The 144,179-nt window shown below is 39.6% G+C and overlaps 3 protein-coding genes across 6 annotated transcripts; 2 read left to right on the top strand and 1 right to left on the bottom strand.

Annotated features, from left to right (window-relative positions):
* Nucleotides 1-891: 891 nt before the first annotated feature.
* On the top strand, nt 892-41,710 carry LOC147221758 (dual specificity testis-specific protein kinase 1). 2 transcript variants are annotated; one of them, XM_086169461.1, is made up of 10 exons: nt 894-1,034; nt 3,120-3,189; nt 22,776-22,969; nt 23,428-23,549; nt 27,304-27,352; nt 28,112-28,261; nt 37,243-37,416; nt 38,001-38,084; nt 38,455-38,541; nt 40,413-41,710. In XM_086169461.1, the coding sequence occupies exons 2-10, from the start codon at nt 3,147-3,149 to the stop codon at nt 40,515-40,517; spliced, it is 1,008 nt and encodes a 335-aa protein (XP_086025587.1). In that variant the 5' UTR covers nt 894-1,034; nt 3,120-3,146; the 3' UTR covers nt 40,518-41,710. The 2 variants fall into 2 exon arrangements, with proteins under 2 accessions (XP_086025588.1, XP_086025587.1); XM_086169462.1 differs by lacking the exon at nt 3,120-3,189 and having other exon boundaries at nt 892-1,034.
* A 2,813-nt stretch (nt 41,711-44,523) lies between these two features.
* LOC147221757 (insulin-like) lies at nt 44,524-45,483 on the top strand. The gene is made up of 2 exons (XM_086169675.1): nt 44,524-44,701; nt 45,341-45,483. Exons 1-2 carry the CDS (start codon nt 44,524-44,526, stop codon nt 45,481-45,483), a joined length of 321 nt encoding a protein of 106 aa, XP_086025801.1.
* Nucleotides 45,484-77,358: 31,875 nt separating this feature from the next.
* Nucleotides 77,359-126,405, bottom strand: nsmfb (NMDA receptor synaptonuclear signaling and neuronal migration factor b). 3 transcript variants are annotated; one of them, XM_086169828.1, is made up of 15 exons: nt 126,194-126,405; nt 114,372-114,433; nt 111,679-112,440; nt 111,301-111,373; nt 105,926-105,994; nt 99,984-100,036; nt 98,999-99,088; nt 98,242-98,369; nt 98,034-98,117; nt 97,355-97,388; nt 96,971-97,041; nt 95,691-95,770; nt 94,710-94,812; nt 86,053-86,128; nt 77,359-80,884 (listed from the first exon to the last, which is right to left on the bottom strand). In XM_086169828.1, the coding sequence occupies exons 1-15, from the start codon at nt 126,355-126,357 to the stop codon at nt 80,787-80,789; spliced, it is 1,947 nt and encodes a 648-aa protein (XP_086025954.1). In that variant the 5' UTR covers nt 126,358-126,405; the 3' UTR covers nt 77,359-80,786. The 3 variants fall into 3 exon arrangements, 2 of the variants coding, with proteins under 2 accessions (XP_086025954.1, XP_086025953.1); XR_015107876.1 differs by lacking the exon at nt 105,926-105,994 and adding an exon at nt 82,514-82,615 and having other exon boundaries at nt 80,761-80,884; XM_086169827.1 differs by lacking the exon at nt 105,926-105,994.
* Nucleotides 126,406-144,179: the final 17,774 nt, after the last annotated feature.

Genomic DNA, 144,179 nt, shown 5'->3' with positions numbered 1-144,179 from the left:
TCTAATTGTGTTTTCAGGTGTGCCGGAGCATGCAGTCGTATGTTGTAAAAATCAGCGCTGGGATGTGAACCTGTAGGAAACCCATGCAGACTGATCGTGTTAAATTACGTAATCATGAATACAACTGATAAGAGTGTGTATGAGACAGCTTGCAGTGCAGGCAAAACCCATTTCCACAAAACACCACCCACAACTCTGTGTTGAGTAGCAACTTGAGGCACGAAGCATTGTGAGATACACACAGAGTGGACCATCCAACCATTATGTCAGGCTTGATTAGGACTGTACCATAGTTATTATCTTTGAGTCATGATTTTCTTTTCATTTTTAATCCCAACAATATAAGCCTAATATTAACATTAATAGAAAACTGCCACACATCAGATAAGAGATGAGATGACCCGGTGGTCCTCCTTTACATTTCATCATGTAAAGCTCTCCTTCTTTCCCCACTGATTCTATTTGTCTGTCATTTGTGAGCCTTGTGTTCCAGTCTATTCATTTCCCACACTGGTTGAGTGGGAGTTGATGCTTTGGACCAGAGCTCTTCATTGTTCCCTAACACTCCCACCTCTGTGCGGCTCTGTCCAGATACTTCTGATCAACACAGCTTTTATGTAAGAGCACTATTGATGTCCTGCGGTCGTTACGGAGGTGGCTCTTATTAGGACTCAGCTGGAACTGAGTGGCTCGAAAATAGTGGAAGGAACAAATAAACTACCAACAACAACAGCATCCCCACGTGAACCCTCCCGACCCCCCACCATCTCCCACCCCGTGGGTGGAGTCACATGAACCGACGCGCTGCTTGGTGGAACTTGTTCCTAAGACAACCCACAAAAAATGCACTCGGATTACCGAGGCTGTTTCAGGCTGCTAGTCAAGTCCGTCGCGGGAGAAGGAGTTCTCCCGCATGAATCCCGCACCGTACACCCCAAGGACCGGGACTCCCTGCACGGACCACCTAACCACCGGAGCGGTTAAGATGCAGAACACTTTCACTCTGTAAACTTCACCCCCGGAAGTTAATTTATGTGAGTAAAGTGTTTTGCTGGTGGTTGCTGCTTTTATATAGTGTTCTCTGTGAAATCCGAGTAAAATCTATAATATTAAAATGTAAGTTAGAATCCGCTGTGCAAATGTATGGGGAGGAAAAAAAACCCCAACATTTTCGTGCAAGTTCTCGAGCAAAGACCTCTTTGTAGTCACGCACTCGCTTTGTATTGCATGAATAGGTTTGCACGGTTCCCAACCTGTCGATACCGGACCCAAAATTGTGTGTGGACGTGAAAAACAATGCAGAAAGGATGACAACAACACATAGAAGTGACAGTTTGGTTTGTTGTTATTAGTGCTGGAATGCTTATTTGATAAATAAGTTGTCAACCCATGGATTCATCGCCAGAAATGTCAATCAGCGAATGATCTAAGTAAGGAACACAACTATACAGTTATACTTACTTCTAGCTAAATTGTAGTAATGTCTTTACTTTTTCAAATGTAGGTTGTACACATTTCAGGAGAACAGTTTTAACTCCCTGTAGTTCAATCATACGATTTTTGTGTGCCTTTATCTGAATGTCAAACATTCAGATAATACATCGATAAAAAGAAAGTAATTCACTTGCTCAATTCACATTAGCATACATCCTGGAGAGCTTTTAGAATTTCAGGATCTTGAATTAAAAATGGCAAAACCATTTCAACTTATTAACTTAGTAGCTATTTTTGATAAGTTGATTTTAATAAATGCTTAATAACAGTTAATCAATACTCAGTACAATGAATTTCCCAATGTAAAGTCACCAAAAGAAGAAAAAAAAACTGTTGTCCATACCTCATTTTGCTGGAAGGAGTTATTGCTGAGGGAAATCCTGGAATTGTCAGTGTTGCCTCTCTTCATACTTTTAACAAGACTTAATACCACCTGTAAAATGGAAAAATACATCTGGCAATGAAATACCCTCTATGAAGACAAAATGTATAAAAAATGTAGTGTCAAACCATTAAAATTGTCAATGAAATACCATAATACTCCCATAATGAAATTTTCGGAACAGTTTTCACAGGTAAATAATGTCGAAAAAACACCGGCTTCAAAATATGCCAGAATATCCAGACTCTCTAAGCAGTTACTTTTTATGAATTTAATTCTTCATTCAGATATATTTTGCCAAGGTAGCAATAAATAAATATCTTAAATAAATAAACAAATATCTTAAAATATCACAAAACATGGCTTTTGGAAGGAAGGAAGGAAGGCTCATGACAAGCAATGTTATGTTATTGCTCTGAAGGGATTTATTGATTAGTTTTAATCATATCATCGGTAATCAACTGAACTGCGTTTATTTAAAGAAAGAAATTACATTTGTAAGTTCTGGAGCAATTTTCTTGTGATTCTTTGAGCAACCAAATTAAAACATCATTTAATTATAACTGGCAGTTTTGATATAAATATTAAGTGAGTTATAAGTTGTTCAGTTTTTAATCTTTGTTAGTGTGAATTGGTCTATGTGTTGTTGAAAGTGTTAAATAGAAATTTGCCATCATTTTAAACTTGCTAAATCAATTTGATTATTTTTTTGTCTTCAACAAGATAGAATAATGCTATTGTCCATGCCTTCAAAGTAATATTGTATGGGACAAAAAAATGGTATTTACACCCCTTTTCATGCGGGTAAGGGGACCCTTTTTATTGCAGTCTTTATATTTCACACTGTTTAAATATATTTTATGACTTCTTCATATATCTGTCAGTGCAAAAAGTCTGGGATCCAGTGTTGTAGAGTGCTGAAAATCTATTTAAATATAGTACAGCACTTGTTACCTATTTATAGTTTTAAACAAGAAAGATGATTTCAAATGATCTGGATATCAATGTAATTTGATTACAGGGACATTTGGGAGATGGGTCATTACTTTGTTATGATTAAAAAATAATCAGTGACATATTTGAAATGCGTTGTCTGTTTGCACTGTTAGTGTCTCCGTGTCTGGCAGTCAGTCTTCATACCAATTTCTAGTGTTGCTTGCTTGACAGCGCATGTGTTGTTGTGAAAAGTCCTGCGTCTGTTCTGTCGCTCATTTGCTGTTGCATGTATGTGGTTTCTCCTCAGTTTCCGCTCAGCCGTCTGGTTTGTTCCATGGCCCACAAGATGCATATGAATAGCTTATTAAGTCAATGGAGTAAGTATTAAGCCAATTAAGGCGAGTTCTTTGTTATTCTTACTGTTATTAAAATCATTTTATAATTCCTGACAGTGCACAGATGACTTTTATGAATGGTTAGTGCAAAGATGGAGTGGTGCTCAGGGACAGCCATGAATTTATAATGTGTTACACCCCTAATTAAGTAGCTAGCAAAGTAATCAGACACGCAGGTGAGAAACCACTACTTTTCCACTTGTCTGGACCTGAGCTATGTGTGTGTGTGGGCATAACTGTCACTGTCTTCAAGCAGTTCTTTGTTAAGCAGATGTGTGTGTTTTAAGTAAATGAATCTGCTGAAGAGTAGCTGTGTTCGGCTCTTCATTGTCCAGAAACAGGAGGCTGTCACTCATCGCTGGCATCCTTTTGTCTAAGTTGCTATGTCAGTCAGAGTCCTCTTACCATCAATAATAAAGTGGCTATAGAGTTCTTGTTGATTTCTTTGGGATACATCTTTTTCAGAGAATGCATTAAATCATGGTGGTTAAGTAAAATAATAAAAAAACTTTAGGTAGGTTAAGCAGGCAGGTTTAAATCTCCCTTGTCTTAAATGAGAATAATTCATACTTGTTATTCTTGACAACTGAAAAAACCTGTATTCAGTTGGATATCAAATGATCTTAATATAACTGTGGAGTCTTGTGCAGGAGTGAATTAAAGGCTAACCTCACATAGGATGGGTATGACTGCTTCTTGATTTGTTGTGAATGGGTGGGATTAAGCAACTCATTTACTTCCCAGCTTTCCAAATTATAATGAAAAGGAAATTAGGTCTGGAACCCAAACACTTATATTTCCAGAAATGAAAACATAAAATGGAACTGTGATTTTATTTTACATTTTAAGTGACTGCCCGAGAAAAGGCAAAAACTAATTCACATCATAAAGTTTTAAAATGTAACACTATTAATGATAAGAATGACTTTATCCAAACAACAGCAAACTCTTGATAGGTTCTTTGAAAATGGAGGTAACATTGCTATGGTCTTAATAACTTGATGCACATGCAAATGAATAACATTGATTATACAGTGGGGCTTTTTTAGTGTAAAGAAATCCAGTATTAGTATTATCTTCCTAATAGCAGGTTATTTCAACTATACAGTGGGGAAAAAAAAGTATTTAGTCAGCCACCAATTGTGTAAGTTCTCCCACCTAAAAATATGATAAAGGTCTGTAATTTTCATTATAGGTACACTTCAACAATGAGACGGAACGAGGAAAAAAAATCCAGAAAATCACATTGTCTGATTTTTAAAGAATTTATTTGCAAATGATGGTGGAAAATAAGTATTTGGTCACCTACAAATATGCAAGATTTCTGTCTCTCAAAGACCTGTAACCTCTTCTTTAAGAGGCCCCTCTGTCCTCAACACGTTACCTGTATTGATGGCACCTGTTTGAACTGGTGCCATTCAGAACAGTCACTCTCCAAACTCCACTATGTGTGGCCAAGACCAAAGAGCTGTTAAAGGAAACTAGAAACAAAATTGTTGACCTGCACCAGGCTGGGAAGACTGAATCTGCAATTGGTAAGCAACTTGGTGTGAAGAAATCAACTGTGGGAGCATTTAGTAGACAACAACGGAAGACATACAAGACCACTGATAATCTCCCTTGATCTGGGGCTCCACACAAGATCTCACCCCGTGGGGTGAAAATGGTCTCAAGAACAGTGAGAAAAATCCCAGAACCATACTGGGGGACCTAGAGAATGACCTGCAGACAGCTGGGGCCAAAGTTACCAAGGCTACCGTCAGTGACACACTACGCGGCCAAGGATTCAAACCCTACAGTGCCAGACATGTCCCCCTGCTGAAGCCAGTACATATCCAGGCCTGTCTAAAGTGTGCTAGAGAGTATTTGGCCGATCCAGAAGAGGATTGGGAGAATGTCCTACGGTCAGATGAAAACAAAATAGAACCTTTTGGTAAAAACTCAACTTTCGTTTTTGGAGGAGAAGGAATGCTGAGTTGCATCCAAATAACACCATACCTACTGTGAAGCACGGCGGTGGAAACACCATGTTTTGGGGCTGTTTTTCTGCTAAGGGACCAGGTTGACTGATCCACGGAAAGGAAAAAATGAGTGGGGCAATGTATCGTGAGATAAGGAGTAAAAATCTCCTTCCATCAGCAAAGGCATCAAAGATGAATCATGGCTGGGTCTTTCAGCACGACAACGATCCCAAACACACTGTCATGGGCAACGAAGGAGTGGCTTCGTAAGAAGCATTTCAAGGTCCTGGTGTGGCCTAGCCAGTCTCCAGATCTCAATCCCATAGACAGTCTTTGGAAGGAGTTGAAAGTCCATGTTGCCCAGCGACAGCCCCAAAACATCACTGCTCTAGAGGAGATCTGCATGGAGGAATGGGCCAAAATACCAGCAACAGTGTGTGAAAACCTTGTGAAGACTTACAGAAAACATTTGGCCTCTGTCTGCCAACAAAGAGTAAATAACAAAATATTATGATGAACTTTTGTTATTGACCAAATACTTATTTTCCACCGGAATTTGCAAATAAATTCTTTGAAAATCAGACAATGTGATTTTCTGGATTTTTTTTCTCATTCTGTCTCATAGTTGAAGTGTATCGATGATGAAAATCACACGCCTCTCATCTTTGTAAGTGGGAGAGCTTGCACAATTGGTGGCTGACTAAATGCCCCACTGTAGTCAAGAGCATAAAACCTGAAATCCAACATTTTAAGAAGTGCAACCAGAAACATTACACTTGTTAGTCTCATTTGGTTGTGCACAAATAATTCCCGTGCCTGGTTACGTACCTCAAACATTTATGCACAAATGCTCCCCATACTGGGTCCCTTCCAGAACACAGAGGATGGCATATCTGTAAACGCCCTTCTATTTTGATCTGCATAGTCTATGAAATATATTTGTGAAGACTCATTCATATAGCATTGCAGGGGTTCAGTCTCTGACCAATGACTAATTTCTGCCATCAGTCATGTATTGTTATGTCAATTTTAAAGTTTTAAAGTTTTATTATTGGAGTGTTGGAGGGCTTTGTGCTTTTGGAGTTTGGAGACTTTTGGAAAATGAATAAATGACTGAAAAAAAATTAGATTTCACAAAATGTTACATTGTTGTCCTAAAACCTCCAAGATACCTATTGTTCTTAGAATCCTTACGTCTATCAATCTCCTCTAAACAGACGCAGGCTTAAATATAGAATATGTTGGTAATTTCCCTAAAAAAACAGAAACACTTCAGAATCTGTTCCAGAAAAGGAAGCAACATGACATGATTAATTTTCTAGTGCCTTCTGAAGTCTCAGGCGAAAGATGTGATATTGATTCCCCAACTTCCTCAACCACTGCATGTTTTATTGACAGGAACAAACATTTGGTTGGTTGAAGCCCATACTTTTGTGTCCAGGTTCCAGAACTTTTATTGTTGTTTTTATTGTTCCTACTACTTAACTTAATGATTTGGACATTTCACTTGTCTAAAACTGTTGTTACTGCATTGTTACATGAACATAGGGACACGCATAATGGATTCTTCATTATAAATTAAAATAAAAATCAAGAATATTAGTTGTAGTCAGGGGCAACATAACCTACAGGTTTTTATGACAAGTTGATCTATCCTCCTGATTGGTAATTACATTTCTGCAATAAAAGTAAACGAGGAACATAAATTGAGAACTTACCTTATTAGATACACAGATGTTGACAAATATTTAATTTTTGGAAGTGCTTTGCTCCCGAGAAATGTAATACATCTCAATACATGGTAATAGTCTTCAGGGGCTTGAATGTCATAATAGTGGTGCATTATCAGGCTTTTGCAGACTCTGTACTCTTAACATCTAACCATCCATTTTCACATTTTTCAAGGTATAATTAGAAATAACATGGTGATGCCATTGTATAGCAACATACTTTTGTCAATATCATCATCAGATAATGTCAAAAAAATCTTCCACTGTCTGTGTTCAAGAATTTTTCAAGCTCAAAGTCAGCATTATTGTCAATTTCTCCATGTGTTGTGGAAATGCAGAGGAACCGAGAAGACGTTTCTCAAAATCCCACAGTGTCATGAAATTAACAATATGATAGTAGTATTCAAGTGCAAATTAGCAGTAAAGGACACTGTTGTACTTAACAGCAAACATAATACTATGAGGTATGAAGTATAATGTGCATGCAGATACAGACTGATATTTAACACCATGAAAGATTAGCAGCAGAGGTTTTTTTTGTACAGTTTAGCGCAAAGGTCTGTAGGTAGTACCATAATGGTAGATGGACAATAGCAGCATGATGGTTTTTCTCAGTGCAAAGTAGCAGTAGTACAAAAAAGAAAAAAAAGTGTCAATGTTTCGATATGTTATCACCGTCCAATACAGAGTGGGGGGAAAGATCGGCATCCACAACGTTGGGGCGCAGTTTGGGGGAGGGGATGAAGAGAGCGAGTTCAGCATCTTGGGGGGGAGTAGGATCGTGGGAAGAGAGTTCAGCATGCTTACAGCCAGGTGTGTGAAGCTGTTGGTGAGTGAGGGAGGGGAGTGAGGAACCAACAATGCTTTCAGCTGTGTTCACAATGTGCTGCAGAGCTTTTCTGTTGCGGTGCGTGCAGCTTCCGCCCCACACAGTGATACAGCTGGTCAGGATGCTCTCAACGGTGCATCCGGTAGAAGGTGTGCATGATGGGTGTGGGGTCTTTTGCTTGCTTGAGTTTGCAAAGGAAGTGGAGGCGCCGCTCTGCCTTTGTTGCCTGCAATGTGGTGTTGGCGGTCCACGAGAGGTCCTCACTGATGTGCATGCCCAGGAATTTGGTGCTGCTCACTCTCTCCACTGCTGCGCCATTGATGGTCAGCGGTGTGTGCTTGGCGTGGTCTCTCTGGAAGTTGACAACAATCTTCTTGGTCTTGCTGATGCTCAGCCGGCGGTTGTTTTCTCTGCACCATTTGGTGAGAAGGTGGGTCTCCTTCCTGCAGTGGGTCTTGTCGTCCTTGGTGATGAGAACCACCAGAGTTCTATCATCCATGTATGCTTCTTTATGGATGGTATACTGTAGACCAAGTCCAAGATGTTGTCTCCTCTTGTTGGGAAATCAGCATGCTTGTGAAGTTTTAGGAGGAAAGCCCTCAGGTTAACGTATTAAAATCTCTTGCAAGGATGAGGAATCTACCTGGATGTGCTGTCTGTTGCCCACTGGTGGCCTGGTACAGTTCACTAAGTACTTCATTCTTGTCACTGCTGTTGGAGGTGGGAGGGAGGTGAACAGCAACTAGCAGAATTGCTGTGAGTTCCCTTGGCAGGTAGAAAGGATAGCACTTAATGATCATAAACTCTACCAGTGGTGAATAGTGCTTGCATATTACCACAGCATCTCGGCACTGCGCATCACGGATGTGAATGCAGCTACCACAGGTCTTTCCAGTGTTTACAAATGTGCTGTCCTCTCGTTAGCATGTTAGCTGCTCCGGATGTACAACAGTCATTTAGCCACGTTTCAGTGAAGACAAGCACACAACAGTTATTTACATTTTAATTTGCTGACCTCAGAAGCCTTTTGTGATCCATTTTATTGTCCAAAGATCATACGTTTGCCATAAAGATGGATGGTATGGCTGGCCATGTAGGTTTAGCTGCTAGCCTAGTGCGGATACCTCCGCACTTCTCCCTCTTCTGCTTCCTCTCACACTGCTTGCGGCGCCTCCTTTCCGAGCAAGAGGATGCGGTCAAGTCTGAAGTGGCTGCAAGTCGGTGGAGTCGTCTGAGCTCTTTGATTGTCTCGGTTTGTAAGGAAACCATGGTGTCGTGAGGCTGGCTTCTGTAGATGTCTAGCAAATCTTGTTGACAGTACTTGTAATCCAGTGCAAAAGACAAATGGGCCGAACACGAAAAGCACACAGTAAGCAAAGAAATACGATAAATCACCTTATGTGTGGGAGAGCAAGGGGGCCACTGTGCCACCACACACCGTCATCTTGAACCTCCAAGTATCCTTGACTCGTGCAAGCTTTGGGTCAAGGCTGTAATGTTACATTTATATTATATCACAGTCATTCGGCAGACGCTTTTATCCAAAGCGACTTACAATGTTCCAACTGTGGTATTTACCTCAACGATGAATTTATGGTCCAGCTACATGCCTTGGTAGCTTGGTTACTCGGTCGCAGGATTCTCTGTCTGCACTAGCTGTGTAGATTGAACCGCTCCCTTGAACACATTTCTCAGTGAACCATTTGTGTCATATATCATCCTTTAGTGAAGCAGGGCTACTGGGTCTGTGCACAGACTTGTGGGAGTCTGTGTGGTAGATGGAGTGATGAACAAAGAGGGAAACCTAATGAATATTCTACATATTTCTGCTTATGCTTGAATTTGACATAGATTCCCCTCAATGATGGATCACGCTGATCCCTCACAGTGTCAAGCCCTTGAAGTCCTTTGCTCTCACCCTGCTGATGGCAAATGTTGAGAATAATCTCAAGATGACTCACAGCGATCCTGTGAATCTTTAATATTAGTGTGTGTCTGTGTGTGTGTTTGTGTGTGTGTGTGTGTGTGTGTGTGTGTGTGTGTGTGTGTGTGTGTGTGTGTGTGTGTGTGTGTGTTTTAAGATTTCTCACTCTGTGGTATCTGTGCAATTTTTCCCATGAAGGGTTTGGGTGTAACCCACCACAGACAGTGAGCTGACATGGCGGTTCCTTCCTATTTACAAACCACACTCGTTCATCAAAGGGAATGAGTGCTTCTAAGCAGTTGCCCCCAGTTTTGGGATGTAGCCATATTTTCTCTTCAAGAGCATGGCCATGCATGTTATCTTACAGGATAATCTTTTAGATATTCTTAGTCCCCCTTCCATCTTGCTTGAATATCGTTGAAATCTTCTCAGGACAAGAATTATGATAATGTCTAAGTTTAACAAGGATTATATTTTCACATTCATTGTTTCAGATACTTTTCTGTAAGGAGGGTAAAAGAAATTCACTGCTCATAGTCCTGTAAAAGAATCTATTCCCCAGATGTTGTTATCCATGCTATCAATTGTGGATTCTATTTGACTTTATGACTGTGCAAATGTATGGATATGGCTTTTTTCCCCCAAAATTGTTTTCTTATTTCTTGCTCTCATTTTAACATTCCTTAAGAAAAAAGGAAAAAGAGGACACCAATAAGCTATTTAAGCATGACCTTTGCATACTGAAAACAAAACAAAGGGCGATAATTTGATTGTTATTAAGGGAGCATACTCAGGAAACCATATGTGTGAGAGAGGAGGATACAGAGAATACGGTTAGATGGAGAAGGTTGACTCGCTGTGGCGACCCCTGAAGGGAAAAGCCGAAAGCAGAAAAAGAAGAACATCAGCAAAATTCGACCACTGCATTTAACCCATGATCGATGAACTGTGATGAGCATTTGGCAGCCGCTTAGCAGCACCAGAGGAACATTAAGGGATTTAGTGTCATGCTGAACAACACTTCGAAAGGCTAGAAGGAGCATGGGAGTGGAACCACGAATGTTTGGTTCAAAGACGGACGCTTTAGCCCCCAGAGCCACACCAGCCCTTATTAATAATTATTCATAGTGAGGCTGATTATCAATGTCATCTATTTTGTTAATTTCACACACACACATACACACACACACACACACACACACACACACACACACACACACACACACACACACACACACACACACACACAATTTGGGGCAGAGTATGAGGAACAGTTTGGAGATATGTTTTCTTGGTTTGATCATAGTATCATACCCATAAAGGTTTGTAATATACAATACTTCAAATTATTCTACTCCTCTATTACAGCCACAAATTTTGTGCATGCCAGAAGTTGTTGATCTGCTATCAAATGCAGCCGTCTAGACTGCTGGGTAACTTGTCAGCACACAGATAGTGAACTTGACAAACGCTGCAAGTCGTCTCCAATGGCGATTGAGTTGTGTCTTGCAGTGATGGAAGGCTGCAGAGATAACAGAGATACAGTGTGTAGTTTACACACTGTGTGACCTAAACAGTTTCCTATCCACATTTGTTTTCAAATGCCAAATCCTTTTCAAACCTGATTTTCTCTTCCGATAATAAGACAAGGTAAGGGCTCACTCGCCACTATTTTGTTTATCATATTTTGAAATACATAAAAGCTCACATATGCATGCTTTACAAAATATGAAATAATATAAAAAAGGAAGACCAAAATGAGTGAAATCTCCTTAATGATAAATGCCCTCCTCATTCAGCCATTTCCACAGTTATGTAGACCTTCAGTCTACAGTTATGTAGGAACACAATGTTTTTTGGGAAGTAAATAAAAAAAAAAACAACACATATATATTTCTTTTACTTCCTATCTTGATATATATTCTCATCTCATTCAAAACTGTTAAATTAAGAGCAGCAGAAAAAATCCCTATTTGATGGGTTCCAAAACAGTTTTTATTTGTATCTATTTTATTTTGTATTTTTTCTGTGATGGTTTTAGCACTGTTCGGTTTGCACATGCCTGAAATAAATATTTTTTCTGTGGGTGTTAGGCTGGAAAATGTGCAAAAACCGCGGTCTAAACACATAAACTCCAAAAGATCCTCTTAAGTCCCCTGTGACGTCTTCCTCCCTGGAGCTCAGTTACAATAATCACCACCACTTCACCACTGTATTAGGTGCTCTGTAGTCAAACAAAGACAGCCAAAACAGTTTTTCTGTTTCATCGAAACATTTCCATCTTCATGATGGCTGTAATTCAGGCATTGAGCAATTCTTTTGGAAAGTGTCTTTCACTATATATGATTGCTTTATCATAGTGTTTTTTTAATTCTTGCTGGGACTGTGAGCAGAGACTGTTTCAAATTAGGAAATCACACCCATGTAAGCTGATCTTATAGAGGACAGTGAAGACAGTGAGCTCCTGATGCAGTATGACCTCACCCTGTAAGTAAACCCAACTTCTTGAAGATCTTACCAATACCACTTTAATAACTAGAATTCCACTGTAGGAAGTACGGGCTGTCCGTCAGCAGGCCTTTTAGTCAGATGCTGTTTTGCAAGAAAAACCATCAAGTTAATATATTTTCCAAAATACAAGCATCAGACACCATGGCTGCGCACTCACCAGAAAAGAATCAGACTTACTGACTGAAAAGTGAATCAAGCTCTGACACAGGCTATATAGGGATGGAGGTCTCGTACCCCATACTCTCAGTGCATTACTATAGGACTCATTGAGGGACACATTGCCACAATGTCTTACCCAAGATCACAAAGTACATGTAGACCTAGGGTAAACTCCCATGTCTGCCCAAGGACCTTGCTGAGGCTGTAGAGCCTTGCCATGCTCAACCATGATGAAATCCATACCGTTAATCCTATATCCGTGCAAATAACTAACATGAAAAGAAGAGTTTATTGATATTGGAGACAATGGAAAAAAAGGGATTCAATTTTAAAAATAGATTTTGAAGGATCTTATTTAAGCTTTGGTATAGCCTGCTCAACATGTTGACATCATCCTGCCATGTCTATATCAGAGTTAATCAAACTTTACATGCCATTGTTCCACACCTATGTACTCTATAATGACCAAGATACACTCACATGTTTGTGTATACACACACAAAAACACAAATGGTCTGTTGTGTTTGTATTAAAGTAACACCTACACCTCCACTTTGCGGAGAAACGCAAAAGCATTAGTAAAAATAAAATTGTTTTTAAAACTCAGTAAACCTTAATCCTAACTAATTGGTCAAATTTATGTTTGTGTTAGCTCCTTTTTGATGGATCCAGTATACTAGCTGTAATGTCTATACTCAGAGGAAACAGAGCTTTGCCAATCATACAAATAACAATCCTTCACCTTGGGGCGGCGTGCCGTAGGAGGTAGAGGAATCGTCTCTGGAACCGAACATTCCTGGTTGGATTCCCAGCTCCTCCTAGTGCGTCCAAGAGTTTAGCAACACACTGAAGCCCTAACTGCTCTCCTGGCAGTCTACTGCTCATGGTTCATCCATGATGGCTTCATCGCAGAGAACCAATTTCCCCATGGAGGTGGATAAATTATTATAAATATTTAGGAACAAGTCTTTGCTGTCTTTCTATGACAAATCCTTCCATTGATCAATCATCTTTGCTTTACTTAAAATACAACAACTGAGATGAATATATCCTCCAGATTGCCTTGAACATGGTCACACTACCTTCTCTCCCACACTACCTTAATTATTTATTTTGACCAGCTGGTTATTATAATTAGATCTTACAGTATCTGAAATGTTTTAGTATTTTTCAGGACATTATATTCAACCTTCACTTGCCTCGCTCGCAAGTTGCTCATGCAAAGATATGAACTGACTTCCTAAGTAATGTTATTAAATTGATAGGGTTTTATAAGCCAACATTCTTGAAGTACTTTGTATTTAACATTTACTTTTGAATGGTGGGTGTAGAGGTCAGAGTATGGCTCCTTGTGCTCTCTCTCCAAAAGAACTGGGATTCATTAGGAATACTTCTGGTACAAATTAAAAGTGGAAAAAAAATCACACTGCTTGCTCTGGTGAGCAGTGGCTCGATGAGCACTCCTCGGCATCTTCTTTCTTGACTCACAAAAAAAGTTTTAAGGATGGACAGAAGTGAAATTGAGATCTCCTGCAGACAAGACTAGAGCACCCTCAGCCTTTGGTGTAGTGTTTACGTGACCAGGTCAACATTACATTAGTTAGGAATTGATTTAAAGTCATTAATCTACAGTAGCAGTCCCAGTGAGGAATTAGTCTGATCGCTTTTTTAGAAACTGACATTACCATGTAATTTATGAAAAATTGTCAATGGCATTACGGTCTAGTATCAAAAGAATTGACAAGCCTACATATACATGCCTCTATTTAATATATGATACCTAAACACTGCTTATGAGTCAAACAAACAAACAAAAACACACATTTTTTTTCATCTGCTTATGCCATATCAACCATCCATGTTTTTTTGCAATGTTTTGTTAGATATACCATATAGATGGTATATCACCATCAACACGATTCTCTCGTGTTGTGACAGACATTGTCTGCTATAAATAAATAGCTACTGATAAAGAGTTCTGTACTTCCCTCTCTCACAGGTCCTTTTGTCTACACACTGCATATTATACTGCCATCCACATTTATATCAGATCAAAATCATAAAGGCAGCACAGAATGAATTGTTTGGATTTTTTTACCCATAAAAAAAAAATAGACAAAAAGGGGTATCAGATATATTTGGCAAAGAAGTATAAATTCATAGATTAAGCTGAGTGTGTCCACCAACAAATGAACTCTCCGCGTAAGTCATAATACTGATGTAAATCTCTTTCAGCTTCAAGTAGCAAGAGAGTAAAAAAGACAAAGCGTGCAAAGTGGGTTTTTGCATAAATCAAACAAGCTTCTCAAGAAACGACTGAGAATCCTCAATTTCTGTCTTTTTTTCTCAAATATTCTTCAGATACCTTGATTAGTAAGTTTAATTCCATTAAAATTTTTCACAAGCTGGAGTGCTTCAATTAGAAATGTATTATCTAAATGTTTCACTTTCTGTAGCAGTCTTTAGTTTAGAAGTATGTATAAACCTCTACATATGATTTATCTCAAATGCTATGAAAAAATTGCGCACTATATAATTTTGTTCTCTCCCTGGAAAGCTGGAAAGGGTTGAGGAATAGAGAGTCAGGACATGGCTCAATCACTATACATCTGGATTTGAAGATCTCAAATTCCATAATTTTTCCAGTTAGTTGTCTTTGGCTTCCTAATGGCACTCCATTACAATCTTTTGTATGGATGAAGTGTCTTCATCCGTAAAACCAAGACAATATCAGGTCCAAAGTTTATATGTCTTTAAATGCTCTTTTTTTTAATACGTGAGGTTTTTTCAAGCTATTTGAATAGGCACGCTTTTGGAATTTATCTACTTCTTACATTTAAAATCAGATCATAAGGCAATTATTTCAGCCCCTTGCAATTTTTTTCAGTCTGCTCTTGTTAATGGTCTGCATTCCTTGCCAAATTCTACAACCCTGCTTTGTCTACCACCATGTATTGACTCAAGCATGGGAGCCACAGTCATGTGTGAGCCAACCTCAGCCCTCCTTTATTGATCTAAAGTCCATCCATCGGACACACAACAGATCCCAGTTTAGTGTACTGCCTTTAAAACCTGCAAAGCAGAGCTGTGGGGCTGCAAGGGCTCTGAGGTGCACAACACGGCACTTTGGAAAATCCATGGTGCAATTAGTAGCTCCTGTGGCTTGGCTCGGGATTTTGGAGTGCCTGGCTGAAGGCTGCGAGAAAAAAAAAAGTCACAAATTGAAGATTGTTGGATGCAGATTAACACAGTGCTGTGGTGCAACCATCTACTTTGTCAACATACTTTACACCTGATGTCACTGAGGATGGTTTTCACTAAACTTCGGACCATGATACTAGATCTCTAAGCATCATGTAGTACTGGTCCTTTTATTCCCTCCCTCTCTTGCCCTCTCTTTTCTCCTATGTACACATTTTAAAAGGTCTCCAGCAGTGTTTGTTCTCCATGAAAGTAGCTCATTAACACCCCAGATTGGTTGTTTGACTTGTGTCATTTCCAGTTTTAAATGTGAAATGTGGAGTGAGTCACTGTCTTGACGTCACCCAGTGACGTGCTTTCAAGGTGACAAGGCGCCTGCTGGCTGGCTAGAAGTCTGTGCATGTGAACACACATATACGCTACCTGTGTCAGGATCTCATGCCTCACTGTTGTTTCAGATGTTTCGAAGAAGGAGGGTTTGTCTTTAACAAAAAAAAAAAAAACTTCTCACTTTGATGCATGCTGCCTTCTACTGTGAGCTACATTCCTTATCAACTTGTAAACCTCACATTTTTGCTTATTGGTCGCAGCAGGTCAAAGTCTCAACAGGTTGTGATAACCAATAGATGCAGTGAGAGGCAGTACATTTCCTACCGTGCAAAAATTTGGCCCCCCAACTCATGAATTAAAAATTAGCAGATGACTCAGATGCAGGATTCAACCACTGGCAGATGAGTTTTGAAGTTAAGATAAGATAAGATAAGATAAGATAAGATAAGATAAGATATGCTTTGATGATCCCCATAGGGGAAATTCTTTCGTCACAGCAACACAACTATGACAATATCAATAACAATAAATATGAATATAAATATAGGGGACAATTAAACAATAGCAAAAGACATCCACAAAGATAGACAGCAAAATGAACTAACAACGATAAAAATAGACAACAGAATAAAAAAAAAAAAACAGCAAGGGTGGGAATAGATAACCAAAACAACAACAACAAGGATAAGAACAGAAACAGACAATAACTGACAAAAAATAAACAATGACATCAACAAAAAATTGCCAAATAGACACTAAATAAAAGTTGCTTGTACATCCGGTGTTAAGTCCTCCTTGTGACCATATAATTAGTTTGTTTTCCTGAATGCGGCCCAAGACAAGTGGTAAAAAAAGTAAACTCAAACTGCAGTCCCATAAATGTTCTGAAACTTGCATATTATGTCACAGATATGTTTTTGACAACGCATTACCACTTTGAGTATCTTGTACTGGTTTGGATGGAGCCAACAGTGGTTAGTGGCCAGTGGTCAGTCTTCAAATGGAAAATATATAGTTTTCAAGCTGATGACACATTTGTTTGCAGCAGTGGTAGTTAGAATGATTTCACTTCCAGTTTTGTATGTACTCTATGTTTAAAAGAATATTCAAAGTAAATAGTTGTTTAAGGATATGACCACTGACATATTATCACCCTTCTATAGTACACTTGTTTAAGTATTTAAGTATGTTTGCTGTTATTCCAATATTTTTGTATACAAAAAACTACATTTTTAAAATATTGTCCATCCATCTTCTGCTGCTTATCCTGGACACAGGGACACGGGGGATGCTGGAGCCTATCCTAGCAGTCATCAGGCGAGAGGCGGGGTACACCCTGTACTGGTCGCCAGTCAATCGCAGTGCCACATATATAGACAAACAAGCATTTACTCACTCATTTATTCAGGGCAGTTTTATGCAATTAACCTGCATGTTTTTGGACTGTAGGAGGAAATTCCACCCAGAAAGGTCCATCATGGGAATCGAACCAGAGTCCTTCGTGCTTTGAGGCCACTCTGCCACTGTGCCGCCCCTTACTAACGCAATTAAAGCAAAATTTTCTTTGGGATTTTCCAACTTAATACATTTCGTCCCATTTGTCTTGAATCCACCCCTGATAAAGCTCTTCATATGAGACTTTTTAAAGGAGAAATTAAAAAAGATCTGAGAAATAATCATTGATAGATAAATAGACAGATAGATAGAAGAGTGCAATATTTGACACTTGAGATGGAGTCTTCAAACATGCTATTTTGTATTTTAACACAACACTGAATAAATAAATGCATACATTAATTAAAAAAACAAATGAAAACTAAATTTACTCTTCAAATCTCTTTACCTATTGAATCTAAAGTACCTGACAAATTTTGACATATAATACTCAGTTTCCTCATCTAAGGACACTGCATTTCCACCCAGCCATTACATGAACTGCAGCTTCCTCCCAGCGCCTATCTGGCTTTAGATGTGGCTCAGACAGGCGTTTAGCAAATTCCTCCCCGGCAAAAACGCAGTGTAAATCCTGCCATAAAAAATAGCATCACGCTAGGATTTGTAGCTCAGCCCCATCTAGTGATGTTCATGATGTTGTCACCATAGCGTACCTGGAGAATTCAATAGGTGCCCCAAAGAGACCCTGATGCAATGTCATTGTTGACGCTCACTCTCTACCACCACTGTGTCAGTGCAACTTGTGGTTGATACTTGTTCTGCTGTGTCATTACTGCCACGCCACATCCAAATGAAATTCTTCCGAGACGATGCACTGTCGACAGCCTGTACCAGCCTGGTTAGTTACACAAGAAACAACATTGGTTGCCATATAGGAAGACTGCAGCTCAGTACCATCTCTTGACTTCTCTGTTAGCATTCTGAAAGCAAATTCAGCATCTGTAGTACTCTTTCGAGACATGAAGCCATACTGCTATTCACAAATGCTGACTTCTTCTCTCAGTCTAGTTTCCACTACTCTTTCTCATAACTTCATGGGTCATCAACTTTATCCCTCTGTAGTTTCCGCAATTCTGCACATCCTCCTTATTCTTAAAAATGAGCACCATCACACCTCTCAATTTCTCAGGCATCTTTTTGCTCTCTAAGATCATATTGAATTATCTAGCCAGAAAGTCTACCGCTGCCTCTCCTAGACACTTACATACCTCCACAGGTTTATCATCAGGACCAACTGCCTTTCCCCTCTTTGTCCTCCTCAATGCTTTCCTCACTTCACTTTTACTAATGTCTGCTACTTTGTGGTCTGCAATAGTCCCCTCTTCTACCCTTGCTTCTCTTTCATTCTCCTCATTCATAAGCTCTTCAAAGTACTCTTTCCATCTTCCCATTACTCTTCTAGCATCAGTCAATGGGGTTTCCCTCTCTTTCCTGAATCGCCCGGGCATCGTTTTGCATAATCGTTGTGCATAATCGTTGTGCATAATCGTTGTACATCCTTTCCATCTTTATTTCTCGGTTTTGCTAACCTCTATAAATCATTCTCTTCTTCCTTACCGTCCAACTAATCATACAAGTCATCGTACGCCCTTTTTTTGCCTTTGCTACCTCTATATTTACCTTGTTTTATCTCCCCTGTCTGTTCTCTTCAGTCCCCACAGTGTCCCACTTCTACTTTGCTAACCGCTTTCTCTGTATATACTCCTACACTTCCTCATTCCACGACCAAGTCTCTTTATCTACTTTCCTTCCAGATAACACACCCAAGTATTCTCCTACCTAGCTCCCTGATCACATTTGCTGTAGTTGTCCAATCATCTGGAAACTGTCCCTGACCGCCCAGAGCGTTTCTCAACTCCTCCCTGAATATCATACAACACTCCTCCCTTTTCAGCTTCCACTACTTTGTCCTCTGCTCTGGCGTTTTCCTCTTGATTCTCCTTTCACCATCCTATGCTGTCTGGCTACACTCTCGCCTACCACTAATTTGCAGTCACTGATCTCTTTTGGGTTACCTCATATATACAAGATGTAGTCTACCTGCATGCTCCTACCTCCACTCTTATAAGTTACCCTATGTTCCTGTCTTTTCTGGAAAAAAGTGTTAACTACAGCCATTTCCATCCTTTTTGCAAAGTCTCCCACCATCTGTCCCTCTGCATTCCTATTCTGGAGACCAAACCTGTCCATCACTTCTTCATCACCTCTATTGCCTGCACCAACATTTCATTTAACAACATTTAAGTCTGAACCAATGACAGCTCTATCATCTGTGGGGATATTCTGCATCACTTCATCTAACTCATTCCAGAACTACTTCCTCTCCTCTAACTCACATCCCACCGGTGTGGCATAGCCACTAACAACATAGAGCATCACGCCTTCAGTTTCCAGTTACAGACTCATAAGTCTATCTGACATTCCTTTCACCTCCAGAACATTGCTAACAAACTCCTCTTTCAAGATAACTCCTACTACATATTTCTTCTTGTCAGTACCATGATAGTACAACTTACATCCTGCTCCTAAGCCTCTAGCCTTACTACCTTTCCACCTGGTCTTCTTGACACACAGTATATCCACCTTCCTTCTCTGCATCAACTCTCATCCTTTTTCTGTCATCTACCATCCGGGATGCTGGAGCTTATCCCAGCTGTCATCAGGCGAGAGGCGGGGTTCACTCTGGACTAGTCGCCGGTAGTCAATCGCAGGGCCACATACACAGACGGACGACTATTCACTCACTCATTTGGGGCAATTTTCCCATTTTTTCCAATTAACCTGCTGCATGTTTTTGGTCAGTGGGAGGAAACCAGAGAATCCAGAGGAAACCCATGCAGATCCGCGGAGAACATGCAAACTCCACAGAGTTTGTCGAAATCGAACCAGGGTTCTTCGTGCATGAAAATGTTCTGTGATAATCTATTGTTTACAGTAATTTTGAATGCAACTAGACCGGTATGTAACTCTTATGGAATCAGATAATTGAAGATATTGCCCTCTTCTGATCATCATTGGGGGGGGTTATTGGTTTTTGACCTGCCGCATGATAGAAAGCCATAGTGATAACTGTCAAAATTCTTGCTGATTGAGCTTTAAAAATGTTCATGGTTATGTTCATGTTTCCCTTAAACATTTGTACAATTCAGTAAGAAAGTGAGATAAATGTTACTTTGATGGAGCTCTGCTCATGATAAATAATTAGCCATCCATAGTATGTCATTTTCTAATGTCTCTCTTTAAATATCAACCTGTTTCCCTGAGAAAGCAGTAGGAAGGAGCTGTAAGACAGAGACAGTAAGATGATTGGGCAACACTGTAAGCTTTTCACTGAGTGCCTCATGATTGTTTGGTCCAGTGCCGAATGAACAAAAGGAGCATGAATAGACGGGGTTGATTCCTCCACAGCTTGATTGACAAAACCCTGCCAATTGTGTTAGCGTGTCAGTGTGTGCTTTTCACTGGCGTCACTGCACAGGCCACAGAAGCTGGTGTAGTCGGAAAAACAAACTCAGATCGTCAGTTCTGTGACACCAGTCTACTGTGCCTTGAATTAGGTCAGGACTACCCTTGCTCTGAGGACCTTAGGGCAATCAGCAGGTCTGTGTTTGGGACGTTCTACTCTTTAAACTCAGCTGTCAAGGCAGCACCAGGAACGCTACTTAATTTTGTTCAGAGAAAGTGCAGTTTCCTTCAGTGCAGTTTCCTTCTCAGCTTGATCCAAGCAGCCAAAATATCTTATTCAGTGTTGTATTTGATCACATATCTCACATCTTGATTTGTCAACACAAGTGCTTGTTTGAGTTGAGGTCGGGTCAGATTTCAGTTTCCTTTAATCATCATGGCTGTACAGTTTGTCAGGGTCAAGAAACAGGGAGCTGCTTTTTGTGCCTCTTTAATTTTTGAAGCACATATCAAGTACATTTTGAGCCTTGTCTTAAAAATACTGATTTGGTAAATGCTTTGATTCTGGGATTATAGTTCTGCAAGTTATTGTTACAGAAGGAATAAGAAACACTAAACATTAAACAACCTCTCAGTTTTCTTTGTATGGAATATAAAATATCATTTTGTAAATAGGAAGTCATGAGTCTGTGACGTTGCAACAGCTCACTGCGGCAAAGTGTTGTCTATTTTAAGAATCACATTGTTTAGCATCTTTGTATCAAGCTGTAAATGCAAAGCACTTCCGTTCATCCATAGACCTAATGAGATGAGCCCTTTGATGAGCCAGTCTTTCATCACTCTCATACATTCTGCATGAACTGCCCTTTGTCAGGGTCTTCAAACTGTGGTGTGTGTGTGGTCAGTACTCCACTCTGTGACTGTATACCTGTGTATCAGTCGATACTGTAAGTTTATATCTTCATACGCTTATTATCTGATTGTCACTGTACTTTTACCAAAGTGTTAATACTCTGCAAATCCTTTTCCATAGGATAATGATGCACATGAGCTTAAACTCCGAAAGTTAATTGCTTCAGTACATAATATTTTCCCCCAGTTAGGCCTTCATTACATTAAATTTGGAACATTTTTCACTCCTCTCATTGTCCTTCTAATGCTAAGGGTTGGTTCATTAAATTACCCATTGTGGCAACCTGTCGTTACTCTGTTTACCAGCAGTGCCCTCCTTTTCAAATTGACTTGAGTAAAGTCTAAGCAAGAGTTTCATTTCAGGTTATATCTGATAAAGTTTGAAATGACCTGGAACTATACTGCTGAAGATGGAGGGTTGCAGAGAAAACCCTCATATGTTTATATAAAATTGCATTAGTTACTTTAAAACAATATGGTAAATTGGTGTTTTGTCGATTTTGTTGTTTAATTATAACAGTGCTTAAATGCATACAGAAGTTTATGCAAAAATGCACATTTCCTGCATAATAATTGAGAAAAGTTAGTTTCAAAATTCATTCTAAGGTAAATACATGGAAGAGGTTTTTTTTTTTTTTTTTCACTTCTAACAATCTAAGAAATGATTCATAGTCCAAATCTATTTCTTATCCACAGCTGCTTGAAACAGACAAACTATCAATAGTACTTGAATAATACAATTTAGCCAAACTCCTTGGAGCACATGCACATTCTCTCACATTTTTGATATCCTTAATTAAGAATGAAAATAGCAAATAAAGACAACCTGAGATAACAACAGCAGATAGTGACAAATGTCATTTTTTACAACATAAACAGTAGATTGAAGAACAAATAACCACTGCAAGTCCAATTTTAGTGCTGCTGTCATTTCATAAATGTATTTCTATTAATGTTCTATATTGCAGAGAGAGAGAGAGAGAGACAGAGAGAGAGATGGTCTCCAGCATTAAACCAAAACAAAACAAACCAAACCAAACCAAACCCAAACTAAACAAAAAATAAAATAAAATGAAAAACATTAGTGCATGATAATCACTGTGCAACACATTCATTGTAACACATCCTAACATGTCTGATCAATCCTCCAGCGGACATCTCCAGGATGTGTGACGTGGATGTATCCTCGGAGCCCACCAGTCCCACCCTGTACGGGGAGTCCTCAGACAAGTATTACCATGTTGATCGCTGGCAGAAACTACGTACGGCTGTCCGCAAACTTGAATTCTGGGAAAACTTCAGCGCTGACCTAATTGGGAGTGGCTTCTTCTCCAAAGTCTACAAGGTAGTCTCTCTAGCCTCTGCCACACACACTTTTGTTGCATGCCTGCGTGAGCTGCTGTCAAAGCTTGCTTTGTTGCACTAATTTGGACATTCCTGTCATTCTGTGATTGGCCCACCAGCTCGGACACCACAGAAGCACAACCTCAGTTGAGACTTTATGTAACATGAAGCTGCAGCTTCCACACATTTTGCATTACATCTGAGGAGGCCACCTAGTTGATGAGTCATTTAGTCTTGAATGAATTTAAAATTGTCATGTTTGGGCTTGGGAGGATATTCAGCACACAATCAAATGTCAATCGAAGGGATAAAAGACAAAGCACAATGTTTACATAACTAATTTCAGACATTATGTCTGCTGTTTTTTTTGGAAAGATTAGCCTACTTGATTTAACTCACTTTATTCATCAGCTACTTTCTGGTTTTCAAGATTTATTGATTTCTGCCACCATCCTGCAGGTGATACACAGCACCAGCCGGAAAGTGATGGTAGTGAAGATTTACAAAAATGATGTGGACCAAGACAGTATTGTTCGGGAGATCAGCCTCCTCCAGAAACTCTCTCACCCCAACATTGTCAGGTACCAGTCCACTCTGACCCATAATACGCATTGAGACTGAAAGAGATCTTGAGTTCTGTAGACCTGGGAAACCATAACCTGTGTAAGACATTTCTTAGGAATTTGACCACCTGTCGCTGTCACTCTTCTCCCCAATTCCCAGTTTCACATTCATCAATATTACTGCTGTACTTAGCTGTACATCACTGCAAAATTTCAAACTACCCGGTACCACTATTATAAACTTCATCTTGCTATCCCTTTGTCTACCTTAAAAGCTCCTGTTTGTCTTTACAAAGCTGAAAAATATATGTACTTATTTTGAATCTTCATCTGCTCTTTGAGTTAAGGAAGCCAACTGTTTCAGGAAGACTTGAACATATTTATGTCAGGCTGTGTGATTAACTAAATGCATTTTGGTGTCTACTAGTAAATCTAACCCTCATATTATGTTAAGGGTCAATTTGACCCATTGGGTCAATGGGTGAAATGGGTCAAATTGACCCTTAACATAATATGAGGGTTAAATTTGACAATGTTCACTATGACAGACTGATTAGCTCAGCGACATTTAAAGAGCCTGCCTATTCGAACTGTAGACAGATACAAACGCTCGCCTAATAGGGTATGGCAGGTAGCTATTTGTTTTGCAGGGTCTGTTTTTCACCCTTTATAGGAAATACATACATTTATACATCAGAGTAGAACAAACATGATTTGTAAGATAACAGCTAAAAATTGCAAGAACACACGTTTTATCACAGTTATGTGAGATCATGAATAGAAGATTTATGGACGTAGTGAGAGAGGATATGAAGGTTGTTGGTGTGAGAGAGGAGGATACAAAGAATATAGTTAGATGGGGAAGGTGGACTAGGTGAACTACAGACTATGAATATTTGTGACCTCATTGATAGCTCATAGATAGGGAAATACCTAATTTACTCTACTTGTGAAGGCCAAACTATGGCTGACAGTAACTGCTTGAGCTCCATCATTTGACAGTAAAATTAGTTCTTGGTGCTATTTTATGCTGGCATCTGTAACAGTTCCATGAGGTGTGGAAAAAGGCAAACAACATGTTTGCCTTGGCAGGCTCATTTTAACCATTTAGCTAGGTCAATGCAGTCAGGTTATCAGCTGAGAGCTTATCTGCTGAGGTCATTGCCTCCAAAACATCAGGCTGTGACAAAGACATTAGATTCATTAACTCTAGTTACCTGGGAACCGTGCACAGCGTCACACAAACAGAAGTGGTTTGTTGATTATGTTTGCAGAGCCCATTGTTCCCAGGAATCAGCACGGTAGTGTTACATAAATGAAGTGAAAGTAAGAATACATATGATGAAGTGCAGTTTAATCTACTGGAGCTGAGGTGAAACATATTCAATATTTGTGACTATTCATCCTGAAAGAGCATCCAGAGCTACAACTGTGATTAGATTCATCCAAAAGAAAAAAATATCACATATTTGTCAATGTTCTCCATAGATGTTTGAAGACCTTGGTGATAATGCCTGTGGAATAGTGTGTTGTTTCCAGATCTTAATATGTGAATAGATGTCTTTTCCCAGTTCAGTACAAATGCTTACTTGGGCTAGAGTAAATGACCGGTGTTTACAGTCAGAGTGCTGAGTTAATGGTGACCTCATGATTTGTTTTACATTGGGATTTTTTTGACATCGTGAAAACAATGTCTCACCACCAGCTCAAGGAAATTCCTTCAATATTGTGAAAAAAAAATAACATTGATTCATTTGAAAACTAGGCAGGCATAATTTATTGTCTACATTTGACAAACTTTAACATAGAAAAAAAAAAAAAAAAGAATCAAATGAATTTTTGAATGCAATTCGGAGGCATAGAAACATAAAAATGAAATGAGGACTGATTCAGAAATGCATTGGGGAAATTCCCCCAGATATGGTAAACATGTTCAACACAAATGTTGAGAATTAGCTATTTGATTGTAACATTGTCGGGACAGGAAAATGCAGGGGACTTAGACGCACGTAATGACATGATGTGCAGTTATTTTCAGAAGTTGTCCATCCGTATAGCAACTTACCTAGAGTGACACCTGTAGCTTCGATTTTGAAGTGCGAGTGGCCATTTTATCATTTTGTATTGGTTTCTCCTGCTAGTTTATGTGTGAGTTTCTGACCTCCAATAGCCATTAGAGATAATAATATTACATCCTGCTTTCATTAATCTTGTCTGGATGTATCCGGTCACTGCCATGGACAGAGTAGCTGACAACTAAGGAAAATGTTCCGATGATAGTAAGGAGAGATATCAAATTATCTATGGGAAATGAATCAAGCATATTCTCACAAGCAAAGTACCAAATAGATTCCGCCTTGTCAAGAAAACAGGAGAAGACACCAGTAGTGAACTACCCTGGAGTAAAGCAAGGCCAGAGTAAGAAGATCTGTGCAGCTATGAGCTGAATCCTGGTATGCATGAAGGTTAGGGGAGAGGAAGGCAAAAGGCTATGTGCAACATTATCTTTGACACAGCAGGAAAACAGAGCGGGGCAGTAGTATCACTTCACTGGAGTGAAGGGGGAGGGTGAGGTGTCTGCTATTGCATGCGTGTGTGAGTGTGTGGTGCTCATCAAGGCTTTAAAGGAGATGCCAAAGTTCGTTTTATTTAGAATCTCAATTTATGACATCATGGCAGGATAACTACGGTCCGTCGAGCAGAGGTACTAGGAAGCTCCTCAAAGATCTTGAAAACCAAACCTCTTAATAAGTATCCCACATAAAATGCAAAAAACAGATAATTCCATTAAGATGCACAACTTTTTATGCTGTATATCAAAAATTACATCTTCAGTGTTCTACTTGTTGTTGATTACTTTTCTCAAACTGAATTCATGGGGAGGATTGATGGAAATTTTTGGTGGGACAAATTTGGAAACGCCGCAGACACACACTACCTCAAGAAATTAGCTGTTTTAAAACCATGAACAAGGTTAAGTGTCAAACCACATGCAAAATGTTTAAATTTCTCAATTCAGGTTACATATTGTCAACACTTCATAAGTGTTGACAAGTTGCAAGATTGAATTAAAAAAATCTAAATACAAACAACAGCCAAATATATTTTTCTTCTAGTCATTCTAAAAATGTAGGACAAACTGAATGCTCAAATTACATATCAAACCATATTAAACCCATGGACGAGTTTCAAATTAAAATTTGGGAAAGTTTGTAATGGATCATATCTTGGGGGGTGGCATTAGATTATGCATTTCCCACACAAACTAACCAACTGTCAGGAAAAAATTACAAATATATCTTAAAATGCCTCTGAAAAAAGAGTCTATTCTTTCAGTTTGAGCGCTTCAATTAAAGCCATTTAAACTGTCTAGCTTTAACATTGCTAGAAATGTATTAAGTAAAGAAGGCAGCTCATTTATTATAGTTAAATAGTTTTCAGTGAGATTGAGGATATGAAGGTAGTTGGTGTGAGAGAGGAGGAAACAGAGAATAGGGTGGGATGGAGAAGGTTGATTTGCTGTGGCAACCCCTGAAGGAAAAGCCCAAAGGAGAAGAATAATTTTTCAGTTAGAGCACAATTTATTTATTTTTCTTTATATGAGTGACTTAAATTTTACAGTCATCAAGTGTCATTTGTTGTTTTTCTTTTGTTTCTTCATAGAATGGGGTATGGTGTTCTAAATGACGCTTCTGATTATGAAGGAGAGTTATTAATGAAAAAGTTACCTTTTGCATACATGTAGTAACAAGCATGTTTCTTCTTATTCTAGATATCTTGGAATATGTGTCAAAGAGGACAAACTCTACCCGATTTTAGAGGTAGGTTGTAGTCTCATCTTTGTCGTTTATGGGCCAAAGTTTGTATCTATGTTCACGATCTAACTTTGTGGATAGCACAATAAAGTAAGTATTTAATGGTCATCATGAAATGCTCAAATATGGTCATTTTCTTGAGGTACTCATCTTATCAGACCTTATAATATAGGTGTGGTGGGGCATTTCTGCTGAGGCAATGCGTACTTATATATATCTCCTGAATTACTTTAATAAGCCTAAACTAGTAGAACATTACTGGTTGATTTTTGCTTTGGGCACTTTTTACCCACTGTGGCTTATTTGATGTTCCATGTCAAAAATGGGAAAATATATTAAATAATGCATTTGTTTACCACGAGTAAGGTTTTTAAAAAGGATTTTTTTTCCTTCCTAACCTAGCAATTGACTCTTTTTTTTCATGAATATGACTTCTAACTGAGCCTCACATTTGCCCAGGACCCAGCTCATGTTCTTCTTGTTTGCTTCAATTTTTGTTGTTAGTGTAGGAGAGGACGTTTTAAATTTCTAATTGGATTATATTCAGTTACTGTTCCTGACCAAGGCAAAGGTGACAGTCTGTAATTCAGTCAAAAAATTATCATGAAAAATTAAATTAAATCATATTAAATACTTATAGATGTTTAGGGTCATAGAATGAATTTGGATGCTATTAAGATTTTCATATGTGGTCAACCATTTTCATATGTACTTTGACTATTATTTAGATGAAGCATATGACATGGTGTGCTTCATCTGTCGCAGTATGTAAATGGTGGTTGTCTGGAGGAACTACTGGCCAGGAAAGATGTTCCTCTGTGCTGGAGAGAGAAGGTGGACCTGGCCTGTGATATAAGCCGAGGGATGATCTACCTGCATTATAAGAACATTTACCACAGAGACCTGAATTCTAAGGTGAGATATTTCCTTATTTTCATCTACAACTTCCCCATAAGGGAAATTTGTTTGTCACAGCAACAATGACAATTAATACGAATATAAATATACATAGAAGAGACAATTAAAAGGACGATAACAACAACGAGGATAAAAATAGATAGCATAATGACAACAAGAGGGATAAAAATAGATAAACAGAGGGTGGTCCTTGTATGCTGCAAATTACTATCATAATAAAAAAGACTTGTTTGCTTTAGTAAGAATAATATCCACTGGAGGATGGTTAAAGTGCTAATGCTACTGACCTGCTACTGGGGTAATAACACCTCCTATATTAACTGTGTAGATTTCACAACAAATTCTTCAGTTAAAATTGAGAAACAGAAACGGAAAAAGTCAATTAACTATTCCAATACAATTTAACCAGCTTTATTTCAATAAAATCCAACTCAGGGCTAATGCTCGGAATGACAATCCCAATCCTGCTTCATATGCAGCATGATTAGTTGATAAACCATAAATCTGACCATTTGGGCCAAATGGTAAGAACAATACCCTTGATTTTTTTTTTTGTATTTACGCTTTCTTTTTTTCCTCACAAAACAATAATGCATTTCTTGATACCACTTATTTTACTCTTTATTTTCCTTCTAATAGAAGTTCTTCTGGTTATTTGTTTAATTCTGTTGCACTTTCTGTCCATCTTTACCCCAAGTGAAACTTTGTGTGTTTTTGTCTGTGTGTGGCCGTTAGGAGGGTTTCTGTAGGTTGCCAGGCTTCCCTGGAGAACTTGTCAGCAATGCAAAGGGTGCCAACATGGCAGCTACTGTATTGTCATGCTTATAGACTGTTGCCAACTGGGCACGGTTGCCATACACATAACATGTCACAGAGGAATTGTAAGAGAGGCGCTTAGTCCTCTGCATCTCTCACACTGACATCATCCTCAGGCCACAGTTCGCCTCTCATTTCACCGGGGTAACGTGGAAGTAGTCGACTTACATCACTGTCACGCACCATGAAAGGAATGAATTTGTGCATAATGAGAATCCATTTGGACAGATTAATTTTAATTCAGTGTACAAACTACCATTTTTCAATTTGTCATGGTCACATACAGCATTTATAAACTACTTTCATGTACTAATTATACTATGCAAGAGGAAAAGAAAAAAGATGGGTCATTCCAGAATGATTTCAGCAACTGTTTATTTATTTTACTTTTTTGAATATATTGGTGTAAGGATGTTGAAGTTGGTTGGAACTATCAGGCTTAGAGGAAGACCAAAGAGAAGATTTATGGATATAGTGATTAAGGACATTAAGTTAGTTGGTGGAGCAGAAGAGAGAAGAAGATACACAGAATAGGATTTGATGTAGCTGGCTGATTCTCTGTTGTGACCTCTGAAGGGAGTAGCCAAAAGGACAAGAAAAAGTATTTTCGTTTTTACTTTTTCTGAGTCACGGTTTTAATATTTTGACAAAAGGTATCAGTGGTGATGGCCATCACTGGCATCCATATAAGACAAGATAAACTTTATTGATACCCACAGGGGGAATTCCTTTGTCACAGTGCCGTAACAGTTATGTCAAAAAAAAAGAAAAATAAATATGAATATAGATAGAAAGGCAGAAGACAGCAAGACATCCACGAATAAACAGACAGCAGATGAATAGACAGCAGACAACAGCAACAACATCAGGGATATCAATGGGAAGCATCAACAGTGAGTGAGAGAATACACTGCAAGAATGAAGTATTATAAATTGTCACAAAAATTAAACTGCAATGAATAAAATAAATAAACAAAAATAGGCAGGATGTGTGCGGGCAGGGACAAACAAGGATAAGAGAGACAGCAGAGTTAGGATATGACGTGAATGGGTGAGGTCGTGAATGGGGTAGGGTAGTCAGTTTTCAGTGTTACATATTTGTTCGCGATTTAAAGCACATAAGCAACATAACAGTACATTACAAATGAGACATTGCAACAGTACTCAAGTCTTGCCCGTGTGGGAGGGGGGAAGGGTAGGAATGGCCAGGTGTTGCAGCACTGACACCGGAGGCCATACATGCTGCCCAACAGAGGTGCTAGCACTGGTCTCTGTATGCTGCTCTGTAATGAGGGGAAGGAGAGGAGATGGGAGCCAAGAAGGTGTTGAGATGAGGGGTTGGTGTGTTATAGGTCTTCGTGTGTGTATGTGTAAGCTCTCAGACTTGATTCTCTATTCAGTTCCAGCCAATTGTATCTGATGACAAAGACACGGCCATTGCCATGGAGACGACTTTTGAGAGTTCTGATAGAGACAAAGTTCGCAGGTGGAGGGGGGGGCACCTTATCTGCATAACATCCAGTAGAGTGGAGGGACAACCAGCCTTCCAAGGCCAGCGTCCGGGGGCCAATGAAGATAATTGTTTTGGGTTTAGGACGACACTGTAATTTTCCATCTGCCTTAAGTCTTTCCGGTTGTCCCGGTGGTATTGATCCAATCATCCGAATTAGGTGCCGAGTTGGCATCCATGCTCGAAAAACGTCCATTCTGTCTACGACGCTGCTCTCCTATCATTTAAGTCTCAGTGTTGACAGACTCGCATATTCCATCAACACTTTGTGATAAATCAGGAAGCTATTAGCTCCAGACAGCAATATATGTTATAATTCCAGTTATGTAGGATGTCCTACACAGGCATACGATCCTCCTCTTCTCCAGGAGTCTATTATGTATCCGGCTATAAAAGTTTTGTTAGGGCAATAGAGATCACCTTTACACTGCCTTCTTGTTGAGAAAATATGGTCAATCCCGATGAGAGACCAGTTGATCAATTCAATTTTGGAAAAATTGTGAAGAGAGGCTCCAATAGCTCTGACAGAGTAGATGAGAGAGAGGGGTCCACCTTCATTAAGACCCAGATGAAAAAGATGTCTATTTCTTGGCTTGATAACAATGAAAAGAGTGAAATCCTAAATATACAGAATTTATTACAATAACCCTTTATAAATATCACCCTATTAATGGAGTTTACATCATGTTTGAAGCCATCAACACCTTGCCATACTGAGGTTGCATTTATGTATTATGTTTATTGTGTGCGCAAACACGTGTGTTCCCCCTTTTGAAGATTAGTGGTAGTCCCCCCCGACCCTGAATTAATGTTTAAACCTACTTGGTTTGATCGTAATATCTAGTAAATGGTTTCGAGTTTTAATTACTGGTTCACATGAAGATTTCTGGTTTATTAATTTTTTTTTTAAAAGTCAGACTTGTGACAAATCATGAGCCCAGAGGCAGAATATTGCCCAATTACTTGATTAATAGGTGGTTTGTATGGATTTTTCACAAAACCATGTATGCATATGAGTAATGGCACAGGCAATGTGTCATGTTTGAGGAAGGTGTGCCAGCCTAAATGCAAGGACACTCAGGAGGTAGGGAGTCTTAAGGGGTTTATTGACAAAGGTGAATAGAGCTTTGAAGGGTTGTCTCCTGGGGAATATCCAGGAGCTGGCGAGGGGACACAGGAACCAGGGGCTGTAAGAAAGTACAAGACAAAGAATGCGGGGGGTAATGAACTAGCGAGGAACAACTAACAATCTGGCACCGAAGGGGTGGCAGCTGCCCTTGTAAAGATTTTTTGGGGGGAATGCCATGGAGGCGAAAAAACTTGTTTGATTAGCAGTTGAGCTGTCTGAAGGAACAAGGAGAACCATCCCACGATTGTGGTTATCCCCTCAGAGGATGGGGTGGAAGGCCGATATTTCAATATTTGACCAGGGTCTTTTTGAAATGGTCCAAGGTTTAAGGAGTCGTGCAGGTGGTCAGACTTGTTGCATGTGCAGACCGGACATGCCAGAACGTAGTCAGACGTCCTTTTAGATACACGTCCACCAGAAACAGAGGTTTATTAGGGCAATGGTTCAGCTGATATCTGGATGGCAAGAAAACTTGGAAGAGTGGGCCGAGGTGGGATGCATTTCTTGCTGGGTGGACCAGTGTCAAGTTGACAGTAAATGGCCCAAGAGAAAACCAGCAGTGCTGTTGGGTGGCAGGATGGAAGCTGGGGTCTTGTCGGGAAAGAGATGGAGGTTGAACCGGGAAAAAGAGACCAGCGAGACTGACGAGCGTTAAGGCGCTTGGCTGACTGGACTACTAAAAAGCAAGTTTACAGATTAGCATCGGACACTCCGCACCCTCGAAAGCAAGCTTGATGGCAACAAGTTTTCATTTCCCCCACATCATAGTTAGCAGCGAGTGATTTCGTGGAGCTACCGCCCCAGGGCTTCCCTTTCCTGAGGCGAAATAGAGCCGACTGGAAGGGCACGGTGCCCGCGGGAGAAGATTTCATAGGGGTGGTGAGAAGGGAGAGTCTGATCTTTGACTTCTCTGAAGATCACGAGTACAGCCAAGTCCTTAGCAACTGGCTCAGCTTAGTGGGAGGCAGACTTGGGGGGATGGCACTCTGCGGGATAGGCATTTGGATGACCATAATTTGACTGCGCTCAGACCAGTTAAGGATCAGGTTGTGGTGCTGGAACCAGTTGAAGCCAAGGACAATGGATGAGACATGGGGAAGTCTTAGGAGATTTGTTCAGTGGTTTCTAGAAATAACTAAGGGGTTGGTTTTGTAGGTGATCCGAGGTAAGGCTCTGCCACTTAGGGCAGAAAACTGTCAATGGTGTTGACAGCGGTATGTTTCAATGTTGGACTGCTGTAACAGAGAATAATCAGATTCTGCTCTCAACCAGAATGAGAGTGCAGTGAGGACAAGAATGTTGCCCTTAAAAAACAAGAGTAGCAGGAAGCACGAGTCAAAGAGAGGTATCTTTTCTGAGATGGGCTACCAGCATCTTCTGGCAAACCCTCTCCTTGGCAGAGCCGGAGACTACAAAATTAGCTGAGGATCCGCAATGGAGGCCCTGGTTGGATAGTATCCGCCGAGACAGGCAGGTCCGACAGACCTGCATTGGTTTTAGACTTGGAGTGGTTGACTTGTGTCTTCGAAGGGGGAGTTGGAAGAGGAATGGTTAGTCCCATGCCAACCTGTTGTTGGCCTCTCTCCTTCAGGCAATTATCAAGTCAGATGCCAAAGATATCAGCTCCTCAGCTCACTTGGATGAGCCAGACACCCCAGATGGACTAATTTATCCTTCAAGGAGTAATTGAGAGCATGAAAAAGGTGCTCTTCAGCACGGGAGAGTTCCACCCAGACGCAGCAGCAAATGCCCTTAACTCAACAGAAGTCAGAAACAGTTCGCTGACATTGTGTGAGCATCCAAAGATTCCAGGAACAGGCGGTTTAGTTGGGATCCTGGCTGAAGGTCAGCTTCAACACCTAGAGAAAAAAAAAAAAAAATCCTTGAAGGTGCAGCTGACGTATGATGGGTCCTGGAACCGGGACAAGGAAAGCTTGGCATTGTCATGGGGGAAGCAACACGGGGAACAATTAAGGCCAGGGTGCAATGTAGAAGAAAGCCCCACAACATCCTACCTCAAGAATTTCTCTGGCACAGGTGAGCTAACATCTCAGGAGGTAGCAAGGACCTGGGAGACTGGCAGGACAGTGGGGGCCTTTGCAGGAGGAAATGGAGATGGACTAGGCTGAAGGCTCAAGAGTAGCTGGGTCAGTTGATCCAAGCACTTGTCAGTGTTCACTTGTTGTGGGCTGAGGGACCTAAGACTAGGAGAGCGTTTAGAGCGTGGACAAGAGAACTCTGTTTAGCAGTGGCATTCCAGAGAGCATCCACTGGGTCAGAAGAGCCAGATGGTTCTGTCATGTTTAAGGAAGGTGTACCTGACCCAAATGCAAGGCCACTCGGGAAGTGGGGCATCTTAAGGGGTTTATTGATAAAGAAGGTCGCTAAACCCTACAAGGAACAACACCAATCTGGTATCAACGGGCTGTTGGCGGGCTCCTCTTATCCTCCACTTGAGGAGGCTTGATTAGCTAGAGGTATGTCGGCATCCCTAGCTGGAATCATTCAGCTGCTCAATAGGGCTCATTGGTGACGGGGGCTGCCCTCACCCCGGATCCCAACAAAATGATGCAATCATGAAACTGATCCAAAAGAATCGTAGTCGAATAGTAATAGTTGAGCATAGGCAAGTGTTGATGAAGTATAGGTTGTTGTATAAAATAAGCAATTATTCCTAGGGTTTTTATGGATAGTTTCATTTAGGAAACAAGTGTACAAAGATAAAGAGAAATAGTGGTTGTTAAAAGTTAGCAATGTTCATTTAGTTTATTTATTAGTTATTTATTTTTACTATTGATTTTTCTTTTGTTTTTTTGTTTTCCTTCTTTTTTGTGTGAAAGTCTCAGACTATTACTCTGCCATTGCACTCTAGATCTGAATGATCTTCTAATGTGTTGCCCATACCAAAATTATTTTTATCCCTCTTTAAATTTACTTTTAGAAATGAAGAATCTGCCACTGTTAATGTTATGTTTTTACATTTTTTATGTGTTTTTACAAGTTTGACCAATTTTTTCTTGCTCTTTTTATGGTGCATATTTACATCTGAAAAATGTAAATGATGACTTTTTTTTACTCAAGTCTTTTAATCATCTTGAGTGAGGGGTTCCCAATTTTTGTTCACACATTACTGTGTACTTTTAACAAGATTAACGTTTTTGCATCCTTAAAACAGTAGGCTCCATAGCTTGTGACTACATTAGTAACTTTGTTCTTACAGAACTTGTAAAACCAAATATAGTGGTTTCTGTCGTTTAAACGTTCTTGAAATGTTTCACTTTTGCATGGCGTTGAAGGTATAGCCTGACCTGAAAATGTGCTGCTCTTAGGTTGGTGCAAAAAGTTCAGGTGAAATAAAGTCATCCTCTACAAATCCAGTTAAGCGGCTGACCATGAAGAGGTTTTACAAATAACATTTCAAAGTCTCCTGCAGCAATGCAGCCTGTGTGCCTCAGTAACTCTGCAAGTGGACTTGAGCTCCTGGAGAAGCCGAGGCCCCTTTTAATTAGTGCTTCCAAAACGCTTTTTCCCCTCCTCGCAATCCCTGCTGTAACCATCGCTCTCCACACTGCTGCTTTTCTTGGCCAAGAGGTTAGGGGCCGAGGCTAAATGTAGGAGCAGTCTGGTACTGAAAATTTTCCCAAGAGACGCTTGTAATGACAGGCCACCGGACTGAAAATGCTTGTGGTGCAATGGAAGCCAGATGCTAACATCCATACACAGTTATTCCTAGGATTATGCAAGCAGGCGCAAACTGTATTGTATCAGACAGTTTGCAGCATCAGCACAATACAACCTATACATTGCTTATACACAATTGCATATCTCCACACTGTATGCCAAAGCATGGCTTGTGGGTTTGTGATTTTTTGACTTTTCTGATGTCCAGAAATTTTTCATAAACCTGGAGAGCAGTTGACTAACTTTGAAAGCTGCAGTTAAAATTTGCAGTTTGGAAATAAACTGAAAATAAGAGGAAAAACAGTTAAATGCCCCAGAAAAAGCAAACAAGTTCTTCTGGTAAATCCAATTTTCTTGTCAGATTCCCCGACACCAGAGAAATGTAACATACTACTACTACTACTACTGCTAATAATAATAATAATAACAACCATAATAATTATGATAATAATAATAATAATAATGATTATCAACAGCAGCACATAAATGTATGGCAAACTACTGAGTAAGATCTCAAGTTCAGTTCTGGATTGAAAGAAATATCTAAATTACTTGATTTGAACCAAGCCATGAATATTATTCAAATGCTACTTGAACATTGAAAAATGCCGTAAAACTATTCAAGGCTTTCCTGATATTGAGCATAAAATAGAATAAATCATTACCCAAGAAAATATTATGAACATTAGCTTATAGTAGAAAGAAATTACAAGGTTAGTTGTACATGCCATGAAAATGACAGGAGAAAAATATCTACTAATTAGCAGAAAGTAGGTAGGTACATGTAAAAGAACAACAAAAAATGCCATCTGAGAAGTCCTAGATCTCAATACTAAAATGAAATCTGGAGAGAGTGGGATATCACAGAAACACATCTACTATCTTTTGATGCACTTTGAATTCAGCTTGTTTTATAATTACTCATATACTTGTCGAAGCAACTCATTCATTTAATGGAGTGCACAGGTGTGATTATAGTCAAATCTACTGAAAGATGCAATGCTGCAGATGAGTCTTTGATCAGTCAGTTCTGCTCAGAAGTCTGTTAATTCACACTGCAGTTTATTGTGTTATTTTTTCATCAAGGCATCGATTTTATGTGTGCATGTGTTACGCATTTCTGTTATTAGGATGAATAAAAGGAAAACCAAACAAAGAAAAAAAAAAGGCTCAACATTTCCTTTAATTGTAGAATATAAGCAACATGTTGGAGATAGAAAATAAAAGAATGTCAAGATTATACACTTTAATTTAGAAGTTAATCGTTGTATTATATTTTTCAATGACCTGCTTACTACATTGAATCATTTAGTAGTCGCTTTAGCTAATGGTACAAGCATTTTATGTTTATCTGTAGATGCAATAGATTGCAGTTCCCCCTGTGTTTTGAGTATTAACTCAGCACATCTCACAATCTCAGAGCTAGTCTAATCTACTTTGAGAGGCAGCGTAGATTTGAAAACACAACTTTTATCTAACCAACCAATATCAGCTGGTCGATTTTGTTTATGGCCTGCGACATAATGGAGACTTCTCCACTGGACAGGTTGTCTCTGCTGTGTATTGACCCTCTTAGCATGTGTTCCAGGTGAATTATTCAGTGCTAAAAGGTGCTGACAGCAGCCTATCGAGCTTATTGATAAATGAGAGACTCTTTACGTCTAGACGCGGAATATTCATCAAGCTCCTGGACGACATCATTACTCAGTGAAAGTGCATCTGAAGATCCAGAGTTCTAAAAATAAAAATAAAGGAGCTGATAAGTCTCATCTGACTAGCCTTACACTGCCCTCTCCTGGTAGAACATGACACAAGCGTATCATCTGCTGCATATCCCTGCAGAATTGCTTGATCCGGTTGACGTCTCGAGGTAGAGAGGCCCTGGTGACGGATTTCGGCCTGGCGAGGGAGGTGGTGGAGCTGCCGGTGAAAGACCCTGGCAGGAAGCTATCATTGGTGGGCTCTGCCTTCTGGATGGCCCCCGAAATGCTGCGAGGAGAGCCGTATGACCGCAAGGTGGCAAAACAAACACAAAAAAGCTTCCTGATACTGATTCTTTTCATTCATTTCTGTCTTAATTTGTTCCACACCCTCACTGTGTTAATGCTATGGGCAAATGTATTTAATTACCAGTCCTAATGCCTGATCCAAACACACACACACTCACGCGCACACACACACACACACACATACACACACACACACACACATACACACACACACATTTTGGTTTGGTGTTTAAATCAGTTTTGAGATCTTTTTTCAGACAAAAACTCATTATTTATTTTCTAAAATTAAAACTGTCTTCTCCTATCGGCTTTTCCCTTCAGGGGTCGCCACAGCAAATCCAACTTCTCCATCTAACCCTATTCACTGTATACTCATCTCTCACATTTACTTGACATTGTCCAAGAAATAATTTAATTTGACTATTTCAACAGATATAATACAATATATGTCTAGTGTGCTTTATTAATGTACTCATTTTGAATGCTTTTCTACCTGCGGAGTTCTCCATACCATTGCTTGGCTCAATTCAAGCCCCAGAAAAATTTGTTTATGACTAGGTTCTATTATATTGCTTTATTTTTTTCTTTCAGGTTGATGTTTTCTCCTTTGGTATTGTGCTGTGTGAAATCCTGGCCAGGATCCCAGCCGACCCAGAGATTCTTCCTAGAACACAGGTAGAGCTCACAGATTTAGAGGTTCCTCTGAAATCCATATAGTCCCATGGACACACTCTGGCATAATGTCATTCTTGCCAATCTTTATTTTTCATTTTCATTCAATTCAACCATGAATTCAACAAAAACCTTATAATGTCATCTTAAATTTTCTTGTAACATTAAAATGATCAAGTCTAATTCTCATTGTAAATTTTATAAAACACAAAATTCCAGTTTGACCTTTGGGAGCTCAAATCAAAACAAAGGAACAGGTTACTCCAAAGAAAGACAGAGATGTAATAATTAACTTGTCTTCAGAGAAATGTGTTTTGTATTTTTTTCGTAAGCACAAAAAAACATTATCACCGAGTCCGTTTTTGTATTTCAGGACTACGGTCTGGACGTTAAGGCGTTCAGGGACCTGATGACAGACTGTCCTCAGCGCCTCCTGGAGCTAGCAGCAAGCTGCTGCATGGTGGGTACATTCCTAGTTTGTGCAAATAAAGAACCAAAAATACATAAGCATATTTTATGGTGGCCAGAAATCAGTTATCACCTCTATTAAACCTCATTTGATGGCCAACCGCTGCTTCACCAAACCACAATCTGTAGCCAGATTTTCTCCAAAGACTCCAGATTCTTCAAGTCGCAATGTTCTGTATCACGTATGTAAAAACACCTCATGAACTGATTTCTGTTTATAGGTTTACCTAAGTACTATTGACATGAGTGATCCATGTTCTAGATCAGTGATTCCCAACCTTTTTTTAACCACAGCACATATTTTACATTCGGAAAATCACAAGCCACGCCACCAAATATAAACACATTAATTCACTACCTGTTGCCATCTCATGCAAGAGCATTTAATTGTTCTACCTTTCAATGCATGCTGCCCACATAGATAGACCTATGAGGACTCATTATTTGCATTGAATAAATAATTGTTGGGCCTATCAGGTGAAAGCGGGCATTTTTCCAAGGCATACCAGGTGATCTGTCACAGTAGCTAATGTGCAGCGGCACAGTGGTTGGGAAATACTAGATGATTCCAAATCAAGATATTCTTGGTCCCTTTTATAGTGTTAGATGTACTTATACAGTAATTCAAACATTTGAGCCCTTGGAACACATATGTCAAAGTCAAGGCCCGAATTATCTCTGGCCCGTGAGATGAAATTGATTTTTATTAGAGACGGCCTGCAGGCTGCAGCCGCCTGCTGGTGTTTTAAAGCACCAATACTACATTCCCCACAATGCAATGGTAGCCTGCAAACTCACTGCAGCTCAGCCAGCGGGCTTTGGCTTCATTCTTCATCAGCAGTCAGAACCGATGTCAAATTTCAGCCACCTTCTCCCCAAAAATGGGTAAACGAAAGTTGAACGCTGAGAACAGGGGGTTTCAAGCCAGGTCGGAGGCAGATTACATGTTCACGGAGGTAGAACGCAAACCTGTGAGTCTTTTATGTGGAGAAAGGTTAGCTACAGATGCAGGTAGAAAACTTGAGACACTTTCCCAGCTGCCAGACCATGAAAGAGAAGCTTTCTATTGTTGTGTTCCAAAGTGCACAGTTTGCCGATAAAGTCAACATACTTGCCGCCGACTTCCAATGTCGATTTGCTGACTTTTAAGCCCAGAGAAGCAGGTTTGCACTGCTCAGCAATCCTTTTGCAGTTGACATGGAAAGCGCACCATCAAACCTACACATTGAGTTCATTGATCTCCAGTGCAATGACTCACTGAAAGAAAAATATGAGAGTAGGTGCTGCTGAGTTTGCACGTTTCATCACCGACACAATGCCCCAGCTGCGGTTTGAAGCTGCACAGACGCTCTATGTTTGACAGCACATACCTGTGTGAACAACTGTTCTCTTTTATGAAGCTAAACAAAACATCACACAGGAGCCGTCATAGTGATAAGTACCTTCACTCAATCCTGAGGATTTCCTCATCTCAGAGTCTGACCCCGAACATTGATGAACTTGTACAAAAGATGAGACACCACCAAGTATCAGGCTCAGCCTCAGACAAGTGAGCATCACAGAGCATGAACGTATTTTTAGTTTTTAATTCAGTTGAATTTTTACATTTGTTTTGACAGACATGTGACATGTTTCTTTGAAGAAAGTATTGTTTTGTCTGTGTGACCAAAGATTTTTGTATTTTATTTTTGCATTGTATTTTATTTATTTATATTTATTTTTCAGTTAATGGACTCGGGGGAAATTGCAGACTCGACTCCGGATAAGCGGGGGCAGATTTATGGATGGATTGATGGAAATATGAACTGTGCTCAATCATGGTCGGCTTCAAAATATTGATTCCCTCCCTCCCTTCTTTCTCAGCTGGAGTCCTTCAGACGGCCTGCATTTACGGAGCTACTGGATGAGTTAGGGGAGGTTGCCGAGAGTCTGGAGCCACCGCCAAAATCTGATCTCACCGCCAGTTGAGTCCCTGGCTCTTCATCACTGGAGTTTCATCACTGGCTGGATGGTGACACAGGACATTGAGGAAATTCTTCACCCTTATGTGGCATTGCACTCCACGACACAACCATCATGAATCTGTCTCAATGGATGTACCTAAGGGTAGTGATCCATCTAATTCCTTGGAGACCTTTTTGTTCATACAGTATATATAATGGTTTGACTCATGGGAGTGAATATAAGCATGTTATGGTTTTGTCTTACTTTGACCAAAAAGTCTTATTCTCTTTCTCATGTTCTTTGTAAGTAGCTTGTTTTGTAACCAACAAAACAGATGGTTCAGTCTGTGGCTGTTTTGCCTGAATCTTCATTAGTATGCCCATCATTTGGATTTTACTGAAGCAAATACCTCATCTGCTTTCTACCTAGAATCACACAAGGAGACATCTCTAAAACCTGCTTCAGAGAGTTGTTGGACTCATGGTGCTCATGCTTGAGATGAAAGCATCAAACATCCGTAATCAACTCTTAGTTCCAGTTCACAGCTAATATTTACATTCATATTTAATGTTGACAATATATTTATTTCCAGACAACTATATTTTCTTGACTTTAGAAGTTTTTCAGGAATAGAAGAATCCAAGCATTAGATGTCTAGTTGTTATTAAGTGTTATAACTTTTTAAATTTGTTATCAGTTAAGTTTTATTTGTTACTTAGAACTGAACAATGTGTGTAAATATGAAACCCTTTGTTTTTTTGTCTTTCTTTTTATCTGACACTTATTTAACATTCAAGGTGTCATTTTTTAGTTCAGGATTTACTGCACCCTGCTTTATGCATTGTCTCTTTTTCAGGCAGCTATATAACACGATGAACATTTCACTATCACTTAGTTTTGCACTCCAGAGATTTAGTTTTGTTGTACATGATTGATAAGACTGTGATTCATGGTGAATGGAATACACATTAAATTAAATCAGAACTAGACAACAAGAAGGAAAAAGAAATCTGAAAAAGCAGCAAACAATAGAACCTGCAAATAAACTCTAACTAATGCAAGTGTCTTGGTCTGAGGAAGGGCAATTACTAAAGGTATATTAACTGCGTTCATTTTTCTTTTCTTCTTTTCTTCTTTTCTTTACTTGGAACCATCATCATTGATATCATTGCGTTCCACTTTCTATAATCTACTTCAATAAAAAAATGAAAAAAGCAGGTGTAATTTATTCTCATTTGTTTATGTTTCTTCTGGTAACTGTGATACTCCTTTATAAATGACAATTACACTCTTATTGTAAGAATTAGTCCACCAAGATGACAGGTGCATACAAACACAAAAAGAAAAGCATATTGAAAATACACTATGTTCATGTGTTTTAAAATGCAGCCTCTGGGGAAGCAGAAGCCAATGTCCATATGAGCTGGTCCCAAGCCTGAATAAATGCAGAGGGTTGTGTCAGGAAGAGCATCCAGAAACCAATTACGCAAATCGAACCTACAGATCTCATATCAGATTGGTCAAGGGCTGGGTTAACAAGGACTGCCATTGGTGCCAGTAATCTAGGTGAAGGAGTCATTGTCTATGTGAGAGCCACAGGTTGCCTGAGAGGCAAGCATACTCCAGTCTGTGTCTTCAAATCTGTCCGACAGAATCTACCCCCGCTGGCCATACCTTAATGATATTCACAGTTGGTTTCCCACAGTTGATAAGGGGTGAGATACAAAGAGAGGTGATCAGACTGATCCAGGTGGGAGCGGAATGTCGCCTTGTAGGCTACAGGGATGTTGGTCTAGACATGGTCAAGGGTTTTGTCCCCTCTGGTGTGACAGGTGACATACTGGTGGAATTTAGGAAGTACTGTCCTCAGGTTGGAATGGTTGAAGTCGCCCACTACGATAAATTCAGCCTCTGGTTGTGCGGTGTGTTGTTTGCCGATGGCTGTGTGAACTTCGGCCATGGCAAGCTTGCCGTCGGCATCCAGTGGTATAGAAGCAGTTGTTATTAATGTGGAAGTAAACTCCCTCAGCAGATAAAATGGTCTACATTTAACGATGAGAAACTCTCGGTTAACTGAGCGACGTCTACCAACAGGGACAGTTTGTGCACAAAGCCTTGTTGACATAAATCCACAAACCTCCACCCCTTGTCTTACCAGAGTTGTCTGCTGTTCTATCCACTTGGAGTGTGTGGTGCCTGACTAGCTCAATTGCAGTGTCGGGTATTCTGTCATTTAGCTATGTTTCAGTGACTACTGTGACGTCATAGTTCATTATTCTTTTACGGTTGGTAATCCAAAGTTGTAACTCATCCATTTCGTTGGCCTCTGTTTACAGTCTCTGCGCCGCCAGCAAGTGCTTCCGCTCAGCTTGGTAGCATTTGCAGCATCGCAAGATCTCAGGGAACTCCGGGATGAGACGAAGGTTGCCGATAAAACTGTCAGGTGTTTGTAGTCAGATGTCCAAAAGCTCTTGTTGGGTGTAGGATGTGAGATAGAAGCTGTTTTGAACGAACAGACCCTAATAGACTAGAAATAACACTGCTATTTTGCAAAGTCTGAAGAGAAGCTGAGCCTCACGTCGTGCACACGCCAGTATCTGTCAAGATAGACAAGACAGTCTCCATCTGGCTGACAGATGATGTGACCTCACACAGCTTCAGAGGCCACATCACCCTTGGGTACAGGGTGAAGCGATGAACACCACACGTTGTACTTTCCAGGCAACTGACTTGCCTCGATCTTGGACAGGCCCTCTGATAACTGCCGAAGGATCCCCCATCCCCATATCCTTGTCTTGAACTACATCCTGGCCCAGGTACTCAATTCATCAAGTCTCTTAGGAACTGGTCCATGCAGATCCAGGCTGCTTAAACAGGCAGGTCGTGTTTGATCCATATAGCTCGTCAGGGGTGGGAACCTCTGGACGGCACCTAATGTCTGCCTTTTGATTACCTCAAAAGATGCCAAAAAGAGGATGGGAGTTGAATGGAGCATCACGTTGCAACCTCCACCTGTAGTTGTTGCCAGCCAGTGGTGACCTTCAGTGCAAAGCACATGTGCATTTCCTGGAAGTAGTTCATGATCATGATGGCCCTGTAGAAGAATTTCAAGGTATGAGCTGATATGGTACTGACCCATAGGCACTGGCGAGGTCTCGCCATAAGACGTGCGATTTTTATTTTTGTCCCTCATAGTGGTCTAGATCTGTTCCCAAATCATGGAAGCATGCACTACATTCACAGCTGAGGAACTAGTTAGCAGTTAGTATTGCTGTAGTTGATATTTCAAGCCCTCCTTCGGGGGGAGTAGTTCTATTCTTGAGATAATCTACAGCAATGAGATTTTTTGTTACAAATAAACGGATTTGAATAATTGTTTATTTGAAATAATGGATGATCCCTCAACAGAGGACCAGATGGCTGATAGCTGATCAATATTTGTCCGAACAGGTAATCATGTTGCCTCATTAGCTGTGTTTGTTTTACTAAGTGATCGAATAAGTCACAGTCAGCAAAAGTCAAGGGATGTGGGTCACAACACACCTACGCATGCAAGTTTGCATCCGAAGACTGTCCACAGATTTTATGGTCTCATTTGAGACTCAAATGTAAATGTTCAACATTAGCAGGTATGCGCCTCCATCCAATTTCTTGGTGACAGGATTGCAATTAAGGAAAGTGTGGGTTGGAGACACAGTGACCTGAAGAAGACTCGAACATACACAGAGCAGTGGGCGTGTCAAAGGCAGGTCACGGCCTTTAAATACACACAACTTCTGATCTTCCCAAAGCTTCAGACTCACACTGCTTGCAAACTACTCTTCTTCAACTAGCCAGGTGAGCAACTCTGCCTTCCTCTTCTTGTGCATCTTGCTCAGACTCACAAGGTGCTGGACGGAATTACTGTAGACCATTAGGACACAGAATTATAACCGTATATACATGTATATATTCATTTAAGCCCTATTGAGACTATCTGTCCCCCCAAATGTCACAAATATGGAATTACATTTTTTTTTTCTCCTCCAGTATGTCGGCTCCATGGCTGCAGTCAATCCTGCTACTGCTGCTTCTGGTGTCCTGGCCAGGATCCCGGGCTGTCACCCCCCAGCATCTATGTGGCTCCCACCTTGTGGACGCCCTCTACCTTGTCTGTGGAGAACAAGGCTTCTTCTACAACCCGAAGAGAGATTCCAACCCCTTGCACGGTGGGAACTGACCTTAAATATACTGCTCAAAAAAATAAAGGGAACACTTGAACAACACAATGTAACTCCAAGTCAATCACACTTCTGTGAAATCATAGTGTCCACTCAGGAAGCAACACAGATTCATTTTGACTTGTTTTAAGGACATGACATCAAAGCTGGATCAGCCTGGAGTTTGTTTTTACACTTTAATTTTGAGTGTGATTCCTAATCCAGACCTCCATGGGTTGATACAATTGATTTCCATTGATCATTTTTTGTGTGATTTTGTTGTCAGCACTTTCAACTGTGTAAAGAGCAAAGTATTTCATAAGAATATTTCATTCATTTAGATCTAGGATGTGTTTTTTAAGTGTTCCCTTTATTTTTTTTGAGCAGTGTATATCAAGCCTGAAGACAGCATCTTTGTTTCATTTTAAGAGCTTTTAATTTAAAATCAGGAAAAATTCCAATAGATTAATTGACTTTGAGTTTCTAACCATTACTTCAACATAACGAGTAGCAACAAATATCTCAAATGAAACCACACTGTTTACCTTACCCAATTTTGAGAAAAATGACTTGGATGTGAATAAAAGACACCTTTTCAAAATAAAAGGTCGTCACCTAACCGTGTTACACCCTCAAAACCACCAACAGGTTTTCTTCCCTCCGCTGGCGCGAATGAGGTGGCAGAACTTGCATTCACCGACCAGATGGAGATGATAGCAAAACGAGGCATCGTGGAACAGTGCTGCCACAAACCCTGCAACATCTTTGACCTGCAGAACTACTGCAACTGAACAGTCGCTGAACTCAAGCTCAAACATCTGGAGCCTTAGAGAAGGGAGTGTTTTTCCAACCAAATAAAGTTTAGTTAAGACAAACAGATGTGTGTTTCTGTTACCCTACTGGTTCTTGAGATGCTCACAATAAACACACACGCACACCTCTGATTGCAGGGATTTCTCTGACAATCAAACGAACATTATCCCAATATTATACATCACAAGTCTACAAGTTTCAACTTGAAGGTTTTATTCTTGGTGCTGTCTATGACACAATGACATCTTTCATAGATAGTTTTTTTCAGGAAACAAACAAAACAAATTAAAACAAACAAAAAGTGACTTTTCCCCCTTTGGATTCAGGCTGCAATACTTAAAATGAAATGAGGGATCTGCGACGGAGCAGATGGGGGACGCACTGTGGTCCGTTCTGCAATCTAGGACACCTATTTTGTGTTCGCAGCCGAAACCATGCAGGACGTGCAGCTGATATCACAATACCTGCTGGGAAGGTGAGCGCCCCTGTTGCTTCCACACAGTTTTTTGGTTGTTTTATGGGATGTGATGAGATGAGATGAGAACAACTTTATTTATCCCGAAGGAAATTGTTGTGCCAGAGTTTCAAGCAAAAACATAACAATAATAGATAATTGTAGGAAGGAGGGAGAATAAGAAATACAATTAAATATAAATTTTCAAGGTTAAGGCTATCAAGTGTTTTAAGGTCTTAAGTACAGAGATTTGAAGATTCTCTGCGGCTGAAGGAAGAGGAATTAAAAAGTCTGATAGCCTCAGGTAGGAAAGACCTCCTGTGGCGTTCAGAGGAGCTCCTTGGTGGTATCAATCTATGTTTATCAATCTATCAATCGGTTTATCAATCTATGTCATGTTTTATCTTTAAACCCTTTGCAGATTATGAATCTGGAGTTCTGTCCTCTTTAACAGTTTATCAGACTTTTATTGATAAATTATTGACAGAACAAATGTTTTACTATTAGTGCATTAGGTATATTTATTTTTCAGGTTTTTTTTACTGTTTTGTAACTTTTCGCAAACAAACAAAAAAAAAATCAGAAATACAAGAGAAAATTAACTTGAGTCTGTTCATGTGACTTTTTAAAAATGTAATCAGAAAAATATTCACTTTTTCTTACCTGGCATATATTTTTATGAGTATTTAAAAGTCGATTTATAAAAGAAAAGTACAATGTCCATGCTTTATCCTGTAAAATGACCTCTTCAAGGTATACAAGCCTGTATACATGCTGATTAAATCTTGGTTTTCTATTTCCTCTGTTGAAGTATCTGCTGTAGTTGGTGTAAACTAGATTTAAAGGCCACTAAGGTCTCAACTTCTAGGTCTATTTCTAGTTGTAGTTCTAAGTGTTGAACTGGGAGCCACCATTCATCACAGGTTACTGACTACCAACTCATGAAATGTCAGTTGTAGACTGTTGACTGTGTAACACTGTTGGGGGTTGGGGCAGAAATACCAGACAAGCTCACATAAACTTTGGCAAAGGCCAAAAATAATGTAGACAAGCAAAGACGATATTTTTCATAGCCATTCAATGGACACAATATTTTTTCTCTGCTTGTTTTTTGTACTGTAGGTGTAACCCAGATGAAGATAGCCATACGTTTCTAAATACTTGAATAAAAAAGAATAACTATTGAGTAGAATTTCATCATTTTTGTTAAAAAAGTGATAATGGGGATGTAAAAATGTCTTAATTAGATAAATAGGATTAAATATATGATTTCATATTGTTGGTGAATGATTTTGACATTTAATTTAATCGTACTGTTGCTTTGGGAAGTGGTAGATCTATCAGCCGATCAGAATGCTTCGTTCCAGAAGTTACAAGAAACGGAAAAACAAAACCAAACAAAACAAACAAACAAAAACATGATATAGAAAGTCATTACCCTACCAATCGACAGCCTTACTGAGGAGTTCATGGTCACCAGGGCAAGGGAGGTTCTCCAGTACAGGGAATCGAAGGACCAAAAGGTTGCTCAAGCCAGTATCGTGGTGAGGACAGGCAGAAGGTGGAAGGTGCAAGAGGCGGTTGACCAGGCAGAAGCCCGGTTGTTCCACAAGGAGCTTGTGATGTCCGTGGCAACCGGTCGGGCAGGCCTGGGAACTATTCCGACAACACACCTAAGTAAGCTCAAGGGCAAGGAAAGGCGGGACCAGGTCCAACTGGAGGTGCGGGTGTCGAAGACCAGCGTGCGAGCCAGTGGGTTGGGCTAAGGTAGCAAGGTGCATGGACTAGATGGGAGGAAGCCATGGACAGGAAGATCTTGTGGACGGAGTTGTGGAAGGCTGAACCACTCCGCATAAAATTCCTCATCCAGTCGGTCTATAATGTCTTGCCCAGCCCGTCAAACCTCTTTCTTTGGGGCAAGAGTGAAACCCCACCATGCACATTGTGCCAGGGAAGGGGAACTCTGGAGCACATCCTTAGCAGCTGTCTGAAAGCACTTGGAGAAGGTCGCTATCGTCGGCGCCATGACCAGGTGCTTAAGGCGATTGCTGAGTCCATCCACTCTGCCATTGACCACAGCAGGCGCTTCCAGCCACAGAGGCATGGCGTGACATTCATCAGAGCCGGGGAACAACCTTCTCCACAACCAAAGACCCAAAAAGGACTTCTGGGAACTGCGAAGTTTCTGGCAGCTAAGGGTGGACCTCTGCAAACAGCTGAGGTTCCCTGAGAACATCATAGAAACACGCCTAAGACCAGACATCGTCCTACGCTCAGAGTCCTCCAAGCAGGCCATCATGAGCCTGCTTAGAGCTGACTGTGCCCTGGGAAGAGAGAATGGAGGAAGCCAGCAGAAGAAAGACGGAGAAGTATGCTGAGCTGGTGGAAGACTGCCGCAACAGGGGGTGGCATGCATAATGCTTGCCCATTGAGGTCGGGGGAAGGGGCTTTGCAGGGAGGTCTCTCTGCAGGGCCTACAGTCTCCTGGGCATCACAGGGGCACGCAAAAGGAGAGCCATCTGTTCAGCGCTTCTTGGACACAGGTCGGGAACTGATCACTCCCGGCCGGGTCGCCTGGGTGAGGGGGTCTGAAGTTGAAAGACCCGAAAACCCCCGTGACCCCAGGTACTATCACTGATGATGCGTCCAGATGCGTCACATCTGACGCATCTGGTACAGATGTGCTGACAAGGATTACTTAACTTGGTATAAGGTTACAATTAAATAGTAAGAGTAAAATAAAAACAAAATAGAGCAGGAAATGACTTACAGGGGAAATCTAAACACAATTAGGGCAAATAACGAAACCAGTATATATATCTGAAAATTGCAGCTCTAAATGTCCACAATCATCTCATTCTTATATATAGCTAAATGTTCTAAATGGAGCAGTGATAACCAAGCAAAATGAACCGTTTAATTTCTTCTCACTGACCACCAAACATTCGACTGCCTTTAACTAACTGTTTACTGTGAAATATATAAATTGTCACTCAACTCTTCAGCCTCATTCAAAATATCATCTGTAGATTCCAGTTTGTCTTAATACGGATCTGATTGCCGTTATTTTCCTTGTGTTACCATTTGCAAGTAAAAAAGAAGAATGGGAAGTAGGGAACGCGAAATGTAATTTCCACATATTGAGACCTTGAAAGGTGAGAGAGCGGCTATGGGGAAACTGTGATGTTGGAATTGAAAAAAAAATAATTCCACCCATAAAGTGATGCCCTTTGAAATGTACAAGAGTCAAAGAAACAGCAGAGAGTCGTCCCAAATCTTAAGGTGAATGCTAGGTCTATTTCATCCTGAGTGTGTAAGGGAATTATAATGAAATATATATGGTTATGGGCTTGACCTCATATATTCAGAAATAATCTCCTAGGACCAGATATTGGCAGTTATTCTCATCCAAATGTGTGTCACATCCTTGCAGGACATTTTCCATCAGGTCATTGGATACAGCTGTTCTGTGACTGTCCACAGGGAGGCAGTGAGTGAGCCTGCTTGAGTGAGGCTGCCACTAAAGGTCACTATGAGTGCATGCTGCTGGTACTCATATAAGGAATGATACTAAAGACTGGTGAACTGCTTTAGCATTGTAACATAAATACCTTTATAGAACTCCTTTGTGTTTGATATTTAAAATGTATAGAATTTAAAAATGTAATATGATTTATTATCTGCACATGCTGCTGTGACTGGGCAACATGCAAATAGGTGTATTTCCAGGTAGTGTCAATCTCATTCTCCAAGGAACATGGCATGAGGGAGAGAGAGAATAATAGAAATGAATGAAAAAATAAGATAAAAACATATTCAGGGCAAACTCTGGGATCATGGGATCATTTACTGGTGTTGCCATTTGAACTGGTAAAATACTGTCATCAATTTTTATTTTCATTATTATCTATTCCTCCTTTATTTAACCAGGGAAAGTCCCATTGAGATTAAAAACCTCTTTTTCAAGGGAGTCCTGGCCAAGAGGCAGCAAAAGAATACAATTACATTTAAAATGAAATTAAAATGCCATACAAATCATATAAAACAGTTACAAGTCTGTGAAGTCGTCTCAAGTGCTCTCAATCTGGATTTAAAGCCGCTCAATCAAACAAGTTCTGTGATATTATAGCGTTTTAGTCAGGGAAACATCCAGGTGATGGTAAATACTGCCTGCCTTGGTGTTACACAGTATCTCCGCTCTGCTTTGCTCAGGGCTTTGCTGTAGTAGGCCACTACCCTGTCTCCCCCAGGCCACACTTAAGATAGGACAGCCCCTTTCCCTTCCCCAATCACATCCGTGTCCAGGACAAAGAGTAAGTCGGGGTCACGGGGTGCAAGGACTGGTGTGCTTGTCAGGGCCTGCTGCAGAGTTCGAAAAGCTCTGTCACAGTCATTTGATCGGAGGAAAGACTGGTCTTTCTGCAGAAGCCTGTACAGGGGCGCAGCAATGCATGAAAACCCCCGGAAAAACATCCTGTAATAGGAAGCCGGCCCGTAAAAAACTCTTAAGTGCCTTCTGGGATAGCCACTCACATATGATGGTCACCATCTCCTCTGTGGTACCGATTCCCTTGCCCCCTACCCGATGACCCAGGAAGGTTTCCTCCTAGTACAGCAACTTGTACTTATGCAGGATCTATTGCAGCACCTGGTGCCATAGCTGCCATAGGCGAGAATAGGAGCACCAGGCACTAAGAGCGAGGTACACCTGCTAACACCCGCTCCATTAGGCGCTCAAACGATGCTGGAGCGTTGCCACATTCCTTTTCCTTTGCAGAATGCTGTCTTGGGTTGGGCTTTGGCAGAAAGTAGAACCTGCCAGTATCCACTCATTAAATCAAGGGAGGAGAACCAGGAGGACCCTGCCACCAGATCCCGGCGCTAATCCATGGATAGGAGGGGATAAGAGTCTTTACTGGTGACCTCATTGAGCCTTTGATAATCGACGTACAAGCACCACTCGTCCCCCTTCTTTTAATGAGTTCAATGATGGCCGGACGCTGCATCTTGCCAGTGCCTGCTCTGCTGCTTCCTGTAGGCCCATTGGGCGGCAGCGTGGACGCTGTCGTATAGGTCCAGCACTTCCTGTATCTATTGAGTGTTGCACCAGGGAGGCCGCTGCCAGCGCCAGTGACATCATCCACTCAGTGATTGCAAACCTGCAGATGTGCCATCCCAGCGATCCCATCCTGGTCAGTGGGGATCAGCGGAGACTTCAGCCACATCCCCCTCACTTCTCACCACCCCCACCCAATATGTAGACTGTGCAACAAGAGGGAATAAAACCCTGGACCTCCTGTATGCAAATGTGAAGGATGCATACAACTCCCCCCTCGGGCAACTCGGACCATAACCTAGTACTCCTAGACACCACCTACACACTGATGGTGAAGCAGCAGGCAGCGAAGATCTGATCCAAAGCCACAGAGGAGGTATTGCAAGGGTGCTTCAATGTCACTGACTGGAGTCTTTTTGAAAAGGACTTCGGTGACAACATCGAGGGCCTCTCTCGTACAATGGACTACATTAAAATTCTGTGAGGACAACATTGTCCCATCTAAAAATGTCAGTTGTTTCAGTAACAACAAGACATGGATTGATAAGGAGATCAAAGGCCTTCTTAAGAAGACGAAGAAAGCCCTAATAGTTAAGGACCACCGGACCCTCAGGGCTGTCCAGATGGAGCTGAGGAGGAAACTGAGGGAGGTAAAACTCAACTTTAAAGAGAAGGTTAAGTCCAAGACGCAGCAGAACAAGACAAAAAAGGTTTGGAGGGAGGTGAGGATGATAACAGGCTGTGGGAAAACCACACCTGGAGCTAAAGGTGGCCATGAATTTGCAGCAATGCAGTGAGCTCTGAAAGTGGATCTGCTTACCTGGAACCTCTGCAGTTTGCGTACAGGCAGCAGATGGGTGTAGAGGATGCAATCATCTTCCTCACAAATCCCGATCCCATTTGGATGGGGCAGGAAGCACGGTGAGATTCTTTCTTTCACTTATCCAGTGCCTTCAACAGCGTCCAACCCACTTTCCCTAAGGACAAGCTGCTGAGTACCCAACTTCACTCTGACATCACTGCCTGGATCCTGGACTACTTCACAGGGCAGCGGCAGTATGTCAGGGTGGACAGCTGTGTTTCTGAGGGTTTGGCGTGCAGCACAGGAGTGTCCCAAGGTACTTTCCTGTCACCATTCCTCTTCACCCTCTTCACCTCCAACTGCCGGTACACCTCCAGTTCCTGTCACCTCCAGAAGTTCTCAGACAATTCTTCCATCGCTGGATGCATCAACAATGACGAGCAGGAGGGGTACAGAGGTCTGATTGCGTTTTGTTGAGTGGAGCAACCGGAACCACCTCCCACTGAACATCTCCAAGACCAAGGAGATGGTTGTGGACTTCCGGAAGAATCGGAGGAGACATGCACCAATCACCACCAAGGGTGAGGAGGTGGAGATAGAAGATTCTTGCAAGTACCTTGGGGTCCACATTAATAATAAACTGGGCTGGATAGTCCAATACAGATGCTCTCTACAGGAAGGGTCAGAGCAGGATGTTCTTCCTGAGGAGACAGAAGTTGTTTTAGCGTCTGTAGCGGACTCCTCAAGATCTTCAACAGCAGCCAGCACACTATTCTTTACTACAGTGTGCTGGTGGGGTGATGCCAGCGGTCAACAGGCTCAGCAAGCTTGTGAGGAAAGCCCTCTCCGTGGTGGGACTGAACCTGGGCCATCTTGAATTGGTGGCAGAACTGAACGCTTCAGGCACTCCTTAGTACCACCAGATTGTATAATATCAGTCTGGATGGCACACAACTCTGAGTGGCCGGAGGTGCTTCCACAACCTAACTACCTCATTCGTTCATGCCTGTAATGCCCGAACTCCAGTGTCAATTTTTATTGTTGTTGGTATCAATCCATTTGCATCCTGCTTATTTTTGTCATTGCTATTGTCACTGTTCATGTTCTTATCCTTGGTTGTCTATTCTCACCCTTGCTGTCGTTTTTTTTGCATTCTGTTGTCTATTCTAATCCTTGTTGTTCACGCTACTGTTTATTTATTTGTGGATTTCTTTTGCTATCCTTCAATTGTCTATCTATTCATATTTTATACCCATATTTATTGATACTGAAATTGGTACGCTGCTGTGACAAAAGAATTTCCCCCTAAGCAAATCAAAAAAGTATCTTATCTTATCTTATCTTATCTTATCTTATCTTATCTTATCTTATCTTATCTTATCTTATCTTATCTTATCTTATCTTATCTTATCTTATCTTATCTTACCATTATAATAGTTTTCTGTTTGTTAAAATGTCTAGTTGGTTTGTGATAAAATACTTAACATGCATACTGCATTAACATGCACAATTAATTAGTTAAAAATCACACCATGTGTTATCCCGGAATTGTTTTTTAGATTCTGTCATTCACAGTTGGGTTTTGGCTGGGCCTTCAGCATGACAACAACTCGAAACACACAGCCAGGTCAAGTAAGGAGTGGCTCCGTAAGAAAAATCTCAAGGTCCTGCAGCGGTCTTGCCAGTTTCCAGACCTGAACCCAACAGAACATCTTTTGAGGGAGCTGAAAGGCCATATTACCTAGCAACTGCCCCGAAACCTGAAGGATCTGGAGATGATCTGTATGGAGGAGTGGGCCAAAATCCCTGCTGCAGTGTATGCAAACCTGGTCAAGAACTACAGGAAACGTCTGATATTTGTATTTGCCAACAAAGGTTTCAGTGCCATATATATTAAGTTCTGTTTATCTGATGTATCTAATACTTATGTCATGCAATAAAAAGCAGATTCATTACTTGAAAATCATACAATGTGTTTTTTTGGATTTTTGTTTGAGATTCTGTCACTCACAGTTAATTGGATAAAATGATATGAATATGAATGATAGAAATTACAGACCTCTACTTGCTTTGCATGTGGGAAAAGCTGAAAATCAGCAGGGTATAAATACTTGTTCTCCCCACTATACATATATATATATTTCTGCAGCCTATTATATAAATAATAGGCTGAAAATAATATATTTCTGCACTCCAATATTCAACAGGATCTTAGAGAGTGTGAAGTAGCCTGAAGAAGTGGAGATGAAGTGTGATGGTGCCTATTTTTAAGAATTTAGAAGGATATGCAGAATTGCTGCAACTATAGAGGGATTAAGTTGAGGAGCCATACAATGAAGAGTAGTGGAAACTAGACTGAGAACAGAAGTCAGCATTTGTGAACAGCAGTGTTGCTTCATGCCTCGAAAGAGTACTACAGATGCAGTATTTGTGTTGAGAATGCTAATAGAGAAGTACAGAGAAGGCCAGAGGGAGTTGCATTGCGTTTTTGTGAACCTAGAAAAAGCATATGACAGGGTGCCAAGAGAGGAGTTCTGGAATTGTATGAGGAAATCTGGAGTGGCAGAGAAGTATGTTAGACTGGTGCAGGACATGTATGCTAGCTGTGAGACAGTGGTGCAGTGAGGTGTAGGGGTAACAGAGAAGTTCAAAAGAAGTCCTGAGTTTGACACATGTTGTAGATAGACCATGTGTGACCATGTGTAATATAGAGCTTTAATGGGTGATCGACTGCCATTGTAAAGGTTAATGGGTCTTCCTGTTATGCAATATTATCAGTACACTAATCACTGCAGGCAGGCCAGACGGACTGTCCCACAGTTTCATGTTCAGTGTAGAATGAAGATGAACAGCTGAGAATGATGTTCAATCAAATCCTATTATCATATTCCACATTGTCTGCACTAGGGAAAAAATTAGGACAAAAAACAAACAAACTTTAGCTCATCAAAAATAGAAAATAAAATTAAATTAATGAAGTCATTTCCGGAAAATAAATACATAAATCGGCCAACAATAGGAGCATTATTTGAGGCCACCCGACACAAGATTATGAAAATTACAGTGAATTACCCCCCACAGAATATTCCTGGCTCTCAGTATTTTAGCCAAAACACAAACGACTTGATCATTTGACAGTCCCCAAATGTCAGACCCAAGGCATGGAGACATTTGGCCAGAAGGCTGCAGCAATACAAAGCTCAGCATCACCTTATGTTCCTGTAGATACAAAATGAATGCCCTCTGTGCTTCTTTCTTTGAAATAGTGTGTGAAGTTGTCTTGAGGGAGATGCCTTTTGAGAGCAGTAGTTGGGGCAATATAAAGGGTGATGATGTTGGTTAGGTTGGTTGTTTATTTGTGTCTCTTATGTGTGATGTGAAACATTAGTCATTCTTTTGTGTCGCTTCCCCTTCCATGATAAAAGCTGTATTGGAGGTCACCGTCAAGTATCCTAAATTGTTGCATGTGACTAAAATCGGTCATGAGAAGATTCTCCGGTCGGTAGAGAGTGGCCCAGTGAAGATGGCCTGATATAAAATAAGACGCTCAAATTGATTTTGGACGATGGAATTTGGAAGGACATTTATATCTAACAATAACAGGGAAACCCCACTTCCACCCCTCTCCTGCTCCCTACTAGGCCAAAGTTTCCGTCCACATGCCTTGTGTAATTAAATGACATGGTAGTTTAGTTTAGCTTCTATTTATTGTTAGTCTCAATATTTACGTTCTATGTGACCTGTCCTTCCTCACCCTTGAGTTCTCTGATTCCAATATTTCATTTTCAAATATATAAGTTTGAACTTAACTATGAATTCATAAAATAAGTATGTCTTGAAAACTAAAGACTCTAATGTTCATCAGCCTAAAATATCCTACATTTGCTTTCTTTTTGGCCCGACTCATACATATAATACATGTGTTACACCATGATCACATCTCTTGTTTGTAAGCAATATCTGCTGTGTGTGTGTGTGTGTGTGTGTGTGAGGGGGGGGGTGCGTACGTGTGTGTGTGTGTGTGTGTGTGAAGAATCCCGTGCAATCATGGTCTTAGTACACAGAATATTCAGAATAAAAACCTAATTGCTAAATACTAAGGACTGCTTAATAATAAACATATAAAATCATAGCTAATAGCTCAAAAGTACAGTAGCTAAATAAAAGGAAGACTGCAATGACACAAAAGATATTTTCTTTTCTTTCTATAATTTGCATCTATCTTTTCACAGAAATCATTATAGTTGGCAAATAAATATTCTCATAGTGACACTTGCTACATTCCTTCATTAAAATTCCTGAATATATGAATATATAATCATCTTCAATATCACTTCCAGTTCTGTTTGTGATCTAGTCTGCTGAATATTGGGCCAGGATTGGCTCTCATAATATTTTGATGAAACATAATTAAAGAAAAAGAAAGGCCTTTTAGAATATGATTTTTTTAAGAAAATAAAACACTTTTTCAAAAGCAAATGTCTTGCAAATGAAGAAATACTGATGGTATTTACAAACAGCTAGCAAATTATATTGGGTTGAGATCCCTGCCATTGGGTCTGGTTAAGGAAAAGCACGTATAGAATAGATGAGCACTCGTTGTCACTCATAGAGAAGTGGAGCAATGCTGCCAAATACAATATGTGTAGGTGTCTATGATGGCAATATTCAGTCATGCCTGGCAATGTAATGGCCAAATCCCTCAGTGCATATGCAAAATCGACTATATCAGAACTGATGAGCAGGGCTATCATGTATGAATTCTTCAAGTAAAGTTTTTCCTGGAACTGGCAAGTCATTGGCATCGAGCCCTTGGATGGACCATCCATTCAATTAATGGCTGGGGCACCTCACGCTGGGGCACATTTGATTTCCTCCAAATGACTGACCCTTAAAGTGCTGAGAGAGCTCTTAAGGTAGAGTGAAGTGAACATGCATGACTGCAAAGGCATGCTGCTAATGGATAGTTGGAAGGAGATATCTCTAAAGTGCACACCAGTGTGAGGGAGGGGTCAGGGAAGAGAGAGGCTAGCCAATCCCGGAGATCGTACAGCACAGATGACACCCCGCCCCCACACCACCCCAATTGCAAGCGCATCATCAGTATTCTGGAACGCCTTCTCAGAAACCATAAACGGGGGATTGTACATTACAGTTGTTTTCTGTAACTGGACTGAGACCACCGTGAGATAATTTATCGTCATGTCCCTCATCGACAATTGAAGATAGATCAGGCCTTGCAGAGTGGAAACAGATTACTGGGCTGCAGTGATGGAACTGTTTGTTAGCCACTTGCAAAAACTGCTTCAGCACATGGACACTGCGGAGACGAACTGTAGATGAGTGGTATTTCAAAGCTGTCATAGCAGTGTGAAAGTACTGATGGGGAATTATAAAAAACACACAAAAAACATGTTTTCTTTTCTGGTGAAAGCAGTTACACTGTAAATGCAAAGACAATCATGCCTTCTGCAATTCAGACAAATTTACTTTCATGATGTTTACTCTCTCCGTGAACTGGACTGTAAAGGTAGAGCATATGATGTAATTCAGATACAGATCATGGCGCTGGTCCAGAGACAGAAATTGTAGTGGTCTTACAAGGACAAAAAGGCAATCTCTGCAATAAGAAAAAAAACAGCTTAATGATATGGTAAATTATCAAACTGTCACTATGTAACTTTACTGACAGAATTAAAGGTTGTCTGCAAATGACTCTTGTAAAGGTAAAATGTTGGCATGTTAAATTGTCCTCTAATGACACGTCGTAACTGCATCACTGCAATATTCAGAATAAGAAATAGAAATCTTATTGAAAAATAGCAGGGTGGAAAATTTTGCTAAAGCTATTGACCCACTTGATTATTTAAAATGACATAGGTTGGTGTATAGCAAATGAATTGCTGCCAGAACTTGCATTAACCAATGCATCCATCAATGTACACTGATAACCAAAAAAGTGATTATTAAAGAACAAAAAATCAGAGCAACCAATGTCACATGTTTAAAAAAAACATTCACTTAGTTTGGTTCTATCTGAGATGTATGATTATCACTTAACAGGTGAGGTGCATTAAATGTTCAGGGCCTGAAAGATACTATACTTGTTTGATACCTGGTTAAGAGAACCTAGATTGAATGCTAAGTATTTTTTAATACTTTGAAGATATTTGGAGAAGGGGTCATATTCTTTAATCTGTAGCCTCGGTCAGCAACATTCTCCTTGCTTGTTGTGCACAATTCGACAGCTCTTCAAGTGTAAGGTTGGAAAAACAGTAAACATAAAATCAGCAATCCTTGGCGGAGTTTACTGATGCTGTTCTTACTGGTAGCAATTCAGGGCAGATTGAGAGAAATTAATCAAAAGCTTATTCATTTAAACTGCTGACAAACACTGGGTATTTTTTTCTCATGCAACATATACAGACACACATTCAATCGACATCAAATAAGATTGTACAAGTGCCAATATCTTGGTTAAGTCTTAATATCTGTGGGTAGAGGACTCAGCCAGGTTTTTGTGGTCAGTGAACAAAGAACTTGAAACATGGTCCTACTTCGTAAAATCAGTTCTGCTTTGACATCTAATAATACTCGTGAGTTTTCGGTTTTTCTGCATGCGTATGGAAAGCAAAGCAAAGTGAGAGTGCTTTTGCTTCGGTTTTCACCGAGGAACCTTCAAATAGGTCTGACACCGTACAAAGTGCAGTACAAAAGTATTCCTCTGCTTCAGTTCTATAAACTGCATGTACTGCATGTCCAGAGCGTTTTTCTTTTCTGAGGATATGTGTATGGGGTTTTGCAACACCCTTGTTGCAAGTAGGTCATTCAAAACTGACTCGATTTCAATTCAGGCTGACACAACCAGACACATTCTAAAGAGTCTCGAGTGACTAACGCAAGTGTGTCATATATGAGACATGTTCCCTTATCAGCATTTTATGAAAAACACATGTAACACAGCAAACAGTGTCCAATGCATTGACATTATTATAAAAATGAAAGTCACATAAAAAAGGGCCTCTCTTTCAAATATTACTTAAGTTTTACCTCAAGCTGGAAATTGTATTTGAGCTGTTTACCACTTTAATCCTATTGCTGGTCTGTGGCAATTTTTGAGGTTTTGCGCATGAGCCATCCATAGTCTAGGAGTCTTCATCCAATGGTTTCTGATGATATCCTGTGTTGATCCTCATTCAAGGGAAACATAGTAAAACCAGAAAATAGCTAAATAGGTCTTTTCGTATCAACCACACTTGCGATGAAACTGCTGCAATGTATCCACTACTGTCCTATACAAGTGCTGATAGTTGATTCAGACCGTTTATCTAATGTGCACTTGTGATTTTTTGATGTTTTCATCTGTATCTTTGTTCATTCCACCATGTCACACTGATTCTATTCAGAAAAAATAAAAACAAAATCATGTGCAGTTCTCAAACAAAATAATTCATATAAAAAAACAACAGGCTTATGCATGGAGATGATAAGAGGTTGATTTGCCTTAGCATTATGATAAAGAACAGTGAGAATAATAAAAATTCATCTTTTATTAATCTCTCGTGAGGATATTTGTTCTACACAATTAACTCATCGAGGATGAACCACGATCAGCAGGCCGCCATCCATCAGCTCCAGGTTGAGCAGTTAGGGGTTCAGTGTCTTGCTGAACAACACTTAGACACACTAGGAGAAGCCAGGAATGAAATCAGGAATGTTTGGTTCCAAAGGTAATTGCTCTACCTCATGCCACGCTGCAACACATAGCACATAGTCCTTCCATTATGTATTGCATTTCAGCACTTAGATTCATTGAAGCCTATCCCAGCAGTCATTGAGCACAAAACCCGCAGGAAAACATGCAAGCTCCACAGAGCAAAGCTTCAATGGATATCAAAGAAGGGCCCTTCGCATTTTGAGGCAGAAGTGCTAACCATTGTGTCATCCTAAAGTCTTAACTCTACAATTGCTCAATGTCTGAGTGCATGTAGCAAACAAATAATCATTGTTTTGTTTTTTGATGATCTCAGATGACAGGGATGTGGATCAGGGAGGTTTTGATGATACGACGGTGAATATTTGTTACAGTCTGATTTTTATGCACAGTGTTTTTTTTCCACAGTTCAAATTCAGTTATTTTACAAACACAATACAGAAAACAAAACGGCAGTAGGAGTCTCCTCAAAACTTGACAGGAAGGACCAAAATATAGCACTTTTTGATGGAATATGTTGATTGATGTCATGACCATAAACTACACAGCGTAGACCTGCATAAAAATTGGCCCCCAGCACTAATTTTGTTTCCCATGGTTTGGTCAGAACTTAAATCGATGGAAAGGAATTGAACAATGGCTGAATTTACACACTATGGTAACCTTTGGCCTTTTTTCAAAATCTACCAAAGATTTTTGTTTCCCAAGCTCAGTACTTCCCAAACTTGTTAGAGATGTCACCGAGGACGGCAGGGCTACCTTCCAGTACAATGCCAACTTCAGTGTGAGTGTCAGTGTGTGTCAACTTCAGAGTGAGGAAGTCTGCGTCGCCGGGTTGCTTGGTGGCCATAGCCAAGAAATCCATCCCAATGTGCACAGGTCACACGAGCACCCACGACAGGCAATCTGCAACTGGGTTAGACTTCCCAGCCACATGCCTTACGTGGCAGTCTAACCCATTGGTACTGATTGGTACCAATGGGTTAGATTGGTACCAAGTCTAACCCATGTTGAGTTCAGCGAGAAAGTATTTGGTGTTAGAAATATATAAAAAAAAACCTTCCCCACGAAATTGTTGCACTGAACCTGATATACATAGTTCCACTTCTTGACTTTGTGCTTGTACTGTATGCAACCATATATAGACTGAAATGAAAAAGCAACACATTAATCTGTTCCTTGATTGCTTTAGAGCTAAAAAAATTTTTTGGTCAAAACAAAGAAGCTTACTGAGAAAACATTGTTTTGTTGGTTGTATGAAATATGAAGAATATACCAAATATGAAGAAGTTAACGCAAATGGAACATAAAGGAAATTGAGCCATTGTTTGAAAGCTACATTTGGCCAACAGTCATGGACATTGCCAAATATGGAATTGTTAAAATTGATGTGAGCCACAAATTAAATGTGATCTGGAGGAGGTCATCTATGTAGCCCAGCGGGTACTTTTTTCAGTCCTATTTTGTTATGGTCAGTCTCTGTTTTGCCTGGCAGTGTTATTTTACAACGATGTCATGATCCACACCACCACAGCTCTCTCTTCTAGTCCCTGAAGAAGAATGATGAAGCTGATTGATATAGTTGTTGACAGTATTCTGAGAGAAAATCATTCCAACAGCTTTTGTTGTTGGATGGAGGTCTGAGGTCAGTTATCTCAGTTGTGCTGTTTTTATAATGTGGGCCCAGGATGCTTGGATTTTTCCTAATTACATGCTTCAGCACTTCTGTTTTAGCTGTAACAGCCCTCCAACCAGAAGAAATTAGTGAAAGTAAAACAAATTTATCTTCAGAATGACAATGTGCAAGATCCTAAATCATTGATGAGCTGGAGTACCCAACCAAATGAAATCTTTTTTATATTGAAAATAACATTACGTCAAAAATTAAATTATTTACGTCCACATCTATTTTAAACCTCTGTTAGACCATAATGCATATCCAATGAGTGCAAAATTGATCAGCAAGGACTAAACCTATATTTTCCTGCACACATTAAAGTGCTAGTCAAAAGCATATTTTTCAACCAGACAAATCTGATTATGAAAGTCATCTTATAGATCAGTTAAAGCCAACAGTCCTCAAGATGGAGTGAGTAATTTTTTTATTTTTTTTTTATTTTCCAGCTTGATGTATCCTTTATATAGATGCCTCATCACTTTTGAGGAATTTGAGGATGGATAGGAAGAAGAAGTCACATTTTTCTCTTCCTTTTCTTTTTTTTTACAAAAGTATTCCTCTCTTCACTCAGCGTCATAACAGCATGATTTACTATAGTTAAAATCGACCCAGTGATAAAATAAAATAAAATAAAAGAGAGACTTTTTGAATGCAAGACATATCATCTAAATCAGATTTGAAAACTTTCACAAGAAAAAACAAATAGCTTCTTTTCATCATTATTTCAGTGATTTTCTGGCACTTTTGACCTTCTACTTCCTCAGAGGATCCTGGACCCCAAATTCATGAGCATAACAGATGTGACAAATCACCCAGCTTAAGTCCTTTGCTGCATGACAGAACTGAGTTGGTCCCAGGAGTGTTTGATGCCTCACACACTACGCCCCCCTTCTTGCCTGCAATCTTAATTTAAAAACACTCCAATTTCGGAAGTAATCAGTTTAATCAAAACTGAAAATTATCAACAGGACTCAGCTGGAGGGGTGGCTTCAATTAGACCCTGTGGAGGATTTCCCATAGCCTTGGTTTACAGGCTGATAATGTAGGCAGTATATAGTAAGGATAAATTATTACACTTATATATGAGAGATTTAGTAAGGATATTTAAATTAGATTTTCTACCTGTGAGTCTGAATGACTCATCCTGTGTGCTTTAACATACTGTGGATGTGATTGGTCAAGACCAGAAGCCTCAAGTGAAGATGATGTGAAGTTGAATTGGCCATTAAATTGGCTGCTGTCTGATCCAAAGAAAAGGCTGACTGAACATTTCTGCCGGCAAGTCATCAAAGTTAATATGGCCATATGGATGCAGCTCAGATATATTTTGTCACTTAAAGCTGTGTTTAAATAAAACCTGTGCAATGTTCAGATTAAATGTTAGTGGATAAATGTAAAGGAACTTCAAGGAACTTGGCCGGGCACAGCCCTGAGGAACGACGTGGTCTGGAACCAGGCCTCTCGAGAGGGGCTTTATTACTCTTGAGTTGCCCCCAGCAAGAGGCAACAGGCGGGGATGGGCTATTGACTGCCCCCCGTCTTGGCGCCTGCACGTTGGGATTCAGCCCGTTGGTCAAGAGGGTAGCCTACCTCCGTCTTCAGGTGGGGATACGAGTTCTGACTGTTGTTTGTGGCTATGCACCCAACAACAGTTCAGTTTCCCCACCCAAAAAGGGTGGGGAAACTGAACTGCCGCTGGCCTGGCAGACCGGGGTGGGGATCCCTCTTTTAAAAAGTCATGGTCGTGGAACAGAGGACCAGCTCGATACCCTTGGCAGGGTTCTCTGGTGGCATGGGAATTTGTGCAATCAGTCTACATGTGTTTTGTGGATTTGGAGAAGGCATTCGACCGTGTACCGCGGGAGATCGTGGGGGGTGTACCAAACCCTGTCATGTGGGCTGTTCGGTCTTTGTATGATCGATGTCGGAGGCTAGTCCGTATTGCCAGTTGTAAGTCGGACCCGTTTCCGGTGAGAGTTGGATGCTGCCAGGGCTGTACTTTGTCACCTCAAAGTCTCTGCTTTTTGCAGATGATGTGATTCTGTTGGCTTCATCAGTCCAAGATCACCATCTCTCGATGGAACAGTTCACAGCCGAGTGTGAAACAGCCGGGATGAGGATTACCACCTCCAAATCTTAGACCATGGTACTCAATGGTTTGAATGCCCACTCCGGGTCAGAGAAGAGGTTCTGCCCCAAGTGGAAGAGTTCAAGTATTTCGGGTTCTTGTTTATGAGTGAGGGTAGGATGGAGTCGGTGAGAGATTGGTGCGGCATCTGCAGCGATGCGGACTCTGAGAACATGCAAACTGCACACAGAAAGGTCTCCTGGTTGGAATAGAACCAGGGTCCTTTAAGGCCAAAGCAATAATCACTGCATCACCCTGCCCTTGGCCTTGTTTGCATGTTCTTTCTATGTCCACAATGGTTTCCTCTATCCAGAAAACAGGATCTTAATATTTTTTTTGGCACAATAAATACTAAAAAAAAATACAAAATTTTAATATTAAAAAAATAATAATAATAAAAAATATGCAAAACAAAACATATATCATATGTAACAAATATATTCAGGTCTCATTTACTATTGTTTTTTTACCAATAGGTTTTTCAGGTACCAAGTTGGGTGAAAACAGATACTGAAAGAAGAACTGAAAAACGGAAAGAGGCAAAACAACAAATTTGGGGTGGTGCGGAACAGGAGGCAGAGCTAGTCTTTGCAATTGAACATTCCTGGTTCGATTCCCGGCTGCTCCTGGTGTGTCGAAGTGTTGTTGAGCAAGACACCGAACCGCTAACTGCTCCCCTGGTGCTAATGGACGGCAGCCTACTGCTCATGGTTCATCTGCGATGGCTTAATTGCAGAGAATGTATTTCCCCAGCATAATTTCTAAATCAATAAAAAAACAAACCCCTTGTGGGAAGTTAATAGCCTGGGTAATAAATGACCATCACATAATGATCTTGCTCAAGAAATTACAATTTTATGTCTATATCCAAGTACTTTTCTGATAATGAAATGAAATTAAATTACAACGATAGGATACATGACAAAATTGTAATCATTGACAGGAGCTACTACAAGAACTAAAACTAGAACTAACACTAGAGCTTCAACTGGAGCTACAACTACCATAACGGTGACTCGAAATGTAAAAAAGTAGAAAAAAAAAAGCAAACCCAGACAAAATGCATCCTGTCTTTTAACAAGAATTTGGATGTTTAGTTGATGGATGTCTGAATAAATAAGGATGTCACATAGTTCCAATTTGAGTGTATGTACAGTTTCAATTTTCATGATACTGATATCTGTCAACAGACAAAGAGATCTAGATAAAACATGAAATGCACTGTGCAATTGAATTCATAAATTATAATATACTTGTGCCATACCTGCTCAGACCCAGAGGTCTCTGATAGTGAGTCTGACTGGACAGAAAAAAAGATATTTTGATATATTTTAGCAGATATATGGGTAGTTTAGCTTTCGGTGCTGCTGACAACACATTAAACGAACGAAGAAATGCAGCCATATTAATGCATCACTGAGCCACAACCATATGTTATACCTTTTAACATACACAGCCTTTAATCTGAAGAGGAAATCATCCTAGACAATATATCTAAATATTAACTATTTGTCTTGTTTAATTGATATAGGATTTTTTTTTTTCGTTGGCTTTTCCTTTTTTTAACTTAATTTTTTTAGGATTTCCCATTGACTCATCTGAATCCAGATTTAGTTCATGTGAAGATACAGATTCACAATTAGAAGTAAAAGTATGATAGAAAAAGTAAAGAAGTTGTACAGTTATTTTTGCTATAATAATGGGCCAGGTAGTTTAACTACTGTATATAAAAAAATGAATTGCAGTTCAATGAAAATACTTATAAAATAATATTTTATACAATATTTTATATCATATTTTTCTCCTACTTTCTACTGTTACAGCTCTATCCTTTCCTGGTCCATTAAATCTTCAAATCCTCCTGCCTGATATCAGAGTGGAGGGGGAGAGGAAAGGGGGCTTTAACATTTCACTGTTTCAGTATGATCAGTGCATTGTGTTGTCAGAGCAACTGTAATGCACAAATCAAAATTTGATTTGGCATTTTATTGAAATAATTGCAAAAACTTTCTATTCATTTCTTTGTAATGTAACTGATATGCACACCTCTAAATATCTTGTGTAATAGCCTTCATTGCTATTTGGGTCACATCTCCATCTGTTGCAGATGGCGATAATTTCTGGCACCAGGTCATTTACACCCAGTTCACTTGCCGAAACCTCATCATTGCAAGCAGGGAATTAGATGAAGGTGACCATTTTGAGCTGGACATTATAATCAGTTCAGTCAATGTAGGCCAATGAGTTACAACACACGATTATTCTAATTTGTAGGAACTTTGGGGAATAGACGCGAGCTTCAATGCCCCGGCATGTTTTAGAGGCACATTTTTGACAAAAATGAAAAACTTCCCTCGCAATGCAGTGTTCATATAAGCTCATGTGTGTAAGCATATATTTATAGTGTACGCCAGGGCTATAAAGATTTACAGTGCACGTGGTATGAGCATCAGACTCATGTGAGACAAGAACTGAGTTGTTTTGTCACAAGTCTGAATTTAGCTCCATTCTTTACCTACATAGGATCCATATCCTCCCTGTACCTTGACAGCAGATGTTTCTCCTGATGTCCTGCTCCCATTATGGTCCTTATGCTGCAAAGTTGTCTTATAAATATCTTAATGTTTTGGGAATGAGCTCAGTGTCTCCCTTATCACCACCTTGTCAGGTCCTATTTCATTAAGATAAATGCCCAAAGAGTGTTGCATTCACTGGAGCTGTCGGTGTAACACAGAGTATGCATCAGTGCATGTGTATTAATGAAACAGTACCAGAAAATGTATAACTAGTGAATAAACAAATGAATATAAAGTAGATAAATAAATACATACATACATAAAAAAGCATGTTAAATTCATTTAGACGATGCAGCCAGTAAATAACCTTAGTTGTTTTTAAGATATCTATCCGAATGTTATACTCCATTTTCTTCAGAAATGTCAAATATTTTGGCAAAGAATTAAAACACATGTTCCGAAAAAACATGGACCTTAACAATTACCTATATTACTGTAAAAACCTAACTAGTTTTTCATTTTAAAGTAAAATGAATAACAAAACATACTCAAATGTAACAAAAAGATAAAAAATCTCTATACTTGGATAATGACATATTAAACTCACTGACATTAAAAAGTGTTTTCTAGCAATTTTAGCAATTTCTAGTGTTTTTTCTAGCAATGGAATCATATGCAAGGAGAAAAAAGCAGGACAACCCCCACACTTTTTTTCTTTTTTTTTTTTAATTTATGTATGTTGAAGCTTTTAGAAATAATCCTCAGGGTGGGTGGCAGAGGAGAAAACCTGGAGAAACTCTCATGATATCTTTTTCCGCTTTATATAGGGTTGGGTCGTGGGCACAGCAGCCGAAGCAGAGTGGCCTCCTTCTCCCCTGTCACAGAATGGAATTCATCACCCACCCATAAATGCACACTCCTTGAAACCAACTCCTTTCCTCTCAGACACACGCGCCCAAAGCAAGCTGACAATGTGAAAGCCCCATGACCGAACATTTTGATCTATATCTTGAGTTCAACCCGATTAAACTTTAGACAACGGGTGAAGTGACCAGTGCCATGCGGGTGAGCATGCTGAGAAAGAGAAAAAATAAAAACAGCAAAGTGCAAAAGGAGCAGCTGCAAGATAGATGGCTGACATGGCTGGAATTGGAGAGCAGGAACATGGAGAGGAAAACAAACAAGGGAAAGGTTAATCACACCGACTACTTTCATAATTCTTCCACCTTCCTCACTGTTAGAAGCAGCATTTGCACTGTAACTGATACAAAAAAAGCTCATTCAGATTTTATTTAACACCGTCATTGGTTAATGAGAACTCAAGAGTTATGACAGGTGTTACGACCAATATTCATTTTACGAAATATCTCAAAGTCACGACATCAATGTATATAGGCTGAGTACAGTGGCAGCGCAGTCGAGAGTGGAAGCATACCCGAATGTAGCTGTGTACAATAAGTTGGACTTAGGCAACTGGCGGTGATGAGATGCAGCCAGTGTCTTCTCTCCCACAGGCACTAAGCCTCATTCAGCCACTAATTACTATAGTGTATTTTAATTAGTTACCTCCAATTTTTCTACAGATCCTACAGTACAGTACAGATCCTTTTTATGCCCTGAAGATGTCAGAAAAAAGAAAGGCAACTACTACTTACTGCTCAAGGGAGCATGAGTACAGTGCAGGTATAAAAATGGAAAAGGTATACTAGTTTGAATTGGAAGATAATGGTAGAGTAAAACATCTGTAGCAATAACACCAACCTATTGTCAACATTTGGCTAGGCTAACTCGTAAATGTTCCCTGACAGTAGGTTAAATTTTAGGCTACAGTAGACTAGCCTACCGTAAGGCTATACAGTATACTTCTTATATGTGATGATTTGAGTTGACATAAAGGGAATTCTTCGTTTAACAACGAATTCGCTAAACAACATTGTCGTTGTAATGGATAATCATCATTAAATGAGGACTGACTGCAGTTTTCACCATCATCTAGCTTCACAAGAAGTTAGGAGACCTTATAACACACTCCATGCATTAACCATGTGACTATTTTAATAAGCAAGTGACAAATTCCTGGATCTCCTTTTCAGACAAATAGAATGGAAAATGTATGTCACAGCTTGGCTGAGACAGAGAAAGTATTAGATTTGCTTTTTATGAGACATTTTTTTTGTTAATTTTGAATTTTGGTAGGACCATACGGAAGGACCATATGGTTGCACAGTGTTTAGTGCTTCTGCCTCACAACTAAGGACCCTTGTTCAATTCCCACAGAGGCGGCTTTCTATGTGAGTTTGCATGAGTGCCTTATATCTGTGGGGGATTCCTCTGGGTTCACCAGTTTCCTCCTATAATCCATCATCTTCCCAGCTGACAAAGGTAGTCACACAGTGCTAATAGATAGAAAAGATTACCAAGCAAGGATGGACAACTTCCTTGGGGATTATTAGAGATATGATTGCAACGTATGGCTATTTCTGTTGCTGTGATTTTGTCTCCTGATGGGATCCGGTCAGGTGCGACTGCAAAGTTCAAGACCTTAGAAAGGACACCTGGTTCAGTGGGGTTAAGTTGGTGGCTGGATTTTGTTGTTGTTCTTGGGGGCATTGCCATTCCTGTCCCATGTGATGATTGTGTTGTTTTGGATACTGTTTAATTTGTTTTGGAGGGAACAGAATTTCCATCTGCCTTTCTTTGCTGATGTTATGTTGTATTGCCTAGCCCAGGGGTCGGCAACCCTTAACACCCAAAGAGCCATTTGGACCCTTGTTTCCTTGGAATAGAAAACACTGGGAGCCGCAATTACTTTTTGACGTCTAAAATAAAGGTATTACTGTATATATTGCTTTTTGTTACCTTTACACTTTGTATAAACAAGTGTGTAGTGTGTTGCTTCTGAAATTCACAAAGTATTACGGAGAAAATTAAATTTTATTTATGTAATGAACTCATTTTGAGCTTTGGGCTCTCAGAGCGTGTAGTGGAGCCTTGACCTGAATTTTGAAAATAAATCGGGAAAAAATCACTGTGTCAGTAAACAATAAAAAATAAATATTTGCAGAATATCTTCATAAATATTTATTTTACCTGGTTTATGGGACTTCTGCTCCTGAACTTCTGGGCACAGCATCTGCAAATCGGGACTTTACCGGCTGGCGGGTATACCGGCTTCCGCGAGTGTGACGTTATTTTGAGCGGCAAAAAATAATAAACATAATTTTATTTAATATTTCAAGATCACAATAATCTTCCAACTTAGAACTAAAAGTTAAAAAAAGGAATCAACACAAATGAAATACACTTCAATTAAGTATTCATAATTTATTTTCCAAAGCCACTCAGAGCCGCAGTGTAATGATGAAAGAGCTGCATGCGGCTCTGTAGCCGCGGGTTGCCGACCCCTGAGCTAGGCCTTCTCTTTCACTTGTTGACTTTATACATGAAAAAATTGGGAAGACATGAAGTTGTTTTTTCCCCTCATGTGAGTGAGTATATATAGGACGTCCATCATAAGTATGTCTGTCTTATCTGTTCAATCAGAAGCTCTAGGTGAGTTTTCTGGAGAATCCCTTCTGATCTGTGTACCAGATGTAAGCTATATGGTGTGATCCTATGTTGTTTACATCGTAAGTTGAAACACCAGTTGTTTCTGTTGCCTGACAGTTTTCTGGAAGTCTTTTCCAATTACTACACGCGTTGAAGGGTAGTCATCATGAATTGTGCAGGAATAAGTCTGTGGAGGTTCTCGGTCATCCAGGTCATGATTAATTTTTGGCAAAATCTTCTTCTCACAGCAATTGGGCTTGAAGATGTTTCGGCTCTCATCTGAGAGGCTTCGTCAGTTCAAATTGACTGTGAGGACACACCATACCAAACATGAACATGATTTTGCCAGCAAGGTCAGACAGGTCAGACAGGTCAAAATGGAACCAGATGTAACCACGGTGTCATTTGATGTAACCTCACTCTTCACATGCATCCCCACAACAGATGCATTCACAGACACATCTAATAAAGGACATCATTTTGGGAAACAGAATGAAACTTACCATGGACCACATCTTTATCCTACTGGACCTCTTCCTACAAACCACGTATTTTCATTGTTTTCGATAGTCAAAAACGCGGATGTGCCGTGGGCTTGGCAAACTTATACATGGAGGAGGTTGAGAGCAAGGGCCTTGCCTCCTTCAGAGACACGCCGTCAAGCAATTGGTTCAACTATGTAGATATTACATGGATCAATATCAAGAAGAAAGGGGTGGCAACTTTGCTTTCCTTGCCCCTCCCAACCTTTATACCCTCTTCTCTATCACACTTTTGCTTTCTATTTTCCAGTCCTTCTGTCATGCTCCATCTCTTTCTGCCCTAACTGGTCTATACAAACATGCTCACACTGCTGCATCAGTAATGTGACGTATAGAGAATTTTCTCTTAGTATCACAAGCCTGGAGTGTCTTAACTCCATTAAAATCAGTATCTACATGTCTGTGGAGGTTCTCAGTCATCCAAGTCATGGTGAATTATTGTTAAATCTTCTTCTTATAGCAAAAGGACTTGAATTTCAAGATGAACTTGAATTTCAAGTCTAGGTGCCATGAGAAGAAGACAGGAATCCATATCCATACCTCACTTTTACTTTAAAGTAAAAGCAGAGTTTGTATTTTCCACATCTTTCTGTTCTAAAACGGAAATCACATTCCTTCACTGATGCTCGAGTGTAAAATAGATGATTTTTTATGGTTGCTCAGTAATTGGCAATTTGGTTGTAATTCATTTAGCACCTAAAATGAATTAGTGTTGCTTGTTCCTGTTTGTACTTGAGGAGAAAGTGTGATTGCACTGCTGTTATTGCACTACCTCAGTTTGGATGAAGGAACCTCATTCAGGCCAATGTGGATTAAAACAATAAGTAGTAGTGATAGCCTAGTTTGAGAAAGACCCTCAGATTCAGATTCAGATGAGATGTATGGAGTATCAGTGAGATTTGATTTCATTATATTTTGATGATGGACTCATGGATTGTCCCAACACATCCCAGTTTACAACAGGCCTGATTCACTTTTCGCAATACCTCCTTGGCCCTGAGAGTGAGTGGAGAAAGAGTCCAGACAAGTACTGGGGAAGGCCAGGTGGCCTTTAAAATGTAGCCTTTGGCCACAATTAACCCAGCCGCATCAACAAACAAAATATGAGCTTTCATTTCCCTCCTGCTGAACAAAATAACAAATAAGTTTTCTTTATAATTCAAGCTGCAGGAAGGCGGATATAAATGCAATCTTGGAAATTAAGTTACCTATATAAAGACCTATATACTGTGGCAATAAAATACCAGGTTTGCTCCACGCCACTGTTTCACACAAGGATTCTGGTGCCGTGGCTTCTTCACTGTTACTTAGTCTCGCCTCGATGCATATAATAACCCAGAGTTGTCTTTCCAGAGTTGCTGACAGAGCTGTTTTTTTCGAAGGACCTCATTGTCCTTGGAGGTTGCTCTCTGCATTTCTGTGTGGCAGTATATCACACTGTTGCAAATCCCTTTTCTCGGGGAAGTTAATTGCTGACACACTCGTAATGTTGTCTTCAATTCATTTCAGTCTCATTCTTTGTGTCAGTGCTTTATGATTTGCAGTCATTCTTCTTTTTTCCATTTGATTTTTATTTTTGAAAAAATTGAGATGCTTATTGAGCTGTTCCTGACAAAAATTATTTTTTTCTTTGTTATGGGTATTTTTGTTTATATTTGTAATTCTTTCTTTTTTTTTTTTGACAATTTCTGATTAAATTTCTCATCCTGCCCTTTACATTGAAAATAACAGATATATCATATTGTTTCACTTCTTTAATTTTTTTACAGTTCAATTCTATGTATTGTTTCAACATTGATATATTAATAAATGCAGTATCAGGGACATGCATGTTTACATCGTCAGTTATTTGATGACAAAGCATTGTTGTTATTGCTTTGTTGTAAGCATCTGAGGAAGAGTCTATTTTTTGAAAACTGCTAAGTTCTCTTTGGGAGTGACAAGGATGGATAGGATCAGGAATGAGTCCATCAGAGGAACAGCACATGTTAGATGTTTTGGAGAAGGTCAGAGAACCCAGACTGAGATGGTTGGGTCATATACAGAGGAGGGATAGTGAATATATTGGTAGATGGATGCTGGAATTGCAGCTGCCAGGTAGGAAGTCTAGAGGAAGACCAAAAAGAAGATTTATGGATGCCGTGAGAGAGGATTAAGTTAGCTGGTGAGACTGGAGGATACAGAGAATGGGGTTGGATGGAGGAGGTTGATTTGCTGTGGCGGCCCCTGAAGGGAAATGCCAAAAAGAAAAAAGAAGTATCAGTAAAGCTTGAAAATGTATTTTTATTTTAGGTCACCTAAACCAAGCAAAAACGTGATAACAGATAATTCACTGGTGAAAGAAAACACATGACGTATTCTAATGTATATTTGGAATATATTGTCATTTAAAGTACCTATCTATTTTTTGACATTTGCAGAGACTTTATTATCATATATTCCTGTTAAATCTAACAGATAGATAGATAGATAGATAGATAGATAGATAGATAGATAGATAGATAGATAGATAGATAGATAGATAGATAGATAGATAGATAGATAGATAGATAGATAGATAGACAAAACCAATGTTGATGTAGCTGAATTGAATATGATTTTAAGTTTTAGTTGTTGAACTTAATCCCAATTAAAATATGTACTCATTTCTTGTATTAAGATTTTTGACTCCAGTTCATGACAATGTTTACTGCACCCCACTTCACAGGGAAAGAACAATTTAATAAGATTTGCTGCATGACCGGTGAGGGAAATTTCATGCAACATAAAAGCGACATTAATGGCTTTGATAATTTGTTGAAAATCATCATCCAAGGTCACTGAAACATTATGAGTATACAACATACATACAGGTCCGTCTCAGAAAATTAGCATATTGTGATAAAGTTCATTATTTTCCATTATTTTACACTTCATATATTTTAGATTCATTGCACACCAACTGAAAAATTTCAGGTCATTTATTGTTTTATACTGATGATTTTGGGATACAGCTCATGAAAACCCCAAATTCCTATCTCAGAAAATTAGCATATCATGAAAAGATACTCTAAATGAGCTATTAACCTAATAATCTGAATCAATGAATTAATTCTTAACACCTGCAAAAGATTCCTGAGGCTTTTAAAAACTCCCAGCCTGGTTCATTACTCAAAACCGCAATCATGGGTAAGACTGCCGACCTGAGTGCTGTCCAGAAGGCCATCATTGACACCCTCAAGCAAGAGGGTAAGACACAGAAAGAAATTTCTGATCGAATAAGCTGTTCCCAGAGTGCTGTATCAAGGCGCATCAGTCAGATGTCTGTGGGAAGGAAAAAGTATGGCAGAAAACGCTGCACAACCAGAAGAGGTGACTGGACCCTGAGGAAGACTGTGGAGAAGGGATGATTCCAGGGGGAGCTGTGGAAGCAGTGAACTGAGTCTGGAGTAGAAACGTCCAGAGCCACCGTGCACAAGTGTGTGCTACAGGTGCTGCATTCCCCAGGTCAAGCCACTTTTGAACCAGAAACAGCTGCAGAAGCGCCTGACCTGGGCTACAGAGAAGCAGCACTGGACTGTTGCTCAGTGGTCCAAAGTACTTTTTTTGGATGAAAGCAAATTTTGTAAATCATTCGGAAATAAAGTTGCCAGAGTCTGGAGGAAGACTGGTGAGAAGGAAATGCCATAAGTCCAGTGTCAAGTACCCACAGTCAGTGATGCTCTGGGGTGCCATGTCAGCTGCTGGTGTTGGCCCACTGTGTTTTATCAAAGGCAGGGTCAATGCAGCTAGTTATCAGGAGATTTTGGAGCACTTCATGCTTCCATCTGTTGAAAAGCTTTATGGAGATGAAGATTTCATTTTTCAGCAGAAACTGGCACCTGCTCACAGTGCCAAAACCACTGGTAAATGGTATTCTGACCATGATATTACTGTGCTCAACTAGCCTGTTAACTCTCCTGACCTGAACCCCGTTGAGAATCTGTGGAATATTGTGAAGAGGAAGTTGAGAGACACCAGACCCAAAACTACGGATGAGCTTAAGGCCACTATCGAAGCATCCTGGGCCTCCTTAACACCTCAGCAGTGGCATCGGCTAATTGCCTCCGTGCCACGCCACATTGAAGCAGTCATTTCTGCAAAAGGATTCCCGACCAAGTACTGAGTGCATAACTGAACATGATTATTTGAAGGTTGACTTTTTTTGTATTAAAAATCCTTTTTTTTATTGGTCGGATGATATATGCTAATTTTTTTGAGACAGGGATTTTTGTTTTTTCTTTACTTTTTTGCAAAAATCATCAATATTAAAACAATAGAAGGCTTGAACTACTTCAGTTGCATGTAATGAATCTAAAATATATGAAAGTTTAATCTTTATCATTACACAGTCAAAAATAATGAACTTCATCACAATATGCTAATTTTTTGAGGACCTGTGTGTGTGCGTGTGTGTGTGTGTGTGTGTGTGTGTGTGTGTGTGTGTGTGTGTGTGGATTTACTGGTATCATGTTCATCATTTTTGATGACCAATATGAAATACAAAATGTCTCAAACAAAAATAAAAACAAACAGCAAATCAGTAAGCCATGTGAAACCAACATTTAATGGGGAAAAGGATTATAATCAATTCATGTTGTTTTACATTACCAACAGTGTGCAATGGAACTGTCTTTCCATTATCAAACACAATAAGGTGCCATCTTTGATTAGTTCCGTTTTTATATTTTACTCTGAGGAAGAACCAGAAAGACCAGGAAAGATACCCAGCTATATTCTTAACTATAACGAGTATCAAAATCACCAGATTTACAATAATGTTAATTGCTTTGATACCTGTCGTTATAAATATTATTTCTTTATCAAGACATATTGGTGATTAACCTGTTTAAAGTGTATTGTAAGTTCGGTGCTATGGCCTCAGATGTTGACACAGTAAAACAGACATTACATAAACACATTATCCGCCTCTTCCCAAAATACAATCACAACCCGACTGGAGGTGTCGAGTCAATCAAGGCAGCATCAATCTTGTGCCATCATCAAACTCAATCATGTTCTCCACAGTGCCCTGGCAATTTTCACGGAAGCACAACAACTGGAGCAAAACAAGTTTTGGAATAACTTTAGCCATCAGCTTTTTCAAACATCATTATTTTGGAATGAAATTAGAGAGGAAATGTTTGAAATACAATGTCAAATTGTATGTCTATGAAATTGCTGGACTGGTATAGAAAACAATACAAATCTTTAGAGAGACTCTTGAAATTTGAGATGAACATAATAATACCTAATATGTGTCTGCCATGCATTAAAATCAATCACTGCAAGATTGCTAGGGCCAAATTTACATGACTATACAGGATAACCTTGTTCTACATCCAGGCTCCTCTGCTTCCTTCAGTTTACACATGGAACAGGTTGATCACAATTATATTCTAGTCATCAGTTATTGAGATGTCTACAGGTTATGCTAGGTTAACATTTGCAGATTCTTATGAATGTGTCCTCAGTTACAGCCACTGAAAAGTACGGACAAACTGAAAGTACAGCAAATGACAAATCAGAAGCATTTGGCTAAGCATTATGTGCTACACTAGATTTTTTTTCTTGAAGTAACCTGTTGGGTTACTACGGTTATCACATTCCACACAAGCACTTGGAGCATATGTTTCATCTGATCACTGCCTCTGGGAGAAGTTCCTGTGTGGCACATACATAGTCTGCAGTAATGCTCGCAAGGTGTTCCATTTCTTTGTGATCAAAAAGCTCACTAGAAATACATTAAGCCAATGTCCATTTGGATTGTAACTCAACTTGTATATCAACTCAAACAAGAATTTGGTGGGAAAGCTCTAAAGCTGTTTTTATTATTTATTTTCTTATTTTTTTATTTAAAGTTGTTTCAGAAGAGTGAATCAGAGGTGTCATCAAAGAGAACAATTAAAAGAGTATTTGTCTCCAGCAGAATATAGAGAAGACATCATACAGCAGATTGCAGTTTGATTTTGCCTCTCTTCAGCATTCCTGGACAATAATCATAATCAAGTGTTACAATCTAACAGTGGTGGGCCTGCAAGGCTTTCTCTGCTGGCCTATGATATATCTCAATCACAGACTGATTTTAATTATATTTTGTCCATGGATTTTTACAAAATAATTCAAAATGGCTTGTATGCTTCCTTTTATAGCTTTTCCCTGGCTGTGCTACTTCTGTATTTTCATATTAAAGCCTTTAACCAATCACATTTCAGCCTTTATTTGTTGTCAAAGAAATCTGCCTAGAGGACTTCAGAATCAGATCTACTGGCGCTATAGCAACAAAAACAAGTGTCGATGAAACTGATACTTCGACCAATCAAACTTTGAGTTGTGACACCAAGGCCTTCTAGAAGGGTATGGTAACATAAGCGCCCTTTGATTGGATATTATTTCAAGTTCTTTCCCTCAGCTAGATACGTTGAAAAGCACATTAAGCTGCAAGATGACAATTTAGCAGAACATGGAAAAATATAATGATCCCACACTGGCCAATTTTTAGTTGATCAAACAAGGGCTATCTAAAATGGAATGTAAAGCTCCAAAACTGTTGTGGTGTTGTACCCTACAGTTTCCCCCCCCCAAAAAATAAATAAATGAATAAATAAATAAATAAATAAATTATATATATACGGCCCTTATTTATCAAGCGTACGTATGCACAGGAGCGTATGTAAAGAATGCGTATGAACATTTCCACACAAAGTATGGGATTTATCAGCACCGATTATTAGCAGGTGTGTGCACTTCTGGTATATGCACGCTTGACAAATATGAATTTTTGGAACTTACACACATTCTAAATTTTAGTCATACAAAATTCAGGGAGAATTGACTAGTCCACCAGGAAAGAACCCCTCTGATGGCTCAGTTGGTTTAATTCCTCTTTAGTCAACTTACAATGATTTAATTATCTGGTTTTCCAATCCAACATGAAGCTAATGTTTTAGGCAGTGACATGCAGTCAGTAGAGGCAGGGAAGGCCAGGCCTCACCTGCCATCACGGAAAGAAAAAAAATGCAAAATGAAGAAATAAATTAAATGGTTATACCTATTTAGTGATTTGTACTATAAAGTTATTTTCCATGTAGCTTCATCATTTTTAGTGATTTTTTTTCAAAATCGCTGAAAAGATTCTAATTTACCGTTCAAATATGAAGAAGAGACGTGCGAAGATGACGTCAGTGCCTCACCAGCCATGAACCTCAATGCACGTCACTGGTTTTAGGGGTAAATCTTGTAGTGTAAGTAGTGTAAATAATCTTGTAGTGTATTAGACCACATATAAATAGTGAATGAATAGTTTTTAAATAAATAAATAAATAAATAAAACATAGGTTTCCTTTACTGTTCCATTAAAATATTATTAATATTAAAATATGCACTGGATTTGGCATGGAAATGCAGCAAATCTCTTGACAATGATTCCTTAAAAAAATCTGTGCTAATGTGCCAGTACATCTGCTTCTCGACAGTTAAGAATTAGGTTTATATTAAAACTATGTATCAGCCTCTAAATGTCATAAATATGCTGATATAAAAAGGAATCTTAATTCTTCAAATAAGTACGATGAAAGAAGTAAAGTGTTCAGAACCAAAACCACTAATAACTGTGCTCTGAAAGGTTGCTTAACAAACGTCTATAGAATTAACAGCGAAAATGTCTGGTTCAGACAAACTATGCCACTGTAGCCTCACTTGTTTATATTAGTTATAATAAACAATATCAACTGATGACACTGATTCAGTGATGCTACGGTAGAGAGCAGTGAGTTCAAGAACAGTGCAAAACATTATTTATGCAACAACAGCACTGACATGAAACCTCTAGTTATAAGGAAACAATTTCACAACAGAGAAAAACATCAGTACACTCTCATACTGGGTTTCAGAAAATGTGAAGGACAGTGCTAATGTTGTGGAGGAAAATAAGATAGCACACTTGTCCTTCATCCTATTAAAGGGCTTCAGACCCACTTTGGATTGGTCCTGTCAGACGACACTTCCAAAGCAGCCGTTATTGCCCTAAAAAAACAATTATTCTATAAAATAGTGCCTATAAGAAATTTACAAACATCTCTTCTCATGTTTACTTCTAAATGTGTAATCACATACAGGAGATATTCCAGATGCCTTTCCCTATTTGTCGGGAATGCTTCTCGATGGAAAGTCCCGGCCTCTGATCACCCCCACCCTGATCCTGCAAGCGAATTTCCAGCTCAGTTCACTTGTTTGGATCAGGAAGCAACAACACATGACAGATGTACAAATAAGCAGTGAAAAGGCTCAGTCAGCCAGTTACATCACATACATACACACAAACACATCTATGTGCAAGTCTTGATATAAAGTTAGGAAGCATGTAGATGCGTGCTCACTTTGATTTAAAAAATAAATAAGATCCCTACTCTTGATTCAATCACAGAACTTTTTAATGTGAAACCTAAAAAATCATTACTGAGAACATTCTCCTGTAAAATTCCCTGCTATCTCTTTAAGGACATTCGCTTCTAGCAAAACACACTGAACAATGCATTTTATCAGACAAAGAAGCCATCTCTTTATTCTGTTTGACTTGCTTAGTGCTGATAGCCTGCAATCCTTACTGTTCTCTTCAGTACTTATACAGTATTAAGTTATTACCTATAGAATATTAGTGTTTCGACTATCTAATACATAAAGCCCTTATTAGGAAATGCGTGGAATAACATAAATGCGAATAACAATGTAACTTGGATCAGTTTTGGAGTATTAGTGTCTGTTTGTAATAATAATTAACTGAATGTTAAATGCTTGGGCAGGTGTTTTAACTGGTGAGATTCAAAGGCGGCACATCCATTTGTTTAAAATAGAATATTCCTTTAATATTAACTCTATTTAAGGAAGCACCATTTTGCAAAATCTTAATTCTACATTGACAATTTTAGCAAATTATAAACTAAAAAAGTGTTGAACTCTCTTAAAATATGCTAAAAGGAATTTGTAAGACATGGCATTAACCTTCAACAGCGCAATGATAAGTATTTATTTGCTCATTTGCTACTCTTTATCCCTAAAGTACAACTTTTAATTGCTGGAGTGTCCCTTTATATTTTAATTTATTTATTCATTACAGTCAAACTTAAAATAAAACTAAGAGTATGATGCAGATCTGGATTTCAAACAGAAAACAAATGAATACATTTAAAAAAAAAAGTTTAGTCAGCAGGAGGTAGTGCCATCAAGAGGCAGCTCACCTTAAAACGAGACTGGCTCTTAGCTAGCAAGCACTGGGTACTTGCCCTGTTGCAAGGGGTTTTATTCATGTAGAAGTATGAGCCATGAATATATAATGTTATTGATTCTTCAAGATGTGGACATTTGGTCTCAAAAAACTGACAATTAAGACAAAAACATGATTTCTGAAATGCTATTAAATATTACCATGTTAACTTAAACATACCGAGAGAGATTAAGTAAAATTACTAGCTGCTAGCTAATGATAGCAACTAAAGATTTAGTTGCTAAATTTTGTCCTAAATGACACACGTTTATTGATTAAAATATATATGTACACCTGCAGAACCCTGCAGATGCAGATATCAAGAGCTACAGCAACCAAATATTCAGTGAAGGGTAAAACGACAATTTGAACTCTTTGACAGTATTTTAACACAGGAAAGACCAAGTTGTAGTAAGGACTAAAATAATAACCTTCATAGCTGTACTGCTACTTTGAGTGCACTACAGTAAAACAAAACAAAACAAAACAAAACAAAACAAAAACATATAAATAAGACATGGTTTCAACAAATCAAGCAATGCAGTAAATCAAACAGACATAGTTGAATGCGTGTAAGTCATTAGTAGGTTTGTGTTTACAATACTAACAAAAAAGCCCTGGGCAAACAGACATGCAACACACACGCAAGGTTAAACTGATAAACAAAGCCTTGTGGAAAGCTAAAGAGAGTATAGTTGTTGTTGGCTCAGCAGTCCAACAACGTATTTCTATGAAACATATGAAACATGCATGGATAAATTTTTCCAGCTACACTTGGCCCAAAAGGCTGCGAAAAAGATGGAAAACTTCCTCTCAACACATACATGTATAGGTACATCAACCATGTTGGTCACTGACCACTGAAATTCAAGATGGTGGTCTGTAGGCTTTCAGTTCTTGTCTACAGTTTACAAACTAACATTGAGTACAATTTTTAGTATCAAATAATGAATTTAACCTGAGTTAATACAACAGTCTTTACTAAATACGATTACACACTCTCAAAAAAAGCTATGTTCGGTTCATAAATAAGACCTAGCCATTGTCTAGATTTTCACATAACATCAAGGAAAGAGATGCTGGAAATCTATTCTCTAATGCTCAATTAAGCACTTGTTTATTTACATATGAGCTCCAACTTCCATACCTGACTGAACCTTCATCTTAAAAGGATTGATGGGTCTTCTAAAAGGTGAGGAAATAAACCCCCTTTCGTCTCTCCGCTGTCCTGCTCCAATCAGAAATGCAACTCTAGGGTTTTTGTCTACTGACATATAGAGGCTAAGATGACGAGTCCTTCATTTTCCCTTCCCTTTCCTGTCCAATTAAAGATGGATGCAGAAGAAAAGAGTGCACCTGAATCTGAGACTGGAGCAGTAGACTGAATCTACTGCTGCTCCATCACTGCAGGAATCTTGAAAATAATCAAACTGCCCCACTGCCTCTGCTCCAGGTCCACCACAGAGCTGGCCTAGGAGACTCACCCAGGGGATATTCAACCAAATCTCAGTCACCCTGCAGTGGGCTAAGAAGTGAGATTACTGGCTATCAGCAGCTGGCCATCACAAGAGGTCATCGTAGTCCAGAAGCTTTGAGTGCTGGCGGCTTTTCCAGAGGCGAAACAGACGGAAGTCAAAGTACATTTCAATCATTTCTTTGCCTGCGGAGAGAAAAAAAAACAAAAAAATCCATGATAAAGTAGAAATTGTTTCTAATTTCAGCCTCATCCTGAACATGTCAGAATAAACTCCAGGAACATTTTTTATGATGCATAGAGAAAGTGATTAAGATCTAGCTCCTAAGTAGGCATTTATGTTCAATTAAAAAAAACTCTTCTACTCAAGGCTGTGTGTTTTCTCTTGATCCATGCAATTGAATGTTTGACTTTCATTGTATAGTAAAAGTATGGAACATGAAAAGCTCCTTTTTCATCGTGTGATGGAAAACTCTACTTAAATGACTTCGAGCAGAACTTACAACCCCTTTGTGGTCAAGTGAGGGTCACTATGCGAAATGAAAATAAATGGACAAACAGATCCCAGAATACATCGGGGCCTATAAACTTCTTCTCCTTCTCCTTCTCCTACTCCTCCTTTTGGCTTTTCACTTCAGGGGTCGCCACACCGAATAAACCTTCTCCATCTAACCCTATTCTCTGTATCCTCCTCTCTCACACCAACTAACCTCATAACCTCTCTCACCTCTATTACAATCAATCTTTGTAGATACAGTTAACAGTTAAGACAATTCATATTTCATTGTATTTCTTATTCTTCCTCCTTTCTACTATTATCTATTACTGGTATGTTTCACCCGGGTTCCTCTCATTCACACACATAAAATCCGTCTTGTTGTGATTAATCCTTCATTCCTCTCCTTTCCAGCTTATACCTCCACTTCTCTGGATTTTTCTCAACCTGTCCCCTGCTCTCTCTACAGATCACAATGTCATCTGCAAACATCATGGTCCATGGAGATTCCTATCTAACCTCATCTGCCAGCCTGTCCATCACCACTGCGAACAAGAAGGGGCTCAGAGCGGATCCCTGATGGAGTCCCACCTCCAGCTTGAACCTCTCTGTTACTCTGACAGCACACTGCATCCCTGTCTCACAGTTAGCATACATGTCCTGCACCAGTCAAACATACTTCTCTGACACTCCAGACTTCCTTATACAATACCAGAGTTCCTCCGTTGGCACCCTGTCATATGCTTTTTTTCTAGGTCTACAAAAACACAATGCAGCTCCCTTTGGCCTTCTCTGTACTTCTCTATTGAAGTGTTCTCTAAAGCAAAGACTGCATCTGTAGTACTCTTTCTAGGCATGAAGCCATACTGCTTCCCACAAATGCCAACTTCTGCTCTTAGTCTAGGTTCCACTACTTACATAACTTCATTCTTTGGCTCATAAACTCTATCTTTATGTAGCTGCTGCAATTCTGCACATCCCCTTAGTCTAAAAAATAGGCACCATCACACTCCGTCTTCTTTCCTCAGGCTAGCATAAATGTCCTGCCCCTGTCTAACATACTGGTCTGTCATTCCAGACTTCCTCATACAATACCAGATCTCATCTCTTGGTACCCTGCATATGCTTTTTCTAGGTCTACAAAAACACAATGCAGCTCCCTCTGGCCTTCTCTGTACTTCTCTATTAGCATTCTCAAAGCAAAACTGTATCTGTAATACTCTTTCTAGGCATGAAACCATGCCATTCTTAAATGCTGACTTCTGCTCTCAGTCTAGTTCCACTACTCTTTCACATAACTTCATTGTATGGGTAATCACCCCTCTATAGTTGCCGCAATTCTGCATATCCCCCTTATTCTTAAAATGGGCACCATCACACTTCGTCTCCATTCTTCAGGCATCTTCTCACTCTCCAAGATCCTGTTGAAAAAACTAATCAGAAACTCTTCCACTGCCTCTTAGACACTTCCACACCTCCACAGGTATATCATCAGGACCCACTGCCTTTCCGCTCTTCATCCTCTTCAATGCCTTCCTCACTTTACTTTTACTAATCTCTGCTACTTTGTGGTCTACAACAGTCACCTCGTCTACCCTTGCCTCGCTTTCATTTTCCACCTTTATCAGCTCTTCAAAGCACTCTTTCCATCTTCCCATCACTTTTCTATCATCTGTCAATACATTTCCCTCTTTATCCTTAATAACCCGGACCTGTATTACATCCTTTCCACCTTTATCACCCTGTTACGCCAACCTGTATGGATCATTCTCCCCCTCCTTACTGTCCAACAGAGCAAACAAGTCATCGTACACCTTTGCATTTCGCCTTGATACCTCTATTTTACCTTATGCTGTATCTCCCTGTACTCCTGTCTTACCTCTTCAATCCTCTCAGTATCCCACTTCTTCTTTGCTAACTGCTTTCTCTGTATATACTCCTGCACTTCCTCATTCCACCACCAAGTCTCCTTATCTACTTTCCTTCCTGATGACACACCAAGCACTCTTCTACCTGTCTACCTGATAACACTAGCTGTTGTTGTCCAATCATCTGGAAGCTCTCCCTGACCAACCAGAGCCTTTCTCAACTCCTCCCTAAAAACCACACACCTGTGGGGCATAGCCACTGACAACACTGAGCATCACACCTTCAATTTCCAGTTTCAGACTCATAAGAGACTCTTTTTCCCTTCATAACAACAAACTCCTCCTTCAAGATAACTCCTACTCCATTTCTCTTCTTGTCAGTACCATATTAGTTCAACTTAAAGCCTGTTCCTAAGCTTCTAGCCTTACTACCTTTTTAGCTGGTCTCCTGGACAGTATATCTACTTTTTTCTCTGCATCATGTCGACCAATTCTCTACCTTTTCCTGTCATGGTCCGAATATTCAAAGTCCCTACTCGCACTCCCAGACTCTTGCTTTTCCTCTTCTCTCTCTGCTTCCGAACACGCCTTCCTCCTGTCCTTCTTTGACCTACAGTAGCCCAGTTTCCACAGGTTCCCTGTAGGTCATCAGTAACAATGGTGATCATTGTTAACCCTGGGCCTCGACGGATCCAGTATGATCTGATTTTTAGGTTTGATTCACATATTTGGTTTTGGCTAAAGTTTCACACCGGACGTCCTTCCTGACACAACCGTCTGCATTATAAGCGCTTGGGATCGGCTCAGGGAGACACTGGCCAATGCCCTGCTGAGGCTGGCATAGGGAGACCGGCCTGTGTCGCCTAATGCAGCCTGCATTATTGGGACCTATAGACTGATCTGTAAAAAAAAAATGTGATGATATAATCCACAGAAATTGAAAAACAAACAACTCATGTTTTATTTTTAAGAAGACAAGTTTCGCATTTACTTATCAGTCCTTGTACTACTTGAAGATACACAAACAATCACATTGGTTGTTAAGCAAACCAGTGTTTCACATTAGAAAAACAAAGAATGAGTATGTTTCTGTTGCCTGTTGCTTTCACTGAAAGGATTTATCATGATCTCAAAATAGAGGTACATATAAAAATGTCAGTGTGCCATCGCGGTTCTTACAAACTGAATCAAAGGGGATGGGAGACTAATAAAAAACATCTGTGGGTGCATCTATCTGTCCATCCATCTGTCCATCAGTCCGTCTGTCTGTCAATACATGCCTACATACAATACATAAGAGTGTATATGCGTCTGCTGTGGATGATAAGCAATTAAATGCTATCTAATTTACTATGTAATATGTGAAATTGCAAAAGAGGGAATCCTGTTGTAAACTGGTTGATTTTGTACTTTTAAGGGAAAATGTCATGTTGAAGGTGTGTCATTAGAAGCTTAGGTTGTTCTAGTTCAGTCCAGTTTTACTTTTTCATACATGTAGTCAGTGCAATCATGATTTGCTGTCAACAGATGGATGTCATCTCTGGTTGTGTGATTATAAATGTGTGGTACTGATGTCAAGTAAATGTGTCACTGGGATGGAGGGTCCTTTAAGAAATCAATTATAGAGTGGTTAATATAGAAGTTTGTCCTGTTTTGAACTGAAAATATGCTATCAAGAAATAATTAAGTGGATGTCTGTTGATGAGAATATGACATTATTTCTTAGAAAGTGTCATTGACTTATCTTAGTGTGCAAAAGACTTTTCACCTTGTTGACACAATGTCACATAAATTATGCATGTTCTCCCGACTGTACTTATGTCACATATAAAGTTGGTAAGAATCAACTAATACTTCTAACCAGCTAATATTTGACATCTATGAATAGAATCTCCATGAAGTTCTAAACAAGTCTTACTACTCAGTCATGTGGCCATTAGTTGTGTGGACTGAATTTGGGGTTGAGGGGAGAATGTAACTACACCATATGATGACAGTCAATGTAAAATAATAATAGATGAATATATAAATAAAATGGTAATTCTAAAAATCAAAGGGTCCATTTACCATAATAAGTGAAATCAAAACTACTAAGGAACGTTACCACTTCTGCTTAGATAAGTGCCTTGTTACAGTACAATTTTTCTAGAGTAAATTATATAGACTTGACAGTCACAATAAAGGAATGCACAACTCGTGAAAAAAACGGTTACCTAGCAACAATAAAGGCTTGAGAATAGCATAATGAAAATGAGTCTGAGGGCATGTCCTGCTCAGACCAAAGATGGAGGTCATTATTACTATAAGCAGTAGATGTAATCTAGAACATGCTGATCTATGAACTCAAAAACTCAGCGCTTCTAACTTATCTAAAAGGTTTTATCAATCTGTTCAGCAAACAATTGTAAATCATTACATGCAAAATACATTCAAAATAAAACAGGAACAAACAAACAAACACAAAACACAACTCTTGATGAGTTTTCAAATTGTCTTGACAGATGCTGACCTATGTATCATTCACTTGGTCTACTCCTATGAGCAAAAATAAATCATGTTATGCAAATATGGATCTGACCTGAGGGTTGAAAATAAAGCAGATAGACGATGGCTGTGGGTCAATAAAAGATTGGGAAAACACATAGCTGTGACACTGACAGTGTAATGGGAAAATAATTAACATAGCGTCAATAGATGTCGGCACAGTGACTAATGAGGAATTCATTCACATTGGCTAGTGATCTTTAATGTTCTTCTCTCATTGCTGAGCGCCTTGCTGGCATTAATGCCATTAATTTAAATTCAGGGGCGGTGATGGTGCAGCCAAGGCACAAGATCAATACTGTATGTATGTTTTATACATGTGTACTCTGAGGAGCTTGCATCTGTTAATCAAATCAGATGGAACAAGTAGGGACTATGGGTACAAAGAAAACTAAGAAAATGAGAGTGTTTGGTGTTGTTTGCATTTGTGCATGTAGTGCTCTCACCTTCTGCAGACAGCTCTAATGGGGACTTGAATTCCACCGTCAAGGGTGACATCAGCCTTTTCAAAGTCTGAGTCAGCTGCAGGAAAATAATGGGGACATATTTTGAGTCAAAGTGAAAGAGAATTCTTATTTCAAATGGCATTAGACATTTTCACAGGAAAACAAACTACACAACATTGCAGATATTTGACTGTGGAGTCATAGCAGAGAGCAGGAAGAGGCCCTGCAGCTCTTTGATCCACTGGAGCTGAAAAGGTCAGTGTTCTACTTGACGTATAATAGATTGGTATGAGTGAGAGGCACTCATGGTCCTATTTTCACGCCATACAGACCAAGCTGTTTGACTGGATGAACAGTGAACTGAATCTTTACCAAGCAACATATGGTACACCTTTTTAAATGGAGTCAGAGCAAGGAAACTGAAAATTATCAGGGTTGAAAATTAGTCAAAAAGGTCTATGGTTACCTCTGTAGACATCTGTAATGCTCCAATAATCGTGGTGTGACTGCGATTGCAGTACTATGACTAGACTGTGACATCTGGTGCGTGATGTAGTGAAAGCACTCCTGAGAATTGGTTATGCAGGAAGAGGACAGCTCTGATTTCCCTCTTGACTAGGATTATTGATGGGCTTTATAATGTGTTTTGATTTTTCCTTAAGACTTTTCAAGACTCTTCCAAGAGTACTCCATTCAAGTCAAGCTACCATGTGTAAGTAATATCCCATGCTGTTAGAGCACACATTTCCTATTCCAATTATCAGATGACTACCTGTAACGTTCATGCACCATGTACAGATTAAAACATAAATATAAAAAAACAAAAAATATTATACTCGAATATAGAAAGACTAAAACAAACAAATACACAAACAAACAAAATAATCCATTGAAAGCAGCTTAAGATAACCTACATGAACAAGATTTGGCCAACATTAATGAAAGTATTCGACTACACCAGGGGTGGGCAAACTACGGCCTGCGGCCACATCCAGCCCATTGGTCCTTTTAATACGGCCCACCAAAGATTGGTACAGAATTCATACTTGATGTGAATGATCGAATGATTGGATCAATGAATGTGGGAGCTCAAACAGGAGATTATTTCATTTTTGGAGCCTCTTGGGAATTTTCCTGAGCTGAATGACACGGATTGACATTGTTAGTTAGCCATTTCTGTGGACATACCGACACACATGACTGAGCTGGACGTGAAACTACAAGGGAAAAAACGGTTTGTGCGTGAAATGCGAGTACACATCAGAGCATTCTAAACTGAGCTGGTTTTATTTTCAAAGCAAATGTCAGACGAGTCTGATATGTACTGTTAACAAATGCGTTTTTTTGTTTTTTTAATGTGTATTGTATCTTGCGGTGACCCGGCCCGTCTGTCAAATTTTAAAAGTCAATGCGGCCCCTGAGCCAAAAAGTTTGCCCACCCCTGGACTACACCATTGCAATAATCCAATGTTTGTATTTATTCATTTCTTTTTGTCATCCTTTACACAGAAAGACTTTAATATGAAACAATTTATTCATTCATTCAAGTAGGAATTCCTACATATGAGGTAAATTCTTGTCAAAATCCCCTTCTCGTGGCGACTGGATTTGATTTTTTTCCTTTGAAGTCATTTCAAGGCTCCCTCAAGAGGCTTCTTCTGTTCAACTGGAATGTTGGGGGTTTTCTGAATAAAACCACAAGTGTTAGGTGCTGGTCTAAGTTTTGGCTTGTTTTATGAATAAGATAATTGCTTTGTAGAAACTAGGTTGAAGGGGGTGGTTTTTTTCAACCTCGTCCATTTGAAACATATTCAGGAGAAAAAATTCAAATCCAGTTGCCACAAGATGAAGATTTTGCATAGAATTGACTATGGTCTGGATGATTTGGGAACCTCCACAGATACAGTGGGGTAATAAAGTATTTAGTTAGCCCAAATTGTGCCAGTTCTAACAATTAAAAAGATGTTAATTTTCATCATAGGTACACTTCAACCATGAGACACCTAATGAGAAAAAAAAATTCAGAAAATCAAATTATCTGATATTCAAAGAATTTATTTGTAAATTGTGGTAAAAAATAAGTATTTGGTCACCTACAAACAAGCAAGATATCTGGCTCTCACAAACCTGTAACTTCTTTTGGAAGAGGCGCCTTAGTCCTCCATACCTGTATTAATGGCACTTATTTGAACTGGTTATCAGAAATAGACACCTGACCACGACCTCAGTCACATTCCAAAGTCCACTATGGCCAAGACCAAAGAGCTGTCAAAGGACATCAGAAAAAAATTGTAGACCAGCACCAGGCTGGGAAGACTGAATCTGCAATAGGTAAGCAACTTGGTGTGAAGAAATCAACTGTGGGAGCAATTATGAGAAAATGGAAGACATACAAGACAAGATAATCTCCCTTTATCTGGAGCTCCAAGCAAGATCTCACCCTGTGGGATCAAAATGATCACAAGAACAGTGAGCAAAAATCCAAAAACCACACAGGAGGGCCTAGTGAATGAGCTGCAGAGAGCTGGGACCAAAGTTACAAAGGCTACAATCAGTAACACACTATGCTGCCAAGGACTCAAATCCTGCGGTGCCAGACATGCTTAAGCCAGTCCATGTCTAGGCCCTTCTTAAGTTTGCTAGAGAGCGCTTGAAAGATCCAGAAAAGGATTGGAAGAATGTCCTAACCTTGTTAACAAAGAAAACTTTGGACCTCCGTCATTGCCAGCAAAGGGTATATAACAAAGTATTGAGATTAACTTTTGTTCTTGACCAAATACTTATTTTCCACAAAAATTTGCAGATGAATTCTTTCAAAATCAGATAATTTGATTGTCTGGATTTTTTTTCCCCATTCTGTCTCTCATAGTTGAAGTGTACCTATGATCAAAATTATCAGCCCCTTTCATCTTTTTCAGTGGGAGTACTTGCACAATTGGTGGCTGTCTAAATACTTTTTACCCCACTGTATAAATAAGAATAAGAATAAGAATAAGAATAAGAATAAGAATAAGAATAAGAATAAGAATAAGAATAAGAATAAGAATAAGAATAAGAATAAGAATAAGAATAAGAATAAGAATAAGAATAAGAATAAGAATAAGAACAACTTTATTTATCCCGAAGGAAATTGTTGTGCCAGAGTTTCAAGTAAAACATAACAATAATAGATAATAGTAGGAAGGAGGGAGAATAAGAAATACAAATAAAAATATAAAGTGTCAAAGTCAAGGCTATAAAGTGTTCTAAGGTCTTAAAAAGTACACAGATTTGAATATTCCCTTCGGCTGAGGGAAGAGGAATTAAAAAGTCTGATAGCCTCAGGTAGGAAAGACCTCCTGTGGCGTTCAGTGGAGCTCCTTGGTGGTATCAATCTACGACTGAAAGAGCTCTGACAGGATGTCAGTGTGGCATGCAGGGGGTGATGGACGCTGGCCATGATGCTGAGGAGCTGTCTGCACTCATATCCCATCACCCATGCAAGATAGCAACCTCATATCGAGCCCCAAGTTCCGGGGCTCTGAAATTTCTTAGGTTCCCATGAGATGTGGCTTGATATACTGCAATCGTCACTCCAGATGACCACCACTGCCATTTCTTCATGAAATTAAAGTTATTTCATGATTTCAGGTATTGCCACATAAGCACATGTCAGTACTAATGATAATAGTGGTAATAGACCCATGTGCACACACCCCTCTAGCTCTATTAACTCTTACCTTCTATCCCTCTGTCCTTCTCTCTTTCTCTGCTTTCTCACAAAGGACTGACATTTACTGCATTGTATTGAAGCACTGATATTTGGGACTGACTTGAAAAGGTGCCATTTACAATATCCATCCCCCAGTATTGCGCTATTAGGCTTCTCAGCCAACTGTTTCCAAGTCACCTTCATATATGTTGTAGTTTTGACCACTGATGAGTCATATGGAGGAATGTTATTTATTTATTTGTTTGTTCATTCTCTTGTTTTGTTGTTCTGTGGATTTAAAATTCCATTTAAAGTTAATTCTGGATGAGGAATAAGTAGACGATCACAGAATTATCACTTTGGGGAGAATTCTGTTATATTTGTATAATTTTAACAAAGTTGTTTGATATTTAATTTGATATGTGACAGTTTTGCTTTGTAGTTATTGATGAGACAAAATCTGCTTTGGCTTCCAATTTTACTTTGCCTGTGTGAGATAAGGGTAGAGAAGGACTGCTGACAACTGGAAGTAATGCTGGGTGGGGTAGAGCATCACCTGAAGTTAGCTCAGTCATCAGTCTATTAATAACTGCTACCCAGCTGAGCTTGCAGGAGGGCACACAGGCAGTAGCAGGGGAAAATTGTTTAATGCATCAAATATGCCCTTTCCTGTTCACGCCCTCCGTGTGTGAGTGTGACAATGTTCTACAAACAGTACTTCGGAGCAGGAGGATTGGAGCCTGAGATATCAGGAAATAGTATACTTAATAAATTGCATGCACTCAGAATGAATGTATCGCTTCCTCATTACCTTAATTTCCAGTCTAAAACTGTAGTTTATTCACATGCTTTGAACACAGCGGCTTAAAGAATGATGCATATTTATTGATGTATTTGGGCTAATGAGCGACCAAAACATTCAGCCTTGTCAAACTGAACCAATGAAATTGCCATGAAATTCTGAGGCTCTTCAATCCCAAAGACAACTATAATAGTTTTAGTGCACAGGAGGGGTGCGTCAGGAAGGTCATTTGGCGTAAAACTTTTGTTATTCAAACATGCAAATAAAACCTAATAATCTCATACCACATCGTTCAAGACCTGGGCTAACAACGACCACCATTCGTGCCGATGACCTACAGGGTACCAATGGAAACTTGGCTACTGTAGGTCGAAGACGGAGAGGAGGAACGTGTGTTCGGAAGCAGAGAGAGAGGAGGAAAGGAGAATCTGAAACTGAGAGTAGGGACTTTGAATATCGGGTCTCAGGTGTTGGTTGACATGATACAGAAAAGGAAGGCGTATGTACTGTGTCTCTAGGAAACCAGGTGGAAAGGTAGTAAGGCCAGAAGCTTAGGAGCAGGCTTTAAGTTGTACTGACATGATATTGACAGGAAAACAAATGGTGTAGGAGTTATCTTGAAGGAAGGGTTTGTTAGGAATGTTCTGGAGGTCAGATAGACTTATGAATCTGAAGCTAGAAATTGAAGGTGTGTTGCCTAATGTTTTAGTGGCTATGCCCCACAGGTGGGATGGGAGTTTTAAGAGAAGGAAATGTTCTGGAATGAGTTTATTGATGAAGTGATGCAGAATATTCCCAGAAATGAAAGAGTGGTAGCTGGTGCAGACTTCAATGGGCATGTTGGTGCAGGCAATAGAGGGGATGAAGAAGTGATGGGCAGATTTGGTAACACGATAGAAATGCAGAGGGACAGATGTTGGTAGATTTTGTAAAAAGGATGGAAATGGCTGTAGTGAACACTTTTTTCCAGAAAAGACAAGGACATAGAGTAACTTTTAAGAGCCGAGGTAGGAGCATGCAGGTGGACTACATCTTGTATAGACGAGGTAACCTGAAAGAGATCAGTGACTGCAAAGTAGTTGTAGGTGAGATTGTATCCAGACAGCGTAGGATGCTGGTTTGTATGACTGGTGACAAGGAAGGTCAAGAGGACAAAGGCAGAGCAGAGGACAAAGTGGTGGAAGCTGAAAAGGGAGGAGTGTTGAGTGGTTTTCAGGGAGGAGTTGAGAAAGGTTTCTCGGTGGTCAGGGAGAGCTTCCACATGGTTGAACAACTACAGCTAGTGTCATCAGGGAGACAGGTAGGAGAGTACTTGGTGTATCATCTGGAAGAAAGTAGATAAGGAGACTTTGTGGTGGAATGAAAAAGTGCAGGAGTATATACAGAGAAAGCGGTTAGCAAAGAAGTGGGACACTGAGGGGACTGAAGAGAACAGACAGGAGTACAGGGAGATACAGCGTGAGGTAAAGATCGCAAAGACTAAACAAAGGGCAGACGTGGACTTGTATGCTCGGTTTGACAGTAAGGAGGGAGAGAATGATCCATACAGGTTGATGAAACAGAGAGATAAAGATGGAAAGGAGTAGAACAGGTCCGGGTGATTAAGGATACAGAGAGGGAAATGTATTGGCAGATGTTAAGAGTGAAGGGAATATGGTAAAGTGTACTTTGAAGAGCTGATGAATGTAGAAAATGAAAGGGAGGCAGGGGTAGAGGAGGTGACTATTATGACTACAAAGTACCACAGATCAGTAAAAGTGAGGAAGGCATTGAAGAGGATGAAGAGTGGAAAGGCGGTTTGTCCTGATGATATACCTGTGAAGGTATGGAAGAGTTTCTGACTAGATTATTCAACAGGATCTAATTGGGAGTGAGAAGATGCCTGAAGAATGGAGATGAACTGTGATGGTGCCCATTTTTAAGAATAAGGTTGTGCAAAATTGCGGCAACTATAGAGGGATAAAGTTGAGGAGCCATAGAATGAAGTTATGGAAATGGTGGAACCTAGACTGAGAGCAGAAGTCAGCATTTGTGAACAGCAGTATGTCCTCATGCATAGAGAGAGTACTACAGATGCAGTCTTTGCTTTGAGAATGCTAATAGAGAAGTACAGAGAAAGCCAGAGGGAGCCTCATTGTTTATGTAGACCTAGATAAAGCATTTGACAGGTTGCCAAGAGAGGAACTCTGGAATTGTATGAGGATATCTGGACTGGCAGAGAAGTATGTTAGACTGGTGCAGGACATGTATGGTAGCTGTGAGACAGTGGTGTGGTGTGCTATAGGGGTAAAAGAGTAGCTCAAGGTGGAGGTGGGAATCCATCAGGACTATATTTGTGTTCGTTCAGCTTGCTACAGATGCAGCCTGCTAGCTCTGGCTAGTATACTCTCGGACTATCCAATCAAAGAGCGTGTGACACTTCTAGAGGGCCTTGGTATCACAACTCAAAATCTGATTAGTTGAAGCAACAGTTTCATCAACACTTATTTTTCACTATACTGCCTGTCAATCTGATTCTGCAGGCCTCCAGGCAGATCTCTTTGACTTTGACCCTGCCAAGGAACAAATAATGGCTGAAATGTGATAGGTTAAATGCTTCAATATGAAAATACATGTCTGGACACGGCAGAGCCAGGGAAAAAGCTATGAAAGGAAGTGGACAAAATATGATTAAAATCAGTCTGTGATTCAAATATTTTTTAGGCCAGCAGTGAATGTTTTGCAGGCCCTGACGGCCCACTACTGGTATCTACCACAGTTGATGTCTGCAACTGCACATTTTTAATGCTGTTACTTTAAAAATCACACGCACCTTAACTTTTTTTAGACTCCTTCATACCTTGCTCCCTCATCATAACTTGTTGTCTGTGATATCATTTATAATCATAGTAAGGCAGCAACTGCAAAATCAAATTAGCTTTTTCTTTTTTTCTTTCTCTCCAAAGGCCCTTCTGGCATTCAAAGGATTTTTTTTTTATTTGAATAAGATGACCATTTGTTTGGTGAAAGAATCTAAGTTAGCAATTTGCACTCTTATAAAATACTTAAACATAACATTTCTAAGTGCATGAACACATTGTTTCAAGGGTGTTTAAGATATGTGTCAATGAAAAATCAACATGTTTAGTTTAGAGATGTTTATCAGTTTAACATTACCTGGATAATTTGTCCAAAGCTATGATGACCTTTGTTAGCTTAGCATAACTGTTTACAATAAGGAACAAAGTTGCATGTTTGTATTTTCCTCATTTTGATGATAATGTAAATAATTTCCCTTGTTTTTCCCTTGTTCGTGACCCTAAAAATTTTGATCCTGTCCACATTACTTGCATTATGGTCAGTAATACAAAGAAGTACAAACCATACTGTACATTAGATGGTCTTAACTCTTTACTGATATGTGCCATTCAAGATCCCTTCATTTCCAATAGAGACATTTCACTATCAAAGAGCAAATGAAGGAGTGCTACGCCTGTAAGTGGGACTGCATGAGAGAACATGAATATTTTATTGCGCAGGCATAAGCTGTATGAGTGAGTGTACATACAGCCAGTGTGTGTCGGTCTCTGAGGGGGTGGCAGTGCCACAGTAGGGTCACCAGCGGAGGTGCACATGTGAACGAATGTGTGAGAGAATAATTGTGGCCAGGGTTAATAGGTGCAAGTTTGTTTAATTAAGTGGGTGTCATGGAGTCGATTCTACTGTCACTCGAGAGTGTTTGCGCCTCTTCACTCCCCTATCCCCCAGGCCCCCCAACCTCCTCACATCCCACCAATGCCAACCCCCTGCCTGTGGCAACCTGTCAGCAGGAGCAGAGCAGATGCCAAGCAGTCCAATGTGTTGCTGAGATTAGAATTCATGCACCCGTTCATAAAAGAGCAAACCTCTATATCCTTTCCTTTGCATATACAACAATAATACAACAACAATTTCCTACTAAACGCAATCAATCGACCGATAGATCTTGCCACCAAAGAGAGGGCAACAGATTGTGTAAAATATTCATTTGCAAAGACAGCATATGGTTGTGAGCATTTGTCTGCATATTTGTAATTATGAAAAAGCATAATGCATATGCATGCGGAGACATTTCAAGTACACTTTTTTATCAGAATGTGGGTATCTCATTTATTCTTAAGGCTAAGTGTGACTGAGAACACAAACCTTCTCTCCATTAGCACTCCCGAGTACATAGCAGCCCATGATGTGGATGAGGTTGGGCTCTGGGTTCAGTTTGCTCATCAGCTTGCCAAGTCGTTGCCAGAACCTGGAAACATGACACAGGGTTTGAAAATCAGCAGAAGCGCATGGGGACAAAACACCAGGAAAAGAGGTAGGGGGCTGAATGCAGGTAGAGGTCAATATATGATATCTGGCACTGCAGGCATATATGTTCTATATTTATAAGTGTGAGAACCACAAGCTACTTCACTCACTGATTTAAATTAAGTAAAAAGCAACTGAGCCAACTGTCAAAACAGTGAACTGATATGGAATGTTAAATATCTGTGCTTTACAGATAAACCAATAAATATGTATGTTATGGTTAATGTGTAACAGTATGTTAGCATTGATTTTCCATATTCTGTGTGTAGGATTTCTGACACAGTTATATAAATAGGTTCCCATGAGAATGGAAACAATACTTAAACATAATTTTATTAATTCATTCTTTCATTCAGTTATTTTATTTTATTTTATTTTCATATATGTAGTTAAACAACAACTTTGGTTTTTTATTGAATGGTGTGAACTGACATGAATGTCTGATTTTTTTGTAAATAAGGACAAGATAACAATAATGGCTGGGATATTTCACAAAATGTGCAATTTTCATACCCTTTGCCACACAAATGTTGACGCAATCATAAGCCAATTAATTAACACCACAATGTTTAATTTGCAAGTATGTTGTTGACGCCAGGTAGGAAGCAAAAACCCCAAAACAAAGTAAATAAGAATCATAATATTTCAACAAGATGTAAATAGTGCAAAGATATATGCAAACAGTGCAGAGAAATATAAACAGTGCAATGAAAAGTAAACGATGCAGAGAAATGTCTATGGTTCATCATGTTTAAGTAATTCCACATTACAAAATTAACAGTTTTTTTATTCGCGACCGGACAGTAGATAGCCTCTTACTGGAACATGTCCTCCTCCTTTTCCACTTTGGCAAAGGTTGCAACTTTATTCTTCAGCAGGTACAAATGTCCTGGGCCTCCCTGATGAGAGATGATCTGGTGCTTAGAAAGATTCCTTGGAGTCTTGGGGTGCATCTAAATATGCTACAGTCGGTCAACTGTGAATTATCCTTGGGCTTTTTTTAAACTTAACTGAACTGATTTTGCAGGATTAGACTGGAGTCCAAAATTCACCACATGGTAACACAAAGTTAATTCTACCTGACTAAAACTTTCATCCCATTTGATAGTGAAACATGATATTTTATTAGTTTGAGGAAGGAACTTCTTACCTGACAAGGAGAGTTTTTTTTTTTAAATATAGAATATTATGTATTTCAGAACATCTTGAAAAAAAAATCCCAGGGTTGCTAACAATGCCATTTTCCCGACCTTCAAACTGAATAAAAACTGAGGGGATTTTGCTGAATACACATTTCCATATATAGAAGAATTTTGGTTGACTCTGCATTCTTTTCGAACATATAAACAAGCAAGCACTGCTTACAATGCTTGCTTGTTTTAATTACAAGCAAACAAGTCTCAAAATGCTGTTTTATGTGTGCTTAGCTGAGTCAAACTGTACTTGGCTAGTAATTGTTCAATTTTAGTATGATTTATGCCAGCTAATTGGGTTCTTTGAAATAGAAAAAATGACTCATATTACAAACTGATAGCATATATAATGTAAAACATAATATTGCAGGGGGAAATCATAAACAACAATAACCTAATATAATGTTTGTTGCCACTGATTTAGATAAATCAATGCATATTTTAATAATTTTTTTTTTTTAATTTATTGCTTTGACCTTCAAATGATCTCCACTGTGATTTGACACTGGTCAAAAGGGTGTAGGGGAAGAAAAATATATGAAAACTCTCAGGGGAAGCTGTCAAAAATCAAAGTTGTTGTATTCTGAGTGTAACAGCAGAAGAGTACCTTGTACTTGCTTACTGCTGTTGCCATAGTGCTTTGATTTTACTGATGTTGGTAAAACATCAGCATAATGCAGACCAGTATTAATTATGTATCAGAAAAAAAATGAATAGCTATATGAAATACATAGTCCAGACAAATGAAAATATACGTTAACTGGAAGAAACGTTTTTTTATCATATAAACATCTGCACAAAACCGGGAAAATAAAGTCCCTAACTGTACCTAAGACTAACACAAACTTTATGTGATGGAAAACGCAACCTTATACTGTCATATTGGTTGTCGTTCCTGTAACTTACCTGGCAGAATATGAGCATATTCCAAATTTTACAGCCTTTCCTGTAAGCAGTCAACTTCTTCTCAATCTCCTCTAGGAGAGAGAGAGGGAAAGAGGGAGAGACAGAGAGGGGAAAAGTGAGAGAGAGAGTGAGAGAGAGTGAGAGAGAGAGAGGGAGCAGGAGAGAGAGGGGTATCACTTCTCAGTAGTCACAAGGTATGGCAAAACACATACAGTATTTTCGATCCCATGTGAGGAACCAGTGGAAGACTGATGACTCATCGCTGTGTTTGGCAAGTCCATATTTAGCTTTCTTCCAATCTTTATCTTTCTCACATTTACACTCTGAGAGAAGTTGCCTCTAGAGAACTTTTGTAGAAAAAAGACAGAAACATCCATCACTCACCGAGAATGTCATCAAATGTGGCATGTTCGTGGTCCTTTAAAAGGAAAAAAATCAAGACAATATTATTATTAATTGATTTCAAAGGGAGCTACATGCCGGTGTTACGTAGAACATTTCATTTTCGGGATTGGAATTTCATCGTGGATAATCTGGCCTGACTTTTGGAGGAACAAAGTTAAGCTTGCATCTATAATCCCCAGAAGGGAGGGGGACTGTGTGTCGTTAGTAAGTAATGCATTATTACTAACAACCACAATGCAAATAAAACTGCTTTTTGCCACAGTGGTACTTCTATTAAGATTTTAATCCTTAATTTAGCTTTTGCTGCGTTTTTACACTTGGATAGAGTGAGCTGGGAGCTTCCAAAGCCACTAACCTAAACCTCCATGTACTTGTTTTAGAGCCAAGAGTCCATGTAGTGATTGCAAAGGGATTGATAAAAATAATTAAATATGGAGTGAAAAAATGGTAATATGGACAGAAGTGAGCACTAGAGGCTCTGTCTTAGCTAATTCAACATATTAAGAATTAACATCTTCTAACATTGGAATAATGACATTAACCAGGCATCATCTGACATCAATAGTGCAGCTATTATTGTGGGGATTTGGGGATCTCTCAATCTAGGATACACAGAGGGGTGCTTCTAGACACAATTTTGTGGGGTGAATGTACTCACATAAAGAATTGGGATGATGGAAGGGTCATCCCTACGGATGATATTCGGAACATACTCAGCCTTTGGTACCTTGGAGGATATAAGCTGCGGAAAATAAGAAAACAAGGAGTAATTACGCAATACTGCTGACAACTTACGTATAAACCTTATGGGAGACATTTGATTCAGCTTTGAATGGATATTGAGCATTGATTGCTTTTATCCACACCATGATTTTAGGTGGGATGAAGTCCTCTCCGACGCAGGCAATTCTCTCTAGCTCCTTCTCAACCTCCCAGTCAGTATCCTCATTCAGCCCATCATCTAGAGTCCCTGAGGAGGTCTGAAGCTCACCACCTGCATCACAAACACAGAAACACACACACACACACACACACACACACACACGTACGGACACAAGGAGAACAAAGGTTGAGATGAAAGGGATCACACACACAAATTAGATTAAAAAGGTGGGTAGATGATTTAAAAGCTCTGCACCTGTATCATTTCTCTATCACTGAGGGGAGGAGCAGACAATTTAAATCCGATGGCACAAAATTACACCCATCATGTGCCCATACAGATACAAACAACCCAGACAAAAAAGGGACAGGGAGGTGGAAGGGTGGAAGACAAGGATAGCTAGGCAGTTGAAGAGCTACAGCCAAGAACACGATGATGGGGAGTACAAACTCGCTTATTGATGCACAGGTACACATAAATAACACTAAAAGTTATTACGTGAGGGATTATCTCTCTGCAGTGGGTTCTGATTTGTACATATATTGTGTACATATATTTTTGGGTATTGTGGCTTAACTTGTGCATTCATTTCTAATTTGACCTTCTGTATCATGTTTGTGTCTTAGTTTCAGCATGTACAGTATGCTTTCAGTGCATGTTTACAGGCGCCTACATACAGGCATGCACACGCTATGAGTGTGTGCACATGTCACTGAAGGACTAGGAGACCATTGACTCACTGTCTCTGGAGTCATGGAGTGAGTCAGGCTTGACAGGGGTGGGGTCACTCCACGAGCGGCTGAAACTCTTGGCTCGACGGTCGGCAAAGGCTGATGGATTTAGGGGGAAGAGAATCACTTGCGCATACATTCATACACACGCATTCCAAATTCTAATCAGCCTTTGACATCGAGGGCATCGTCTGTAAGCTGAAGTGAAGAAAATGTCACAAACATCACCTGGCATTTGGTATTGATGGCACACTTGGTTATGTAAAACATACTTTATTTACTTTTTATTTATTTTGTTTAATTTGTGTTGATAATGTTAAAACTTCTAAGCTATAAGGCCTGTGAACGATGAGATATGAACCATTAAGACTACAGCGAGGCTGATGTCATACAGGTGCCACCTGAATCGATTTGATTGTACATATTCCTGAATATGTATCCCCATAACTCAGCTTCATTGGGATACAAAAAATGTTCATCAAATCCTCTACAAAAGCTGATTACAAAATTCATAATAGGAAATGCTTTCACCTATATCGAATAGTTAAATGGAATAATTTCCAGGATGTGGTCATCTCAAACTATGTTGCATGGTACTTCTGTTCATAAAAACTAGTCTGTAGGTAGAGATAAACTTCCAAGCAAAGTTTCTGTAGGAAACATTCAAAATTTTGCAATGTAATGATAGGAAGGACTCCACAAACTTAAATATAAATCAAATAAGTAGTGTTAAAATAAGACTAATGGAAATGCTTAGTTTTGAGGAACTCAATCGAATGCAAAACTCACACACAATGACATATTGTGGAGTTGCTTGATGTGGTCTGGCTAATTTTTATTTTTTTTGTTATCAGAATTTGAAAAACTGTAGTAAAATCAATCGTATCAAAATGACAATTACTTAAAACCAGTGGATGCTTGTGATGAATGAATAGCTGCAATCCATGCAGATGCATTAAGAACTGAGCATGCATAGATACGGGAACAAACTTACTCTGGACCTTCATCCTGTGGCTGCCCACCATCCGAAGATGTTTGCGGAAATTCCTTTCGTTTGGAGACGAAAAGAGATTGGTCAGGAATATGTTGCAGAACACACACGCAAAGTGCCGAAAGATGTCTTACACCGGTAAACACAGGTAAGCAGTAAAACAAAAAATGTGGCACTTGAGGTTAACCAAAAACACCTCCTGCGGGCCAGGAGCAAAATCGCCCTCAGGCCAATAGTTGTAAACATGAAAAGATTTTGGCACAGATTACCATTAAAAGTGAATATATACAGTACATGCAAAAGCATGGTAATTCTGTTCTAGTTGATAATATTGATGAAACTTGGACCCTTTTCAAAAATGAGGCTTTGTTTCCTCACTTTGTAAATGTATTGTCATATATAATTTCTGAATATGAATAAATATAGAACACATATTAAAATAATTACATTTTTGAACATGCTATATCTAAGGATGACTCCGAGGGTTCTGGATTCGTTCTAAAAATGTGTATGGTACCTTATGGGAAGCTGTAAAGTCAACTAACTTTGGCTTCACAAGTCACAAAATACTAAGCATAGACCACACTTGACACACTTGACACTTGACTTACACACAATCAGAGTCTTTGTACCAGCAAGACAAAAAATGTTAAACAGGCAGCATAGATACATAGGAGTGCACTACGAAAAAAAACAAAAAAAACAGGCATTCCTCATCAGTATTGAATATACACAGCACACAGTACATGTGATAAATGAACAAAATTTGAATCATCATGACCAAACTGCACCTATGGAATTTCTGCAACACACTAACTTAAAACAAAAACAAATAATGCAAAGTTGTTGGGCCTATTCTTCCAATTGAGTCGTAAGATAAGTTCTGCCTCCCTTAAAAGAAATCTAACTACATTAAAAACCAGCCAGCCTTTCATTGTTGAATGTTTTGAGGTTCCTCAGTGATGTTGAATTTAACAATTTGTTTCAAACTTTTAAAATGCTCAACAGAAGAAAAGTTTTATATTAAAAATAGTTGGGGGGGGGGGTAACTTTTAACCCTTTACTTTTCTTTATCAGTATATAAAGATGTATTATTTTACGAGTGTCTTCAGTTCTGCTCTGTGTTTGGGTAAATGTCCTGCAGGATTAAACCTGAACCCTATGAAACATTAAAACATTTTTCTTGTCTTATTTTTTTCTTTCCATCAAAAGCACTGTTTTCATGATTCATTCGCCATCAAGAGGCACCAGGAACCACAAGACAAGAAGAAAAACAGAATTAAACGAGAGGAATTGGTAAAGAGGAAAAGCATTAGATGGTACAAGATGTAAGGACGCTAACACAGATTTTCATTATTAATCAAGGCTTTTGTGACTGAATGGATTTCTCAGTCATGCAAGTTGTCCCAGCAATCACTTATATTTTTGTTACTAATGCCTGATTCTGTTACTCTGTAGGAGATACATTGAAGCCAAGACCATTTCTATTTTTTTTTTTTTTTGCATATTGAATCAGCAAGAATATTGCAGAATTACCAATTACTTCTATAAATTCTGTGTAGTTGAAATGTTAACAGGTTGAAAGGGGCCGTTATCTCATCAGAAACTAATGAAAAGATGCACATTTTCAATTTGGGCAATCATTCCAAATTGGGGGACAATGTTGCTATAGTAAATTTTGATTACACCTGCACCATTAAATGATGCCATTCAAAATAGTACTTGCCTTTTACTCAAAAAATGAAAAATTATTTTCTTGTCTTTTCAAGATCCAGTCAAGCCACAACAGCATATACCCTTGCCTACCCTGTGCCCCACTCATTTATGTGTTTCATATGTGTCACATCATGTATGTGTCATAAATGTTAAGTAAATAGGCAAAATTATCAAGGTTATAATATTTTGAAGTTCTGTTGTTCTACAATGTTAAGGCACAAAAGCAAGTAAAGTGAGTGGTTTTGGTTTGGGTTGCTTGGGAATATCTAGTAGTGCCAAAGAGGTGGATAGCTGCAAAACCTAAGTAAAAAATATATGATGAAACAGTAACGGTCATGTCTTCACTCCAATATGCACATACACAAGCGCACACACACACACACACACACACAGACACACACCTCCCTTCTAAATTTAAATGTTGAGGGGTGTACAGTGTTTATCAGATGTGATGTGAAATCAACCAATTAATCAAACAGAAAAGACATAATTAAAGAAAATGGAATATAAAAATAATAAATAAACATGAAACCGAAAAGACTAAAAAACAGAAAAACTATTTAATTTATTCAGATTTCTATAAGATCAATATTTCATGAGGCATCTTTAAGAAGATCATTCCGAATATGTAGTAAGAATAAATGCTCTTTAAGCTTTTCTCAGACGGGCCGTGACTACTAGAAAAGGAGGATCTCCCGGAATCAGATAAAAAAGAGGCACTATAAGAGTCTTTAAATAACTTTGAGTAAGGCCTCTTGGGCCTTTGCAAAATGCCGTCATATTTCCTGGCAGTGGACATTTGGATGAGCTGTAGGCAGGGAAGGTATTGTCTTCTGCTGCCAGGCAACAAAATTATGGTAGATTAATCCAGAAGTGATGAAAGAATGATTAACACCTTGTGTATAATTCAGTGACAGACATGGTCTCATGAAATAACCTTTCCTGAAATGATATAGTAGTTGCTGGATTGGTATATGTTTGACTAAATCAAGGTGAAGTTCACAATGCTCTGTAAATAAAATTGACGGAGAAAAGTGCTGTTTGAATCATTATACTTTTTTTCAAATGTTGAACATATTGAATACACATTTTGTCAGCTTCAAAATACAAAATAGATGAATAAAGAATGAATAAGATAACCCCGAACTTTCTTTAAAACACGATTAATTCATAAGGGGATAAACATATTTACAAGTGTCTACAATCCTCTCACCCAACCCTGGCTGTTGCCTTTTCAAAAAGAAAGGAGTTTATTCAGACATGCACTAATTCAGTTTGTGAAACTAACTGAGATGTGCCTTTCTATTAAAAGAACCACCTTCTGAAAGAACACGACACTGAACAGTGCCCACACACAAAGAAAGCAATCCTCATGACCTGTTTGAAGAACTCGGAACACACGCAGTTGTACACACACACACACACACTCGGGTTAAGAAATACGAATGGTACGTTTCAATCAAGATGGATATGTGGTCTGGCACCAAATATAGATTTTTCATTCACTTTGAGTGCCAGCCAGAGAGCTAAAGCTAATCACTGATATACCTCCTCTTTTACACTTCAGGGTTTAGTGTGGAACTCTGATTAAATCTGCCACCCCTGAGCCTCTGGGAGTCACAGCACAAGCAAGAGCCTCAGGACCCTTAGGAGGAATGTGACGGCCCCATTACATCAGCTAAAGAAAGCCCTTTGAACATGAATATGTACTAAGGTCAAATATGATCAAATTTGATTATTAGAAAAAGCCAGCGGGATTAGTGTGGGAAGTGTGGGAACGTCTTCTTCTTTTCCTTTTGGCTTTTCCCTTCAAGGGTGGCCACAGCAAATCAACTTTCTCTATCTAACTACCGTCTACTATCTCTTCTCCGTCTACCAATATATTCACTATCCCTGCTCTGTACATGACTGAACCGTCTCAGTCTGGCTTCTCTGATCTTATCTCAAAAACATCTAACATGTGATTCCCTCTGATGGATTAATTCCTGATCCTATCCATCCTGGTCACTCCCAAAGAGAACCTCAACATCTTCATCCCAGCAAACTCCAGCTCTACCTCCTGTCTTCTCGTCAGTGTCACTGTTTCTAAACCATACAGCATCGCTGGTCTCACCACTGTCTTGTACACCTTTCCTTTCATTCTGGCTGATAGTCTGGCTGATATCGCATAGTACCCCTGACACTGCTCTCCACCCATTCCAAGCTTGCTTGGACTCATTTCTTTACCTCTTTTCCACACACGCCACTGCTCTGGATTGTTGATCCGAAGTACTTGAAATCCTCTAACTTCTTGATCTCCACTCCCTGTAGGTTCCTCTCATTCAGACACATATATTCTGTCTTGCCACGACTTACATTCATTTCCTCTCCTTTCCAGAGCATACCTCAACCTCTCAAGATTTTCCTCAACCTGTTCCTTGCCCTCACCACGGATCACAATGTCGTCTGCAAATATCATGGTCCATGGAGATTCCTGTTTAACCTCATCTGTCAGCTTGCTACACCACTGCAAACAAGAAGGGGCTCAGAGCTGATCCCTGATGAATGAATGAGTGTGGGAACATACACCTGTTACATATTTGGCTTTTAGCTCCATATCTGTCTTAATGGTGAACGGCTAGGTGGAATAATAAAAATCGGAGATGTCTCTATATTTTTGTATATTTGCTATTTTACAGTGACCTGTCTTGAACATTAGTGTTAATTTTCTCTCAACTTAGTTATCATTCCCCGGCTTCAACTTAATCACACTTTGTGTCGAACAATGTGACCAAGTCCAAGGTCACTGGTGATATGATTGGCTATAGTCGGTAAAATTAGCTTTAAGATTGTCCCACAGGCACTAAGAACTGAAGCAGAGGGGAATCGCCAAACAGTCTCTGCGATACTTTGTGTTTTGGCTATGTGACCCAATCTCGAGTCTTGAGTTAGAACAATGTAAAAGCCTTATGTTTGGGCTATAGTTCTTAATCTTGGCAAACAATTCCATGTATATTATTTCTAGGGGAGAGTTTAGGTATAAATCTTCGGGGCTGTGCAACCAGAAGAGAGAAGAGAGCTCCATCATCTTGAGAGAGCATGTCAGTCCCATTGACAAGGCCAGAGATATTCAGTCAAAGCAGAGCAATCAACCGCTTTAACTAGGTTTAACTGAGTAAATTTCTTTTTGCAACCGAATAGTTCCCCTTCTAATATCTTCTAACATCCTGTACGAGAAATTCAGACTCTACGTAAGTTTAGATTGTGTTTAGATTCATGCTAAGAAAACACAACGCAAACCACAGTTGAAACCTCAACTACAAGCACTGGAATTCAACAATTAAGTGCCGTAAATAGATCCGCAGGAAAGGAATTCTACAATTGTTGTGTCTAGCAACATAATCAGAGTATTTGAAAACTACATGGAAAGAAAAATAAGAGTGCTCAGTACCCTCTGTACTGGGTTGCTTCTGATTATGATTATTATGATTATTACTATTCTGATTATTACTAAGTACACAATTATTAGGAAAGTCACTGTAGCCCTTCTGATAATTCAGTTTTTCACCGCATGCTGTTCTGTAACATCTCAGAAGCTATATAGAACATATCAAGATGCTATCTTGAGAACAGTTTATTCTGCTGCAACTGACTGGTGTTATACTGTGCAAAATGTCAGAAAAACAGTAGTAAAGTAAATTTTAAGTTTCAATTGTGAAAGAATCTGATCACAATTTTAGGTCTCATGGCTAATTTTCGGCTCCTAGCTATGACCTCATGGCTTTCTGACATCCACTCCCTTTAGAAACCAGCAAAGGATAAAATAAGTTCATTGTATACGAGGTGTCAAATGATTATCAGTGGCGGAAACTTTACCTTATAATAGAATATCTTTAGAGACTTAAAATTTTAATCTAGCGACATGGCATTAAGAAGGAGATACATACACTGGCAAGCTGAACAAGGACAGTTGATATGAAATACATATCAGAGTTTTATATCCCAAGTATAAGTCTGTACATGTGTTGAACATTCTATTTAATAGTTTAATTTTACTCGTTGTCAGTGTAGTTACTTAACCAGCCAAATATGGGGGAATATGTAAAGCATAGGGCACCATACCTAAGAAGTTATAGAACAGCCAAAAAATGTTTATTCAATAAAAGGATTTTGGCTTTCACAATAGATAAACTACAAGAGGGATGACTCTGCATCACACAGGACAGGACAGGAAAACCAGGACATGGTACCTCTCCATCGTGGTGGATGCCTCCTGCTCTCTTTTCCGCCTCTTTTTCTCAGCAATGCCTCGGAATGCCCTGCCAGGATGCCAAAATGTTAAGAGGTATTGTGGGAAATAAAGCCTTTCCTCAAGCTGCACCTCAAGGAAGAACAAATAACTTTGTGTCTGAACCCAAACTGATCCAAGGGGTTTTATTATCTCCAATAAAGTTTAATTTTGACCAACAATTTCTTGCCTAATCTATGCCTGTGTAACCATCAAACAGACAAGACAGTAGCCCTTTGGGTTCAACTGGGTTCGGGCATAAATATCAAGTTCCATTTGATGCAGGTCAGCAAGAGGTCAAAGTAAGGGATATTGAGGGCGTTAGTGAGGGGTTTAGTGTTGCTGAGGGGTTAGAGTTAGCGGCACTGGAAAACTTTACCCAACATAGGCAGAAGACGTTGCAGACAATCTCACATACACACATGCATACACACACATACACACACATACACACACACATACATACACAAGGGCCACAACGCAAAATATCAACAGGTCCAACTACTCATTACTCATAATTGCTCATAACTGCATGAGTTATTAATGTAACTGTACCACCAGAGAGAAGGATTGATATAACAATCTCATGGTACTGTGTCTCATTCTCTGATTGTATAATCCGAATACTGTGGACACACACAGTACTGGCTCAGACAGGATGTCAGTTATAATGAGAATCGTCTGTGACAGTGGGTGTCAGAACTTAATGTCTTGTCTTGCAGACTGCTCCTGATTGACTAGGAGACAGCTGATGAGATCTGAGATGACAAACAACCATCTGTTGCTAGACTCCAGGTACACTGCTTATAATCTGGCAGTCTTTGGAGTTTAACCCTTCAATTACTTCTGCCCCTTAACTTAATTTCCATCACTTTCTATATCTCTTCGGAAGAGATGAATGTCTTATATGGAGCCCTTGTTTACAGGTCTTTCAGCATATTCAATCACTCCAAATTCTGGTCACTTATTTTTAAGAATTGTTTGGCTCATTTCATGTTATAATACCGTCCTCCAGATAAAAAAAAAAAGAAAGAAAAAAAATCTAGATTGGCCCACCTATGTGTGTATTAAATGCTTTTTAGAAGAGAAGTAATGCACATTTAACCGGTGATTATCGGTAAACCACCATAACAATTAGGGCAGAGAAAGAGGAGTTCAAAATTCCTAGTATTGAAATTACCAAATATAAATACAGAGCTCAAAGTTTGTCCTGAGTTTTCTTCAAAATGTAAAATTGCATAATTCCAAACCAGTTGTACATATGATACATATTACATATATTATTAATAGGCCTTAACAGTAGTGGCAGTCCAATTCGTCCCTCTAAAATAAACATTTAGATATCCAACTAAAACCTTTGCCTCCAGACCACATTGCAAAGGGAGTGTTATGGCATAGTGTTATATATATAAGAGGCACCATAGCATCTATACCATAAAAACAAAAGCTTATCCCAAACAGTGGTGTGTAGTCCATCTTGTAAAATCAGGTTTCCTCCCACACAATTTTATATTCTGCACATTTCTATTCCTCTGGTCTAACCTTAAAGTCGGCATGATATAATAGTTGAAAATGGTTTAAAGTTGGATTTTCATATGTATATGAGGAAACTCAACATTTAATTCATAGGTCCCACAACTAATTGGTGTTTTGGGAAGGTTATAGTGGCTCAAAACATCCAAGGAACCACAATAGGATATGCACCCACTCCAATATGATGGTGTGTCTGATTTGGCCAACACACAAGTAAAAAATGCTTCATAACGTCCCAGTTATCTGCTAACCAGAGAGAAAAGTCTGGTTCATTTTTATCCCTTTCTCAGAAGTAAATCAGATCATAGCTAAGGCCCTCTTATTTCTTTGGAAGACATTTCTTTGGTACAGAACTTGATAAACAGACTCATCTTTCACACAAAACCATGAGTCACCATATGAAGCATTTCCCACATATATACCAATTTATATCAGGTCTGAAGTTTAGCTTATAAAAGGCTAAATTTGAAATGCTAAATCCTAAATTTTAAATACTAAATCCTAGATTTAGTATTTAATTTAGTATTCAGATTTTTTTTTTTCTGCTCTTCAGTCTTTTAATGACTAAATCTGTAACTTGAGACACCCAGTCCAGCAGAAATTGAAGTGTAAGGGGAAAGCAGACTGCAAAGCCCTAAGCCACATGAGGAACAGGGTTCAAAACACAACACCTAACTTACACAATAAGAAAAAGAGCAACAAGGAGGATGAAAGTGGTGGTTGAAAGGGTTACTCACGATATTCTACAGTTGTGGTTTGGAAAGCCGCCACAGAGAGCGGAGAGAAAGCAGAAAAATGAAAGAGAAGTTAGCAAAGGTGCAGCCAAATACTCCGCAGACATCAGAGACTCGTAGAGCAGCGCTTACTTTGAGGTTAGGACACAACAACAAAAAGAAAAAACTACTCCACTCACCTTCAGTTGAGCATTTCTATCTAAAATGAAAATATCCTGATGTAAATGATAACCTTTACAATGTCTAATTAAAGCTTACATACTGAAGCTCATAGGTGAAATGAAGAAGCAGATTATTATTTTTATCTGAACAAAAGGTCTCATTAAATCAAACAAATACAGAGACTTACAGATTAGCAACAAGAGGAACCAGTGATTTTTGATAAAAGGCCAGGGTCAGACACATGAATCAGTCTGACCCTAATAGACAGGGGTGGATGGAAACAGATGGGAAGAGAGAGGGGAGAAGCTGCCACACTGCATGGGCAAAATGAATAAACGTGGGCAAGAAGAGTGGAAAGATTATGGTGGGTGAGCTTTGTCATTATTGCAAGATCCGGGTGATAGGTGGTAATTAAGTTGCCACGGAGTGCAGAGGAGGCTGCCTGGACCAATGCACATGCTGTACTTTCCAGTCCTAAATCCCTCCAAGATGTTTCACTTCTGATGACTGTAACATCTTAAAGTTTAAAACTATGTGTAGAGAATTGTTGATACATTAACATCCAAACACTGGGACGCATCAATTGGTAGTATATCTATTACTAACAGAAAGCATTAAGAGCAATAGACACCCATCTCTCAACCCTAAACTGTTGCAAACAATATGAGAAAGGCTATAGGTTTACACATACTTCACATTCACAATATTCATTCACAAATATAAGTTGGTATCTATCTAAGTTTTATTGAGTATGAGATATTTTGACATATTTGTGTCATTACTTCTGTTGACTTTTGAAATGAATCCAGGTTGAAATGTAACTTAATAATTAAGTAAAAGGATTTTGAGAGAATGCTATTTAGGTTGGTTGCCACGCCATGTTCAGCAAACATATTTACAGGTAGGTAAAATTTGCGATTAGTATTCTTCTAAGGATAGACTTATGAATAAAAAAGAAAAATGTAAAAGTTACCTTATTTTTGAAAACAAAACTTTTGTAAAACTTTTTAATTAAAGCCTAACAGTTCCAAAATTACATTTTTTTTTTCTAATGTGTACATCCATCCATCATCTAACATTTATTCAACTTAGAGTCACGGGGGATGCTGGAGCCTATCCCAGCTGTCATCCCGCAAGAGGCAGGCTACACCCCAGACTGAAAGCCAGTCAATTGCAGGTCCACATATAGAAACAGACAACCATTTACTCTGTCATTTATGCATCTGGCTAATTTTCCCAGTTTTTCCAAATAACCTGCTGCCTGTTTTTGGACTGTGGGAAGAAACCGCAGAACCCAAAGGAAACCCATTTTTTGCACTGTTTCCTATCTAATTTCATTTTTTTTTTTGTGACTGACACATGATTTTACCTTCCGTTGACTTTCATACATCCTTGTGGAATATACAAGGTTCCTCCAATAGACAAGGTGTGAGAAAAGTCTTTTGGATTTTGTTGAGATATACCACATTTCTGCCACCCGTCATGTAACTATAAACCTCAATTCCACTGAAGTTTGGCCATTGTGTAAAACATAAATAAAAACAGAATACAATGATTTGCAAATCACTTTCAAGCTATATTCAGCTGAATACACTCCAAAGACAATATATTTACAGTTCAAAATGATAAACATGTGTTGGAAATATTCACTAATTTTGAATTTGATGCCTGCAACTCATTCCCCAAAAGATTAGACAGAGGCATTTTTACCACTGTGTTACATCACCTTTTCCTTTTATCATTATCTATAACCTTCATCTAACAAGCAATCATCAGGTGAGTGTCATAATTGAGTATAAGAGAAGCATCCCGAAAAGACTTTGTTGGTCCAAGGCAATGATGGGGCAAAGTTCACCACTTTGTGAACAACTGTATGAGCAACAGCTTAAGAAAAATTCAATGTGCAACTGCAAGGAATTTAAGGATTACATAATCTGCGGTCCATAATATTGTCAAAAGATTCAGAGAAAGTGGAGAAATCTCTGTCTGCAAGTGGCATGGCTGAAAACCTATATTGAACGCCCGTGACCTTCGATCCCTCAGATGCTTCAGCATTTAAAACCGGCATCTTTCTGTAAAGGATATTGCCTTGTGGGCTCAGGAACACTTGAGAAAAACACTGTCAGTTAATACAGTCTGTCGCTGTATATTAAGGTAGTTGTGTTAAGGCCCACAGCATGGCGAACTCACACATCTGTGAAGGCACCGTTAATGCTGAAAGATACATGCAGGTTTTGGAAGAACATATGCTGCTATCCAAGCGATGTCTTTTTCATGGACGTCCCTTCGAATTTCAGAGAGACAATAACGAGCCACAGTCGGCACGCATTACAACAGCATGGTTTCATAGTAATTAGATTTTGGGTACTGGACAGGCCTCCCTGCGGTACAGACTTGTCTCCTATTGAAAATGTTTGGTGCATTATGAAGCCAAAACTCAGACAATGGAGACCCCAGACTGTTGAGCAACTGAAGTTGCACAAAAAGCACAAATGGGTTAGAATTCCAATTACAAAGCTTAAACAAGTAGTGTCATCATTTCCAAAATCTGATTGAGTGTTGATAAAAGAAAAAGGTGATGCAACATAGTGGTAAAAATGCCCCGGTCTCAGGTTTTTTGTAATGTGTTGCAGGCATCAAATTCAAAATGAGTCAATATTTGGAAAAAACATTAAAGTTTTTCCGTTTGAACCTTAGAATATCTTGTCTTTGAAGTGTATTCAACTGAATTTTGGTTGAAAATAATTTTCAAATCATTGTATTCTATTTCATTTATGTTTTACACAACATCCAAACTTTATTGGAAATTGGTTTGTAAAAGCTTATATCTTGCCAACATGCAGGTGGTCCAGTGTGACACGGTGATGCATGGAGTGGGAGTGAAGGCAGATTTCCATGCTGTACTCACGCCTGCATGGTGGTGGTGGCTGTCTGAAAGCTGAACATATTCTCTTTGGGGAACCAGGTATTAGAAGAGTCCTCTGCAAAAAAAAAAAAAAAAAAAAAAAAAAAAAAGCAGGTGTGTTGTTAGCAAACAGAATACCACAACAGGGGCCTTGCAATTGGCGGAGAGGCATGCAGCCAAAAGCTTAAAATGAACTCTGAGGATTAATTACTTAAACATAGATGCAATTGTAACAGACCAGCTATGCTGCTTATCGGTAAGATTGGATATAATACTATGTGGTCATTTATAATGCAAATGGGAATTAGAAAAGAGCCTATGAGAAAGGTCAAACGCGTTTAACGTAGGCTTTCATCCATGCTCAAAATCCATTATTTTTACCCCTGTCCTCAGTAGATACTCGGTCCTCGCTGTGCATCCTCTCCAACTTCTTATAATACTTTCCCCCATCCCGGAGTGAGACTTCCAGGTCTAGGGAACGCTGGCTTTGACATGGAGCACGAATGCATGAAACACAGTCTGGGGAGTAATCGTCCCGCGGCCCCCCTCTCTTCATCCCCCAGTCTCGGATGTTGTTGGCACTGCCTGAGCTCTGCAGTGGCTGAGACGATGAGGGCATTGCTCCTTGATGCTGGTAAACTTGGTTATAGTTGCTGCGGTGATGGCTACTGCGGTGGTGGCTACTGTGTGCAGCTGTGACAGATGGCTGACTGGTGCAGGACGGGTTGTGGTCTAGTGCCTGGGAATGAGGCTGTTCCCTGCAACCATTCAGCACATCCAGCTCCAGACTCTCCTCACTACCACGGCCCTCTAGGGTCATCGCTACCTCCCTTGTAATGGTATACACTCTAGGTGGTTTCAGAGCCGTGGTCCCCTCGGAGCCCTTGGCACCTGGCGGTTTCTCCACAGAGAGGCTACGCTCAACAGAGAGCCTGCGTTTAGAGGGTCCCAGAGGTGTGCGAGCTTGGTGGGAGTTTGCCTGTGGCTGGGATCGTAAACAAGCACTGGGATTGGACTGACTGGACTGACTGGGCTTAGTTATGGGTAAACAACAGCTCTGTGGCGGTAGATTGTTGTTTTGGAGGTGGCTGATGTCTGGAGTCTCACAGCCTTGGTCAGGGAAGGTGTTTGACAATAGATGATCTGGAAATAGAGTAAGAGAGAATGAGACTGATGAGGAGCCCCAAATGCAATTTTAGTTATGCCTTTTTTATACAGAGTTATTACCAAGCAGGTATGTAAATGTAGTATTGGTGAATAGAGATAGGGAGTATGAGAGGTCTTAGAGTTTGATTTTGCTGATATTCAGAAGGCCTAAAAAAAAAAAAAATAATAAAAACATCCCTCTTTGAAAATCAGCGCTGTTCAAAAGCACCACAAATCACAACTACAAGAAGAACAAATTGGCAGCACTCATTTTCATAAAGATTCATTCTGAAAGGTTGCTACTGATAGTAGTAAAAGATCTGTGCATATATTTCAATATTGAGATTATACAACTTTTTCCAGCTTTTAACCTTCTCCAGGCAGATGTTGCAGATTTGCGACAGCCAAATATCAGATTTTTCCTGCAACTACAACTTAATTTGAGCCTGAGAGGGTTAATATGTCCTCTAACATTGCTATGGGTAGACAAAATGTTTGTAAATTTCTATCATGAAGGCATCGCTGAAATCCCTGTATACACCCCATCCATCCTCCACTACTTATTCGGCGTTGGGTTGCGGGGGCAGTAGCTGAGGCAGAGAGGCCCAGACTTCCCTTTTCCCAGCTACTTGGTCCAGCTCTTCCGGGGGAATCCCGAAAAATTCCAAACCCAGCCAGTCTCTCCAGCATGTCCTGGATCTTCCCATCTTCCCCGGGGCCTCCCTTTGATTGTACATGCCACTCACCAGAGGGGCATCCAGGATACACCTCATCTGACTCTTCTCAATGAGGAGGAGCAGCAAGAGCTGGAAACCACAGACTGATGAAGCCAAGAGGAACATGTCATCTGCAAAAAGCAGAGTCCGAATCCAATAGCCATCAGACCGGATCCCTTCGCCATCTAAGCGGTTCCTCGAAATCACCTAAGAGCTTTTTGAGTACCTCTGCAACTTCATCCCCAGAAATAGGGGGGTCCAACAAAAAGTGCCGACTCCAATGCTTCCTCATTGGATGGCTTGTCATCGGGAATGAGGAGGCCTTGGAAGTATTCCTCTTACCAATCCACAATGTCCCAGGTCGAGGTCAGAAGTGCACTATCGCAACAATACACCATGTTGATGGTATACTGCTTCCCCTCTTCTGAGCTGCTAGATGATGGACCAATATCTCCTCGAAACCCTCCTCGAGTCATTTGCCATTGCCTCTCTGAACTCCTCCCGCCCCCAAGTTTTTACTGCAGTGACCACCAAAGCCACATGCCACTTGGGCCGACTGTCATTTACCTCCCAACACCTAAACAGGTGTTGGGAGGATAGGATAGGATAGGATTCTTCTTACAAACTCCTTCAGTTTGATGGCATCCCTCACTGAAGGGGTCCACCAGTGGGTTCGAGTTTACCTCCCCAAGAGGTGCAGACTACCTTATGGCCTCAGCCAGACATTCCCAACAGACCCTCACAATATGTTTGGGACTGCCAGGTCTGACCGGCATCTTCATCAACCATCCATTCCAGCTTATTGCCAAGAGGTGATCAATTGACAGGTCCCCCCCTTCTTCACCTGAGTCCCCAGAACATACACAAGTCTGACAACATGGCCAAAAAGTTAATCAAACTATGGACAAGGGTATGTTAATGGTGAGTGCCTTCACCCCCTGCGTTCATAATACATCAGTGTTGAAAATAACACATAATAATATAAAAACGAAGTGAGTATGAATATACACAATTGACACACAGTCCTTTATGGACTAATATACTGTTCTGTCCTGTGTTAGCGGAGAAAAAGGCTCTTCCAGATGTAATTTACCTTGCTTGACATGTTATTCATAAATGAAATGGGCAACATGACACAAACCTTGAAGCTTTTGTTTCATTTTCACTGTGCATAATGGCATGTGTGCATGTGTGTGTATGTGTGTCACCTACCTGCTCTATTGCGATTCTCTGGATTGGTATTGGACAAGTAATCTCCAAATGCTCTGGCTGCTCTGTAATCAAAAAAAACAGACACCACTAAAACATGAGCCTGCTGCATAACTGCTATTGTCTGACAAAAATGTGACTCATAAAGAGCTTTGATTTTTTTTTGTATTTATTCATTTTTTTTTAGTCTTTGTGAAGCCCATTATTGGGTGGCAGTCATTCTACGCAACTAGTCAAGATGATGCCACCATCACAGACATCTTGGGCCCAGTGTATTTTACTTCCTTTGTTGCCAATTCTGAAAACCAGTTGTCTCCAGAGAATTAGAGAGAATTATTTTTACACATAGACAGGTGGGTTTGGAAAATAGCTTGGAAGCTGCTGCTTACCTTTTCCACACAGCTGGCATGACACATAGGGGATTGAGATTTTGCTTGGATCATCAATAAAGCCAGGAAATAAATATAGGCATGCTGACATAAAAGCTTAACAGACTTACTGTGAATCACTAAAAACAAGATGCCCTCTTTCAAAGGTCATTCCCAGGTAACTAGCTTTGTACGAATGCTATAAAGTTAAATCTTACCATCAAAACATTTTTTTATCCCTTTTGGGTATCATTTCTCCAAACTAGTTGAAATGAAATGTTCTCTAAAATGCAACAGAAAATGAGAGCCATTTTATAAAATGGTCTACAATGGCAGACCATTTTATAAAAATGTATGACAATGAGGCCAATCTAAACTCTGATAACCTTTTTTTGTGTCAGAAACAGCCAGCAAGAAAGATCTGAATACAAAGTCTGATGCAGAATTGTAAGCTAGAAGCTCAAGCTGCCTTTCTAACCCGTACAGCAGCAAGTGATTGTGATCCCCTTTTACCAAAATGTCACCATGATAAATAATGCCAATAACTAGAGGGTCTGTATGGCTCTACCTAAACCATGAGAAGAGGATCCAACCTTTTAATTTCTCTCAAGATTATAATAATGGACATTATTATTATTATTATTATTATTATTATTATTATTATTATTAACTCCAATTGTGATTTAACATTGTTACAAGTGATCTCTGGTTACTAAGATATTGTCTTATTTGATCAATATTTTCTACATACATAAAATCTCTTTAAATATCTTAGTTTGTATGACATTGTAAAAACTTTTCACTTGAAGGTCAAAACTGTTATTTACATCACAATGATTTCTAAGTAGTGATGTCATAAGCATGCACTGGGCTCTGTCCCATTCATTTTAGGCTAAAGTGCAAAACATATGTCCTCTGTTCAACCCTATCCATTTGAACCTGAGAGAGATGTGAGTGAGGAGGATTACACCGAAGACAGAGGTTAAAATCATCTTTAACAAGATGCAAAGAGATAAGTGTTGGCTATAGTCACTTGGTTTGTAAGCGGCAACTGCTTTTCTATGCTAACGGAGACTGTCATCGGCTGTTCACTGTAGACTTAAGGACTCCTGTGCTGACTGACTGGGTGACTCATCATCAGCTTCCTCCATGATCTTGCTTGTGACCATCAGATGCTACTTCTGCAGTAGCAGGTTGTTGACATCCTCGCAGGAGAACATCCAGAATTCCCTGGCTATGCCATTTCTTTGAGCAGGCTTTACTCATTTCCTGAGGACCCTTTGTAGTCTTGTGAAAGAAAATCGTAGGCACGGCATTTGGCTTCAGTGTCCATTTAAAACTAGCAATACCTGTGAGTTCTTTCAGCAGCTTAGGTCAGCTGAGTGCATCAAATACATCTAGAGAGAAGTGGTGAGAACACAACCGCAGATCCAGAGGAAGCTATGAAAGTCCAAAAGCAATTTCACACTCCTTTCCTCCTTTCTTGTCCCTTGGAAAGCTGTGTAGACTACCATCACTCAAACTGCACCCAAAAGCAGCACAATATGCAATTATCACCATATATACTGCACAGAACGAAAAGTTAACTCTTGCGAAAAGCCCAAGTTAACACAATGCAATTTCATCATCAACCCAGCATGCATTTCACTCGTAAAACAACGGCAGCACCCGTGGGTTAAAAACATATGTTATAAATAGTGATTTTTAAAGAAATAATTCTTCTTGCTTTTTTAACAATGCATTCTAGTATGAGGCAAAGAATATCAATGTCAATTAGTTATCTCTTGTGGAGTTCCCCTTTTAAAAGGAGGTAAATAGGCATGTTTCTGTTAGTTAAACTTAAACCATTTAGATTTCTTGTCTACTGTGCAATGATGTTTTTCTAAAACTAACCAAGTAGCTCTGTTGGGCTAACCAAGCCATTCTTCCCTTAACCCTCCTTTTTTGTCATCTTAACAGTCTCACTTGACTTCTTTTCTTTGGGTAAAAATAAGCAAGAATTATTGACCAATCTTAAAGCAGTGATGTGTCGTTTTTTTAAGGAACAACAGCATCCAAGGATAAGCATAATAGATTAAACTAAACTATGCTAACAACAGGGATCCTTTTCAGTTATTTAAAATCAATTTTAAATGTGTTCATTCTAAATAAAAGCCTAAGCAAAAAGAGGCCTTTTATTGTAGACTGCTACAAACACAAGTAAAATGAGCAATTGTTCTACAGTGTAAAATTCTTTTTTTTTCATTCCTCGTGCTGAAACTCCCACATACTGTCAGTGCACATGTCGTAAAAGATATAGGCCACACACACCTATGGAGAAACAACACAGCCTGTAATCACTCTGTTCCCACTCACTCTGACCTGGCATTCTAACACACAGACTCTCACACAGTTTGCATGCAGAGCGTTGTGCAGAGGAATAAATGGAATGCACGACAGGCTTTCTACATGCAAAATGGGGTTGAATCTCCCGAGGCTGCAATGAAATGGAATGGCTGTGTTGGTGCTGTGGTATGTATGCCTTCGTGCTTCGACATCCTAAGTAATAAAATATGAGGCAGCACGTGCGGTGGTGGCATTACCCGTGAAATCACCCCTCCCAACCTGCATGATGGAAGAGGAGGAGGAAGCGAGAGGACATGAGAAAGAAATTCTATCATGTCTGATCCATCTACTTGACAAAATGTTCTACTTCCACTCAAAACTCCAGTCCACAACTCCACAAGAAAAAAGTAGTCTCAAAACTCTGTTTCTACAAAGTAACTAGGCTCGGTGCGCAAATTAAGCTCCTTTGTGCTTCTGAGCACAGACACATTTTTTTCTTAATAACTGACCAACTCCAAATCATAGGAAGGCCTCCACAGTTGGTCAAATTAAAATGTTTTACCTGCATCACTTCACACGGTAGCATGTGTTAGTGCTAATGTCTGTGGAGGTTCTCGGTCATCCAGGTCATGGTGAATTCTCCATCATCTTAGTGACTACATACAACTCTTCAGCAGAAATCGTGACTTCGCGTTTGTAGGCCAGCCGATAGGCATAGCCCTTACAGCATATCCTGTATCCCACAGGCCAAAATGACATTTAGGACAAAATGGCATATAGGACATCAGCTTCTCCACACAGCTTGTAGTACCAATGGGCTCAGGGCTTACCACAATGACAGGAACCGATTACCAAGTTCCAGTCTGCCACATCAAAAATCGAAGCATGGAGCATGGCCCACTCAGACTGAATGCCCCTCACCTTTGCCAGGACATAGTCAAAGCTCTTTCTGACAGGGGACTCTGCCAGATGCTCCCAACAGACCCTCACAAAACAATTTTGGCCTGCTAGGTCTGACTGACATCCTCCCTCACGAGTCAACTCACCACCAGGGGCTGATCACTTGACAGCTCCACCCCTCTTTTTTCCTAAATGTACAAGAAGCTGCTAGATATAAACAGTCTCTGACAGGCACAGATGTCAAGGACCAATACAGCACTTGGGTTCAAGCTGAGGGGGGGTGTTTGTCGCAGTCATGCCCTTCTGTGTTCTTCTCATGAACATTGAAGTTGTCCAGCAGAATGGGGGACTCCTTGGCAGCAATGATCTCCAGGACCCCTACAAGGAATCCAGAAGGCAGTATGTTTGGTGTTGCTATTTTGTGCATAGGCACAAACAGCAGGGAGAGTTAAACCTCAATCTACAGGTGGGAAGCCAAAGGGTGATAAGTATACCCACACACGATTAATGCCTCAGACCAAGTCCAACCCTTCCAAAGGAGACTAGTCCCGGAGTCCTTCCAGGAGCCACTTGCACAAGTTACAGCTCCTTTTATCCCAGACAGTTGATGTTCCACATTACCAGAGACAGCATCTGCAGTCAAACATTGGACCATCAAGGTCCCTGCCACTATCTTTGCTTCACACTGGGCCAATGGGATTGGGTGTCTAAGTTGTTCCATGTTGGCTGTGCCCAACTCTGCACACGATTCTAAGCCAGGCCACCATGCACTCACCTTCAAGCCCTACCCCTTGGCCTGCCTCCACAAGGGTCTTGGTGACCAATATCAGAAGGAGAGTAAACAAAGTCCATTAGTCTTTTTTCATCATGGAGGTCTTTGAACCACACTTTGTCTGGTTCCTCATCAATGACCTGTTTGCCTTTGGTGACTCTAACAAGGGCATAAAGCCAAGTGAGCTCATAGGATCACTGGGACACACAAACCCCTCCACCACCAAGGTGGCAGTTCGAGTAAGGGTAGAATTCCTCAACCATAATGACATTTTCTCCTATTTTAATCTGAACTTCAGTTTCATCATAAGAGTATCTGTGAAGGATCTCAGTAGTTCAGATCATTGTCAATTGTTGTCAAATCTAATTGTAGATTACAACCATCGAGTAAGTTTTAGTTTCAACTGTCATCCAAGAGGCTTTTTCACTTACATCGATAATAATTATAAATTTTGGCAATGTGTGATCAAGAACTCCCTACAGTTCCTCTTCTGACGCATATCCTGCACTCAGGGTTGCAGAAGATGCTGTATCTTATCCCATCTGTCATCAGGCAAGAGGTGGGGTACACCCAGGACTAGTCACCAGTCAATTGCAGATCCACATATCCGGGGCAAATTTTCCCAATTAACCTGCAAGGTCCCCTTGTCAGAATGAAGCCAGGGTCCTACATACTGTGAGCCCGAAGCACTACCCACTGCGCCACCATGCCACCCCCCTTCAGTATTATTTAGGCTTTCCTGTCACACAAAAATAAATTGCACATGTTCAACTTGTAGCTTTCAAGCACAGGCACAATAGAAAATTTGTATTGTTCAGGTTTATGCTCATCTGAAAAATCAGTTCATCATTTCTACAAAAGCCATTAAAGGCTTTTAAGAATATATTTATTCACTTATCTATATGACTTCCAAAAGACAAAAAAAAAAAAAAATCACACATCACTTGCAGAAGAACATCGAATATAAGATTGGTTATGTCTGCCAATGGCTTCACACAGCTGCTCTGCGATTTTGGTGTTTTCCCCCTGTAGCGTGTTTCAGCCATGTGACACGAGGAGAGGGGAGGAGGCAAAAGAGATGAGATGACGAGAGGGAGTGCAGTCTATATGACCAAAATAGAAATATAACAAGAGAGAGAGGGGAAATCAGAGGAATAGTAAGCAAAATAAAAAAGACTTAAACAAGCAGGACATTGACCGGCAAATGATGCAGAGACTACGTGTTCATATTTGATGGTCATATATTCCCTTTCTAGTTTTCCTTTGAATGGAAGAGTAGGACTAATATGATATAGGAGTCTTTAGATACCTGGGGACACATTCACTTCTAAGGGCATGGCTGTGAAAGCCACAGCTGGAGGGGAAGTATCCTCAGTAGTATCATCTAGTACCAGAGATGGAGGGGAAAAGGTCTTTTGCTTACATGAATCATTTTCCTTTTGTGTGTCTGAGACTGACATTGGGGAGTGGGCTATTGCACAAATGTGCATTACCTGTGTGAATTTTGAAGACTGTTCAGTCGGCAGATACATGATTGCTATGTCTTGTGCACACTGCGTACGCAATTAGGAGTTGCATTGAATGGTAAAAATATTGCTCGCTTATGTGATTTAAAAAAAAATCCTGACCCACATTCAATTTTCTTCCTTCTCTGAAATGCTCTACTCAGTGAACAGGCAACTTCACACCCCATTATCAAATACAGCTGAGGAGATGGGTGCTGCTCTACAGGAGGACTTGAAGCAGAAGCTGTGGAGCACAGTTAGCTTTGTGAGCTACTTTTTTTTTTTATATTATCTGAAACTATTTCAAAATACAACCCCCCCCCCCCCCCCACACACACACACACACATCTTTGTGTTAACAAATATATAAAGACAGTGACTGAATTCAAATAAAGTACCAAACCATTGTAAAACAAATGTTTTTCAGCGTAATCAAAAAATTCCAATCAGGTTTACACACTCACTGACTTGACCTATACATGAGCTAAAAGTCATAAACACATAAAAACTTGAGAAAATAATCTCAGAATCTGGTCCAGACAACCAATCTAGGGATAGGCTTAAGCAGCTAGGAGGAGTATTCCATCTCCATTGCTACAACTTCCTATCCTGCGGAACAGTCCCTCAGGTGTGGAAGTACTCAACTGGGATTCCTATACCAAAAAAGTCCTGAAATGACCTCAGGCTTTTGGCTCTCATTGCTCTCGTGATGAAGGCCTTGGAGAGAGTTGTAAAAACCCACATCAGAGTAAGTGAACCCCTGGTTCATCCTCTCCAGTTTGCCTTCTGGGTAGACAGAGGGGTGGATGATGCAAAGATCTTCATTGACTCAATCCGAAGACCCCTAAAAACCTTCATCAACAAGTCAGCCTCCTGTTTGCAGACTTCTCATCTTTCAACACTGTGCAACCCTGCATACAAACTGAGAGGCTGAACACCCATCCATCCGCCTCAATCACCAATTCTTCCAGTGGTTCATCAGCTGTGGGTGTTGGTTTACATCTTCTCCATAGCAGCTAACCATAAGCCTGTATCCTCCAAATCTTCTACACAGACAATTTCAGGTCCACCCAACCAAACTGCCACCTTGTAAAGTTTGCTGATGACACTGTTCTCCTGTCCATGTTGTCCAATCCAAGGACAGAGGACCAAGGTAGTAACTCTTTAGATGCTCTAAACAATGCGGCTGTAGAAGTTGCTGATGACATGATAAACTGCCTCAGCCTCCTTAGAAAGTATAGTGTGTCGAGCCCTCTTAACCATCTGCGTGGTGTTGAGGGACCAGGTCAAGTCCTTCCTGATTTGGACACCCAGCTGCTCACCCTCTTGGCCTCAAGACTAACAGTGGCTGATGAGGTCTCCTCTCCTTTCTAATGTCCACTACCATCCCCTTCATCTTGTCCATCTTGAGGGTGAGGTTGTTGTCCTCACATCATGGCACCAGACTGTCCACCTCTTTCCTGTAGGCTATTTGGCAATGGCAGTGATGTGTCCTATCATTGCAGTGTCGTCTGTGAACATCAGGATGATGTTGTTCTCATGGGAAGTGACGTCTTTGTTGGTGAGGGAGTATAAATACCTGGGCACTGTCTTTGACAACCACCTGAGGTTTCCCTGAAACACGGAAGAGATCCTCACATCACAATTTGACGTGAGTAGTACCATCCTGACCACATTCTATTACTCCTTTATTGAGAGTATAATGACCTTCTCCAACACCTGCTGGTTCTGCTAGATTAGTCTCTAAGACAAGAACCACCGAGAGCACACCGCCAAGGTCTGCTCTAAACTCATTGGCCAACCTGTCAGATCTCTCTCCTGACTCCACAACCAACAAACTGTTAGGACAGTAAACAGAGTCCTTCAGGATCCATCCCATACCCTGTTCCCAGCAATTGAGGGGCTCATCTTAGGACGCTGGCTCCTTTTCCCCCGCCTCAAAACCTGGGGGAGGAGGGTAACATTTGTCCCCAAAGTGTCCAACCTCTCAACTCCCAAAAGCTTCCGATACCCACTAACCACCCCTCCTTCCGCCCAAAGTGTATTGCATCTTGTGTTATATGTACTGCATACATGCAGAGTGCATCGCATAAATGTACAGTTTTTCTTCTGCCAATTGTACAGATGTACAGTTATATATATATTAAATAGATATACCCATGCACAGGCATTTACAAGCATTGGATCCAGTCTGCAATGCTATGCTACCACATGTAGTCTCTGAAGGATGTCTGAAGGAAGCCTTCATAATGCAGCTTGGCTGAAGCATAAATTATCGTTTAGTGTGCACAAAATGCTGATTTGCAAGCTCTTTTTTCATCATATATTAAAATTTACATAAATCCATGACTGCAAAGGACCTGATATGTATCCAAAGTTTACACCGCTGTGTTTAAATATGAATTACATTTTTTCAAGTTAAGTTATTATTGCAAATAAACTCAAGCAATTACTTGTACGTTTCTTGGGTGAATTCTGGCTCCATGACATGAGTAAAAACAAACAACAGATCCATGGCAACAGATCTGTTCATATTTGAACAGACTTACTCATTCCCTGGATGTCAACTCTTTGGCTGACAAATCAATATTTTTGCATCTGACTTCAAAAGAGATTTTAATGCGTAATGAATGTAATATGATGATTGCCATGGATATGATTGCTCTTCATTAAAGTATATTTTATTGCATTATGTAATGCCCTCATGAAAATACATATTACACCTAAACACATAACCTCATTAACAAATTTAAAACTTTTGTGTTAACACAGAAAAAAAAAAAAAAATAGGAGAAGCCGTCAAATGCTCGGTAAGACAAGTTTAATAGCTGTTCTATAATTGAGATAATTTAATGCATGACCATTTATTTTTGAAGTCACAACACTCAACCCAACTTCTTGATATTGATTATTGGAATGGATATTAATAAACAGTATCGGCAAACTAACACCTGTTTTAGCTGTTTTTTCAGCCAACTGAAGAGGGATCCTCTATATCTGATACAGTGTCAAACTACTTTGCTTGCATGTCCTCAACATAGGACTACTTGTTCCAAAACAAGTCAAGTCAAATATTCAGAAACTGAAATCAAGCCAGACGGCAGAGCAGCTACTGACAGGGCTAAAAATTTGAAGCCAGCTCCCCTGTACCAATGCTTCTGCACATCTTGTGGAGAACAAGAAAAAGGTTGATGACTTTATTAGGAAGGACTGGTTCTGATACTCTCACACAAACAACAAAAGCTAAGAATCAGGTAACTATATATCTGTACGAGGCTGCAAGTAGGCTCATCAATTGGTGCTAGGAAGCAGCAATACAATGTATCTCCTGGAGAGAGGAGAGAGAGAAACTAACATAGGGTCATGCAGGATCAGCTTCTGCGAGTGGCCTTCTTATGGACTCCTTACAGATTGACTTTATATTGTCTTTCATTAAATGGAATGTTGTAAAGCTTGATTGTCCTTTAACAACACACGAACATAATATATTTTACAGGAAACTTATCAGGCTACGAGTTTGTGCTTCTAAAAAAGGCAACTTGACATCCATTTGTCCCCCAAATGCAAGACATAAATACAAACAGGGTGAAGAAAGAAAGGAGGTACTCAGTGCTCATTAGCTTATTGCATTCTTACCCCTACCAACCAGTAAAATAATTGCTTAAGAATTTCTGTCACTATTAAAATACTTAAAATTGTAATTTGAGAAATGTCAAACCATAACCAGAAAGCATGTGGACCATATGTCACTTTGAGTTCAAGAACCCATGAATAGGATGAAAATGGGTCACAGTGTTCATTTAAGTAGGATATAAGTCTTGGAAAACAAGAACCGTGAAATTTTCCAATTCATTCAGCACCGGGGTAAATAAATAAATAAATAACAAAGTTCTAAGCTCATCTAAGTTTAGTTACTGTCAAGGTTGTGCAAAGCTGTGTGTGTTCTCGGCTGTCAAGCAAGGTGTCGGTTTGCTAACACAACAGCGTATGGAGGTAGCTTTCGTGTTTGGATGCATTTTCTCCAGGTGAAATGAGAACTCGCCCTGCTCTATCCCCCGGCGGCCCAACAGACACACTGCGAAGTTCAATCTGATGATGCAAACATGGGGCTTAATTAGAAAGCTGTATTTCTCACATGACGGAGATGAGTCACATCCCCGTCAGCAATTATGTACAGGGGCTTAAACTTTCAAACTAAATGGTAAGGATAGGAATTGCACAGAATTGTGAAAAAGTGACACGCTGTTTGTTGCCTTGAGTAAACTATTCTTATTTTCTATTGAAAATATTGAATGGGGTGTGCAGAGAATCAAAAAGACAGGAGATTCCATGAAACATCCCTGCATAAACCTTACACACTCCACAACAAAACATAAAAAAATGGATCTATTTTGACAGAGAGGTGAAAGTTTTTCATTCTTGCTTATTCACTGCTAAATGGACAGATTTGAATGTTCAGCAGCACTGAGACGCTTCTGCTGGCTGAACTCAAAAGAGTGGCCAAGACTGGAGGGAAGAGCTAATGTTTGCTGAAAGCCATTAAACTCTCCTCAGCATAGCACAGCTGATGATTACTGATAGGAACTGTATACTACAAATATTCCCTGCTTGCCGTCCGAAGCACAACGGTGATGGTGGCTGTGGTTGAAGTGATTGATGGAGGAGTTAAGTGTGAGGTGTGAAAAAATGAGCCAAGTGGAAAGGGCGGTGATAAATAGCAAAAGAAAGATAAATAGACTATGAGAATGGATGCTGACAGGAGCACAGCAGTGGTATGGAAAGCTAATTTCTTGCTTGCCTTTACATATGTATTACTGCAGAATACAGGATGGTGCATTCACAGAGGAAAACTCCACTGCACAAAGACAAAGCCTCAGTTTTCCTTAAGAAAGCTCCTAAGGTCAGAGAGCGAGAGTGTGTATCTTTCCACCTTTCAATATTAGTCGCCCCGCAGCCTTTGAACGCATTGATGTGACAAACACGACACAAGACCTTTCATTGCATGACTCATATTCAACATTACATGTTAGTGGAGTTAGTCACATGTCCAGCTGGGATTCATCCAGCTGGTCGGTCAAACACAAAAAATATGCTTATGCAGAAGGTTGTTAAATAGAATGCAAAAAAATTGTTGCAATTTTAAGGTATCCATCAGTGAACTTTCTTAAATCTGCAAACCATTACGGCTCCTCATTTACCCAGAAACCAAAACTGAGGGACCAAAAAAGGGTTTTCTTTGTTTTCTACACACAATAACAACATCTGGTGGTTCAAGGTATTTGAAAGCCTACATGACTATGAAAGCTATAGAAGATTCATCTTTGTTCATATTTAGTGCACAGCAATTCAAGCAAACATGAATGTGAAGATAATGCTTCTAATAACATTGACTATGTTTGTGAACCTTTCAACTTGTTAATCATGCATTCTTTCTTTTCCCCCACGTGGCTGCTTTCTCTCTATGTTTCACACACATGAAGGATGAGATTTGAGATTTGAGGCTGAAAATGGCATAGAATAAGGCTAGAGTTTTATTTAATTCCATTTAACTAGAGTGTTTGTTACTGGCCATGATAAGGGTATGTTAAGCACCATGAAGCAGGATGAGAGACACCGTTCAAGAGATCAGCAGTGGTTGCTCTTGCAAAACTATGAAGAGATTATTAAAATCATTACATATATTTTTTTTACATTTCTATTTCTTTTGCAGATAATACTGAAGTCGATAATGAAACAGAATGTGAAAAGTAAAAATCATGTAATGCGGCACAGTAACTAAAAGAAACTTGGGTGTGCAGACCGTTTGTCTGCGCAGAGAACGCCACCTTGGATATTTGCGGTCAGCTTTTGGTTTAAATGCATGATTTCTTTTTTTTTTTTTTTTTAAAGATTATTTCTTATAGTCATAAAGAAACATCTTAAGTGTTTAATTTGACATTCCCCGATCACACTTACCGAACTTTTGCTGCCACGGAAGATATCGCATCACTCCTCAGATTCTTCCTTTTGGACACCGCAGTTCCCATGCTGAAGGGGAAACGACCCAGGAGAGAAAGTGCACACCATTCCACACACTGATCACCGGACAGAAATGAAGAACGTAAGGGAACGGGAATCATCCGTATCCAACGAGATACGAGTATTTAGAAGACATTAAAATGTAGTATCTGCGGTAGGCTGCGGGCTGAGCGAGGCGCCGTGGAGGAGAATGGATGGAGTGAGACGCGCTCTGCTGTCCGCGTCACTCCCACGTTTGCAGGGAGGAAACTGGGACCGTAAAAGGAAGAGGAGCGCGCCACCCCGCCTCCCCGTGCGTGTGATACAGGTGCGGGGTAGGCGAGGACAATGGAAGACCTCCCCCTGCTGAAAAAAATAAATGATTTTTAGTCCTTCGTGATCAAACCTGACTGAAAGGGGGGAGGAGGGCGCAAAGAGAGAGAGAGAGAAACACACTACATTTAAAAAAAAAGCCAGTAAACAAAGACTCTTGTTTATCAAGTGGATGGATAAATAAACCTACAGCTCACCAGGCACAAATAAAAGATGTGCAATGTCCTGGGAAACCTTCGATATTTCATATAGAGTAAGCTTATACACATAAACAGGACTGAAGTATGTGCTCTAAGTGTTGATTGCCCGGTAAATTAGTATGGATGGAATTACTGTAGTCATTTTTATATATTATATATATTAATATCATATATTCAACAGAAAAATTATATCAAAATGTAGGTGATCTGAAAATTGATTTGAGGTTTAAAGCTTCTTAAGTTCTCGAAAAACTTGTTGCAGAAGACGGTTGCAGAATTGGCAAAAATAATTTCCAGTGAAACCAACAGACAGACAAATTCATCTCATTTGATTTTTTACCTGAGTTGACATTTTCCTGTTATCTGGCTGATCTATCAGTTTTCTATATGGAATGTTGGATGGATTACAATGACTGGTTGACATTTGAGAAAATTATTATCACCCAAAACACTTGAAGTAAACTTAATATTTTGTTGTAGCACGTATATTGTATTCATCAGAAAAGCCTGTAATTCTTATGATAACTAAAATCTGACCACACATCATGTTAAGATAAGATAAGATAAGATGAGATAAGATAAGATAAGATAAGATAAGATAAGATAAGATAAGATAAGATAAGATAAGATAAGATAAGATAAGATAAGATAAGATAAGATAAGATAAGATAAGATAAACTTTATTGATCCCCATACGGGAAATTCTTTTGTCACAGAAGTGTAACAGTTAGTGTCAATTGATTCAAGATTCTTAACAGGACCAGCTGTTAGAGATCCTTAAGTTTCAGCACGGTAATTGTGTTGTAGGTGTCCTCTTGGGTGGGGTGGGCTTTGCAGAGATCACGTGTTGCCCCCGACACGACCGATCATCAGTTATGTGCCCCGGCTTCATTGCGTGTTTCGACCATATAATCACAAGATACCCTCTGCTGAGGTTGGCCCTCTGCAGGCTGAACAGACCTGGGTGTGAGTTGCATGGTGGCACCGTGCGGTGAATTCACAGCCCATGTTGCTTCCATACATGCTGCAGCGCCAAGCTCTTTGTGCCCTTCGTTGGGCCTGTCCTCTGATCCCGACTTCCCTTAGTAGCCTTGTGGTGGAACTGGCCACAGAGCCCCTGCAGCCCACCTTGACTGGCCACACCTTCCCTTTCAAGCCCCGCCCCACTGTTTCAGCTGTTGAATCGGTGTCAATGGCATCCTCCCATGGGACTGTAAGGTCAACAATGACGACATGTAAACAGGACTTGAACCAGAGGATCAGGTCTGGGCGAGGTTGATCACTGTGATTTTGGATGGGAAGGTGAGTCTCTGGCTGAGGTCTACCAGCATTTCCCAATCCTGGGCTGTGTTCGGTAGGCTTGAGTCTGAAGGTGCTGGCTTGGTTTCTCCCTTTCCCAAATAAAGGTCCTTATCTGTGGGATGGTAATCTGGGCATTTGGAGGCATGGTGTTGGCAACCCTCCTGTTCTCCAGCTCAGCTGCCAAGCACTTGAGCACTTGGTTGTGATGCCAGGTGTATCATCCCTGTGTCAGGCTTGTCTTACAGTGTTTCAGGGTTGCTGGAGCTGCACTCTGGGGACAGGCTGGGTCTTCTCCATACCACAGATGTAGGTTGGACGGAGAGGCAAAATATCATATGTGGCCTTGATGATGAAGCTTAGCCTGTTAGGCTACATACTCCACATCTCGCTCCACATGATTTTCCTTCTCTCCACACCCTCCCAGTTCATCCAATTGACTTGCTGGGCTTGGGAGACTGCCTTGGCACACCTGGCTGCTTCCTCCTGGTGGTGCACCTCCTTCATGACCATGTGGGGGTTGTTGCCTCAAAGTCAAGGCCTCCCCTGTCATGTTAGACATGCCCCACTATTTCCTGGTGTCTAAGGGCCGCCTTTGCCACCATTACTGCTGCAGCTGGCTTCCATTTCTTCCCGGTTGCTAGGGTTGGAACAGCAACTTTGACATATGGATCCCAGAATTCTTTGAGGGTAATCTACATTCTTGTTTTGGCACATTTTTATTCTTCCACTAGGCTTGAGATTGGCAGAGAGAGGGCTCCATTGCCATACAGATTTATGCTGGTTAGGCATCTTGGCAGTCCAAGCCAGTTCCTCACTTAGGAATTCACCAGTCTCTCCAGCCGAGTGGCATGGGACGGAATGACTTCATAGCTGGTAACAGCCCAAACTGAAAACACCAGAGCTTCAGCTTCCCAGGGAAAGCAGTGTTGTTAATCTGCTTGAGGACACTGATTTTATCCTGCCTGAGTTGTTCCACCTGCTTCGAGTCCTTTAGGTCTTCACTATACTAGCAGCTAAGGCTCTTGATAGGGTTCTCCTGGACTGTTGGTATTGGCCAGTTGCTGATGTAAAATCTCTCATTGGCAAGCAAGGGAGATGCTGTGAGATTTGCTTGGTTTAATCGCCATTTGTGCCCATTTGATGTTCATCTGGAGTTTGTCCAGCAGGCCTTTGGTGCATGCGTGTGTCGTTGTTATTGTCGTCATGTCGTCTATGTACGCCTTGATTGGAGGAAGATGCACCCAGCTCTTCACCCGCTCCCCTCCGACCACCCATCGGGATGCACAAATGATGAGTTCCATTGCCTAGTAAATGCCAGTAGAGATATGATGCAGCCTGCCATTATGCCCATCTCAAAATACTACCAGCAGCTGTGGTAGCCAGTACATTTATTCAAAACTGGAAGTCGTGGAAGCAGGCTTTGACCAGTCTTGTGATGCTCTCCGGGAAAGAAATTGAACGCTGTCCACAAAATCTCACGAGGCAGTGATCTGAAGGGATCAGCAAGATCTAAGAAAACCACATGCTGGTCCTTCTTTTCTTTTATGGTTGTCTGTATATGTTGCCAGTCGACAGCATTGTGTTCCAGGTATCTTGAGAAACCGCTTATCCCTGCCTTCTGCTCTGAGGTGTCAAGAAAGTTAGTCATCTGTAAGAATGCTGAGAGCTTCTGGGCAACAACACTTGAGAATATCTTTCCTTCCACATTTAGAAGGCTGATTTGGCAGAACTGATCAACTGATTGTTGAGGAATTCTTCTCCTTAGGAATGAGAATCCCTCCTACCCTTCGCCATGCCTTCGGTATTATCCCTTTCTGCCATGCCACTTTCATTATCTTCCAGAGTGTTAAATATAAATAGAGACATTTAGAAGACAATTAGAAGATAGATTTTGTGTACAGCCCCATAGAAATCCAGCTACTTGTGCTCACTTGTGCTCACTTGTGCTCTTATACACTTATACAATGCACACATTTTGAAAGCAAATGATCTGTTCAGCTTGCCATAGAAGAAGGTTCATCTAAGAGGGCTCATGCATGTACTTATTTAAATTTTTTTCTGCCCCCAGTGAAAATGTCAGGAGGATTTTAAATGACATTTCTTTTCTTCATGTATTAAAAGGGTTTGGTTTCATTTAAAATTTCAATTATAGTTTCTTGTGGAGTCCAGGTTGACACGACACGACATGGCACGGTCAAAACTGTCAGGTTCACTGAATTGTGTGAGTAGCAACCCAAAATTAATAGTCAAATGTCTTTCCACAGGTTAGAGAGGCCCGAAAAGCACACAAGGTCCCATAATAGTCAGAAGATACAGTGAATCGTAAATAATGAACCCGAGACATCCTCATCAGTTGAGTGCACTATATTAATGTTGTTATTTGGCTATGATACAATCATCATATATGACTGTATCATAGCACGTTCTAATAAAGAAGAGCTTAGGGTTGAGAAAATGACATTGTGGGGTCTGATGCTGACAGAGATGATAACTTGGATATTTGGTACATGCCAAAACAAGAGATTTTTCCCGTTTCCTCCATGAAATTCCTCTCCCTCCCAAAAGCAACAATACATCGGATTATGTTGTACATTAACTTGGAATTGCATTGTGTGATGAGTGTGTAATTGAAGTGTAAATCTTTGAGATGACTGCCACCTTGTGAGACGTATCACAGGAGGTATGTGTTCAATATACAGACCAATGTAATTCAGTTTTAATTGATTAGTAAGTGTGATTCAATTCAATTCAATTAATAAAACTTTACTTGTCCACTGTGACCAATTGATAGTTCTACTACTAATTCTTCAGCTTAATGCAGCTTTCAACTGACCTCTGTCATTTGTGACCGTGGCCAAAAAAGAATATATAGTGGCAAAAAATATATGTAACTGCCAAGTTAACACTTTGCACTATATTTTTTTTATCAATTTATGTTACGGAACAAATGGAAAAGCTTTATTACAGGAGTACAGAAGTAAGTGAATGAGAACAAATTTTTAATTCAAGCTATCCAACAATGGCCAATTTTAAACTTTCTGTCTCTGTCTCTCCTCAGTGGCTACTAATTTATCTAGCTGAATTTTCCAATTGTTTTACCCCTGGAGCCCTCACTTATGTAGACAGAATCAAAACAAAGGACAAGACACTGGCCTTGTCAGTGAACATTACCTGGCAGATGACCATTAATACATGAACAAAAGACTGCATGTTACCTAACGTGAGTAGCATTCTCCCATGTGTCTATGACAGATATAATCCTTCCTCACTCACAATGGTAGGTGGTTACTCAAAATTAAGCAAACTATGTGGCTCATGAGAACAATAACACAAATCCCAGGGACTACAATCCAATTAAGCAGCCTATTGACCTGACAATCATATAGCATATTTTCTGCCCTTTGGGAATCAAAATCAATTCTATGTCAATATTCAATCAAAAAAGAAGCCTATTCACTCTTTTCACAGCAATGAGACCAAGGTTCATTGTGATTTTGACATCAATTCCAATATGCATAGCGAAGGGAACAATGAATGGCCTCACTCCCTGTCTAACACTTGGAGAGCTGGCCATAATAACACAGCAACAAGAAATTAGGCCTCTCTCTAAATTAAAGAGAAAGCCCTATTACCCTATTCCTGCCTATTAGGTGCATAATCGAAATGGACAAGACCCCCTTTACACAAGGAAAACAGAACTAATTTGATCAATTCCCAAATCTATGCAGATTTTAACAGCGGCAAAGCAACAGAAACAATATGATAAGAGTAAGAAGATAATAAATAAACATGGACATAGATCGTACAATCTGTCTTCACAGCGATGGAAATAAGATCTGTCTCACTGGATTAGACTTCAGTGACTTCAGGGGTGGAAAAGAATGTATTGACTTAATATTCACCGTAGCTCCATACTTAGACATAATAGTGAATGCTGTTATTCTTGCCACTGATCTTATCGTCAAATATTTACAAGCATAACTCAGACGTGTGAGCGGCTGTCTTGGAGCCTAATGTTCCTAGTTCAATTCCCAAGCTCATCCAGGTCTGTTGAAGTGTTGTTGAGCATTGAACCCCCTACTACTCTCTGGGCACTGCTAAGTGGCTGCTCACTGCTCTTGGGTCATCCGTGATGGGGTAAATGCAGGGATAATTTTCTCGCAATGGATTAATAAATGTTTAAAAGAGAAAAAAAGATATTTGGTTAACATCAACGGTCACTGATCTGAGATAATTTGGTGGTCAGTGTAGTTGGGATTTATGAAGAATATCACATTTGTGATCGTTGCTCTCAGAGAAATAAAGATTGATTACTTGTCTGAAATGAAATAATTGTGATAAAACTACATCAAGGCCACTATTTCAATGTGATCTCTTTGGATTTCATCCTTCATCCAAAAACAGTTATCATGATCATGCATGGCCACTGTGCCAGTGATTGCAGAAAATGGCCAGAGTTCATTGTACATGATACCAATTCCCTTTCCATCCAAGTGTCTATTTTGTTGGTTCATGAATAAGTCACTGGCTTCCAGGCAATTGACCCATTATATGTTGTTACACTCCATCTCTCACAAGTGTTCCGAAAATAATAACAAGAATATCCCGGGGGCAGTGTCACAGATAATCTAACATATATAAATAAATAACTTGTCTTCCAAAGAAGCATACACCATCCAGATGCAGCTGAAGAACCTCATGATCGTCTCTCTTATGTGGAAAAGAAATGGTTGTAGTTGTCACAGCAAGGATGTCCACGGTCTAAATTTGACTTCTTTCACAAGCTACTCTGACACATTAAAAAACATTCTAATGAAGTTAAATGGTTTTAAATTTCCGTCAGAGGTAATCACTTCATTTTCCCAGCTTTTTTGTCTGCAGTGAAAGTTTTTTGATGTTAAATTATGATTCGGGGAATGAGCTGAAACATGTAATTTATTAGAAAATATATTCATTTTCCTTTACTTTTTAAGTATGACATAAACTAGTTATAAAATATCAAGCAAAAATCTTGTGGATGTTAATAAAATATAGGTGAAAATTGCTGGTGGGAATGTGTAGTATTCCTGTTCCTGTCTTCTCATTTGTACACATCGATAGAGGGCTTTATAAATATATTATTATGATGATTATTATCATCATTATTATTATATGGTGTATACTGCTGTGGTGTATACTTTGAAAAATAAAATGTCAATTCACAATTCCACAAATTTCCGCTTGATCAGATTTCCAGTCACAGCCTCACCTTTCTTACTCACCTGACAACAAACCGTATGGATTCAAACCATAATCACTGAGGGTGGCTGAGAAGAGAGCTTCTACATAATACTAATCACAGGAATACTGATTTTAGGGCAAACAAAGCGAACATATTTATGTCTGGACTTTAACTAATTCTGGTGTTTTCACAGTGAAATAGTGAAAACTATTACAGTTACCTTGACCGCTGTGCTTAGTTATTGAGAATGCTGTTGAGTGGCAACCATGATTTATGTGTTGTGCAAGGCTTGATACATGATAATGTGATACTGCTGATCATAGGTTACTGTTATAGTCCATACAACCCATGAGCTGCCAAACAAAGTAATCAGGATAGAAAGGCAGATAGGATTGCACAGGACGTGACATAGATATCAGGGACAGAAAAGAGAGAAAACAATACCAGGAGCAGTTCACCTCCCGGAAGGCAGCGTTCTTACAACCATGATTGGCAGAACCATATACAGACCTGATTTTTTCTTAACAGGATGGTATAGCTTCTCATATATCCTGTGGGTTCTAGACAAGCCCTTAGAACCATATGAATACATGTCCAAACCTGTATGAATATACAGATACTGTGAAATAAATACACATTGTCTGATTGAGAAGACTTATCACACTCATTAAGGCATATCACATATCATCTCAAACACACACTATGTAGGTACCAGGTACAGACCTAATGAGATCCAAGCATTGATTAATTATTTTCATTAATTCAATTAAAAATAAATTAAAAGGAATCAGAGAATAATAATGCAATAATAATAGTAATAATACAAATTCAGGGAAGATGAAATATTTGTTTGGGGTCAGCAGGCAAAATTAAAATTTGCAAAGTGAAAAACAGGCAGTATAGCGTGGATCAGGTGGTGGGCTGAATCACATATTGGGGGGGGTGGGGGGGGGGTGGCTACTTGTCCGGTCCCTCCTGAGACATTGGGCCCCGGAGAAAGATTCTGAGATTAGCTCAGTTTCTGAGCTCAGGTGTGGAGAAGGAACCACCCCCAAGCTGAAGAGAAGGACCTATCTTCAAGAATGTTGAGAGGAATCCTGTCATTATCTGGCTCAAACATTACGCCAGCCTGACTATGTGCGGCATTTACAATAACTTTTGAGTGATAATAGGGCACTCAACATAGGTATTGGGAAATTGTGTTTGTCAAAGATACTGAGTTTATAATTTTATTACAGTAGAGTACATTGTCACATTACATCGACCAATTCCAAAATTAGGTCTTGATTAGGTCACTCGATAATGTCAATTGTTTTTACTCTTCCTGATGTAATATTTCTTGACTGTTCTCACACGGTCCATCATTGAATCAATCGAGCGGTTTTGATTTAATTTCAATTTTTTGGCAGAATTGGAGCCAGTATTTTGTCTTTTATAACTGTCTTAATGGTCTTCTCTCTTATGATCACACAAGCAAGTTACTGTCTAAAACTCAGCAACAGGTTTGAATTCTGCACAGGGTTCGGGTTTTCGATGAATATTTTTTGTCGGCATGTTTGTATCATATGAAGCATCACCAGTGTACTCATCGAAGTTCAAAAGATTCAGAAATCAGGTCAGCCTGAGAAATATGAAATAACAGGAGTTTCATTGCAGTTCAAGCTTGAACTAACTTGTAAATTGGTTTCTGAGCTAGCTGAATGATAATTTTTTACAGTATCAGTAAGTGCTGCTGTATTTGACCGTTTTGACATCTTAATGATTTTTCTACACACCAAAGAAACAGAGAAAACTTTCACACCCTTATATGCAACTATAATGTATAAAAACGGGAGTACTTGCTCTTGTGACATTGGTATTCACACATTACTGAACTATAAAAAAAATTTAAAAAAAGTTTTCTTTAGTTCACAGTGATTGGCACAGGTCAGCAGTGTCCCATGATCAGGTGGTTTAACAATCTTCCACCAGCATTAACCATTGATTGAACAATTTCTTTGGGTGAACAAAAACAGCAACTGAAATACTCTATCTCAACAACAAAGTAAATGGTGATTGTACTCAACAAGATCATGTGTAGGGAGAAATTATGTCTGAGGACACATATGCTTTTTGGCACGACTTCCAATTTATTATTTTGCAAAAGTTACGTACATAAAATACAACTTTAGGTGTACTATTTTGGAAAAGACATTATCCCATGGTTTGTTGTAGATGTTTACCAAAAATGTTCTGAATCTTTGACTGACTCTCCACTAAAAAGCAGTGCTGACTTCAGGAGGTGAATACAAAGCTATGCTGAAGAAGAAACCAGGTAGACTAAAATCAGAGGTACACTTTGGTGCAACCCTCAAGGAAAATCCTGTCTGTCTTTTATGTATGTATAAATCCTCAGTGAGACAAGCACTTTCCTCTGACACTCCTTGTTTTTCAAAGAAAGGTATGCATTCCTCATCACAATTCAGTATAGTACTAAAAGACAGTCAATAATCTTGATAAAATGCTGCAAGTTTTTGGCTGTAGTACAAAGAATGGTCTCAGGTCTGTTGAATGCCAGTTTGAGTAGTCATTCGACCCAGAGATTCTTGAACTCCGGTCTCCGTTTCTTGTCCTGTAGATCTGTTCCATTGTATTCTCAGTTGAGAATCAACAAATGAGAGGCTGCATATCTTTTAATTAGGCAATTGGGTTGTGGTGATACAGGCTGAAAAATAGTAATTGGAGGACCCAGTAGTACCAAAAACCCATTCAGTTGCTATCAGAAACATACAGTGTTACATAGTGTATACGAGTGTTGAAGAACACAGAAAGAGCTCCATGGAATCATTCTTGTCAAAGTAGACCTGTTCCCATTGTCTCAGGAAATATGCATCTTTAGTGGTTTTCCTGCCTTGTGATTTTGTGAAACTGGGCTTGTTTTTTGGCAAAAGGTTGGTCAAAGAGGCAACCACATATTGGGATAAGCTTGAGGTCTCACTGCTGTCAAGATCAAGACAGCAAAGAACCAGAACGCAGCCTCAAGGATAGGATCTGTACCATTTTCCTCCTTTTAGTCGTCGTAGTACTAACAACTTGAGGGTCCTTGGGAAGATCTGGGAAATCAAAAAATTGAGACTGTCCTTGGTTTTATTTCAGCATTGTTGCTGATGGCAAAAAGGAAGTCCTACATCATCACTGATCTCATGGGCCTTAGTGACTTAATGACTTTGGATTGTTCAAGGAAAAAAATCTGAATGTGTGATCAGTGTGTAATTAGTCTCTAGATTGTCTGATATAGAACCCCCTACTTTGACCCATGGATCATTTTCCCCAACTTGGCCAACTGACCTACTTACTGCATCCACAACATTGAGCCAAATAGTGCCCCATGAGGACTACTTGTAGAAAGGATACAGTCAGTTTGTTCCACTGTGCAGTTGAATAATGAATAAGAATAAGAATAAGAACAACTTTATTTATCCTGAAGGAAATTGTGCCAGAGTTACAAGAAAAACACAACAATAATAAATAATAGTAGAAAATTGTAAAAAAAATCGTGAGCCAAATTTGATGGATTCTGCAGTGAAATCAATACCAATTTTAGATGATTGCAGACTTTAAGCAACATCTTGACAAACAAAAACCATACCTAATATTTGGATATCACTACTGCAGATGCTGCCACAACTGCAGTCAAATTATCAATGCCAATGGCATTGAACCATCAAAGGAGAAATAGTTGTAAAGTAAAACAAACAAATAAACAAATATCTATCTACAACCCCATCAACTCTACAAGATACTGTAACAGTTGACCTGTTAGCATAACATCTTAGTAACTTTTTTTCTCCAGTGCAGTAGGCTAGAGATTCCTTCACACAGCAAGAAGGTTCATGGTTCCCATTGTCTGCATGGGTTTCCTCCAGGTTCCCCGAGATTCATCCAAAAGTCCAAAAACATCCTGTGGATTAACGGAAGTTCCTGAATTGGAAGGGTTAGGGAACAGTTGTATGTCACTATGTTTGACAGTTTCCAGCAGCAGTTAATTAACAGTTAAACATTGTAGAATAAGGAGGGATGGTTTATTAAATAGCCAAACCCACAGCACCATGATCCATGCTTACAATTGTATTAAAATTCAAATTAAATCAGGTAAGTTATTCCATTCAAGGTAATGGTAGACATTACCCTAGATTCTAAAAGTGTCTGCATTTGCCTGCTATTGTTATAAAGCCAGGATAATAAAACTGAAGGCAAAGTGATACAGTTCACATTACCTACATGGGATCATGTTTGGCCATCAGCTCCGCATGGCAGTAGAGGCATCATTGAGGCCATCAGTTAACCCAAAGTGTGCTGAGACAAAAGCCCAAAGTCTACCTTGTCCCTTCAAATGTGTATTTTCTTAATGGTCTGTGTCAAAGTAACTGACAAACTTATGAAAATCTCCCATCACATCATGTTAAAGGAGGTGAAGTGATCCGTGCAATAACAACAACCAGACCTGAAACACAACCTCCCTGGCAAAGGTAAGCAGAGTCTCAGTGTGGACCTGCAGATGTTATCATTTACCCTGAAATCCAAGACGAAATGTGACTCTATGTGTCGACAGACAAATCCCATAATTTTCAGTGCTGGACTTTTGCCAGCGTTTAGTCCGCAATTACACCTGTAGAAGTAATGGTGATGTAGGAACTAGACTACACGTGTTGTAATCCGGGGTGTGAGGAACCAAAATATGATAGCACTTGTAATCTACAAGTGTAACACAGCCCATGAGCAGGGTGTTATATGAACAAAGAGGTCTTCAGAGCACAAATATCTCGGCAATAACAATTCAGACATACAGTATCTAAAAGTGTTTTTCTCTCAACATGAGGAACCCATTGAATGGCGTGTTCCTTGTCTTATGGAGATAAGAGAGATAGCTGAATAGGACAAGGAAGGATATCCTTGTGGCATTATGGATGGATAGAATGCAGGGACCACATTTGGAGTTGCATATCTTGGGAGTTTTGACACACTGGTTTAATGGCCTACTTCTTGAATGGACTGCCTCCAATTCTGCCTGGACCATCAGCTTAAATCCTTGACAGGAGGCCACACGCAGGTAACACAATGGACCAAATCACCAAATATGGGGTCCATCCTTTGGCTCCAAATAGTTAATATTTTACTAAATATTGGCTCATAAACATAAAGAAGTTAAACCCTTTGTAGCTCACTGTTATAGCAACAAACCGGTATAGAAAAGGGCCTTGTGATTGACTGGCAACCAGTCCAGAGTGTACCCCGCCTCTCGCCCAATTACAGCTGGGATAGGCTCCAGTCCCCCGCGACCCTGAGTGCAGGATGAGTGGAAGAAGATGGATGAATGAATGGATGGTATAAAACTAAGCATGGCCAAAATCAAACAGTTTGTTGTAAGAATTAGTCAAATCTGTTCATTTTACTTTGGCCAACTGGATATTAAATAAGACTAACTATATAGCCCATTCCAATCAAGTTTACAAATAGCTAATATAAGAATTCGGAAATGAGTCTTAGCTGATCTGGGAGCTTGTATTAGCCAAATATAATACACCTATAAATGTTTAACTAGAAAGAAAGTATTAAGAAAGATTTCTGGTATGATACACATAAAAATAAATTCAACTACATCCTTTACCCTATCTCTGGTTGAGAAAAGGGCAGAAATTTGTATTCCCACTGTGATGCTTATACAACAAGTTTTAATCACTGGCACTGGACACCAATACAAATAAAATCCCCTGGAAGCTATAACATCACAGAATAACCAAGAAAAGCTGTAATATATAATTCTGATATGGAAGTAGTCCACACAGGGCTGTAAAATGCCATGTTCATCATAAACAGGACAATAATGAAAAGTGCTGCTGAAGATATTGACTTTGTACATGGAAAAACAGTGTAAAATATATTGGTAAAATACCAAAAGATGTTTGGTGTCTAAGTGTTTTTTAGCAAAGTCCAGTGTTTGCTTATGTGCATGGCCCCAATACTGCAGTTGGTCAAGGTTGGATCCCTAGCTACAAAGTAGTTTTACAGGAAAACAAATAATTAGCCATGTTAGCATGCTTATGTTATAATTGAGTGAAATTTTCCCTTTCGATACTAGGATCTAGATAGTGAAAGTATGAATTATCGTGTAGCATCAAATTATGGCACAACTCCTCTTACTGTATCAAGTGTGAGCATAAAAAGTTTGCATCAGTTGCAATTTGCTTTGATCATCAAATCATTGTTAAAACATTTTTCATATGAGGAGAGGCAGAAAGAGATCACTTTCAAATTGCATAATCATAAAGACATATATTTTAGGGAACATTTCCTAGAACGCTGTGTAGTGAAGTCTATAGAACTTGCCATTACAATTTGCATGCTACAGAGGGTACATTTTGTTTTAAAAAATGCATAAGTGGGTAGCATGTAGTGGGTGAGTCACTTTCACATTTTCACTTGTACATTTCTTTATACAAACTGGAGGCAGAAAACGCTGTAGGAGATAAAGATTGCTATATTACTATGGAATTTTGCAATTTGATATTCTGGTGAAATGAGGTTCCACATAGTCTAGACTTCACTGCTGTGGCAAAGATGTGGGTTTGGTTATTATCAGTATCAATTTTAATAAACAATGAATTACCCAGTGATGGCTGAAATGAACAATGTGAGATATTGGAGTAAATTTGATATTGTTATAAAATCATGAATTACCAGAGTTATATGTAAGTATTTTTTTCACAGACTCACATTGTGAAAGGGTATACTATAAAACAAAATGGACCCTGTTTTTTTTCAAGCATCACATTTGACACAAATGTAACAAAACTATGATCCATAATTGAGAAATATTTATTTATCATATCAGAGTTGTGCCACAAGCCAGCAAGCTGGACACCAGGGTGTCTATTAAACTTGCTCTTTGGCTACAATGCAAAAGTTTCTAATCCCCAGAATTCAAACAGGCCCTTGCTTGCTATGCCGCTGAATGTTCATTAGATAAATGGAATCCCAACTCGGGAGCAGGTTTCCTTTATATACTTGTTTGAGCCTTTGCAGTTCACATCTGTGTGAACACATCAACAGCTAACCAACTGTTGTTTCCCAGCCACCTATAATAATAATAATAATAATAATAATAATACATACGATTTGTATTGCGCTTTTCACGGTACACGAACAAAACATACTATTTTCACCCGACGCAAGTGCAATTGTTAGTTTGTGATTGAAAGATTATTTAACTGTTATCAAACACACAGGTTTTAACGATGGCATTCCCAAGCAAACTGTCTGTTCTATCTTGTTTATCAACAAAAGTTGTTTAAAAATTGGCAATCAATTTTCATTTTCAGAATTTAGGTCCTATAGAGGGTTTTATGAGGTATGGCAGAACACATCAAATTATTTGTAATAAAGTTTTCTCTTGCAAATTTTACCTGTAATGTTAAGTGTTAGGAAATCCCTCATGATTTAAAAAGTATATTTGCTGATACATTTAATCACTAATGCTCTTCATCAAAATACAATACAATGTGAACACTATATATTCATACATGGCACTTGAGATACACATTGAAGGTAACCTGAATCAGCTTGGATGTATTGAAATTATCTCTATTTTGGATAAAATGTCGTATCTTTATTATCTAAAACAATTTAGAATCGATACTATGATGACAGTTACCTAATCATTCCGCTCTAATTCTAATTCTCCATTCTAAAAAAATACACACTTTAACCCTTGTGTGGTGCTCGGGTCTGTGGGCACACACACACACACAGACACATAAAAAGGGGAAAACTGGTCCCACAGACCCAAGCACCACACAAGGGTTAATATGATACAAAGATAATAATGTCTAAAGACAATATTTGAAGAGTAAATAATAAAGAAACATTTTGAGATGAAAATGTAACCAGAGTAAATCAAGCCCCCGAGCTATTTCCACCAGACTCACTTTAGTACAGCTGATAAGCTGCCTGCCAGTCCTCCAGCATTTTCCATGGCACTCCAGATTCTCTTTGCCTGAATTCCCCAAGTCATTTTTTCATCACTTCTGTCATACTTTGACAATATTTCATATCAATATGGTAGATCTCAAATCGAGAACTTGAAAGGTAAAAAAAATCTCTGTTTGGTGTCGACTTTTGATCGTTTTGCTAGTTGTTCTTTTTTCCCTCCAGAAGTGATAATTCCACTGACAGCTTCTAAAAATGTCATCAATTCCCATCACTTTGAGAATTTTATTTTGTAATCCCGCTGTCTGACAGATAGGCTTAAACCATGAAACCTCATGTGAGTCTGGAATTTGATGTTCAAACAGACAGAGCAGAGGATTATGGCACAGCATTCTGCCAAGGTAATAAGGCTGAAAACCGAGCCAAAGTAATCCATCGCTGCTTAACATCATCCCATGTGAGAAGACATTATCTTAATGAAGAGTCTCTTTAATTTTGATACTGACCTTATTGTCATCATCCATTTTGTTAATTCAATCTATTTTTTAATCTTGTTATTCCCCTTCCACTGTATTATTTACTTTGGTTATGTTGTAGTTTTGCACTCTCCGGTGCAGTGTCATTTCCAATTAAGAGCATTTCAGCAACAGAGCCTTTTGTAGACAAGGTTTAAACATTGTTCTTGTTCTTTAACTTGTTAGATGAGCCTTTCAATATCAAAGGTGGAACTTTTCTGACGGGTTAATTTCTATTCTGGTAGAACAGTCCATATCACACAAATTGAGTCACTGTATTTATGAACAAGCATCTCACAGGTTGAAAAAAAATACAAATGTCCTTTGGACAATGTTAAATATAAAACAATTATGGCAATTATTAAGTTTCTAACAGTCATATGTTGGACCACAAATTATCTTGCATCTCCCTGAAAGAAGTTTCTGAGTGTCCGCAGTCATCAACTAGGGAGAATGTTTCTTATTTGAAGAATGAAGTGTGCTGTGGAATTTCACCTGATCAAAAGCTTTCTACCTTTTTGGTGTTATTGGTGGTCACTTAGATGAGAATTGGGTTTGCAGTTGAGAGAAAGCTACAGGATTTTGGTCTTAACTCTTTGAATTTATCATTACTTCACAGTTGAACTGAGGTGCAAAAAGTATTACTGTTCTAAAAGCAACATGTTCACTCTGATAATTCCAACATGCAACTTCACATCAGAAGTTCCTGATTAATCCAGTTGTTTTTCAGGAATTTGAACATACAAAGCATTTTAAATCAAGATAATTAATAGTAAAATGGAAGGGGGAAATAGTTCCCCTATGGTTAAAAGTGCTTTACAAGCGTAACCATGCCAATGAATTGTTTGGCAGTCGTATTGTTAAAAAGGGGAAATTCAAAATTGAATTCTCTTCTTCTTCTATATTAATATATATCATGGGTATTATGGCTGAACGGGCATTAGAAGGTGACGACTCAAGGAGGGGACACACTGCTGTTTGTTCAAATATACCATTGACTTGTTGTTGGCCTGCCTCATCTGAGAACTGTAATGAGATGAAGACAAATAATGAATGATACATGATTTTCTTAGAAAATCATTTTCTACCTTGTAACTTGTACAAATCCAAGAAGACACAGCTATGCTCGAAATATGTTGTCGCTTGTTGCTTTCAGGGTCAGTCTCATTTCGGAAGATCCACATAATTGCAGATTAAAACCATGCCAGCTGAAATGCAAAGTTGCATTTTAATGGAAGTAAACAGTAAAAAGTAAAAATGATTTTAAAACATTGAAAATGTGATGCAGTGATCTGTATGTGCATTTACCATGTATCATTTATATGCACTGGAGAATCGGTGGTACTTTGAAGCCAATTTTTTACCCAAAACAAGTTTCCTAAAATGTGATACTGTTATTTTTTTGACAGAAAAGCCACAATGAAACAAACAGTGCTAGTTTTATGAATAATTGGCAATTGATCAGATGTTATTAACATTTGTACATTGTACATTTATCGGTCCTCTGTGGTCAAAAGAGAATTGAACACTGCTGAAAGTCAGTCTACCTCTGCAAGGTAATGACAGGCAATCCATCATCAATAACCGGACTGTTGAAGGGTTACTCTGTTCTTATGCAACGGATGTGCATCATGAGGGTCATTAACATGCTTGAAGTGGTGTTTTTAGATGTCTGACAAGTGGGTGACGCACATCAAGAAGCACCCCACACCTCAGCTCTGAGGAACCCCCTTAAACCAGAAGCATCATTGAGCTAAAATAGAGCTGAGTTCTCGTGCTGCCATATGTGCCAAAACCTTAGGTTTAGCTCACACAGCTCACACCTCTGTGAAAACCTGGAAATTTGGAAAAGCAGAGTCACTAGAAGTCCAGATTTTCCAATATCGATGGGCTGTTGCAGCCTCACATCTTATCTCTCTTGCATTGCAGCTTCCATTGCCTCCTTTGCTTGGTGTTCAGAGGGTTCATAGAGAATCAATTAATTAGTTTTTCAAATATATCTTCTTTCTTTTTTTTTCCAGTTCCACTGATTTTACCATGGTTTCCTGGAAGAAGTGGAGTGTGGGCAATGTGATCTTTCTTTTCCTGGGGCTGTTATAATAATCCTTTAATAATAATTCTTCCTTGTTCAAATATTTGCCCTTGGTTACAATTTCAGTGTGCAATTGCCTTAATACTTCAATTAAATTTTTAAAATTCACTTCGAAGACACAGCATCCACTTTCACTTGAATAGCAGATCTTGTCTAGAAAGTGTTATGTTCAGTCTGTCTGCTCTTCGCCACTCAGCTTACTGGATTCTAAAAGATTGTGGTTTCTTGCAACCTGAAGATTATGTTTAGCACCAGTGACGTGCGGTGAGGTTGATGGCTGGTGAAGCACTGACGTCATCAGTCAGATTTACTAACG

Source organism: Fistularia commersonii, chromosome 22 (genome assembly GCF_037954325.1).
Source record: "Fistularia commersonii isolate RoL2024-O1a breed Wild chromosome 22, RoL_Fcom_v1.0, whole genome shotgun sequence".
Taxonomy (NCBI): Eukaryota; Metazoa; Chordata; class Actinopteri; order Syngnathiformes; family Fistulariidae; genus Fistularia; species Fistularia commersonii.
Note: the sequence above shows the minus strand (reverse complement) of the source record. Positions and strands in the feature narration are given on the sequence as shown.

Bases quoted from the DNA above. Each gene is read 5' to 3' on its own strand.
- LOC147221758 (XM_086169461.1), top strand. From the start codon at position 3,147: ATGGCCCACAAGATGCATATGAATAGCTTATTAAGTCAATGGA. The intron at 3,190-22,775 runs GTAAGTATTAAG...TCAATCCTCCAG, and splicing joins TAGCTTATTAAGTCAATGGA to CGGACATCTCCAGGATGTGT. The intron at 23,550-27,303 runs GTACCAGTCCAC...TTCTTATTCTAG, and splicing joins TCTCACCCCAACATTGTCAG to ATATCTTGGAATATGTGTCA.
- LOC147221757 (XM_086169675.1), top strand. From the start codon at position 44,524: ATGTCGGCTCCATGGCTGCAGTCAATCCTGCTACTGCTGCTTCTGGTG. The intron at 44,702-45,340 runs GTGGGAACTGAC...AACCACCAACAG, and splicing joins AGATTCCAACCCCTTGCACG to GTTTTCTTCCCTCCGCTGGC.
- nsmfb (XM_086169828.1), bottom strand. From the start codon at position 126,357: ATGATTCCCGTTCCCTTACGTTCTTCATTTCTGTCCGGTGATCAGTGT. The intron at 112,441-114,371 runs GTAGGTGACACA...CTCTATTTCCAG, and splicing joins AGAGAATCGCAATAGAGCAG to ATCATCTATTGTCAAACACC. The intron at 97,042-97,354 runs GTGAGTGATGGA...TCTCTCTCCTAG, and splicing joins CACATTTGATGACATTCTCG to AGGAGATTGAGAAGAAGTTG.